Genomic DNA, 144,179 nt, shown 5'->3' on the forward strand with positions numbered 1-144,179 from the left:
TGTTTCCGCTACATTTTGCGGGAAATGTTTTCCGCTAGATTTAGCGGAGAAATTTTTCCGCTAGATTTAGCGGGGAAATTTACCCACAATGCACCGCGCGGTTACGCCGACGCCGACGGCGACGCCTACGCCGACGCCGACGCCGACGCCGACGCCGACGCCGATGCCGCTCAAGCCGGAAACGGGCCCTTAAGAGCTGCGCTCTAAAAAAAAAAAAGCCTAGATGAGAAAAGGGAGTCATAAAACAAATTTATGACGGAATAGAAAACTTTCGAGCTATATTTACGGCGCGAAACGAATTTGCGGTGTGCGCCCGCGGGCGCCGCGGATAGTGGCCCCTATTTATCACATGACAGGCCGGTTTTTATCAAGTGGTGCTTGCGCTCTTTCGGCAGCTTTCTAAGGTCTTTAAAAGTTACTTACCCACCTTCGTTTGAACTGCAACAGAAAAATGAAACGCGTTTACCTATCTCTGTAAGGCGAAATTAGAGCGCAGCTCTTGAGGAGGAGGAGGGGATGCCTCTCTCTTGCCCCTCCGTTCCCTCCCCTCCTCCTCTCCTCCTCACGTCCTCCTCCTATCCTCCCTTTTCCCCTTCCCTCCTCCTCCCCTCCTGCTTTTCTACCCTCTCCTGCTCCTCTCCTCCTCCCCTCCTCGTCCTCCATACCTTCCCCTCCTTCTCCTGCATACCCTCCCATCCTCCTCCTCCATACCCTACCGTCCTCCTCCTCCACACCCTTTCCTCCCCCCACAGTTGCCCCGCTGAATTTAGTTGGAAAATTGACGCCACGCGACCTCAACACCAATGCAGTTTCCACCGCTAAATTTGGCGCAGAAAATGATGTCAATGACTTCGTGTCATGTCACCCATGAACAAATTCAGTTTCTCCGCTAGATTTAGCGCGAAAATTTATGTCACATGCCCTTAACGCCAATTAAATTTCCCTCTAATTTTAGTGGGGCGGTGACGTTGTCGGCGATCCGCTATACGCGGAATTGGGCGCCTAAGGGCTGTGCTCTAAAATACTAAGATTAATAAGTAACTTTTAGAGCCCGAAGGAAGCTCTCGAAAGAGTTCAAGCACCACGTGATAGACCTGTTCATTGGTCAGAAATTTACGGCGGCGCCGCGCCGGAGCGTTTGTTCCCTTCCGGCGGCGACGGCGGCGGCGTGGAGAAACGCGTTGAACCGGCGGCGCACCACGCTCAGCGTGCGGCGGCGGCGGCGGCGGCGTGACTTTCTGGCGAAGGCGCCGCAGCGCGGTAGCGCACTGGTGTACGACGTGAACAGCGACGGCTCCCCCGGCCGCCAACTACAAATTCGTTTTTCGCCGCAAATATAACTCTGATACATTTTTTTCTTCGTTGTAAGTTCGTTCTATCGCATTCTTTTCCCGTCTGAACTGTCAAAAAAAATTATTTTGCATATTCCTTCTATTTCTATTCAATTTCCCCGCTATATTTAACAAGAAATTCAAGACAGATGATCAAAATATTGTGAAGGGGGCCTTAAAGAGGCTTTCCAGGTTTTAAGATATGTCACCTCAACAATCGGTGCATGCACAGCAAGATCGGGGTGCTCTAGTATACCTTCACCTCAATCAAGAACACTACAGAAGAGACTTCCCCACAGGCACTTCCTTTCCTATAATTGACGTTCATTTGCGATATTTTAAACGCAAGGTGATTCACGCAGCTGATGACGCTTTATTAACTTCAAAATGCGCAATGTAATAGCTGAAACAGTGCAAGCATCGATATTGTTTATAAACTGATCAATCTACAGACAATTAAAACAACACTTTTGACGCCAAATGTATACATATCTCGGAAGGCATGATGGCCCTCTATTTCTCGGCAATGTCATCGCGCAGCTTGTGCAAGAGTGTGCAATGTGGTGTAATATGCGTTTTCCTACAAGTTAGCGAACCGTTATTTTAATGCACCAACTCATTCCCACGTGGGTTCACTACTTTTCAAACTTCCCTCGATGTACTGAACACCTTTGCCCCGTTCCAGGTTGAGCGTGTGTCATCCCTTCAACGCTAGCATAAAGGTTTGTTGTGTTGTTTTTTTCGGTAGAGAGGGCATTGTTTTTCTTGTGAATATTTGTTAGAATTGAATAGGTACTGATCCATTTGTTACATTTTGGGGGAGATTGTAGAGTTATCTTTGTGAATCGGCGTGAAGGCCGTCCATAGTACTACTTTGTTTATTGGAAGGATTTCAATAAACAAACTACTTTTTTATTGAATTACATGTTTATTGGAGTTCGGACTGTTAGAGGTTGTCCTTTTGTGTTCGTGGTGGCTGATTAGAGGGTTTGGCGTTTGAACTGGTTAGAGGTTGCCCCTTTGTGTTGGTGGTGGCTGATTGTGCGCTTTATAAGGTGGCTGAATAAATAAGCCTGGTCTCTCAGTTATAGACGTCGTCCTGTCCTTTTTTGTTGCTTTGTCTTATATCTTCATTTTTGCCCCAGTCTCAAGTTTATTCAACATAGTTAACATTCAACCGCTCGCCTGCATTCTTACTATATTATATTTTCCCTCGATATTCGGGTGGTGTGTCACGGAGTGGTTTACTCGGTCGAGTACCAACCTCAACTCATAATTACAATTTACGCCGAATAAAACACTTTACGTCGAATAAAACAAAAAATAAAACAGTCCAGGGTCGAGATTAATGGCACTGGGAAACGCGTAGCTCCAGTGAGACATCTCAGTTTACAACTGCAGCGTTCGCCATGGTCTGCTTTTGTATCCTGGTCTTTTGCCATAGGCCCAAAATGACGCTGCCGTCGGTCGCTTATATTTTTTTTATTTATTTTTGCTTAAATGACGTGACCGCACATTCTTTAGTTTAAATTTTGTCTCTTTTTGTTTGTGTGCTCAATGTTTTCGATTAAGCAAAGTTACGATCTTATTTTTAACATGCGTGAGAAGCAGGAAAGAAGTAGAAAACAAGAAAATGTGACTCGTAAATATCCCATATCTTAAGAATTTTTTAAAGACTAACTTCCCTTTTAGAGGGCTTTTGGAAGTACAATTTCTGTATATTTCAGAGAACTTCTGGCCTTTAAAATTTTTAAGCGCTTTTGGGTAAGGTGGTATAGAGAAAATAATGTTTTTTTTTTTCTTTTTTCGACATCCGCAGCCTAGGGGACGCTGGCGAAAGAATGTTTAGAAGAGATGTCTCGCGCCAAAGTCATGCTTCTAAAGTGCTATCACACTATGATGGCCCTTTCTCGAAATTCTTCGATTTTGTATTGGTTTCAATCAACGTCTTTCTTTGGAAATTTGATTGCTCAGAAGAAGCCTGATATTGAAGTTATAAACCGACAATTGACTATGCAGTATCTATATAATGTTGTTGTTCTTTCAGGATTTTTTAAAATTGTCATGGATGTCTATTATTTAAGATAACTCAGTTTTAATTTTTTTTCTCCTCATATTTTTTGTCAGTTAAAAAAAAATTCTTTACATATGTGTATTCAGCCGCTAGAGGTGGAAGAGGTATGATGCTTAGTGTAAATTATATTTGATGGCCTTGCATACAAAAATATAAAACAAAAATACAACACGAATAAAACATACTACCACTTGAACAAAAAGAAGATACAAAGTTTTGAATTTTGAAAAAAATAGACGATAGGGCTATATAAATGAAGGAAAGGAAGACATGAAAATATGGCTTTTTTCATGAAGCCCTGGTGAACGGTGGTGTGAAACTCCAGCAAGTACACCTGTCTCCTTTGGAAAGGTTAGGCTGTTTCGTTGCTACGCTATTTTCCTCCTCCTTTCTCTTTTAGCCTTAGAACACTGCATTATATTCGTGCATTTTTTCTCTTTCTAAAATATAAAAGTAAATCAATTGGCTTAACAATAAATACCTTTTCAACTTAGAAAGGGCACCTATATGAATGTACATCGAAGTAACACGACTGATGTAGGAGCAAATTCTTACCTCTTCTACAAAAACGTCATTAGTTAAAAAACTACTGTCCTACTAATTTTATGTTACAGCACCACCCCGCACTACCCTGTATGGGTCAATTCAGCTTTTTGAGATTTACATTTATTGAATGGAGTCAAAAATTAACAGTTCTGATGCATTAAAACTTCTCCTATGTTAACCCATTTCAACTTGAAACTGCCATATCGATGGTGTTGCTACGCATCATTGTGAACTCAGTATGCTAAAATATTAGGGAAATAAAGTTTGTTACATGGTAATATTTCTGAAGACAAGAGCGCTCAAAACTCCCGTTTTTCGTTGGTAAAATTCGGGCTGCAATGTTGTTTTTTTGTTGTTTTTTTTTAATTAGGATTTTTTTTTCTTTTGGGAGGCATTTGTAAGGCCTTCAGATCGAAGATCTCTAGAGAAACCGGGAACCAGGGCATACCAATGAGCAAACGCGGAGTTAGGGGTTCGAGCTGATTCGCCTACTCTACGACGACTTTCAACTTGAAGGCATTTGACAAATTCTGCGAAACCATAAAGATATGAACCTGTAAAAAAGGTAAGACTATTTAGACCTCACAAAGGACGCGTGCATATTAACGTTCCATAGCTTCATGATGTTTAAACACTCAAACCGGGAGGAAAGTCGAAGATAAATTAGAAGGGACAGAATAAATGTGACAGACAGCGTCTAAATAAATCTAACTTACTTCTGGTGCTATTAGCGAAGAAATATGATGTGTATTAATCATTATGTTTAAAGCCTGGGGCTGGGAAGGAACCTCCACATAAGTTAGGAGGGACAGAATAAAAGTGATGGACGCTGTCTGTCAACTTCTTCTGTACCTTCTGGGGCCCTAATCTGGACACTTGGCGAAAAAAGAGGCGAGAAATCTGACGGCCGTGATTGGCCAACGTCGCACTTGACCTTGGCGCCGGCCAATCAGAGCCACCGGATTTCTCGCCGACTTTTTCGCCAAGTGTCCAGATTAGGGCCCCTGATCTATCTTGAAGTTCCTTACTAGTCTCAGGCTTTAAACATTACGAATAATACGCTCGAGTTCACCTGTACTTTAATCATTTCTTTAACCGAAAGATTTTTTTTTTTGTAATTTACTCGCACCTATATTAACAGGCAATCCTGCAACATCGCTGATTATTACCCATACACCGTTTCCACCCGCGTTCGTTTGTACGACCTAAGCATCAATTAAGGTGGATCCGCAGTCACCGAAGCATATTACCAACTGTTCATAGCGAATTTCAGAACGTCATTTTTTTTTCTCTCACAGATTAGATTATAAGAAAGCGTGCTCAGTATCACCATAGTCGCGAGAGCAGTTTTTGTCAGGCGCGCGTATGCCCATAATGCATCTTTCCTGAAATGACGTGATCAAAGCATTTCCTGATATTATCCCCTTCTATGCCTGCCCGGAAACTCAAACGACCACCTCAGGCCCTTACTGATCGAGCCCTGTTTCTAAGTTCGTCATCTCTGGCATTTAAAAGTATAAATACTATAAAAGATCGACTCTCTCTCTGCCTCAGACCCCAAGTGCCCAATTAAGCACAACCAAAACTAAAAGAAATTAGAAAGCGATGTGAAAGGCCTGTCATTGATGCCTTTTGTTTCCCTCACTTCGCATAAAAGACGAGTGCCTCATCCAATCCAGGATGAATGTGGCAAGTGTCGTGGATGGTCCTCGAGCGAAACGATCATTGCAATCGAAGGGAGATATACCTTTATTTTTCTAACGTGTTTCAGCATTCATTATCATTATTTATTACCACCAAACTTTATTGTTAAGGTTATACTGTCAGTCCAGCTTCCTATGGTGCCGACGAATTTCAAGCGGTTGGAGGAGGGGTCGGATAATGTTCTCTGTTTCACGTAGTGGCACCCGCCGCGTTGATGGCCTGCCTCTTATGGCGACAATTAAGGACAAGCAACGAAGCCCGCACATTTTGTGCGAGTGCGCAAATGCGCCCATACATGTTCATCCCTAAGCTGAGACTGCGGTGGGTACGCTCTCCCGACCAATCAACCGCGTCCATCTCACAACCTGACCACGTTTTCTGCGCGCGGTTATTGAGCGGGAGCGTGATCACGTGGGAAAACACAGATGTACATCTGGCCCAACGACCGCGTAGCTTTCACTGAACTCTCAATTTAAGTGCGATCGGAGTGTAGCTAGGGTTCCTTGAAGGGCCGCGCAGCGTAAGAGAGCGACGTCCCCGCCTGCTGCGCAGTTATGAATCATCGCTACCGGCTGACAGCGTTGGCAGGCCCTGCTTTTTGCGTGTTTAAATGCGTATTTTTTGTTCTTTGAAATAATTGTGGGAGATATGTCTTCTTCGTACATTATTTTGCTTTGTTATTGTCAGTGCACCTACCACTCAGTGGCAACGCTCCCACGATTAACAGAATGGCGGACTGTCGGCGTGACCGATTTAATTGCTAACGCCACCCGAACGTGAAACCGCCGATCGTTGCGCCTTAGCTTAATCGAAAAAAATATTCTCCATTTTGTCTTCGCTCCTTTTGAGTGGCGAGAATTTGGCTTGCAAGTTTGTTTGGGTTTTTTCTTGCCTCGTGTTTACCATAATACATGCTTAACGTGTTTTTGATTGTGTTCAATTTGAGCCCATAATGAATGTGTGCTCTGCTGTTTCCTCAACGTACGTGATTCGAACGTTTTGGCGATACTGTTTTGCGATTCCTTCTGTTATTCAATGTATTTCTTTCGGTTTGAATTGACTACTGGTGTTTTATCTTTCAAGATAGGGTGTTTAAAAAAAACTATTACTTTAAAGTGCTTGACACCACCCCGGGCACGAGGTTAATTGCATTACTCCATATGGCAGCGTCAGCTGCAGTAGCAGTATCTGTCCAAGAATGCACGATCTGCTAAAAACACTTTGTCATACAACCTGTATTCATTTGGGGAGGAATTCTTTTTTAGTGCGTGTCTTTGTATCTATGACAAAACTAGTGACTTCGCGTGTCAGTCGCTCGTGACCTTCGAAGTGAAGGCTGGTGCGTGCAAGAAACAACGTGGAAGAAACAAAAAGGCAATATACGGTTTCGTCGCTGCCATCACATAGTGTCTTAGATACAAAACAAGACTTTGTTTTATGTTGTAAATATTTTTCTTTTAAATTTATTGTTTCAAGTTTTGGTTTCAAAAAGAAGTGCACAGGCGCACACATTCACAAGAACACTTTATTGGCAAAACATATATGGTCATACGGACAGAAGAAAACAACAACTAAATCTATAGCATATGTATGAGCAAAGACATTGAAGGTTAATTTAGTCTTATCAATATCAACTTATATAGAATATCTGTGAAAAACAACGGTCATGTAAACATAACTACGTGCATGTTCAATAATGCTCTACAGTCAACATGTATTTTGTAGTTACCTGGCGTCAATCTTGAATGGTGTACAATTTTATACACAGGCGCTCTTTTCGGCCTCCTTAGCATTGCCACCGTAACCTTGCGCGCAAACTGCCAGTAAGCGAACAGGCAAATAGAAATGCACCTTCACACCCCACCCGTTGTTAGAACATTTGCACATCGATGGACCATCTCGTATCCAACATGTAATCAAAGTTTGCCTTGGTTGGATGCTGGGATGCGCGGGAGCGAAGGGCAGCGAGCTAGCCGATTTCGTCTTGCACGGAACCCAAAGTATATAAAGAAAGTGTCCCACCACGTTAAATATGACCAGCGCGAAAGCAGGTAGGAGGCCCTCTCCAAGCAGTAACAGACCAAGAAGATTTCGGCGTTATTTAGGTGCCGTCGCGGACAATAGACATTTTCGCGTGGACACCATGCGTTTGAAGAAAATGCACTGCGCTCAGGAACGGCCGTAAACAAGCAATTGTGGGCCTACTGCTGTAAAAGAAGGTCCCCCCCCACTTCATGGGGCCTCACCAGGTGGGAGACTGTAGCACTTCATAGAATACGCACCGGCACGGCAGAGACTCCCGCACACTGACAGGTATATCGACAGGATTGGAGCGACCGAGAATGCCCGCTACTGCACCTCCGGGGCGTGTCGATGTTTTGTTTTCTGAAGCGTGTTTACCTAAACTTGCCCCCCCCCCCCCCCCCCCGGCTCGGCCCAGAAACCTGTCTTGAAGTACTTTGAAAACACACAATAAATAAATAAATAAATAAATAAATACAATGTATTGCTTTGGGACTGCCCTGTCCCAGCGAACGACCCACCGCTATCTCGCATGTCAGCAGCTCGGGGAAAGTGCGGTATACCCACCAGCATAAAATTACATTGGGGAGTGAATCTTCCTAACTGGGTGACATTTATACAAAGACTAACGTAAAATATAATATAAGGTGGTAAATGGCCGAGCTTATTGGAGTCTCATCGGCATAATGAAAACAGCGCAAAGCAAGGAGGCAAATGAAAAGAGAGCCTCACAGGACAGGCACCTGTCCTATCTGGTTCTCTTTGACTTTATCCGGTCAATTTACGCTTTTCATTATATCAACTTATAACCAGCTCACCCCTTTTTTTCATCCGGTCTGCCGACATGAAAACGCTCTTTTAAACGCTCTCTCCCCCCCCCCCCCCCCCCAACTCCGTTCTCTTCCGCCCCTGTCCCGACAGAAAAACCGCAGGACCAGAGTGCTCGGTCCTTTTTGTATAAAGTCGTTTTCACCACCACCGAGCGTTTTCTCACTGTTTTCCTCTCTTCTTTCGGCTGTAATAAATTTATAACATTTCTCATTATCTTTTTGTTGCCAACCTGCTTCTTTTTTTATCTCAATTTTCCTCCAGTTCGTTGTACCTTGTTTTTGTTGACTACATTCGTCACAACGACCAGTTCAGCATTAATCGTTCAAAAGCCCTTACCTGACAACCTTCAACTTTTACAAAACTAAATTTTATTCCCTTTTAAAAGGATGATTATACATTTTTATAGGCAGTTTTTTGTATACGGTTATTGCGCTTTAATGACTATATCTGTGCACGCGCAAAGATGCCAGTTGGAACATCGAATATCTTTATCGATTACAAGAGCGATACTTTAGAGCTCCGTATAAGACAACTTGATTGCTATTAAGCCATATTTGTATATGGCGTGTGGTTAGAAATAGAGCGAAATGTTATCGCCCCAGGGGTACAAATTTCATAACGCAAAAGGAAAAATTCGAAAGGTTCTAGAGTAATCAAACCTCCTCCACCTGCCAAATAAACTGGTTGGCAGGTTTCTTTACAGGTCTTTTTAAGCTTAGCACTTTCCCGGTAGCACCATCTCGAAAAATGACAAAGAAAACAGTCTAGGGTTGAAAAATTGATCGATTCACCTTTAGATTAATCAACTTATACTTTTTTCACGATTAATTGTTTTAACCGGTTAATCGGCAAAATTTCACAAATCAAAAAAGTAAAAATAAACGCTTTCTCCAAGCAGACGCGGACGAGTACAGATGTCTGAATGACAAACTTTAGAGCAAATGTTATTATGAAGTAAACTCTAAAAGCGAGATTTGTAACTCCGACAAATGCAGAAAGTTACACGTGTACCTGGCACTTCAACGCTATTGAAGATTCGGCTTAGCGCAGCAGAGGCTATTGCGAATAATCAAAGGTGGATGCTCTTGCTAGAGAATTTCAACGAACCTCTTTGTCTCACGCATCTTTAGCAATGACCTATGGGTGTGAGTGTGCTTGAACTGTTCATAACTGTTCATTAAGATTGATTCATAATCCATGCTATATATTGCACCGTTTATCACATAATCCATGCTTTATATGGCACCGTTTATCACATTTCCTCTAACGTCAAAATAATAATTGACTTTTTAAGAAAAATAATATGTTTAGAAATAAGGAAGAATTATTCATAAATTGATTAATGAACTAAAGGGTGGCAATTAATCTGGCTAAACCTTTTAATTGACGCCCAAACCAAGAAAACATGCGCAGTCCGTCCCACCATTCCCGGGGCGCACCCCGTCGTTCTGATTACAGACATGCGTCTCTGACGCCTAATAAGCCTTCACCTATTCTTTCACCGGCCTCCATGTCACTGACGAGATTCGAACATTCGAATGGACCTGCACTTCGTAAGTCTAGCCAGCTTTTAAACTTGGACTGACTTAATTCTTGGTAAAATATTTGTTTTTCTGTACCGGCTTTCACGTCGGACCGACGTGGGAGCAAGCCGATGCGACGTCGCCCTCACAGCTTCTTATCGCTCCCTGAAACTGACATCGCTCCATATTCGAGAACGTACAAAAGATAGAAAAACACCAATTCTAATTTAAAGCCGTAAGAAGCCCCCGCCCTTTTTTTTTACTTTTGAATTCCGACAGATTTTGTGAAATACATTGATTTGTCGGACTCGCAAATTAAAAGAGCACTTTTTTCTATAATCACCGCAACATCAAAGACACTTAATCATTTCCAACTATTGGCCCTTTATTTTAAATATATTTGTGTCTGTGTTTTTGCTCTTCTTTTGAAACAGGGCCTAAGGAAAATCGCGTACGTTGTTGACACGCGTTACACAAGTATCATCCAGACGAAAAATAAAATTGAAACAGCAAAAACAAAGGTAAGTATGTCAACTTTAGCGTAACCATAAACAACCACCATTTATACTGTTGGCCCACTGGTAACCGTCAGAAGGCCAAGAGTATCAATAGCTAAATAAACAAATAACGTCCTAAAATATTTTCCAAGTGTACTTTCTGTAATGAAAGCGGCAAAAAATGGAGCAATAGCAGCACCACGAAAAAAAAACGACGTACGAAAATATACAAAAGCTAAAGAAACAATCGATAACAAAATCAGAAAATGGCCGATAAATGTCTTTTTTAAGGTTACGAAAAAACACTCCTACCCTCGTCTCTGAAAATATGAAACTAAAACCAACGAAGTTCTAAACTAAAGATAAAAACATAAGAACCGAAGTTACGCCAAAACGATACATAAAACAAACTTACAATTCAAAATACACAACTCTCAGTGGACCATTTATCTTTATGTTTAGGTTTCGTACCTATCTTTGCAGATTTTAATATTTCTAACTCAATGAACCCAACGCACAAGATATTCAATTCTGAGTACTTTGAAAGCAAACCTCGGAGGTTCCTTGCATTTATATTTACGGTTATTTACGGTCATGCATCCATCCACCCCTCTTTTTTTAGTAGCAAAGCATAAACTTGCCAATGTGAATAAATGCAATATTAAGATAAAAGTTAGTTGCAGACGTGTTTCTACTTCCATAATAACGTCGAATTTTGCGTTAGATCTTGAGCAAAAGACGTGCCGTGCATATTGAGATAATGAGGAGAATCTCTTAGCACAACGCGAATCTCCGCCAATGAGCAATCGGGTTTGTCTTATATATTTCGGTATATCAGCCGTGCGTGATCATTGTGAAGTCAAAAGGCGTCGCAGCAAGGTTTTTTTTTGGGATAGCGTCCTTGTAATCATGTCTGTGATCGGGTTCAGCCTTGGCATGATGCAATCAGATCCGTATAAAAAGCGCACTCTTGAAGTGAACCCTAAAGAAGACATCACTCTTCATCGTTGTCCCAAATTACTGCTGGATATGCGGGTGTGACTAAAAGTAGACTACTCCCAGAAATTGGCGTGAACTTCAATAGAAACCAAACCTTGAACTTCAGACATAGCCTGAATTATCTAAACATTGGCGCGTCGCGCGACTACGATCTCGAGTATGAATATGAATGCATTGTAGGGGAATCGATGTACCTTCAACGATGCCCTCTTAACATTTATTAAATTACAATATTGTTTGAAGGATTGCCACCGCTGTACGAAATCAATTTGGATCACAAGTCTACATTGCGTCTTTTAAAGTTTTTTTTTTTTTTTTTTTTTAATACAGAGTGATTAAGCTGAACATTAGAGCGCTCTGTTATTGTGTACATCGTGGAGCCTGTAAAGGGCCCACCATATGATAGATATTTTTAATATTAGACTATTAGAAGAAGGAAACAAATAGTGAGAAACGTTTTATTTACATTAATTCTGCCTTGGAATACATGACATACACACATGAGTTTGAGGCCTTTAGCAACATATGAGATTTACAATGAGCTATGCAAATTAGTGGTATTTACAGTAAAATATACACACACGACCAATTATATTTGAAATTAAGTACAAATATCTGCTGACATAGAGAATGTTATATTTTCCGTAAGGTCGTTACGCCATCTTCCTTAATATAGCGCTTCCTGTTCTTCGGTGACAACGATACTTTATACATTGTGGCAGTCTTGTATTCGTGTTGTTGGAGCATGGCCATATTTTGTGAGACACAATTCAGCCTCTTCGTTAATTGTGTCCACCCAGGCAGCACCAACTTCTGGGCAAAACTTGGCTTGGGTGTGGGAGTATAGGGCATTAAAAAGCCCGAAGAAGCCAAAGTAGAGCCAAACCTGACCTCCCTTGGCAACAGTCTGGGTATTTTGACCCTAATTCGCCAAACAAGTGCCAAACTTACGCTTCACTGCCTGGTAGTTCGGTTGTCATCTGGCTTCCTTGGGCCTAAATCGCCTAACAAATGCCAGATTTAGGCTTACTGTCGGGTAGTTCGGCACATCTTTGGCATTTTTGGGCCAAAATCGCAAAACTAATGCCAAAGTTAAGCTTCAATTTTTGATAGTTCGACTGTCATCTGGCACATTCGGGCCAAAATCGCCACAGATGGCCCAGAGTTAGGCTTACTACCTTGTAGTTCGGTTGACATCTGGCATCTTTGGGCCCAAGTTGCCAAATGAGTGCTCAAGTTAGGCTTCGCTTCCCGATAATTCGGCTGTTATCTGGCAGCTACGGGCCAAAGTCGCCAAACAAGGGCCGAAGTTAGGCTTCGCTTCCCGATAGCTCGGCTGTCATCTGGCAGCTACGGGCCAAAGTCGCCAAAAAAGTGCCGAAGTCAGGGTTCGTATCCCGACAGTTCGGCTGTTATCTGACAGCTACGGGCCAAAGTTGCCAAACAAGTGCCAGAAATAGGCTTACCGCCTTGGAGTTCGGCTGATGAGGTATTTGATGTACGCGGGTGGTCTTCATCTTAATTAAATAGAAATCAAGGTTTATTCGGCAGGCAACTTTATCTTATTTTGAGTGTATTTTGATTTTTGCCAGTCCAAAGGTTGGCTGAATGTTTTGAGGCGGCTGGACCAGGCTTTGTAAACGCAAATTGTACTGGATCTTGTACTCGCGCGTAGGTACACACGCGAATATCGGGACGCGCCGTGAGACTGGTTTGACGATAAGGCGCGTTCACACCGGCGATACAATCTAGTCGCGCGATAACTTTCATCGCAAAAGCGACCATCGCGGGCAAAAGCGACGGGATTTGAGCAGTCGCTTGCTGACCCTACTTTTTGCGATGCGCTCTAGTCGCGGAGAGGCCAAGCTAATCAACGGCGTTCGGAGCGAGAGTTTTTGAGAAGCGACTCGCCAACGAAGGCGTTGGACTCGCTCATCGCGCACGCAAGGTTGACCATCCAATTATTTTTTTTTTTGCGATGTGATTTAGTCGGATCGCGCGACTGCTTACATCCCCGGTGTGCATCCGCCTTTACGGAAAGTGCTGCCATTAAGCTAGCACTGCGCGAGACTGATGTGTGCACGTCTCTACAAGAGATATCATTATTAGGCGGCGCATTGCAAAAGCGAGCGTGGCTTCGTGTGTCTCTTGTACTGTGATTGAGCACTGCCAAATCCTAGCGATAACAAAGAGCGGAAACGACCGGGACTCCGTGGCGCGGCTCCCTTATCACACTTGGGGAAGGAAAATGAAATCCCGGAACTTGTACTATTTTAGCGTGGTGGTACTTTTTAAACATTTAGAAAGTGGAGACACAAAAGGAACGATACAGACAGGACAATTTTTGAACTTTAACAAACATTTATTTTCGGCTTCAAGCTCAAAGTCCGCCTGCTCCATGGGAGTACCGTAAAGGGAAATCTTGGGGGAAGGAGAGGAAGCGGAGGAAGTGTACGCGATCCCCCAGTCCTGCGTGGCCAGGTGCATCGGGCAAACGGGGCGATGCCTCAACGACCGACTCCGAGAGCGTCGAATGGACCCCGAAAGTGCTGCTTCGGATTCTAAGCACCCGATTGTCATTCGCGGGAGAAAATGTAAGCAGTGAGAGAGTGCAGGCGAGCTGGTAATCAGTCGACATCTTGTAAACCCTGAAATGGGGAACGATAAAAAACGGACGAACACAACAAACTCTCAAACGCAGCTGCGTTTGAGATTTTGTTGGGTTCGTCCGTTTTTTATCGTTCCCCATCTCAGGGTTTACAAGATGTCGAAACAATGTCCCGGCTGCGCTCCTAATTTCACCGGTACGATAGCCAGGGGGGGGGGGGGGGGGCACTGCGAGCGTTTCGGGAGAGAAATAATTGAGGCCTATCGGATGGCGACAAGCCCGCAAAACATAAGCACTCCTTCCATTTCGCTTTCAAGAAAGGAGATTATCTTTCTGAGGCCAACAATGGAAGCCGAACGCTGACAGACTAGGCAAGGCGACAAGGTCACCGGCAGAACCGGCCTCGCCTTTTGCAAATCCTCCCCACTTGCTTTTCTGTCTTCGTGGGGGTGTCAGCGAGCGCGACAGCCGCTTTAAGCAAATTAAAAGGGTGGAGCAAAACGCGTGACCCGGCGTGACCTCTCTCGTAGGACGCGTTGGACAAAAAAGTTTGGACGATACTTTGTCACGTGACTTTCTCTGTCACGCTGATGGGATCTCTGCGGCTCTTGTTTTCGCCGTTTGCCTAGTTATAGAAATAGGCGGGCCACGTAGGTCCGGTTTTCGAACTGCGCTCTTCAGTGTTCTGTTGCTTTCGTGCGTTGCAGACGAGGCCGTGTTTTTTCGTCGTAAACGGTCGGAATACGCGTATGCCAATTTTTTGGTAACAGCCACTTTTCTCACCGGAGTTCGTGGAATACTTGTGATGTGTTTGTTGGACACGCTTCCACAAAAACTGCTCTTCGCCGACGACGAGACGTCAGTTGAATGTTCGCAACCTTCTTTCTCGAATGTGTTTGTGGGGTGCTTGAGTTGGATTATGCATCTATCAAGGATTACATGATATCGCTCTTTTATTAGTAAGTACACTGCAAGCATGCTTCTGATAGTAGTCCTGCTTTCCTCTCAATCTTCGCGGTTTTTTGTGTGATGAGTTTCGCTTGGCATGAGGAGAGTGTTAATTCTATTTTATAATTTGCTTTTCGTTTTACAGAGAAGTGCGACCTTTGTAAATATGTCGTGAATACACTTTGTGTAATGAGAGTGGTTCAATGAACTTCTGGGAGCCATCGAAAAACATTTGTTTGTCCGTAGATGTTGGATATGCAACAAATGATATGCAACGTACACTAACTTGCGCGACGTTCGGCCAATACTGAGCAGACGCATCGTAGAGTATTCGCACAATATTGCGCGAACGCTAGACCGGGGCAAAACAGCTGTACGGCAATACCTGCCGGATATCAAACGGTGGTGCAAAACTGGACATTTGACAATATTGGAACCGACTTTCGGCCGGCACTGGTACGATAGTGCAAAGTATTGCCGTGCGGCTTGGCAACGGAGGTGATGACATCTTACCATCGTGTTTCCAACGCTTATTTAATTTAATTCTCTTCTGGGACGCGTGAAAGAGCACTTTTGTGACACACCAGAGATATTTAAAACATGGGCAGGCACCTCGGCTTCGTTTGCCACTTTTAGCACTTATTTGGCACTTGAGTGGGTAGCCAGAGAAGAGCCAAACTTCGGCATGCCCCGAATCGCCAAATAAAGATTGACTGCGGCAGGTATGGCTCAGGTCTGGTACTTACTTTGGCAGAACTGTGGCGCACCAGAACAAAAGCCAAACTCGGCAAGGCCGAAATGCCGAAATTAGGCGTTGCTTTGGTAGCTATGGCTCAAGTATGGCACACTTCAGCACTCCTGTGGCGTACCGGAGAAACGCCAAACTTTGTCGTGTCCGAGATACCTAAATTAGGCGTCTCTGGCAGTTATGGCTAATTTACGGCACCAACTTTGGCGCTCCTCTGGCGGGCCCGAGAAACGCCAAACCTTGGCGTGCCCCGAATTCCCAGATTAGGATTTACTATGGCAGTTATGGCTCAAGTATGGCACTAACTTTTGCGCTCCTCTGGCGGACCAGAGCAACGCCAAACTTTGGCATGTCTGAAATACCCAAATTGGACGTTGCTCTGGAAGTTATGGCTCAATTATGGCACTACTTTGGGAAACCTGTGGCGGGCCAGAGAAAAGCCAAACTTTTGCATGTCTAAAATACCCAAATTATGCGTTGCTCTGGCAGTTATGGCTGAAGTATGGCACCAACTTTGGCGCTCCTCTGGCGGACCAGAGAAACGCCAAACCTTGGCACGTCCCAAATACCGAAATTAGGCGTTGCTCTGGCAGTTATGGCTGAAGTATGGCACCAACTTTGGCGCTCCTCTGGCGGACCAGAGAAACGCCAAACCTTGGCATGCCCCGCATTCCCAGATTAGGATTTACTATGGCAGTTATGGCTCAAGTATGGTACCAACTTTGGAACTCTTCTGGCGTATCAGAGAAGAGCCAAACTTTGGCATTCCCTAGGATCGCCCAACTAAAGCTATAGTTAGGCACCGTACTTTGGCACTGATGAGTGCCATGGTGCAAAAACCTAACTGCGCCAAAGTTTGGCCCTTATGTTTGCCAGACCTTCGCCCAAGTTGGGCATTCCACTGGCGTGCTACCTGGGCAGTGATACTTTGCAAAACATAATAACTGTGCCTTAGCCTTTTAACACACTTAGCTCAATTAGAGCGTGTTTCAGAGGATGATTTTAAAGAGTATAACTTCAGTTTGAGACCAACAAAACAAATGGTTTCATGGAGTTGAATCTCGTTCTTTCAACAAGCCAATTTAATTTTGTTGCTGTTGAAACAATAGAGCTTATGACTATGTTTTCATTCGGAGTTATCTAGGTTTTTATCGCCTAGTTCTGAAAGTTTGTGGTGTGGGTCAGTGATCTCGATGATAAAACTATCGGTATCAGAATCCAGAAGATTAAAGTTACAAACCCTCTCTAAATTATCATAATAAAACTTATTCAATTGAATTTTGGACACTTAGAATTGCTTATTCGATATAGGGAGGTTTTTTGAGTTTCATAATGGCCCCCCCATTATGAAACTCAAAAAACCTCCCTGTAAGTGAAAGCCGTTTACAAATCCCTGTAACGCCGAATTGGAGCGCAGCTCTTGAGGAGGAGGAGTGAAGGGTACTGAGGGGAGGGTAGACCCCTCCTCCTCCCCTCATTCTTTAATATGCTCCGGGGGGCGGTCACGTGACCTCGGGGGGGGGGGGGGGGGTGTCACGTGACTTCGGGGAGGGGGTCACGTGACCTCGGGGGGTCACGTGACCTCAGAGGGGTCACGTGACCTGGGGGTCACGTCGGGGTCACCTTGGGGTCACGTGACATTGAGATGACCTTGGGAGGGGTCACGTGACCTTGGGGGTCACGTGACCTTGGGGAGGAGACCACGTGACCTCGAGGGTCACGTGACCTCAGAGGGGTCACGTGACGGGGGTCACGTGACCTTCAAAGGTTCACGTGGGGTCTTGGGGTCACGTGACCTTGAGATGACCTTGGGAGGGGTCACGTGACCTCGAGGGGTCACGTGACCTTGAGATGACCTTGGGAGGGGTCACGTGACCTGCAGGGGTCACGTGACCTTGGGGATCACGTGACCTTGGGGGTCACGTGACCTTGGGATGACCTTAGTTACGCCGACGGCGACGGCGACGGCGACGGCGACGGCGACGGCGACGGCGACGGCGACGGCGACGGCGACGCCGCTCAAGCCGGGAACGGGCCCCTAAGAGCTGCGCTCTAAAAGAACAACCTCCAGGCTCAGCACACAAAAAGAAAAAACGTTCGAGGGATGGCTCCTGTAGCTAAATTAGGACCTGCTCTTCTGTGATACTACTCCGCACTGGAAAACTGACGAGCACGCATTAGCAGTTAATAATAAAAATTGGCTCGCATTTGCCTACACATTGGATAAGGTGTTGCTGTGTTCTGCGACCTCAGCAGATAAGGATTCTGGGGAGAACCCGAGAAACGGTCGCTCGTAAGCTATTCGAAGCATTCTTCATCAAGAAAAGTTGGACAGCATCTGTCGGCGACACTTCTATCGTGCTTTAGTAATCAACTTCAGTTTTAGAGCGCAGCTCTTAGGGGCCCGTTCCCGGCTTGAGCGGCGTCGCCGTCGGCGTCGGCGTAACCGCAACCCTCGTAACCCTCGTGAGGGTTACGAGGGTTACGAGGGTTAATCTCATGAGGGTTACCCTCACGAGGATCACGAGGGCCACGAGGGTTACTTACCCTCGTAACCCTCACGAGGGTTACGAGGGTTAGTTACCCTCAAAAGGGTTACCTTCACGAGGGTTACCCTCACGAGGGTTACTTACCCTTGTAACCCTCACGAGGGTTACGAGGGTTAGTAACCCTCGTGAGGGTAACCCTCGTGAAGGTAACCCTTTTGAGGGTTACGAGGGTTAGTAACCCTCGTGAGGGTAACCTTCACGAGGGTTACCCTCACGAGGGTCACGAGGGTTATGAGAGTTACCCTCACGAGGGTTACTCACCCTCGTAACCCTCACGAGGGTTACGAGGGTTAGTTACCCTCACGAGGGTCACGAGGGTTATGAGAGTTACCCTTACGAGGGTCACGAGAGTTACCCTCACGAGGGTCACGAGAGTTGCCCTCACAAGGGTTACTAGGGTTACCCTCACGAGGGTCACGATGGTTACCCAGGTCGTGACCCCCCCTGGGGTCACGTGACCTGGGGATACCCCCCGAGGTCACGTGACCCCCCGTTGACGTCATAGGCACCGATGACGTCGTCAGTGACGTCACTGATGACGTCACCGGCATCCGCATCGTCATCGTCATCATCACTGATGACGTCATTAGTGACGTCACTGATGACGTCACCGGCATCCGCATCGTCATCATCACCACTGATGGCGTCATCAGTGACGCTACTGATGACGTCATCGGTATCGTCACGTGGCCCCAGGTCACGTGACCCCCCGACGTCACGTTACGCCCCAAGGTCACGTGACTCCCACAAGGTCACGTGACCCACAAGGTCACGTGACCCCCAAGGTCACGTGACCCCCCGCCCCCCGAGGTCACTTGACCCACCCCCCAGTACCCTTCCCTCCTCCTCCTCAAGAGCTGCGCTCTAATTCGGCGTTACAGGGAGTTGTAAACGGCTTTCATTTTTTTTGAATGATCGGGTACAAAATTTATCAACTTTTAGTTTGTGCTGTTTTGCCTGTCGTGTGTATATATATACATGCTTGGGCCTTTCGTGAGTAAAACTAGTTGAAAGTTAGCGCTTGTCCTGTATACGTCTCGTACTTGTCTTTTTTGCCCTGTTTTATGTTTCACAGACGAGGAGCTTGCGAAGTTCTGTTATTCATTAAATTCATAAAAATCTTGCAGATATGCTTTTGTATTATTACGGTGCTTGTTTGCACACTGTGTGTGTAACATCAATAAAATTGTGATTGAAACGTGTTTTTTTTAATTGCAGGACTTCATGAATTTTACCAACCGTAGACCGAGACGGGTGACAAACTGGAGATGCCTAAGTGACAAAAATAATTTGGTTTGAGGTGTAACGTTTGCAACAATTTTTGAAGTTGCAGATGTGACACGAGAAAGTGAAAATATTCCCATGTGATCTCTTTGGTAATCGGAGAGATGAAAGTATTCTGCGCTCGCTCGAATGGATACGAAAAGCAGATCCGAATGTAAGTCATCCCTATTGGAAAAAACAGCATAAAATTCAAACTGGTCAAGCTGGTAACTAAGGTGGTCAATCTGGTCAATGTGGTAGTCAAACTGGTTTAACTGGCAATCAAGCTGGTTTAAGCTGGGCAAGCTAGAATTTAAGCTGGTCAGTCTGGTTTAAATAAAAACCAGCATGGTCTAACTAGAAGCTGGTTTTAGATTCAATCTGGTGTAGCTGTGAGCCAGTCTGGTCCTAAATGGTCAAATTGGTTTTCCATGGAGCCAATGTGGTCAAGCTGGGAGACAAGCTGGTCAAGCTGGGAGACAAGCTGGTGAATCTGGTCAAACTAATAATCGTGGTGGTCAAGCTGGTCATGCTGGGAGCGCACACGCCAAGGTCGGCTAGAGATAGCCGTACTGGCATTGCTGGGAGCGCGCGCGCCAAAGTCGGCTTAGGCTGGAACGAGGCCACTGCTTGAACGACGGTGCAAGCGAAGCGGGTTTTGAGGAGACAGCAAGCGGCGGTCCGTTCAGTGCGGGAAGATGGACGCCCCGACTGAGGCGTCGCTTCATGTCTTCGAACGTGTGTGTGCTCGTGAATGACGGTAGTGCGGAGGAGTATCGCCAATGCCATCCAAGCCACACGGATTTCCTCGCCTCTGCTGACCACGCAAGTTGCCAGTTAGACCAGTTTGACTACCACATTGACCAGATTGACCAGCTTAGTTACCAGCTTGGCCAGTTTGATTTTCATGCTGGTTTTTCCAATAGGGATGTTATGAATAAACACAAGCTTCCCCATTCTATCGCACTTACAATTTTTAACAGCTATACTAGCTGAAAGTTTTACTCTTTCATAAAAATACGAAGCTATTTTAAAATAAAATTTGTGTAATAATTTATGGTATATTCCAGAACTGGAATAAACTGTGGGCTACGCAATTTAAGGTTGCAGCCCTTGAAGAGGGCTTGTCGATATTTTACTGCCAGGTGACCCTGGTCTCTAAAAAACGTCTGTCTGAATTTTCTCTAAAGTGGAAATGAACTTTTGGGCGCAGCCTTTCTTCACGACAAAGGTGGTGCTTTACGATATTTATATAACTTATTCGCACCACCAACATACAAAATGTCGGTGGAATGTGGTCCTTGTAAACACCCCTTGTCCCTGACGCAGCGAGGGTGTGCTCTCAAAATCGTAAACTAAAGAGAACGGCAGTCCGCACAGAAACGAAATCTCATCAGAGAGGATATTCTATCCTGGAGCTGCAAAAATCGTCTTTGTTGGTTTGCGTACCTTGCAAACAAGTGCGTCCTTCCAATGGCCGATGTTGTACTCAGTCCCAGGAGGCTGCGTGAGTGTCGGAAACGTGCTGAGTCATCAAACAACTCATCTAGGTAAAAAGTTAGTATTAATGATGTTGAAAAGTAAAAGGCTCACATGATTTTCTGTTTCCTCGTCGACCACTTTTAGCGCATGCATATATATATATATATTTAACTGAGAAGAAAAAAACCCTTAGTGAAAAACAGCAACAACGGACGATTTAATCTTCGACGTTTCGGCCGGAGTCCGGCCTTCGTCAGGAAGAATTTATATATATATATATATATTATTCCTGGTCAAACAAATATATAGTTTGTTAATTGAGTTTAGACGCCGTTCATAAACTTCGACGCTTTTCAAAAACGCCTACACCGCGAGGAAATTCCATAGGTTAACATGATAGAAAACGGTAGTCATTAAAGTAGGCCGTATAGGTGAATGCACGCTGGCATCGGTATTTCGCAGTAGGATGAAGCCCTGCTAGACTGTAAAATCTGAAGCACACAGAAGTCTCACGAGGGCACATTATTTTGTTAACACTTAATGGACTGCGCTTTCCTGCCAACATTAGAGGGAGTATAACTTCAGCACAGTCAATCTTTCATTGACAAAAACATCCAATTCGCCATTTGAATATTTTAGTCTGCAAAAAATGTTGATCAATCCCCGCAAATGTTTCCACCCTGTCGCATAACTCGGAGAGAGCGAATTCTAGAGATCTCTCAACATCGTTTCCGAAGCAGATGAAACTGACATTTGAATTTAAAAAAAAAATATCTCTATCTAAGAAAAAGGGTTTCTGAGTCAGCCTGAAGGTGTCTAAATTCGACACGCCAAGTAATACAAAAACGCAAAACAAAAACGGAAGGGATGGAAGACATTTTAAAGCAATTGGTGATGTGTGTGAAAATAAACCGTAATATTATACGCTTCAGGATTATGATCATCTAAACGAATCTCATAGCTTGCCGCGTAGCTTCTGAGCAGATCTACTGTTTCACAAAATGTGGTACATGAAGCTTCAATCTCATAAACATTTGCGAGATGTATCTGTATAAGTCTTTCATGTTGTCGTAATGTTATCGCTCTTGATCAGGTCAAAGGTAACAAGTCACCATAAGTTTAAAATAAAAAAAAGATTATATTTAAAGTGTCTTCTCAGCAAGTCCAAATGAAGCTTAGTGTTTGAATAAAGTAAATTGCTCCGTTTAAATAATTCTTCCTGATAGTAAAATAATTCAGAAATATGCCTCCCTGAAAAAAGCTTGTCTCTGAGATCGTGTATTGTGTGGGAGATTGGCCTCACATTCCATCAAATATCTAATAATAAACAAACTTGTGAACGGTAGCGTTCTTTCAATTAAAATGTCTTGGGAACACCCTTTCTTGCGAACGAAGCGATATAAAAAAAAAGCTCGAAGGCGTCTCTTAACTTGTAAGTTTACGTTTCGAAATGGAGGTTGGAATGTCACTTGTCAATAAATCTTTATTCGAGGCTTCTTATAGACCTGAAGGCTCCGCGGTGTCTACTTTTAAGGATGATGCAATTCAGTAACTCCTTCTTAACTATGAATACTGCCTCGTACCAAATTAGCATTCTGGGTGGTTTGGGAAATTTTTGTTCTCAGAAAAGATTATCCTAACTAATATCAAGGTCATGAAAATGATAGAAAGAAAGCTATGTGAAACCTGTATTCAAACATTCAGCGTTCCATACATAATAATCATTGACTTACAGGGACTTCACTTATAAATGAACGTACGCAAAGGGACATTGTCATTTCCCTGTCTGCGAGAAATCAGTAAGGTAAGTAATTGCTTTCCCATTATGATTGAGAAGGTTCAGGATTTAGTGTTCTATTCCGTCATTTTATGGTTTTGTAACATTTCGCGCACCTCTGTTTGAAACCAGAAACGTATATCCAGAGGTCAGATTTCTGAAGGAATAGAAAATTGAGTTCCATCAGTCATTCAGCTTTTAAAAACATGATTGTGTGTGCGTGTGTGTTTTCTCAATTAGAATGGAACATTGAAGCGAGGAAGCGAAGTATAATCTGAAATCCCTCTGTGAATAGATATTCCTCTACTCGCTTTGTTTTTAGGGATTTTGGAGAGTGTAAGAGGATTTGTGTTGTTTTACGAAGCGGCACTTATGTTCCCCCAAATGTTTTTGATTTTGATAATGAGGAGGTGGACGTCAAACGTAGAATTTTACAATTAAATCGGGCCAGACGTTTTTTTGCTCTGGGTGGGTCGGAAGCATAGTATACGACGCGATATTATAAATGCAGAGTCCTAAGATATGTTCATTATTTAATGGACCACTTCCAAAACCGACGCGCCCCATCGCGGCGAAATACCACGCAGTGCACTCTGGGAACTAGTTGGCCACTCAGTTTCGGTTTCGACTGAGCAGCTTCATCTCATGCTATCACACCGCGACCGAACGCGCTGCTTGCGTTTTCGATTATCTGACTTTTCACGAAAGCACAATACACTCATTCTCGAGCGATACAAAACGAAGACCGAGGCACTTCCCCTGGTTCCCGAAACACTGGATTTTGTGTGTGGGTATGCGAACGTAGTAAGTCGTGGCTTAGTCACCTCACCCCACGAGCGCATGTTTGAGCTCAGTTTCAATAATCCCGTTAGTACCAGTGAACTAGAACTGAAATTTGTTCATATAGAGCTTTAAACGTATTTTGTTTGCCAAAAGTCCGTTTCTTGTTATTTCATTGGGCGAAAAGCAAGCCGCATCCTCACAGGGCATCAAAGTTGAGCCCAGCGTTTACGCATGAACTTTCAAGGAAACGCGATAAATTCGACCTCACTACGGCACAAAAGTTAGTATGATGTCTTCCTCGTGTCATCATATATCTCCCACTCAAATTTTATGCTGATAGAAGATTAACTTTTCGCAAACGCTGAGATCGGCTAGCTACGACGGAGGCCATAACAAGCGTCCCCTATACTCCTCGCTAAGCCTTTTTGCACGAGCTTTTACTGACGCCCAAGATCTGTGCCTGAACGGTGTGTCTGAAATTATCTCGGCATACTCAGGCAGGAACAAAAAACAAACACATAACAAATACTATGGCCATTAGCAACCGTCAAACGTGCTTTGAACTCGTTCGAGCACTTGTGTGAAGAATGTCGCACCGTGCGGCGGACGGGCATGAACCCCTATGCGGTGCGCATAGGGGTTCATGCCCGTCCGGCGCACTTCCGGCAAACGGTGCGACATTCTTCACACAAGTGCTCGACTTTTGCTTTCTTAAAACGGTCTGTATGTACGAATTTGCCTATATGATTGCAGGATAACTCTATGCGCATACGCGATGTTGAATATTAGTGGAAAGCAAGCGGGTGGGGACTTTACTTCGTGCAGTGCTGCGGGTCAGTACAGATAAGAGGTAAGAAGTGTGTTAAAATTGAGCTTTTCAATGGCGCCTCCAAATTTTACCTCGCATATTTAGGCATATTAAGAAAAACAGTAATTGCAAAAAGTAATATTTCCTATATGGACGCAAAAAACAAACACACTTCCTGCTCAACAACACTAATGTAAAGGCGCGAGCTCGATGTATGCATACTTATTGGTTGATACAGCTTGTTGATTCGTACACAAGCAAGATCCCGAAGCTTCGCAGCGTCGAGATTCCCAGCACTGGCTCGTCCACATACGAGCCAGTGCTCGATTGGAACGCTAACAGGAAGGCTCAAGTACAAAAAATACAACATCCATGTGTTAAGATAAGCTATATACGTCTCAGGCTTGTGCTAAAGCTTCGAGGTCTGGCCATTTAGGTTAGTTTAGAGACCACAAATGACGCTCTCGGGACCAGAAAACAATCTCTTGTCGACCTGTCGATCGAAACCGAAACCAAGCTACCCTCCTCCCTGGCCAACTAGTTCCCAGAGTGCAACGCGCGCCGTGTTGCATGCAGGGCTTTATGGAAGTAGTCTATTCTCAGATATCCTTCATTTTTTTCCCGCAGATAATAGGGCATATGACTTTCCGGCATGTCCGACCCAGGAAGGTTTTTCAAATGTGGGCGATGCTGGACGATGAGGAAATCTCAATTCAAGACATGAGAAAAAACGAACAGATGGCCAGCTTTCCAGGACACGGCGGCCTAGCTCCAGGTTTTCACGCCAAGTGGCGTAGCAACCAGAAAGTCGGCATTTAAAACGAGATAGGAAAGAATGGGTTTACCGCTATCTTAACCTTATCTCTTACGTATCTTTCCGTGCTCTCGTTCATTCACCGCTTGAATCCGGCCGCCGAATTTTTTCAGGAGATGCTGCATCACGCGTCAAAAGTAGACAAACGGGAAGGGCGTTTGCTTATCACGAACGATTATCGGGTGAACGCTGAGGTTTGTTCTGGTGCTTATATCAAGCTACATCTACATTCTATAAGTGCAAATGTTCTACCTTATTTACACCTCTGAGGTGTGTTTCATTTGCGTTTGTCATATTTTATATGTACAGTGCTGGTCAAACTTATACGGAACACTTGTGGAATATTGAATGCAGAAAGAAGTTGAAATATGCGAGAACTGCGCATATTTATGTGAACTGAAGGTATGATATGGAAATTGTGGTACAGAAAGAGAAATAGCCTAGGGCTAGCGCCAGCTATGCACGTAAACATTAAAACAAAAAAAGAAGAGTAGGCTTAGCATGTGTTCCAGATAAGTTTGCTAAGCACTCTACGTAGAATTTACACTCATTATTTTACCTGGCAGTATTTCCTCTTGTACATGTTTTTGTTGCGTGAACTGTGTAGGCGTGATTTATCGCGCTCTGGTTTGCGTCATGCATTCTCATTTCTGCAAAGAGTGAATATGAGGCTTTTAGATTTAACACACAAATAAGTAAATACGAATATAAATACAAGACAGGTAGGTATTTTGAGCTGCCTATACGGATTATGTAAGCAAAACTCTCAGGAGATCCAAAGACTTTTTTTAAGAGATTTTACAGGCATTTAAGACTAAAATAGCAGACCACAGAAAACAAGCGAAACAAAATTATTGCATTATCATCCACCTGATATTAACACTTAAATGACGGCCGTGTAACAACCAATTGCTGTAGACTGTTATTGTGTAGCTGGCACTATTTAACACAAACTTTTCTCATATCTACAAAAAAAACTTAAAAAAGAACGGCAATGTTATTTAAGACAGCAAGCTCATGTCTATTCGAGTCCAAATATTTCACCAAGTAAACTTTTCTTCGCCCGTATACATTTTGTCGGCGCCGTAACAATTGACGAATTACATATAGTTTGGAGCAGTGTTGGCGATAATGCGTCACAAGTAACGGCGTTACCATTAACGTGTTGCTTTTTTCCGGGAACGTTCTAACGTACTCGTTACTTTTTAAAAACAGTAACGGGTCCCAGGCAGCACACCAATGTTGGACCTACATTGGGCCAACAATGGCAAACGCAGGCTCCGGAGGTTGGTCCAACATTGGTATTCTGGCCGAGCGCAACTTCTTCCAATGTTGGCCCAGCCATTGGCACCAACGTTGGGCCATCGTACAACCAATGTTCCAGCCATCATTGGCACCAACGTTGGGCCATCGTTCAACCAACCTTCCAGCCGTCATTGGCGCCAACGTTGGGCCATCGTTCAACCAATGGTCCAGCCATCATTGGCACCTTTTTTAGGCCATCGTTAAACCGATATTTCAGCCATCGTTGGCATCCACACTATGTCATTGGCTATGCCAATTTTGGCTTTCACACTAATTCAATGGCTATGCCATCATAGGTATACAAGTTCAATCATTGAATAGGCCATTATCTGCAGTCAAGCTGATTCATTGGCATGTCCCAGTGTTAATGCCATATCTTTAATGCTGGCCATGCAATGATGGCAATGTGTTTAAATCCTGGTTATTCCAACATTGGGTTTTAAGAACCCCTGGCCTGTTTCTTATTAGCAGTTCACTGCAAGAAAAACATTCTGGGCACAAATGGCAAGGTCCTCATATGCTTTGTCTGTGCACTATTTTATCTGGAGAGCAAATGACTATTTCAAGATCAATTAATACTTTTTTCGGAACTTTTATTGAAAGGGGCTAGGGAGGAAGCTCAGCGGGGAGCCTATGCCTGGTCCTGGGGAAGGTCCTGGGGCGAGTCCTGGGGCTGGGGAGCCATTACGGCTTCCGAACGCCTCTTCCTGCAGCCTCCCCTGTCGCAAGAGCCTGGCAGCCACTTCAGCACCATTTTTAAGCTGCCGATTCTTCAATTGTTAGCTTCGCACTGATGGCATCTACGAAAAGATCCAAAGGTCAAAGATCAACGCTTTCAAACCCACATTGGTCTTAGTAAAGCACACTCCCAAGCGGCACTTCAACAAATGTTAAGGTTTGAGTGTCCCCTAAAAAGTCCCTCGCTCACGACTTTTCAGTCCTTGCGGCGTAGCACCCGTGGTAGCCGATGATTAGGGGTCTACGACGTCAGGGCCGAGGTCCGGACGTAGTGACGAGGCAGTTGACCGATGGCCGAAGGCTTAAATCAGCCCCCGTACGCCGGTGGCAGCCTATGACCAGGCGTCCGCCAAGGTCTGGGCCGAAGGACGTAGCGACGAGGCAGTTGGGAGTTGGCCGAAGGCTTGAGTCAGGCTCAGAACGTCTGTGGCACGGAGTGGCAGCGGGTCTTCAACTGCGCCACGCATGCATTCTTGTCTACCTCCGGAAGGTTGGCGCCCGGACTGCGTGAGAAGTGGGTTGTGGGTGGGGCCTCTTGACGTCTGGTCACGCCGACGGAGGTCCGGCCTGATCGCGTCTGCACCGTCCTTTGTCAACCGCCCGTATCCCCTCTCGCGCTCCTCGCATGCCCCCACCTCGTCGTCTTCTTTCTCGTCTTCTTCGGCTGGTCGCGGGATCGCTCATCACACCAGACTAAAGCCTGGTTCAGACAGTTGCGTTTGACTGCGTTTTACTGCGTTGCGGCAGCGAGAAACCAGGACATCCCTGCTGCTTATATCGCGTGCCAAGATGATTCCTTGAATTGGATTCCACGCTTCATACGAAGCACAGATGTGCCGGTGACTCGCTTTCGGTACTCGACGCAACGCAGTCAAACGCACTCAAACGCAAGTGTCTGAACCGGCCTTAAGCCAATCAATTGGCGACGTGCGCGACCGAAAGCGTCGCTGTGGTCGGCCTTTCACGATTGGCCCAAAAGCTGACTATGACGTCGGAAAGGGTATACCATCGACGGAAATAAGAAGAATGAAGGAACTTTAATTTCGACGGTGTTGGCAGTGTTCCTTTGAGAGCGCAATGATTTCAGGCTTCCACCATGCTATTTACAAACACCATCGAACTTGTTGTTCGCAAGGTAATTACCTCACAAGGGGGAACCATAGGAGGGCGCCACCAAAACATCTCGCCGCTAATTACCAACGTTGGTAGGCCACTGGCTAAGACAGGCAATTGGTGGCCAGCTTAAACCAATCGATTGCCAACTTTGGTAACCCGTTGGCTCTATTACAGCTTATATTTCTGAGGGCGTTGTCACTACCGTAGTCAGTACTGCAGTTGCCGTATTTCGTACGCACTTTGAAGTCATTTTTGGGCAAGCAGGCATAATGCTCAGCTTCTTCTGTTATAGACCTTTCCGATGTTTACAAATCCACAGCTCAGCGTGCGATCTCCACAGCTCAGCGCGCGCGTGTGCGTCGCTTCGGAAAGCGAGCAAATCACGCGCGAAATGCACGAACACTGAAAATGAAACCGGCCAGCAGCCCTTTTCTGGAAAGGTCTATATGTTGCGTGATAACCTTTCTTTGCAGATTGAAATGCGCATCAGCTTTATGTCACCTCCTACCTCGAACATAGGGTGTTCGAGATGTTAATTCAACGCAATTTTTTATTCGTGAAGACATGTAATTATTAGTGCTTTTTATTTATTTTTTTAATTTTGTCCGGTTCAGTCTGAATTATAGGCCGCGTTTTGCGGCTCAGCAAAGCGGGTTGCCTTGAGATTTTCAAGATCACATACAGCTGACAATACACCCGTGTCCTAGGTTGGGGAGGCGGGTGGAAATTTCGGGGTTAAACCCTGCCTCTCCCCCCCCCCCTCCCCCCCCCCCCCCTCTTTGGAAAGGTTTCCCGGCTGCGTCGCTAAATGGTTTAAGAGAAGAGGCACTATGCTTTTTGCCGTATAAACATATACACAAATCGAAGGAAGCGTGCATTTTGTATTTTGTGTGGAATTTACTAAGCATAACTATCAGTTTTGGGAAGACGCGTGTTAGTTATAGTCGGTGACAGGTGGTAGAAGCTCCTCCCATCTCTTTCCATATTTGTAGATCGAAAGATCAGGAGGAGTCGACCTCCTCCCCAGCGTTTATTTTTAACCTGTTACCGAACACGGTTTTTTTCTGCGTGCACGTTCAAACTTGCCACAGCTCGCAATGCATACAGCGTTCTAATTCAGTTGCTAACGTGCTCTGCGTGTGAAAACAGAAGAATCGTTCCCCCCGGAGGCATAGCTAGAGATTGTTCTCAGCGTGCACGATCAGCACATTAAAAGAACTAAGCCAATTATATATAACATTGGTAAGCCACTGGCTAAGACAGGCCAATGTTGCCCAGCCTAAGTCAATCGATTACCAATGTCGGTGATTGATTGGCTTAAGCTGGCCAACATTGGCCTGTCTTAGCCAATCGATTACCAATGATGGCAACTCATTGGCTAACCTAGACCAATGTTGGCCAGCCTAAGCCACTTGATTACCAATGTTCGTAACCAATGGCTAAGACAGCCCAATGTTGGCCAACCTAAGCCAACCAATAGCCAACGTTGCTAAAATGTTGGCTGAGGTTGGCCAATGTTGGCCAGTCTAAACCAATCGTTTGCCGACGTTGGTAAGCCATTAGCTGAGGTAGGCCAATGTTGGCCGGCCTAAGCCAATCGATTACCAACGTTGGTGAGCCGTTGGTCAAGTCAGGCCAACGTTGGCCAGGATATTCCAGTGTACCACCAATATTGGTTCTACGATGGCCACATTGACCCAATATTGGACCATTGTTTGTCAATTGAATACCAATGTTGGCCCGACGTCGTGTGCTGTCTGGGAAGCGCCAAGTCGTATACATATTTTAGTTTTTGCGTTTTTCTCGTTTACGCTTAAGCGTAAACGAAAAACGAACTGTTTAGCTGGAACGGTAGAAAAAAATAAGTTAAGTCTGTTCAGTTCCTAAATGAACACAATCTTTTTTAATATGGCCCTTATGCTTAGTTGTAACGTCAAAATAATAAAACGTGTTAATTCATAAATTAAAAAAAGAAACGCAAAAGTAACGTGCGTTATTTTGAACGGTAACGGTAACGTGTTTTTTTATTTTCTGAGGTAACATGGGATGGGAACGCGTTCCTTTTATTGGCAAGTAACGAGTAACGTACTGGTTGGGTGTCCTCTTTTTAACTTATGGCACTCAGACGAAGACGGGAGTTTTAATGTCCTGTGGATTTCGGAAGATATGGCTGGGTCTTTGTTGACACAGCATCACTGCATACAAATTTTAGCCATATTCTAACGCAGATAAGACTGGGTAAGAAAAAAAACCTCAATGTTTCTATCTGTGATTTGTCTCCGGCAAATTATAGAGCTTCAATTTCGATTCCTCAAGCAGCGGCCACTTCAGTGACACATCGGAAGTTCCCAAGAGAATAAAACGTACATTTCACCTACATTCTTATTGCGCCCTTACAAGTTCACAAATAACTACTTCGATCTAAGCACAAAGCGCAATTGTAATCTGGTTTTCATTTTAAAGAGTGTAGATTGTTTAATTCAACATAAGAATCCGGATCATGACCACAAAACACAGGCTGGAAGTTAGTCAGCCTGCGAACTGTGTTCGTAGTTTAGCACTCACCGAAATGTCAAAAACAATATGCGAGGTCAAGCGGCATCTTTTTTTTTTTTTTCTAAGTTGTCGTAGTTGCTATGTTAATAAAGCAAAAATGAGTGGTATACTTCGACGCAGCCGGCGCTACGAGCTGATGGGACCAATTGAAGAGCATCAAATAGCACCCATCATGGTCTTCGTCATGTTTCTCTACGTGTTCTATCATCACAGAACCAATCATAAATGAAAACTGCCTGGTGACTTGCGCCTTTTATGTGGCTTGGTTGATCAATTACATTGTACCGTCGGCTGTGTCTAGGCTTAAGCTGATACAAACTATTGTAATTATCTATCACCCCTTGCTCGCGAATGCGTCGGGCATCAAATTTTTTTTGCACTCTGCAGTTTTGTGATAACGCAAAACCTTGCATTTGTCGGAACATATATCGTCAGTGAATGTTCTAAAACGGTTACGTAATTCTCAACGTTTTAAATACTACGGTAAGGTAAAATGAACTCCAAGGTATATGTGATTAATTGTCTAAAAGTCTAGTACGGTAAGGTAAAATGAACTCCAAGGTATATGTGATTAATTGTCTAAAAGTCTAGTGACGGAGGTGTGTGTTTTATTTATTAAATACAATGTCGGGTCCTACAGTTTTGTTTTTCTTCTGTCTGACTCAGATTAATTTACGGCAGGCACGTATTTGTTTCTAAGCTTTTCTGCGTAAAACATTCTGGCAATAATTCTTTTTTTTTTCATTTCATTTTTCCGGTGACCACTTTGTAATGAAGTCCTTTTCTCTGAATAAAAGCATTAAACAAATCTACAATAACAAAAACGGGGCGGTGCATGCACGAACCAAACTCACGCGAAATCACATGAACTGAATTAGCAGATATAGATCAAACAATTAGCAGCGTACCGCTGAGTGCTTGATAGAGCCAGTTTATTCACAGGCACAGAAATGAGCGTCACTACATTCTATAAAAAATTGACCGGCACGCCTGGACCCCAAGATGTAAAAACACACAGTTCTAAAAAAAAAAAAAAATCATCCTTACTGGGTTTTTAAAAAGAGAATAATATCGCAAAATATATATTATACTTTCTAGGGTATCTGTCAAAGCTCAAGGGACAGATATGCGCTCCTCGCATATGATAAAAGCAAGGTGTTTGTTTTCTACTTCAGCGCATCTGACCGCATCTCGCAAAGCTCCCCGGGAATCATGCAGTACAGCTACTGGTATACGCATTTCATTCATTCTTGGCCGACTAAGGTGTTTCCTGCAGGTTCCTTTCCAAGGCGCTCTTCGTCAAAAAGCGCGTTGTTTAGTCCTTCAGGGAGACATATGTCAAACATGCCGACTTTGAGGCCTTTCATCTCGGCAACGAGACCTTTTCTCGCAAAGTTCCCCGGGAATCATTCAGTACACCTACTGGTCTATAGATTCCATTAATTGTAAGCCGACCAAAGTGTTTCCTGCAGGTTCCCTTCGAAGGCGCACTTCGTAAAAAAGCGCGGAGTTTGGTCTTCGGCGAGAGGCTGTAAAACATGCCAACTTGGGGGCTTATTTTGGCAACGACCATTTATCTCGCGAAGTTATCCCGGAATCATGTAGTACACGTTGTAGAGTGCCTATTTAATTTTATTTAAGTCGTGTAGGTCGTTTCTTGCCAGTTCTTGAGAAGGCACACTTGCCCGAGGTTGTAAAATATATCAACTTGGGGGGTTCTTATTTTGGCGACGACGCTTTATCTCGCGAAGTTCTCCGGGAATCATGTAGTACACGTTCAAGAGAGTCTATTTAATTTTGTTTAAGTCGTGCAGGGCGTTTCCTGCCAGTTCCTGAGGATGCGCATTTGCCCAGAATTTGCGCCGTTCAATACTTCGGCAGTTGATATTCTCGAAATAGCTAAAATAAGCACTTTCTATATAAATAACAAAGCTGAAACTTCAAAAACTCCAATGGAATCGTACAGTAATATCTCTAGGATGAATATTTAATCTGTCGAAGGCTATTCTGCATTTTGGCCGCGCGAAATGCAATATTTTGGTACAAAAAAAAAAAAAAAAAAGCTTGTGACTTTAATAAAAAGCCTGTTCTTTTTGGCATCTTCAGCTTTGTTAAATTTTGTGCCCGAGAGATGTTCTGAACTCGAGCACGTTTCGAATAATATAGTCATGATAAGTGTCATTTTTATGCTTATAAACACGAAAAAGTAAAGTGGCCTTTCCTGTATGAAATGATACCATGCAGGGAAGGCAAATAGCGGGAGCAAGTTGGCGATGTAATTAACTATCTCCCCAAAAAGCTGCGACAATGTATTTATAACATAGCTGCTTACTACCCTCTTTAGCGCACCCGTCCTGCTGCATTATCCGGGAACTTTGTGAAATTCAACATTTTTTAGTTGTAAAATCAATACAGTTAACAAGAGATGCCTACAGTTTTATTAGAGCCACTTACGTGTCTTACCCAAGTAACCGAGAAAAACAATCCTTCTCGCTTAGTGTACTTCTACCATTTAAGTAATACAGGGGGAACTTTACGTTATTCGATTTGGATCACGTAGACTCTGTTCTTATTTGTCCGATTACGCCACTTCAGCCGAGAGGTGATGCCAATTTTTTGTCTGGGAATCTTGGGTATACTTTAGTATTGTGCAAACAATATTAAGACGCTTTCCTCCATTCGGTATCAATATAAATGCTCGAAACTCAAATAATAGGATTGTACGCGATTGTGCGTACAATGAATCAATAACATCAAGAACACACCTCCACCTAACAGCTTTATTTAACATTGCCAACTACGATTCCCACTGGATAGTGGCCGGATCGTATGGCGTCTTGACGCAATACGAACAAGTGAGTCCTCGCTTGCCACTATAACAATCACTTCCATTTGCTAATTCAAAAGAATGCCCGGTGTAACATGCGGTCTTAAATCCTGCGTGTCGCAGAGTATCGCGTGGAGTTCGGCTGTAATTTTTGCTACTCACTTGAAGCATTAAAGTAAAACACATTGCTGGTGCAAGAAAACGTGCCACATTTCACTGTAGTTATGTTTTATTTCAAGTTGATAGGCATTATATTATCAGTTAGCTCGTGCGCTAAATCACCCGTTACTGGGTGAAACATCTCATGACCCTATTTTCTAGGCTAATCTTTATTTTCGTCAACTTAATCCGATGCCGTTAGCCAAGAACATGAGAAAGCGAACGCGAACGCTAATCCACTTTTTGTCTTCCGAAGAACGAAGCTTTGATTATTAAGCACAATATTTCCACCCTACGAGGCGTCTTTGGTTTTACTGATCAAAAATATGCACCCTGGACATTTCCCCAAAATTAAGTTTGAGCCAAATTCGAGACCTACCGGGCTTGCCAGTAGAATTCGCCATAAATGTAGATATAAAAAAATAAAGCGGGTTTTCTCGTAGCGTTTATCGTGCTGCTCAAAAAACACACTGCGGGGTGAGGCTGGAGTGGCAATGAATTATCGCCCTTGGAACTTGAGAAAATGCCGTTAAATGTTAGCTGTTGATAACAATTTCGCGTGCTGAAGAAAATCAGTCACCTATGTTTAGCTCTTAATTCGAACTATTTGCGCTCACGTTCTGCCGATTGAAAAGCACGGCCAAAAAGTCGAAGCACGCCCCTGATTTCTCTTCACCGTCATTTATCTCGTGCAGCACGTGAACTCAGCTCTGAAGCCAGCTACAACCACGCCATTGCCTGAATATATTGTCTGATAAAGAGTTTTTCTTCCTATGCGAGCAGCCAGATAGGCGGTTTAATATTATGTTTCTTTCATTAAACCTTCAGCTGTGGGTGAACCCCCATTTTTTGTATACTTCTACGTCCCTGTTTGTTCGACACTTCCGTCCAATGATAAAGTCAACGCGGCAACTAGCCGGTGGACGAGCCGTAGTGTTGGCGGTGCTCATGACGATTGACGATGACGACTTAACAGGCCGACGGCGACGACGCGAGTCGGGAACCGAATACATTGCTGAACAAATGTAAGAAATATATTTACTAGAATCCAAGGTATAAAGAAGCTTTCGTCTTTTTATTTCGTTAAGAGCGAAGATGCGATGCACGATTTTACATGCATTCAGAAGCACATACGTTTCTTTTGCTTTCGGATGACGTTGCATCTTCCCCCGAGACACGGGAGAGGACATAACGAGCAGAAATCTGTTTGCAAAATCTGGAGGTCCTGAGAAGGGCCATTTGTTCTGAAGCAGAACCCAACTGACGAGAGATCACATACGAGCGGTCGGCGAAATAGTGATATTTGTGCAAGCAAGCGGGCGACGGGCTCGACGCAAGGATCCCTCACTGTTACCTGAGTCACCCAAATCGTCCTCCGGAACATCGGAAAATCCCTGTTTTCAATGGGACCCTATACATAGTGGAAACCGTAGTGACAAACAATTGAAACCTGGCAGTGCTTTCGCGCATCAAGTTGGGGGAGAGCGCTTCGCATGCGCCGAGGTTCCCTCCACCGGTGTGGTCTGCGCACCAGTATTCGGGTAAACGATATACAGACTGTGGTTAACCGTGATTTGCATAAAGGGAACATCAGCTGCTAGTCCTCACCACCCAGCACAACAATCAGTGATAATTGAGGTTCCAAGACGGACCCATTCCAATATAAGTCCCATGGGGGTTTTAGCGCCATGAATCTTAACAACACGATGAAGTAGCTTCCGTTATCGCGCTTCATACCGCCGAACACACACTGGCCAGGTCTTAAACGCCAGCAGATAAACTTTCGTCACCCGAACATACTATCACCCAGCTCTACAGTATCACCTCCACCGCGTCAAGATGCACAAAGACAACATTTACAACGACCTCGCGGCGATTGCTTGTCCAGTCAGTTACCGTCTCACTTGTGACATCCGTCTCTTGCTGAATGATGGCGATAAAACAGGTCTAGGCACCAGAGGTAGGTGACTTTCGTGAGCTGAGAAAGTATCAGGTGCTATTCCTCGAAGAAAGAACCGCTACATACAGAGACTTCACCTTGAGACTGAACTATTGATGTCTTCCTCTTCGGCATCTCAAGAGATGCCAATGCACGTACACACTGACACGCGATGCCGTCCGCACCTCTCGCGCGGAGCTGCAGGGACTTCGTAGCCTGGTAGATTGAGCACGCATGGTATGCCACGACGAGACTCATATCTTGAAGCAGGCGTATCGCTTCAAGAGGGTTCTTCACGGCGTCGTGGAGCCGACGCAGGTTGTACGCCATCACGCCGAGCCTCTCCCTGCAGAAGAATAGAGTTTTGCTATTGCGTCCTGAAGCAGAAGCAAGCGTCGTGCTCTTGCGTTAATGTTGTGTGTTCCACGCTGTACATGCGCATCGCCCCATGCGCCGATACAATACGCAGTTCGGGCTCCGCGCACGCGCAGTGTGGAATACGCAACGCTAGCTCAAACCAACAGTGTTTGCATTTTTTTTACTAAAACTCTCGCATAAGGCGCAAACGCGGAAACCCAACGAAACGTTGCGATTTTTGTGGTTTTTACATGACACCTCACCTTGCACCTTGTGGCATATTTATAACAAACTCATTGGTTAATCGGCCAAACCACAACCGCCAAGCCGTCTAAAGGTCACAAAATGTTCGCGAGCGCAAGGAAGCTTTCCGCAAACAAAAACACTAGCAAAGAAAGCTAAAACTAGAAATAAGGAAGAAAATGTAAACGTCGATTTTTCTTCTATATTGCTGCTCGGCTGCGTCGGCTCGAGGGTCGGCTCTCCCTTTGATCTTTGGTTGAATGCGGCTTACATTCTTACCTGTTTTGTTTCTGCGGTCGTTTTGTGCGATATTGGACACCCACAGGAAAAGGTTCTTGTTTACTCTGGCTGCTCTTTTACCGCAAAAATTATTGGCGTACCTGACGAAATAGTGAACGAATTTGTGACGCAAATACTAGACGCACACTTGGAGTTATCCTCGCTGTGTTCTCTCCCGTGTTTGGGGAGGAAGGATACGACGTTATCGGAAAGCTCATCAAAAGTATGTGCCCCTGAATGTACGTAAAAGTGTGCCTTGCATCTTCGTCCACAGCGAAATAACAAGACGCAGCTTATTTCATGCCTTGGATTCGAATAAATATAAGTCACTATAGTTAAGCAACGCATTCGGTTCCCGACTCGCGTCGTCGACGTCAGCCTGTTACTTCGTCGTCGTCGTCGGTCGTCATAATCACCACCAACACTAGGCTCGTCCCACAGGCCTGTTGCAGCTTTTACTTTACCAAACGATATTCAGAGATGGTCCGGCTGTACATGGCTCCACAGCTGAGTTCGCGTCTGCGTTTATTATCATTCGGTGTCAATAGAAGACGAAGTTGTCGTGCTGAGGTAAATGGCGGTGTGGAGAGATCCGGTACGTGCAACAGCTTTTTCGGCGTCTTTTTGAATGGACAGAACGTGAACATAAAAAACTAAAAATATAATGAACTTAACGGATATGACTTATTTTCTTCTGTGCCTAATATTGTAATGAGCCTTGCACGAAAAGCATGTTTTTACCTTGGAATTAGGACTTAGTTGTTTTTCTTTCGGCAACATGCGGCTAAATTACCATGTGCCCGCCTTCTAACACAACTGCTCAAAGGAACATTCCCAGCGCACAATGCGCTGGGAATGTACCTTTCAACAGTTGTATTATATCAATAAACGCAGCTGTACAAAGCAGTTGTATTTTGCAGTAAACATGGTATGTTTACGTCTTTCAACAACGAATATAGGTAGACGTAAATATGAAATGTTTCTCCGGATGCGTCAAGCTTCATTTCACTTCGGAAACAAACTACCTTTCTAATTATAGTACTTTTGACTTATTGGAATGTTCACCTGATTGTAACTGTGCTGCAGACTTGGAAACGAAACTTAACTACAAGGTTCATTATGCATCGCTACAAATGAAAAACAAACTCAGATTGTCATGATGGATAGTGTATATCATCGTGAGACCCCGCCTACATTATATTGCACACTCGGTCTCATCGAGTCTACGACGCTCGAAAGTTCAAAGGAGCAAAGTCGTGCTGTGCAATCAATTATACGGTCGTATGCTGCCATCTGGTGTAGTGGGAAAGAGCCCAGCACAACGGAACTTCCGCTAGGAGGGTTTGAAGATGGCGTCCATGTCAACAAAGACGTGCTATGCGACTGGGCCACCTAACTCCTTTTTTATGAGTACTAAAATAGAGTGAAACACTCTAATATCGCTACGAACATGGCCGGAAACGTTGCAGGATTGCTTTTAGCACGGTGTTTCTTGTGGCGCTTTACTTAACTATGTGCAATGCAACTATCTTGTTCCGTGTACATTCTGTTGCACACTAGGTCTCAGTTGACAGATGTTCGGTTTGTTTCGGTAAACGTGGCCGCGATGTTTTTAGCTGGTGTTCACATAGGACTTTAGTTGATATACAGTTCTAACTATTTAATTTGTTCTGGTTTTCATAAATTTACTTAAATATTTTGTCATTTGTCCGTAAATTTTAGTATCACCTAAAAAGATTGCAGAAGAAATCTTGGAGGCTATCGCCAGCCAGGACGACACTCAAGCAGTATGTCCCTAGAGAACCGCAGTTCACAGGGCTCAAAAACGTTGTCCTTGCTAGCCCCACGGGAATGATTCTTGGCTTTGAGATTTACCGAGGAAAGTCTACTTTGTCACCTGATTCTTCAGAACTGAGTGTGGGTGTTAGGGCTGTATTGCGCTTGTCGGAATCACTGCTATGCTGCAGCGTCCTGTTTTTGATCAGTACTTCACAACAGCACCACTGCTACATCGCTTGACAAGCAAGGACTTGCGTGCAACTGGCACCATTATGAAGAACAGGATCCCGAAGGATGCAAAGATGCCCTACGACAAGACTTCGATCAAAAAAGGAAGGGGATCCTCAAGTCAAATAATAAATGTATCAGATGGCATCTGCCTCGTGAAGTGGGTTGACAACAAACCTACCACCCTGGCTTCCACACACATCGGACAGCAACCTGTTGGTACCTGCAGAAAGTGGTGAAAGAAGCAAAAAGACCACCAGGATGTATTCCGTCCATCCATAGTGGGTGAATAAAACAAAGACACAGGCGGTGTCCACCTATCTGACCGGATGCCGAGTCTCTATCCGACGACGGCAAGGGCAAGGAAGTGGACTGTAAGAACGTTTCTTTTCTGGCGGACATGGCTGCCATATATGCATGGTTTCAGTACAAGGAAGACTGTCAACTTTTAGAAGTTCCAAAGAAACAACGGCTGAAGCTTCTTGATTTCTAATTGTCAATCGCGCATCACTTGCTAACCGAAGAAACAAGCAATGACGAAAGCGAAGACGAGCCCCCCAGAATGCGCCCTTGTATGACGACGACACCCCTGCCTCCTGCTCTGGTCAGGACCGCGCGAGCAAAACATATGCCAGAACTGTCAGACCAGAGGTCAGCTTCAAAATGCCGAAACCCTGGATGCTCTTAACGCACGAAGTTCCGTTGCACACCCTGTAACGTGTTTTTGTGCATCACATCCCCCCACCAATTGTTTTAAGTCTTTCCACAGCTAGGAACGTTGATATATATCGCAATAAAGGTGATACTCTCGATCTTTTAAATCTCACCAGATTCTGTGTGAACTCAATCCCAATATGCAATATATTGCACATGACACAACCGGAAAACTAAGGAATGTACACTCTTCAACTTATTTTTTGTGATGAACACAGCCAACTGATCCTAAAAAGTAAGCCAGCTTCATATAATACACACAGTTGTTTGCTCGGGCCTCCGAGGATATAAAGCAGCCATTAGTAATCAAAGTGAAGACGATGCCAGATGCATAACACCACGTGATGAAATTGGGTTTATTATTATTATTACATGTACAATTTATATTTATAAAATAACCTTTTGGAGACCTTTAATCCAATCTCCTTATTTTTTTAATTTCCCAAATATCCATGACCTTATTTCATTCACTTTTCTACTAGCAGATTAAATATGCGTGAGAGAAGCACACATCCCATCTGTGTTATTACTATGACATTCTTTCGTCATCCTTCAGTTCCCGAATGTCTTTTACGAAAAAGGTTTTCCATAAGAGATATCTTTTAGCTTGATTAAAAGGTGTGGATCTTTCGATCATATAAATGAATCAGCGTCGATGATATAAATTAATCAGTCAGAAACTGTCAGGAAACAACCTACACGACTCAAACAAAATTAAATAGACCCTCCAGAACGTGTACTAGAGGATTGCCGGGAACTTCGCGAGATTGAGTCGTTGCAAAGATAAGAAGCCCTCAAGTTGGCATGTTTTACAACTTCTCCCCGAAGGAACGAAAGGCGCACTTTTTGACGAAGTGCGCCTACAGAGAACCTGCAGGAAACACTTTAGTCGGCCTACAATTAATGAAATGTGTACACCAGTAGCTGTACTGCATCGTTCCCGGGGATCTTTGCGACATAAGGTCTAGATGCCAAGATAAGAGGCTTCCAAGTTGGCATGTTTGACATAAATGCCTAACCGAATGACCGAACGGCGCGCATTTTGACGAAGTTCGCCTTCGAAAGGAATCTACAGGAAGCACATTGTTCGGCCTACAATTTAAGAAATGTGTACACTAGTAGCTGTAATGCATAATTTTCGTGGAACGTTTCGAGATAAGGTCTCGTTGCCGAAATGAGAGGCCTCAAAGTTGGCATCTTTAACATAAATGTGCACCTGAAGGACCGAACAGCGCGCTTTTTGACTCAGTGCGCCTTCGAAGGGAACCTACAGGAAACACATTGGTCGGCCTGCAATTAATGAAATGTGTAAACCACTAGCTGTGCTGCACGATTTCCGGGAAACTTTTCGACATAAGGTCTCGTTACCGAGATAAGAGGCCTCAAATTTGGCATGTTTGACATAAATGGCTTCCCGAAAGACCAAATGGCGCGCTTTTTGACGAAGTGCGCCTTCCAACCAACCTCCAAGAACCACCTTAGTCAAATTACAATTAATGAAATCTGTACACCAGTTGCTCTACTGCATGATTCCCTGGAACCTTTGCGAGATAAGGTATCGTTGCCGAGATAAAAGGCGTCAATGTCGCCTTGTTTGACATAAATGTCTTCCTAAGGACCAAACGGCACGCTTTTGAACGAAGTGCGCCTTCGAGGGGAACCTATATAAAACACCTTGGTCGGCCTGCAATTAATGAAATGTGTACGCCCGTAGCTGTACTGTACGATTTCTTGGGAACTTTGCCAGATAAGGTCTCGTTGCCGAGACAAGAGGCCTCAAAGTGGGCATGTTTCATTTCATTTCATTTCATTTATTTACCTCAAGGGCGTCTTTTGAGGACGCATTACATGAGGGGGGGGTGGCAATAAATGGGAATACAATATAAAACATAACGTAAGAACACTAACACAACCACATCTCGTCTAACCACAAAATAAAACAAGATATATATATACACGAACAGACGTTCCCTACTCATTGAACAAAAGCACGCACATTTCTTCAAACGCTGTAATATCTAAGTTGGTTACAAGATGATCTGGCAAGTTATTCCATTCTGTAATACATAATATTAAGGGAGAAAACATGAATGAGTTATTATGGGAGCGGTATTGAAAGAGTTTATATGTGTTGTCGTTTCGAGGAGAAATATAATGGGCTTTTTGACAATAAATATTTCTGAACTGTGAATTACTATGTTAAACTTGATGGAAGAAACATCCGTTTAATTTTGCGCCGTGTGGCTAATGAAGCGAGACCAAGTCTCGCTTTTAAGGCGGAGACACTACTTTGTGGAGAGTAATCGTTTAGGATGAACCGAGTAGCTTTGTTTTCAATGGATTCTAGGTTTGATATTAGATAATTTTGATGTGGATTCCACACAACGCTTGCGTATTCAAGTTTGGGTCGAATTATTGTTTTATAGGCGAGTAATTTTGTCGCAGCAGGGGCCAGATAGAGGTTCCGCCTCAAGAAAGCTAATGATCTTGTTGAGCTGGCGATTATGTTGTCGATATGTTCATTCCACGATAATGTTTCAGAAATATGGACACCCAAGTATTTGTATAATGAGACACTTTCTAATTGGTGTGACAGTAATGAATATTGGCGAGATGATTTGGTCGAGTTGGTGGTAACGGTCATTTGTTTGCATTTTCCGGGGTTAATATTCATCTGCCAATGGGTGCACCAGGAGCTTATGGTGTCGAGATCGTTTTGTCATAAATGTCTCCCCGAAGGACCGAACGACGTGCTTTTTGACAAAGTGTGCCTTCGAAGAGAACAAGCAGGAAACACCTTAGTCAGATTACAATTACAGAACTGTGCACACCAGTATCTCTACTGTATGATTTCCGGGGAACTTTGCGAGATAAAATCACGTTGCCGAGATAAGAGGCCTCAAAGTTGTCATGTTAGACATAAATGTCTCCCCGAAGGATGGAACGGCGCGCTTTTTGATGAAGTGCGCCTTCGAAGGGAACCTGCACGAAACACCTTAGTCGGATTACAATTAATAAAATGTACACCAATAGCTGTACTGTATGATTTCCGGGGAACTTTGCGAGATAAGGTTTCGTTGCCGAGACAAGAGGCCTCAAAGTTGTCACGTTTGAGATAAATGTCTCCACGAAGGACGGAACGGCGCGCTTTTTGACGAAGTGCGCATATCGACATGAGCAAAGAGGGCAAGTATGTTGCGAAAGCATTTGACGAGCTGAAACGGGAGCTGAAGGCCGACCGAACTCAAGGAACAACTGCGAATAGAAGTACAGCAACTTTGGATAGAGAACAATAGGTAACCGCAGAGAACCGCTGGTTTAGTAAAAAATTAATGAACTCGACCAATATCAAAGGTCAAATAACCCTGAAATAAAAGGTGTACCTGAAGCCGGCGGCGTGTATGACGTTGCGAGAAAAATCGGGAACATTTCTGACGAGCCGATCGGATATTAGGACACTGATGTATGTCACTGTGTTTCAACCTTAAGATCATCCTTGATCATCCTGTGTCAGCGCGCCTTTGACAGATATTTATGCTTGTGAATTGGCATTTTTGAGGGGCTTTAACTTGTGACGATCATGTGTCGTGATGTAATTGTTGTTTGGTGTCACCACGCCGTTGGGCGTTTCTTTCAAAATAAACAGTTGACAGTCAGCGCTCCGTCTGTGTACATCTTCTCTGTCGTGTGTCCTTGCTCGCGCTGTTTTACCCGTAAACATACAATGAGCTGTCTGCGTCAAGAGTAGAGCAATCTCGGTGGCCCAAAAGGTAATCTAGATCTCTTGATGTAAACGGATCCAGAATTGACGGGCTTAAAGGGGTTATGACACGCCAAAAATAAAATATGAGATAACTATACTGCTAGAACCCATTGTATATTCTTATAATCCTCCTAAATTTGTAATGAAAATGGCGCGATAGTTTCGTGGATAAATCAATTTATATGCGGGCCCCTCGGAGGGGCGGATCCGAGCGGAGCGAGAGGCTTGCTACGTAGCCAGCCTCCAGCGCGATGTCTCGTTGCACGCACTCACAGACTTGGCTCTCTTAGTGTCTCGAGCCTCAGCTTCCTCGTTTACCTTCCACGTTTCGAGCATGCGGTCCGTGACGATTACGTCTACGGCATCGCTCGCCTTGTCAAAGTGTTCGACATTGATCGCAGCAGCGATGAGAGTGATTGCTAAGAGCTGTTGGAAGCTGTGCATTATGACTGCGAACCGCTGGCGACCAGCTCCAGTGACGACGAGTTACGGACGAACACGCCGTGGTCACTGTCGTCCGGGAATATTTCACAGGCGCATGCAGGGTGGAAGGTCAACGGGCCGGGGGCGAGAGCGAGAATAACGCTCGGGTTGCCGAGTTGCGTGAGCGGTTTTTGATCGTACCGCCAGTACCGCGGCGAGGAGAGCTTGGGCGATCATGGGGGCGCCTAGAATGAGAGAACGTTCATGGTCACGTGGTTTATGTACGCCGTGGTGTGACTAACTTGGGCAGTGTTGCCTGGTCGACAGATGGAAACGATAAAAATTCGTAAATTGAATATTGCAATCACCAGAGCTCTAAAAATCGCGTAACTTAGTGTATATACTAAGTAGCCTATGAGCATTCCATTTCAAGAATAATCTATATGTTTAATTTTCGTGTCATAACCCCTTTAAAGAGAGGTGCAGAAACTATGTTATATTAAACTGAAAAGTTAATATTCTCAAATCATTGTCCAATTTAAGCCCAAATTCTATTATTCGCACATGCCTATTATTTTCAGTATGAAGCCAAAAGCAAACCAAGTAGTAGTTCATTTGAATTTATTGTCGAATAGAATACCTTTTGAATACCAAACTGGATGCTTTGCTTATGTCTGAAAGGTTTCGATAAAAAATGCAATACTTAATTGGGTGAAAAGCAAAGCTTTGTAACAATTGCGTGCATTATTACATTCTACAAGTCGTTTTACATGTATACACAGCATTCTAATTGAAAGCTAAGAGTTTTTTTTTAAAATGGCAGTGAGAGTTATTTCTATGTCTTCTTCACTGCGTGTTCATGGGACTCGACGGAGATTAGTAAAGGGTGTAACCGTCACGGTATGTTGACTAATTGACCAAAATCTGTTAGCTTTGTGATCACTTTTTTTCGTCCCAATTCCAGAATCTTGCGCTCGAAAGACCTCAGGATGTTCTGCAGACGGGGTGGCTTCGAATTAACAGCCATCCCGATTTAAACAATTCACGAAAAGCCTAGCGGCTTGGAGATATTCATTGTCGAACTTTTGCGTTTTTAACGTCGGATGCGCAAACCCCGCTCAGTTTGAGCTCCAGAATTCGTGCCGTTAATTGAGGGTAGAAGAGTAACATAGTCCTACCAGGCACGTCGTCACTATCTCGACAGTGTGCCCTTGGTGGATGCGTCGGCGTCATAATTTCAAGATAGTGAAGGTGCGTTCGAAGCCACCCCGTCTGCAGAACATCCTGAGGTCTTTGGAGCGCAAGATTCTGGAATTGGGTGAAAAAAAAAGTGATTTTTAGCCCCGAATATCTTGAAACTTGTTGCCATTCGCACATTGTGTCAATTGGGTGAGTCTTTAATATTCACAGCCTTTGAAACTGGAATCGATACATGCCCATGAAATCAATAATTAAAAATATTACTAAATCGTTTTGGTAGATTAGTTTTGATAAACATTCTCCGACGGTTATCCCCTTATTTAATGTCCTCCAAGCCCTACAAACACACAGTAAAGGCGATATCGAAGTAATGCTCACGCCATTATTTTTTTCTTTAAACCTTCGTTCGAATCAAAATTTAAACTTTTGTATATATGTATATATAAAAACCGGGTGCATGTGCATGCAGCCGAGTACTATCTTACTATAGAGGTCCACTTTTTCCTTACATAAAACTGGATCAAACTGAACAAGGCCATTTTACATAAACCCCCAGCACGGCATGTCCCAAGGACCGCCAGAAATGATTGTTCACCTCATAGAACAGTCTGTGCGGCTTGAAGAAAGTGGCTTGCGCTCTTTGACGGTGGGTCTACCCGCTGGGTTCAGCTGGGACCTGCAATAAATTTAATACAGCTTGACATATACCACAAAGTAACAAAGAGAAAGCCAGTAATACATAAGCCTACAGCACGACATGTCCCAAGGGCCACTAGAAATACTCGCTCACCTCATAGAACACTTTATGATACAAAACCCTGCATTAACGACCGACTGAACTTAGTATAAATGTTGCAGAAAAATAAGGATATGTATTCAGCTGTGTCAAAACACGTGATCTAATGTAATAATTGTGTATCCTTATAGAACACTACTTAAATAATTTTGACTAAGGAGAATGACCACAAGTATATACTGAAAGAGTCAGTAACAACGATGAATCCTAGAAATCTGTTGAATGCCTTACCTGTGTTTCGCCATCGAGTGGAAGAGGTTTCTTGGCCTGTATATTAGAAACAGGCGTGATGTCCATATGTATTTTTTTGTTTTTAATTTTGATGGTTGTGCATGATATTTTCTATTTCCTGGGTTGAAAGCTCAAGGGCATTCCCTGTTGTTTGTTGAATCAGATTTACCCAGATGTTACTAGGTTGCTTCTTTGCGTTCACTGTCCTTGGGTATATTAGGGGTTGTGGGGTTGTGAACGGTTTAATGCTGTAAGGTCCGGGAAGAAATTCCCCTCGTAGAGGGGCGGTAAGCAGAAAAAATTCTGAAGAATGACGTCATGTCTTCCCCTATTTTTTGTCTCTCAAAACTCAGCTGTGTTTGACACTTCTCTGCGTTTGTGTCATCATTCAGAAAACCAGTCTTGAATAAATTATTAGTGTTTAGCCTGTATAGCTAGCTTGCACCCTCGTTTTTGTTTTTGCTCATTAATAAATGACTGTAGGATTCAACTATAAGCACAGTGCTAATGCATACAAATAAAAAGCAGCATACCTTTGTTGACTAGTGCTGATGATTGGACCTGTTGGTAGCCAATTATTAAAAAGAAATCATGAAGAATATCAGAACAGAGGATACGAACGCAACACAGCGCTGTGTTGATCTCCTCCTTCTCCGTGCGATTCACACTCCGTGTTTTTAATAAAACATTTTTTTATATATTTTCTGCTTGGTATAATCTGTGTAGGGGTTCACTGGAACGACCCACCTGTTCTTGCATTCACTTTAGGGCAGCTCCCCCTTCCTCATGATGCCATCGTTGAGGAAGTACTGGGGGGCATTACTCTCACTCTTGTGGTGCATTTCCCCAGGTTTCCATATGTTTCAAGCTGCTACCCAAACTGAGTCAGGCCTGCCAGCCCTGCAGGAAATGTCGATTCCACCCTTTTAGACGTAGACACCCACATTCTGCGTGTACCTGATAGGAGCTTTAACAGAGAGGAAACAATATGATTGGCCCTTTTTGAATGTATTCTTTTCTTTCGCTGAGAACATCTATACAAGTCACACGCTATTGTACAGTGCCCTTCAAACTTCACGCCGCCGCTCGGTTTCGCAAATATTGATCCATTCAATTTTATTGCATGCTACCCAAACATGAATTGATCGCTGCAGCTGCTTGAATACCTTCCCCTGGTTAAGTTTTCATCGGGCACGCAAATATTCACCAACCGTTTTGACTGCTATGTTTTGGAATAGCTCGAAAAGTGAAGAAACCGAACCATCTCGTGGCGGCGTTAAGTTTGAGGCGCACTGTACATTCAGTTGTGCGGCTTAATTTATGAAGAGCACTTTTTTATATAACTTCGAGCTCTTTGAGAAACGATTCAATATAATGAGTCGGACATAAATGGCTGCTATAAACTGTCCCTTACATTTACACATTACCTGATATCATAAAAACAGTTGAGCAGGGTAGGGCTGTACTGCATCAATTACGAATTTGTAACCAATTAATAGTAGGCATTTATTTATTTATTACTATTAGCTATTAGTCTTTGACAGAAAGTATAACCGGGCGAGTTGGTACGGTGGTAGTCTCAAAACCATCGAATATTCAGGTTGACATTGGCGTTTAAGTTAATTTTTTTGCATCTTTTTTCATGTCTTTGCTTTTTCTAGCTGCTCTACTTTTTGTAAGGGTTTTAGCCAACACTATAAAAACGTAGCATCCAAACTTTTTTTTTACACCAGACAATCATAAGCTTGGAAAGTCTGCCGGTTCGGCAAACGTGAAGAGGCACAGGCATTAGCTTAGGCAAAAAATCATGCGGCTCGCTCATGCAACGTTTTTCTCGCTCCCGCTTTATGAAACGAATCGGTGGCGAGCGGCTGTTGGTACAAGACGTCGGAACTAGCATGACCTGAGATTAACACATTGGGACGGCGACTGAATTCTGGAACGTCCGTCAGACGGCACTTCAAGGCTCCGCAAAAGCGTCGGAGGAGGAGCGTCGTTAGACGGCGCCCAGAACGTGCCCACGGTTCCGCTGCACGGGAATCCTTCTCACACTGCGGAGCGAGTCACAGGATTTGAAGACGATACGCTCTTTTCAAATAACGAAATCACTCAGGGCAGTAGCATAATTAAAATGAAGCATAACTTAGCAAGCATACGGTACACGACAAAGTTTGAAACAGCAGCTCACTTTGCAGATACAAAAGAAAGTTGCTTACCGGCGTTTGCACGAGTCGTCCATTCTGTCCTAAACTTACGGGCGTTGGCCAAGACACAGCGTCTTCCAGCTCTCAGTCATTGCTTGCTATTCTTGAACACGGTATTCACAAGGAAGATATAAAAAAATATCCGCTAAAACGTCTATAACGTAAAAAGAAAGGAGATTTCCGAAGCATCTGGAACCCCAACGGCCATTCATAGGCAGCCGAACGGAAGCTGATTGCAATTGCGATGGCACGATGATCTTGCGCAGTCTTCAAGAGTTCTTTTTTTTTCCTTTTTTTTTTATTTCATAGAACGATACTAAGGAAATCATCATTGTATTAGTAACAATAAGAATATCACTACAATAGTAATGTAAAAACTTACAAAAGTTAGTAAATCTTAGGTTTTATTTAATGTTCAGGTTGTTTCCTCTTTGTGTAAAACCGAAACTAGCGGTCCGGAGTAGTTGTACGTGCAGTTTTTTTCGGAGGAGTACGATCTGTAGTCGCTCGCAACATTACAGTTTCGTTATCAATGTTCCCGCGGGGAATAAAAAAGTTTCGCTGTTTTTTTTGTTGTTTTTTTTATTGCTGTGTGGGCTTTCTTGCTTTGCTTTCGTTCCTCTCGTCATGACCGACTTGCCCGAGCACTGCAGTTAATTTCAGGTCTAATAAATCGCAGCGACAGTGAAATCAGGCACAGCGACGAAGATACCAGTATGGCTCCAGCTCGAGTAACCTGACAACGAAGCAGCCGTTTTCGGCGAAGTGTTTGCCGAGTCGTTCGCCTTGCCAGCGAAGAGAACCAAGATATCGCGTTATGGTCGAAGACGTGCGCACCTATTCGGATGAAGAGCTAGGTATGTCGTTTGTTCGTTGTGTGGTCTTTGCAATCTAATTGAAATAATTAGAAGACAATACGCCCAATACTCCGCAGTTGGAAGTCGCCTTCGGAGATGACGATCGCTTTACGGCATACGTGTTTGGTCTCGTACAGGTACCTCTAGTTGTCTTCATCGGGTTAATATAACTGTAAGGAAAAATAAATTGTGTCTTAACGTCGGGGTCACCGATAATCAAGTAGTAAACAATTAATTTCTTTTGTCAAAGCCAGAAGTTCCGATCAGAACGTCATGCTTTCAGCAAGACAACAGATGCTCTTAAAGCGGTGGCGCTGGGAGCGTGACGCTGGATTTGCTCCGCAGCGCTTGCCACTGGGGTGGACCACGTGACCGATCGCTCACGGAGGTCAGCCGCTCGACGACCGATAGCGCGGAGCGCTCGGCATCTGCCAGGGAAAGGAGCTATGTCAGCAACCTTTCCTTTGTCGTATTTGTTTGCGTCCGTCTATGTGCATGCATGCGCGTGCGCGTGTGTGTGTGTGTGTGCGTGTGGATGCGTTCGCGTGCATGCGTGTGTGCGTCTGTGCTTGTGCGTGCGTGTGAGTCTACGCGCGGGCGTGCGTTTGCGCGTGTACATGCCTGTGTAAGTGCATGCGCGCATGTATGTGTGTGTCTGCGCGCGCGCAAGTGTCTATTTGTGCGTTCTATCGAACTACGCCAGCAAGACGACGAATTGCATGTCCCTAGACACTGTTAAAACACTAACTTATCAATTATTATTATTACTAATATTATTATTATTGTTGTTGTTGTTGTTTTTGTTGTTGTTGTTGTTGTTATTGAAGCATAGCCCCGAGTCTTTAGACTCAGGGACGTAGAATTTTCTATAAGCGGGAAAAGAAAATTGATAGGTTCCCCGTCTTTAGACACAGACCCTAAGCTTTTTTATAGGGGGCTGTAGCTGTATTTATGAATCTCTAAGGCCGACCATACAGGGCTACACGGAGTGATAGCCTGGCATTGAATTTTCCATAGACCATAGACCATTTTTGCATGAGATATCTCGGACTGGTTTATATGGGTTCTGCCGCTTTATGTGTGTGAGTCGTCATATTCTCGAATGAATATTTTACCCAGATTGACATGGTCATGTGACAGGTTCTAGCAGCATGTCATTAATACATATGCCAAACATTTTTACTACATTTTGATTTCATGCTTTATTGTGGGATATAAACTCGAGACTAACTGCATTTCTTACTGTAACACTTTTATCAATAAATATTTGTAAAAAATGCTAGTATTGACCATTTCTCCCTGGTTTCCAATTTCTCAGCATGGAGTGATTTGTAAGAAAATTAAATATAAACTCATATATAAAAAACTTGTTTGCGAACTTAAATATTGTATGCAAAAGAGGCACTTTATTATCAGCTATTTGCATGAATTACAACTGACATTATAAAAAAACCAGACTGGTAACAACCGTTCCTTTTCATGCAAAAATCTAACCTCTACATTATGGAGAGAGCCATATATAAGCTTCCCAAAACCATTTCAAATTATTTATTTAGCACCCTCTTCCACACCCTTCTCACACTCTTCACTAAATGGAGGGTTAACACGAAACAGCACCCCTTGCGGTAAAGTTGTGAGGGTGTATTACCAGATTTTGGGGTGTGAAAAGGGTGTAGCCATGGTGTAAGTTGCTACAACACCCCTTTTACAGCCTCAAAGGTGTAACAACTTTACTGTGTAGTTTTTGTTGAAGCGCGTCCAACAAACACAGCACAAGAACTCCACGGAGTTCGGCGAAAACAAAATGGCCATGACGGAAAAATTGGAGCGGACACATTGCGGCCGTTTACACCCAAAAAGCACGGTTGCGTCTGCAACGCACGAAAGCCACAGAACACTAAAGAGCGCATTTCAGAAACCGGACGTGGCACGGCGCAAAACAACAGCCCCAGAGATCCCATCAGCGCGACAAAGTGAGTCACGTAACAAATTTTCGTTCAAGCGCTTTTGTATTACGCGTCCTACGGAGTGAGGTCACGCGTTTCGCTCCACCCTTCTGATTTGCTTAATGCTGCCGTCGCGCTCGCCATCAGCCACACGAAGACACAAAAGCAGGTGGGGAGGCTTAGCAAAAGGCGATGTGGAAGGGACACGAACAATGTAGCTAAGCTCCCTCTGCATTTTTGACTGAAAGTGAAGACATTCCATGGCTCGTACCCGAGAATTAGAATATCACCTTTAGTTAGGGGCGGAGGCGGGGGCGGGGCGGGGGGAGTAAAAGACTGTGATCAAAAGGAGCGTTTGGGTTGATGAAAATTAACATAAAAAACCGTTCCCGCCAGGATTCTATCTTAGGCTACGTTTACATGGATGCGACAGCAGCGCATCGGATCCAGTTAGCGAATCGGATCCACTTCAACCACTACGTCTACATAGATTCAAATCAACCAGTAGCGGCACCTCGTGTCAAAGGATCACAACGCAAACCTCGTAACCTTCAGATTGCTTCCGGGGTGTCCAGTTTGCCTAGCAGCATGCAAAGCAAAGCTCCCGTAATCCCTCGCTCGAGCACTCGATTCGATCCGCTAGCGTATATATGAAAAGCCTCGATTCGGATTGGACCATCTCAAACCACCCCGTCCCAGCGGATCGGTTCGGATCCGATCCGTTCCGATCCGAATTGTTTACATGGACCGATTCGATTCGTTAACTGGATCCGATGCGCTGCAGTCGCATCCATGTAAACGTAAATAATGATCACACTTCTCAGACTCTTAAGGACCTAAAACAAAGTGTTTATCAACAGAGCCACTGTCGCTCACACTTTTTATTATCGCCAGAATTTGACAGTGCTCAGTCACAATGCAAGACAAGCACTGAGCTACGTTCGCTTTTGCATTGCGCCACCTAATAATGATATTTGTTGAGGAGACCTGCGCAGAGCAGTCTCACGCAGCACTTGCTCGACGGCAGCAGTTTCTGAAACGTCGAACCATTCTCATTGTGCCTCCCATAGTGGCATTTATACCTACGCACGAACGCAACAATCCTGCAAAATCTGCGTTTGCAAAGCCTGGTCCAGCCGCAGCAAAACATTCAGCCCGTCCTTGGCCTGCACAAATCAAGGAACACCAAAAAATAAAATCAAAAGATGAGAGCCGAATAAAATTTGATTTCAATTTAATTAAGTTGCAGACAACCCGCGTACATCCAATACCTCATCAGCCGAACTGCAAGGCAGTAAGCCTAGTTCTGGCACTTGTTTGGCGACTTTGGCTCGTAGCTGCCAGATGACAGCCGAACTATCAGGAAGTGAAGCCTAACTTTTGCACTTGTTGACGACTTGGGCCTTAAGATGCCAGATGTCAGCCGAACTGCAGGGCAGTAAGCCTAACTCTGTCATTTGCTAGGCGATTTAGTCCCAAAGATGCCAGATGACAGCCGAACTACCAGGCAGTGTAGATTACCCAGGTAGCACGCCAGAGGAATGCTCTACTTGGACAAAGGTCTGGCAAACATAAGGGCCCAACCTTGGCGCAGTTAGGTTTTTGCGCCATGGCACTCATCAGTGCCAAAGTACGGTGCCTAACTATAGCCTTATTTAGGCTATCCTAGAGCATGCCAAAGTTTGTCGTTGCTCTGGTCCGCCAGTGGAGCGCCAAAGTTGGTGCCATACTTGAGCCATAACTGCCATAGTAAATCCTGATCTGGAAATTCGGGGAACTCCAAAATTTGGCGTTTCTCTGGGCCGCCAGAGGAGCGCCAAAGTTGGTGCCATAATTCAGCCATAACTACCAGAGCAACGCCCAATTTGGGTATTTCGGACATGCAAAAGTTTGGGGTTCCTGTGGTCCGCCAGAGGAGAGCCATATTAAATCCTGATCTGGGAATTCGGGGCACGCCAAGGTTTAGCGTTTTTCTGGCCCGCCAGAGGAGGGCCAAGGTTGGTGCCATAATTCAGCCATAACTGCCAGAGCAACGCCTAATTTTAACATTTCGGACACGCCAAAGTTTGGCGTTCTCTAGTACGCCACAGGAGTGTCGAAGTGTGCCATACTTAAACCATAACTATCAAAGCCACGCCTAATTTCGGTATTTCGGCTACGCTGAGTTTGGCTTTTCTCTGGTGCGCCACAGTTCTGCCAAAGTAAGTGCTATACTTGAGCCATAAGTGCCACAGTAAATCTGAATTTGGCGATTCGGGGCATGCCGAAGTTTGGCTCTTCTCTGGCTATACACTGTAGTGCCAAATAAGTGCCAAAAGTGGCAAAGAGAGCCGAGATGCCTGCTCAAGTTTCGAATATGTCTGGTGGGTCACAAAAGTGCTCTTTCACGCGTCCCAGAAGAGTATTAAGTTAAATAAGCGTTGGAAACACGATGGTAAGATGTCATCACCTCCGTTCTCAAGGCTCACGGCAATACTTTGCAGTATCGTGCCAGTGCCCGCCGAAAGTCGGTTCCAATACCGCTCAAATGTACAGTTTTGCACCACCGTTTGATATCCGGCAGGTATTGCCGTACACCTGTTCTGCCCCAGACTAGCGTCCGCGCAATATTGTGCGAATACTCTACGATGCGCCTGCTCCGTATTGGCCGAACGTCGTGCAAGTATGTGTACGTTGCATATCATTTGTTGCATATCCAATCACATACACGGACAAAAAAATTTTTTTCGATCGCTCCCAGAAGTTTAATAAACCACTATCATTAGGCACACTGTATTCTCGACATATTTACAAAGGTCACACTTCTCTCACTCTGTAAAACGAGAAGCAAACTATGAAATAGAATTAACACTGTCCTCATGCCAAGCAAAACTCATCACACAAAAAAAACGCGGAGGTTGAGAGGAAAGCAGGACTACTATCAGAAGCATGCTTTCAGTGTACTTACTGATAAAAGAGCGATATCATGTAATCCTTGATAGATGCATAATCCTACTCAGGCACCCCACAAACACATTCGAGAAAGAAGGTTGCGCACATTCAACTGACGTCTTGTCGTCGGCGAAGAGCAGTTTTTGTCGAAGCGTGTCCAACAAGCAGATCACAAGAATTCCACGAACTCCGGTGAAAAAAAAGGCTGTTACCAAAAAATTGGCATGGGCGTATTCCGACTGTTTACGACGAAAAAACACGGCTGCGTCTGCAACGCACGAAAGCAACAGAACACTGAAGAGCGCAGTTCGAAAACCGGACCTACGTGGCCCGCCTATTTCTATAACTAAGCAAACGGCGAAAACAACAGCCCCACAGATCCCATCAGCGTGACAGAAAAAGTCACCTGACAAATTTTCGTCCAAACGTTTTTGTCCTACGCGTCCTACGTGGAGAGGTCACGCCGGGTCACATGTTTCGCTCCACCTTTTTGATTTGCTTAAAGCGGATGTCGCGCTCGCTGACACCCACACGAAGACACAAAAGCAGGTGGGGAGGATTTGCAAAAGGCGAGGCCACTTCTGCCGGTGACCTTGTCGCCTTGCCTAATCTGTCAGCGTTCGGCTTCCATTGTGGGCCTCAGAAAGATACTCTCCTTTCTTGGTGCTTATGGTTTGCGGGCTTGTCGCCATCTGATAGGCCTCAATTATTTATCTCCCGACTCGCTCGCAGTGGCCTCCCATGGCTATCGTGCCGGTGAAATTAGGAGCGCAGCCAAGACATTTTCTCCCGTGAATGACGATCGCGTGCTTAGAATCCGAAGCAGCTCTTTCGGCGTCCATTTGATGTTCTCAGAGTCGGTTTTTGAGGCATCGCCCCGTTTGCACGATGTACCTTGCCCCGGAGGACAGGGGGATCGCGTACACTTTCTTCGCTTCCTCTGCTTCCGACAAGATTTCCCTTTCCGGTACTGCCACGGAGCGGGCGGGCTTTGAGCTTGAAACCGAAAATAAATGTTTGTTAAAGTTGAAAGATTGTCCTGTCGGTATCGCGTTCTTTTGCGTCTCCACTTTTTTAAATGTTTAAAAAGTACCAACACTCTAAAATGGTACAAGTTCCGGGATTTCATTTTCATTCCCCAAGTGTGATGCGGGAACCGCGCCACGGAGCCCCGGTCGTTTCCGCTCTTTATTATCGCTAAAATTTGACAGTGCTCAATCACAATGCAAGACACGCACAGAGCCACGCTCGCTTTTGCAATGCGCCGCCTAATAATAATATGTCTTGTGGAGACGTGCGCACATCAGTTTCGCGCAGTGCTAGCTCAATGGCAGAGCTTTCTGTAAAGGCGGATTCACACCGGGGATGTAAGCAGTCGCGCGATCCGACTAAATCGCATTGCCAAAAAAAAACAAAAAAAGTAATTAGATGGTCAATCTGGCGTGCGCGATGAGCGAGTCCAACGCCTTCGTTGGCAAGTCGCTTCTCAAAAACTCTCGCTCCAAACACCGTTGATTGGCTCGGCCTCTCCGCGACTATAGCGCATCGCAAAAAGACAGGTCAGCAAGCGACTGCTTAAATCCCTTCGCTTTTTGCCCGCGATGGTCGCTTTTGCGATGAAAGTTATCGCGCGACTATATCGCATCGCCGGTGTGAACGCGTCTTAAAGGGGCCCTGCAATCATACTTAAGCGTTTACCTTTTTTGCGGTTTCCACGTCTCTTGAAGTTCGGGCAAGCCAGCGGGCACGGAGAGAGTAACTAGATATCAGTGCGTCATATTTTAACCGGACGACGAGGAAACCTCCTCCACCGACGAGGGCGACCCGCGGTACCGAAAGCGCGCAAAATGTGACGTCTTTGGTCCTGGGCTTACTACTGGTCAGAGCCGCTAAAAGCTTCTTTTTAGTCGAAATACAAAATATAAGGGTCGCGAACCCTTTCAGTTACTTATAAAAGTAGTTTTTGTGCATTATTTTAGAAGAGAAAAGAAACAAATGCAGTTTATAAAGTACGGAAACAAGAAATGACCCGTCGACATACCCGCCGCCAAGCGGTGGAAAAGGCGGCGCATACTAGAAAGAAGTACTGGGATCAGGCGCCGACACGGAAAGGTCCCGGATGTACGCGGCAGCGCTGCGGTCGAATGGGCAGGAGGATCTGACCGGCTCCGAGCCTTCCGAAGGCCGTCGGCGAGATGCTTTGTCTCGCGGTTTGCCCGTTTCGCGGTATGGCAGCGCAAAGTGGCTCCCACTCTGAACTGATCTTTACCCCGTGTTTGCTGTCGTTTGTGGCCAATGAAGTGTCATGCCGAATTAGTGTTTAATCACGCAGCAAAGGCAATGAGAGCAGCTCTGGCTGCCCGCTGCATACAGCCTTTCCAGAACATGCTTTAGTGGCGCCCTCTCGCGCCGTCGACACGGAACGCGGCAGCTGTGAGCGCTCGCGATGAGCTCAGTACCCCCCTCTAGTTCACGGCCGCTCAAGCAACCAAGGACGTCATGAGGGAGGTTATTTTTTGCTTCTTTTTGTAATTTTGATTTGCCTATAACTTTTAAAATAAAGCGAATTTCAAGAAAATAAAAGTTACACTAAGTTACTACGTTCAGTGCGCTCAGGTTTGGTGCAAATTAAAAATTAGTAAAAAAGTGCTTGCCTGGCTCCTTTAATGTCGAACCACTCTCACGGCGCGTCCCGATATTGGCGTGTGTACCTACGCGCGAGTACAACATCCGGCACACCTTGCGTTTCCAAAGCCTGGTCCAGCCGCGTCAAAACATTTAGCCAACCTTTGGACTCGAGAAATCAAGAGGCACCCAACAAGAGACACCCAACATTTTGATTGGGGTTGTGTTCTTTCTATGTCAAATGTTGATCTTGCCACCGAAACGCTTACTACAGCTGTAAAAAGTGCCATCGAGAAAGTTATTCCTAAGTGCTACAACAAGCCGTCGATATTTCCTAACTGGTTTTCTAAAGAAATAAGGCTTAACCTAAGAAAAAAGGATCACTTTCACCAACTTCATAAAAAGACCGGTTCTGATCTTTGGTACGCCAAATTTAGCATATATCGTTCCTTAGTGAAAAAACTGTTCAAGCGTGATAAACGTCTACATCATGACAACGTAGAAAATAGTGTAAATCATCGACCGAAGACGTTTTGGAAGTTTGTGAAACTTCATACACGTGAGGCTAGTCGCACTATCTGCCTGCGTGATGGATCAGATAATGATCCTTGTTATCAATCTGCACCCTCTGAGGTTGCAAATATGTTCACGGATTATTTAAAAAATTGTTTTTCTTTCGATAACAAATCTTATCAGCCTGGTGACAATTTCCTATACTGTCATGATTTTTTGTCTTCAGTGCGTGTTGATTCAGCTGAAATCACCGAAGCGATTAAAAAGCTGTAACCGAAGTTTTCCAGCGGCGCGGATGGGATACCAAGTTTTATTATCAAAGGATGCAGTGAACTGTTCGTCCCGATTCTAAAGCATATCTTCAACCTTTCTCTTAGTTCGAGAACATTTCCGTCTCTTTGAAAAAGATCGGTGGTCGTTCCGGTTCCAAAAAATGGCGATGCGTCCCTTGTTACAAACTATCACCCAATTTTCTTGCTTTGTGGCTTTTCGAAAGTTTTCGAGCTTGTCATCCGTAAGAGAATGCTATTTTATTTCCGACAAAAAATAACTTCATTGCAGCATGGTTTTTTGAGCGGTCGGTCAGTCGAGACTAATTTATGTACATTTTTAGACTTTTCTGCCCCAGTTGTGGCTAATAGAGGACAAGTCGACTCAATATATTTTGATATGTCTAATGCGTTCGACAAAGTGAGCCGTAAATTACTCTTGCGTAAACTGTCTTCATATGGAGTGTGTCTTGAATTATGCGAATGGTTTGACAGCTATCTGTCACTGCGCCGAAACTCTGTCCGGATTGGGGACTGTTTCTCTGAAAATGTTTTTCGTCCTCCGGAGTTTTCCAGGGATCAATACTTCTTTTTGCTGATGACCTTAAGTTGTTCAAAAGCATTAATAGTCTTAAAGATTGCGATGTCCTGTAAGGTGACGTTACCAGCGTTCTTCAGTGGTGTAAAAATAATCAACTGCTGTTAAACCCCCCAAAAACAAAAGTGATTTCTTTTTGCCGTAGGCATTCTGTTTTGAGTCTACTTATTATCTCGATGGATCACCTATACAGCGTGTATCAATCTTAAAGGAGCTTGGTGTGTGTTTTGACAGTGCTTTATCTTTTAGAAATCATGCGTCATGGGTCGTGGGCAATGCTTTTAGAGCGTTAGGGGTAATTTCTCGTTTGACGCGTAATTTTAGAAACCCTCATTCAATGGTTAACCTTTTTAACTCTTTAGTGAGGTCACGGCTGGAGTTTGCTTCTGTCGTATGGAACTCGATTTCTAACACACAGGCTATGAGCATAGAAAATGTTCAGAAAAGACTTTTCCGGATCGTTTATGATAGATACTTTGTGCGGCGCTTTTATTATAGGTATGAATATATAGCGAAAATGTTATCTCTTTCTCTATTGTCTAAAAGGAGGACTGTTCGTGATTTAATTTTTCTGCACAAGGTTGCGAGTGGTGCTGTTGATTCGGCTCAACTCCTTGCAAAAGTGAACTTTCATATTCCATTCCGAGTAACTAGACACTTCGTTTGTTTTGATGTTCGCTCGCCGTGTAACACCTCACCTCTCTTACGGATTCAGTCATTATATAATACCTTCGCTCCACCCCACCTTGATATATCTGCATCAATTTCTATGTACCGTCGCGATTTAAATGATATTATTCTAGCCCCTTAGCATTATGTTTGTCTTGGATGTTTTATTTTATTGTATTTTTTTTAGTAAATGTTTAGAGCCTATGTACTTGCTTGCTCATTTTGCTTGTTGTGTTGGTGCACCAATAAGAAGGCCAATGTGGTTGCTTTTGGGCACCCGAAAATATAAATTATTATTATTATTATTATTATAAGATAAAGTTGCCAGACCAATAAAACTTGATTTCTATTTAATTAAGATTACGACCACCCGCGTACATCAAATACCTCATCAGCCGTACTCCAAGGCAGTAAGCTTAGTTCTGGCAGTTGTTTGGTAACTTTGGCCCGTAGCTGCCAGATGACAGCCGAACTATCGGGAAGCGAAGCCTAACTTTGGCACTTGGTTGGCGACTTTGGCCCGTAGCTGCCAGTTGACAACCGAACTATCGGGAAGCGAAGCCTAACTTTGGAACTTGGTTGGCGACTTTGGCCCGTAGCTGCCAGATGACAGTCGAACTATCGGAAAGCAAAGCCTAATTTTGGCACTTGTTTGGCGACTTTGGCCCGTAGCTGCCAGTTGACAACCGAACTATCGGGAAGCGAAGCCTAACTTTGGCACTTGGTTGGCGACTTTGGCCCGTAGCTGCCAGATGACAGTCGAACTATCGGGAAGCAAAGCCTAATTTTGGCACTTGTTTGGCGACTTTGGCCCGTAGCTGCCAGTTGACAACCGAACTATCGGGAAGCGAGGCCTAACTTTGGCACTTGGTTGGCGACTTTGGCCCGTAGCTGCCAGTTGACAACCGAACTATCGGGAAGCGAAGCCTAACTTTGGCACTTGGTTGGCGACTTTGGCCCGTAGCTGCCAGTTGACAACCGAACTATCGGGAAGCGAAGCCTAACTTTGGCACTTGGTTGGCGACTTTGGCCCGTAGCTGCCAGATGACAGTCGAACTATCGGGAAGCAAAACCTAATTTTGGCACTTGTTTGGCGACTTTGGCCGGTAGCTGCCAGTTGACAACCGAACTATCGGGAAGCGAAGCCTAACTTTGGCACTTGGTTGGCGACTTTGGCCCGTAGCTGCCAGATGACAGTCGAACTATCGGGAAGCAAAGCCTAATTTTGGCACTTGTTTGGCGACTTTGGCCCGTAGCTGCCAGTTGACAACCGAACTATCGGGAAGCGAAGCCTAACTTTGGCACTTGGTTGGCGACTTTGGCCCGTAGCTGCCAGATGACAACCGAACTATCGGGAAGCGAAGCCTAACTTTGGCACTTGGTTGGCGACTTTGACCCGTAGCTGCCAGTTGACAACCGAACTATCGGGAAGCGAAGCCTAACTTTGGCACTTGGTTGGCGACTTTGGCCCGTAGCTGCCAGATGACAGTCGAACTATCGGGAAGCAAAGCCTAATTTTGGCACTTGTTTGGCGACTTTGGCCCGTAGCTGCCAGTTGACAACCGAACTATCGGGAAGCAAAGCCTAACTTTGGCACTTGGTTGGCGACTTTGGCCCGTAGCTGCCAGATGACAGTCGAACTATCGGGAAGCAAAGCCTAATTTTGGCACTTTGTTTGGCGACTTTGGCCCGTAGCTGCCAGTTGACAACCGAACTATCGGGAAGCGAAGCCTAACTTAGGCACTCGTTTGGCGACGTGGGCCCAAAGATGCCAGATGTCAACCGAACTACAAGGTAGTAAGCCTAAATCTGGCACATTTGTGGCGATTTTGGCCCGAATGTGCCAGATGACAGCCGAACTATCAAAAAGTGAAGCCTAACTTTGACATTAGTTTGGCGATTTCGGCCCAAAAATGCCAAAGATTTGCCGAGCTACCGGGCAGTAAGCCTAATTCTGGCATTTGTTAGGCGATTTAGGCCCAAAGATGCCAGATGACAGCCGAACTACCAGGCATTGAAGAAAGGGTAATAGCACAGGCGAGCTGGTGAAGAACTTCCATCGTAAACCGGAGACACGGAAGAATAAAAAAAACGGACAAAACAACAATAAGTCTCAAACAGCTGTGTTTGAGACTTGTTGTTGCTTTGTCCGATTTTTATTTTTCCGTGTCTCCGGTTTACGATGGAAGTACCAGGCAGTGAAGCCTAAGTTTGGCACTTGTTTGGCTAATTAGGGCCAAAATACTCAGACTTGCCAAGGAAGGTCAGCTTTGGCTCTATTTTGGCTTGTTCGGGCCTTTTAATGCCCTAAACTCCCAGACGCAAGCCAAGTTTTGGCCCAGAACTCGGTGCTGTCTGGGTAAGTTTGGCGCTTGTTTGGCGCATTATGGCCAAAATACCCAGACTCTTCCTAAGGAAGTTCAGGTTTGGCTCTACTTTGGCTTTTTCGGACATTTTAAGGTCTTAAAGTCCCAGACAAAAGCCACATTTTTTTCCGAGAGCGCTGTGCTAACAGGGTTAAGTGAGACCTGAACTCTTCAGATATAGAATATTATCATACCAACATAATGGCATGTTTATGTGTCACAGTTGATGCAAACAAAAATGTTGAAAATCTCAATATTTTGTTGAAGAATTGCACGGATGTTAACTTCATTGATGGTATATTTTTATTTTGTTCACAATTATCCGAAAAGGAAGGTGCGTAAACATTACAGAGAACAAAATCGTTTGTTTTGTTTAAAACTTGAGTGGACCCTTCAGCCGAAATATCTAGTTTTATTAGCGTTTTTTGGATCAGTCTCAAACAATAAAAGTATAATGTGTAGTTATCTCGTGACCAGATTTGCATTTAATGTAATATCGAGATACGATATGTAGGAACAATTATATTGGCCAACCAAACTCCGGTTCAAATGAACGTGGAGATAAGGAAAAAAGAAGTAGGAGAGAACTGAACCGGATTGACTTTATCATTCGTAACTGTTTCATCAGGAGCAGAGTTACATGCGGGATTATTGTTTGAGCGAACTATATTTGTCCGAATATGCAAAAACTTGACGGACGCTTAAGAATTGCCTTTAGGATGAGATCACGGACGCGTTATCGGGCCCCGTTCGCATCGCCTGTCATTCGAAGTGCAAGGGTATCTTCGTGTCCTAGTCAGTAGCGTGTCTGGCTCGCAACCGAAGGGTCGTGGCATCGAATACCGCCCAAAATTATTCAAATTTTGTTTAAGGCAAATGAATGACTTTATAAAGTTAGATCAGTTGAAACTTCCGGCGACCTTTAATTCACATTACATGCCACGTTTTTTTATCACTTTAATTCTACACGTGACGTCATGTTCCACGTGAGTGTTGTGAATTGTTTGAAATTTCCGCGCGAGGTCATGTGGTTGTGACGTCATGACCCTATCGACCAATCCAAATTCGCGTCACGCCTCCGACTTTGGTTTTTTCGCCATGACACCAAGGTCGGCTTTTCTACGACACGAGTTCTTTGACGCTCTCGCATTCAAAATTAGACTTTAAATCGAATATATGAAGCTCGAGCGAGGGCACATAAAAGTTCAATTCTTTGGTTGGGGGTGAGAGTGAAAACAACTAAAGACATTCAGATTTTGCAACCGAGATATTCGTACTTGGCACCGTTAAAATGTCAAACTTATAGGCCGCGCACAAGCACGACCTCTTATGACCGATGAATATGCTCGGTCATTACAAGTCAAGACAATTTTTAAACTTTTACCTTTGAATCTGAGTGCGAAATGCTGCTGAGTGGAATTCGCTTTTCTAATGTCTCTGACACCTTCCGCAAGTTTCTGCAAAAAGTGGTCTGTTGCTATCTGATATTGCCGCGCGCAGACTTGCAGAAGGTTCTCGTTTATTCTTGCTGCGAACATAACTTCTATCGTTTCTGTTGTTCTAGAAAGTGCGTGTTCATTCTCGCCCCAAGCGCGCTACGCTCGAACCTTCCACGCCGAATCTTCGAGATAGTGACTCATTCTAGATAAGAGGCCGCCCGCGACCTTGTCGAGTCAGTTTCGCCCCAGCGTTCGACTCTGCTGCTACGCCGACTTCGACGCCCGCGACGCTGTGTTATTACCTTTTGTTCCCTTTTATTTTTGGCACAAGTTCGCCACATTTAACGTTTATTTATTACTGTTTATTTCTTGTTTATTGGCCACCACCCGTGACATTTTGGTGGAGGTGCGGGGTAATCGCATGCCCGTGCCGCGCTCCCCTCCCAGTTCCCGCAGTGCAAGTCCGAACCCAGCCTCCCTAGGACCGAGCCCGAGCGAAGACCAGATCGAGACCCGATCCAGTCGCCGCACCCAAGGTCTACCCCCGGAACACGAACTTCTGCCACCCCGGACCAGGCAGCCAACGAGGCCGACGATGGAAAACCAGTCGTCGCAGAACCCGTCCGCCGCCGCCGTCGTATACCTTCCCGTCTCACCCCGGCTCCGACACCATTCCACGGGGAGGTCCACGAGGATGTTGAAGATTGGCTGCAACATTACGAACGAGTTGCCCGCCATAACGCATGGACACCGGAGCAGTGCCTCCAGAACGTCTACTTCTCTCTGGAAGGCACGGCACGCACGTGGTTCGAGAACCACGAAGCGTCCATTGCGTCGTGGGAAGAATTCTAGGCCGAGCTGCGACGGACCTTTGCCAACCAGCACCGACGGCAGCGTGCCGAAGAACTCCTGCGAGCGAGAAACCAGGGGCCGACCGAGAGCGTCACAAGCTTCGTCGAAGACGTTCTTCACCTCATGAATCGCGCCGACCCAACCGCTCCCGAAGAGGAAAAGCTGCGGGTCTTGATGCGCGGTGTGAAGGAAAACATCTTCGGTGGCCTTGTGCGGAGCCCGCCTACCACCGTCGAAGCTTTCATCGCCGAAGCAACCAACATCGAGCGCGCGCTTCAGGCACGTGCTTCCCACTACCAGCGACATCCAGGCGTCGCTGCACCCACACTGCTTAATGGCGAAAACACTCTGGGTACACCGGACATCCGGGAAATTATCCGAGAGGTTGTCCGGGAGGAACTGCGAAGGTTGCTGCCAACTACCAGCCGTCCGCCAACCCTTTCCATCGCCGAGGCTGTCCGAGAAGGAGTGCATCGGGCGCTCCAACCAGAGGTTCCCGTCACCACGGTGGCACCGGAGGAACCGACGTTGAGCTACGCTGCGATGGCCCGACGACCGCCGCGAGCTCCCTGCCAGGCCACGTCGCCACCCCGAAGAGACGCCCCAACGCCGCAGTACCCCCGACGAATGGAAGATCAGGCGCCGAGGAAGACAGACGTCTGGAGGACGGCCGACCGACGCCCGCTATGTTACCACTGCGGGGAAGCTGACCATGTGTACCGCCGATGCCCATACCGACGACTCGGGCTGCGCGGGTTCCACCCGAACGACCCGCGACCCCGTTATGGTGAACGCCCTCGGGAAATCGACGAGTACCTGCGACGACCTCAGTCCCCCGAGCCTGCGTTCCTCCGAGAGTTCCGGTCACCTTCGCCGCGACGTCCAGCTTCGCCGATGCACCGACCCCGACCTGAAAGCCTGTCGCATCTCCCTCCACGCCGGGGAAACTAGGCGCGGCAACCCCTGGAGGTGGAGTTGCCGAAGACGACCGACGCCAAGATCCTCCACGAACGTCGGAGGGCCCCCACTCGAACGCTACCAGAGACCGAAACGACGCCCCTGCAGCGGTGTCCAATAACCTAAATGTCGTCATTGACGGCCACGAAGCATCAGCACTCGTGGACACCGGAGCAGACTACTCGGTCTTGAGTGGAAGGCTCTACCGCCGCCTTCGCAAAGTCATGACGCCGTGGGATGGACCCCAAATACGAACCGCAGGAGGACATCTCATCACGCCCGTCGGAAGGTGCACTGCTCGCGTCGAAATTCACGGCGAGACGTGTCCGGTAAAGTTCGTCGTTCTACAAGACTGTTCCAGAGATGTCATTCTTGGCATGGACTTTCTGTGTGAATTCGGCGCCGTCATCGACCTGGGTGAGAACAGACTGACGCAGCGGAAGCCTGTTCCGCCTTTAGAGAAACCCCAAACAGGGTCAGCCGCTGTCCGAGTCGCCACCGACCACGTAAACCTGCCGCCGCGATCAAGTATTGTCGTACCCGTCGTGGGAGATACAGCTACCTGCGGCGAAGTTGTCCTAGAAGGCAACCTTCAATTGCTCCTGGGAAGAGGAATAGGCGTCCCAAGAGGGGTAGCAGAACTCCAGAATGGCCGCACTGTGGTCCTCCTGACGAACTTCCGAAACGAAGCGCAACACCTCACGAAAGGGGCAGCCGTTGGCCACGTCGAGGAACTCCGAAACTCCGCGGAAATCGCCGCCATTGCTGACGAATCCTCGCTACCTCAGCAAGACAGTACGTCGCCAGCTCAGCTCGACATTGACCCTAAACTTCCGGGCCCGAAACGACGTCAGCTGATTGACCTCCTCGCCGAATACCGCGACTGCTTTGCGACGTCGTCCAAGGTGCGCCAAACCGCCGTTGCGAAGCACCGCATCGTTACCAAGGACGACGCGCGCCCTGTGCACCGATCTCCATACAGAGTGTCCGTCAAAGAAAGGCAGGTGATCCAGGAGCAAGTTCAAGAGATGCTGAACGACGACATAATTCAACCCTCAAGCAGTCCTTGGGCCTCCCCAGTCGTACTGGTTAAGAAGAAAGATGGGACGCTTAGGTTCTGCGTAGACTACCGGCAGCTGAACGCAGTGACGAAGAAAGACGTCTATCCACTCCCCCGCATCGACGACAGGTTAGACCGGCTGCGCCATTCTCGATACTTTTCATCGATGGACCTGAAGAGCGGCTACTGGCAGATCGAAGTCGACGAACGGGACCGAGAGAAGACAGCCTTCGTCACACCGGATGGGCTGAACGAGTTTAAGGTGATGCCCTTCGGACTATGCACGGCGCCAGCAACTTTCCAGCGTGTCATGGACACCGTACTGGCAGGACTGAAGTGGCAGAGCTGTCTCGTCTACCTCGACGACGTCGTAGTGTTTTCCGGTGACTTCGACGAGCACTTGCGACGACTCCGAGCTGTTCTCCACGCCATACGGACCGCCGGACTCACCCTCAAGCCGTCAGAGTGTCGGTTCGCCTATGACGAGCTTAAGTTCCTAGGTCACGTGGTTAGTAACGAAGGCATTCGTCCAGACCCAGAGAAGACTCGCGCCGTCGCAGCATTCCCAGCGCCAAGAGACAAGAAGGCCGTGCGAAGGTTCCTTGGGCTATGTGCCTACTATTCGGCGTTTCGTTCGAGATTTCGCAAAACTTTCCGCACCGCTCACAAACCTCACGAAGGACGCCGAGAAGTTCGAATGGGCCGAGGAGCAGCAGCAGGCATTCGACGAGCTGAAGCGACGACTGCAGACTCCTCCTGTCCTTGGACATTTCGACCAGGATGCGGAAACCGAGATTCACACGGACGCAAGTAACGCAGGACTTGGCGCGGTACTGGTTCAAGTACAAGAGGGCACCGAACGAGTCATCGCCTAAGCAAGTCGGACATTGTCCAAGGCGGACCGAAATTACTCCACGACTGAAAAAGAATGCCTTGCGGTCGTCTGGGCGATCACGAAGTTTCGTCCGTTCTTATACGGAAGCCGGTTCCGCGTAGTCACGGACCACCATTCGCTCTGCTGGCTTGCGAACATCAAGGACCCGTCAGGACGCCTTGCGCGATGGAGTCTCCAACTACAAGAGTTCAACATGACCGTAGTCTACAAGTCAGGCCGCAAGCACAGCGACGCCGACTGCCTGTCCAGAGCTCCCATCGAAACACCTTCCGACAGCAGCGACCACGATAACGACGAGTGTTTCCTGGGCGCAGTGAACACCGACGACATGGCCCGACGTCAACGAGACGATCCTGAGCTGCGCGCACTAATAGAGCACCTGGAAGGGCGTGGGAGTGCCATACCACGTGTTTTTTCACGAGACCTGCCGACCTTCGCCATTAGTCAAGGAGTTCTCTACAAAGAGAACTTCGGCAACAACAACTCGACGTGGCTGCTGGTAATCCCGACCGACCTTCGAGAGGAGATCTTCCAAGCCTGCCACGACGACCCGACGTCCGGACACCTCGGTTACAGCCGGACACTGGCCCGTATTCGTGAAAAGTATTACTGGCCCAAGCTCCCTAAAACGGCCCACTTATACACACGATCATGCCATGAATGCCAGCGACGAAAGAAACCTCCAACGAGGCCGGCCGGACTCCTGCAGTCAATTCCTCCGCCAACGGCACCCTTCCAACAGATCGGAAGGGATCTACTTGGCCCTTTCCACCGTCGACGTCGGGAAATCGCTGGATCATCGTCGCCACAGATTGTCTCACGCGGTACGCCGAAATAAAAGCCCTTCCTTCCGGAACTGCTGTGGAAGTTGCCAGGTTTTTCATTGAATCCATCGTCCTCCGGCACGGCGCTCCCGAAGTCCTGATCTCAGACCGTGGATCCTCGTTCATGGCCCAGCTGACACAAGAAGTCCTTCGTCTCAGCCACACAACCCATCGTCGCACCACGGCGTACCACCTGCAGACCAACGGGCTGACGGAAAGACTCAACAAGACCATCGCCGACATGATTTCCATGTACGTCGACCTGGAGCACAAGACATGGGACGAGGTGTTGCCATACGTCACCTTTGCCTACAATACGGCCGTGCAAGAAACCACCGGGGTTACACCCTTTCTACTGGTTCATGGTCGCAAAGTGACGACAATGCTGGACGCAATGTTACCCCACGAACCGGCTGCCGACGGAAGCGATGACGCCCAGGTGGTTGCCCAACGGGCAGAAGAAGTCCGTCAGCTCGCCAGACTCCGGATTCAAGCCCAACAACGTATCGACACTGGCTGCTACAACCTTCGTCGCCGGGACGTCCACTTCCAGCCGGGAAACAGGGTGTGGGTCTGGACACCGATCCGCCGCCGTGGTCTCAGCGAGAAACTCCTGAAGCGCTACTTTGGACCCTACAAAGTGCTTCGTCGACTCGGGGATCTGAACTACGAGGTGATGCCCGATGGAACACGGACTTAATCACGCCGCCCTCCAAGACCAGAAGTCGTCCACGTCGTGCGCATGAAGCCGTACTACGCTCGATAGGACTGTGGACCTGATGTGTTCCAAATGACTCTTTAGTTTACCCTTATTTCTGTTTGCTTTGTTTTCGGTTTGTGCTGCATCGGGACGATGCGCTTTTAAAGGGGGGGATAATGCCGCGCGCAGACTTGCAGAAGATTCTCGTTTATTCTCTCTGCGAACATAACTTCTATCGTTTCTATTGTTCTAGAAAGTGCGTGTTCATTCTCGCCCCAAGCGCGCTACGCTCGAACCTTCCCCGCCGAATCTTCGAGATAGTGACTCATTCTAGGTAAGAGGCCGCCCGCGACCTTGTCGAGTCAGTTTCGCCCCAGCGTTCGACTCTGCTGCTACGCCGACTTCGACGCCCGCGACGCTCTGTTATTATCTTTTGTTCCCTTTTCTTTTTGGCACAAGTTCGCCACACTAAACGTTTATTTATTACTGTTTATTTCTTGTTTATTGGCCACCACCCGTGACAATATGTGTGTCCCATGCCTTTGTTCGTGGCAATTTTAAAGGGGTGATGGAGCAATTGAAATATTGAGGGAATGTGCAGCTTCCTATTTTTATCAAACCTTCTTATTTTTGTGGGAAAAGGGATAAAAAAATGTTCCGCTAGATTTAGCAGGGAAAATTTTCCGCTAAATTTAGCGGGGAAAAGTTTCCGCTAGATTTAGCGGGGAAAACTTTCCGCTTAATTTAGCGGGGAAAATTCTCCGCTTGACTTAGCGGGGAAACTTCTCCGCTAGATTTCGCGGGGAAATTTTTCCGCTAAATTTAGCGGGGAAATTTACTTATCATGGACCGCGCAGTTACGCCGACGCTGACGACGACGCCGACGCTGACGCCGCTCAACCCGGAAACGGGTGCCAAGAGCTGCGCTCTAAAACACATTATTTTTAAATACCGCGATTCCGCAGTGTAATAGCCAAGCAAATAACGGGAATTCGTTGTAAGTGTGGAGGATGGGCCTGTGTCTGCTTAATATGAGGCTACGATTTACTAATTTTGCCGCTTCAACATGAATGGATGCGTCAAAGTCCCGTATTTTCCACACAAAAGGTTGTATATTCAGTAGCGCCATCTGCCCGAGGCTTTTCCTGTCAAGCTCTGCTACCATGGTCAGAGGGTTAGGTTAGCGCTCGGTGCAAGATGTACGTATATAGGTGAAGACGCACATCACATCGAACGCTGCGACGCGACGGATCAGATAAAGTCCTAGTAGTGCGCGCCCGAGTAGATTCCCTAACAATACATCTGAAAAGAAAAAAAAAAGTATCGTTTTAGACGAGAAATTTTTCCCACTCGGTACGTCTCCTCTGATTCTCATGAACGCTGGCTTCGACGCGTTCATAGCGCGTTCTCCGCTTCAACGCGTTCATAAAACGCTTGTTGCCTTCGCTGAGGCACTAAGCAAGGGTCAGTGACGAAGTGGTGTCTAAGCAAAACGCGTTTGAAGCTTGTTGCTTGGACACCGCATGAAGACACCGCATGACAACATCATGAACCGGTGTCTACTTGTGTTGATTAGACACCGCTTCATGACGAACCTGGCATGCCAAGTTCATTGTGACGTGGCGCACCCAAAGGACGACTTTAAAAACAAGCGTATCTTTGACAGAGGAGGGGAAACCGCAGTCCAGCCACAGGCTGCCATTGGCCACATGTCGAGGAGTAATCTGCTGGCAACGCTTGAAACCAAGGTGAGAAAACGACTCGTTATAGCATCTGTGGCGCTCGTGGTGTTCGCACACACGCACGCTTGCACGCACGCACGCACACACACAGAAACACACATACAGGTAAGTGTGTGTGTGTGCGTGCGTGTAGCGCTCGCGGACACCGCGAGTGTCACAAATGCCAGAAAGAGTCCTTTCCTTAACTTGGTTGCAAGCGTTCCCACGAGATGTGTATATATATATATACGCGTGCGCGTGCGTTCCAGCGTGCGCAACGGACCTTGCGACAAAGGCGATAATAATAATAATAATAATTTTTATTTGCATAAATTCCGATACCCACTCGACAGCGTGCAATGCTAGGCAGAAAGGTTGCTAGCCCGTCGCCAAATAGGGAAAGGGATACGGGAGAGGAAAATAAATACAAACACTGAAATCAAAAAGATACACATACAAAAACGGGTAACAGCCCTGTGCCATTCCAAGGCAGAGCGCACGCGCGCACGCACACACGCACACCCGCGCGCGCGGAGTTTAGAAAATTTGTACGCTCGTGGCCTTAAATAAAAACGTGTTTTAGGCCCAGCCAACTCTCGCAGCAGGGCGAACATGGGTGGTTACGTCCTTCCCCCCGCGGATATCAGTTTACCATACCTTTTACACAAGTCCAAGGACTCCTCCCTGCTCCGCGAGAGAAGCTGACGCTCCTTCAGCGGAACCGAGAGGACCTATCGAACTACAAAAGCGTCGTGCATTCTGGCAGGCGAAATGTAAAGAATACAAGGACACCGAGAGACAAAAGTACAAAATTAATACTACCGGCAACAACCGCAACAACGCAACCTCTGTATCGGCCAGCTGTAAATGTTTTGGCGCAGGCGATGGTGAAGCCGATGGTGTATCGAAAGGTGTATGAGGCGTACGCACTAAAAAGGTTAAAATGAGTGAAATTGAGCTTAATTGCAATTGTTGTAATAAAAATGCGTGCGTACTATTAGTAAAAAGCATTACGGCATGTAGCTATCATTTAACGCGTGATTTTTATTTAAAATTTGCTTTTGTTTCTTAAACGCTTCTGGCTACGTTGGGCAGCCGCTTCGGAAACGCAGACTCGAAGCGCTGCCCGGTAGCGTTGCGTATGGTTTGACTGGGCGCACGCGTCTGACTTAGCGTTGGCGCCAAGCCGAGACGCGCGTCCAGACGCCCTGAAAAACGCGCCATGTGGGCTAGCCTTTAGTCGAAGAGGGAACGCGCGCTTGAAGCTCTGAAGTGCGAACCGAACTGGAAACTCGGTGTCCGTAGCCCTTCCGGCTACACGTTACTGCGCACGTGACTCGGAATGCGGTGTAAACGTTGAGAGGGGTTCAGAGGTGGCCAAAACTTAAAACTAACATCTTTTTTTAATAACTAGGCAGAACAGTTTGTTTTTTAGTTCTTTACTTGAGAAGTCACGGAGAACAACTCCTACGATTATTTGACAGAAGTACCAAAATTTGGTGCACGGTTCCTTCAAATTATGAACCTTGTTTCGTTTCTTCTTCAATGTGTTACCGATAGATACAAGCTTACGATCTACATAGGCAGCTACTCCCTTTGTCAATTTTGGTTATAACCTCTTATACACATTCGTGAGAAAGTCGCTATCCACCAGGAAAAAAGGCCAGCCCACATAGTGAGGCAAGTGGTGGTTCCCAGGGCCAGAAAAAGCTCCGTGACAAGCAGCACGGAGCTTGCATGGCATGCTATGTTTATCACGTGAATTTAAAGCTTCTTTTTCACCGAGAAGCTCCAATCAAATGATCGATTTTTTTTACCAATTCATTTTATAGTCTGAGAAAAACTAGGTAGAGTGTATTGCATAACATCATAAACACTCGGGTTGGTGCAGACATTTCGTGCATCTCTTAGAATGAAGTGTAGCTGCCACACTACAACGATCCCACAAAAAACAGAATGTAGGTTCCTCGCTCACCAACTCTCTTGCATTGTTCTAAGTTAGAGAAATGTATTAATAATTCGTTTTGATTTTGTACTTTGAAAGGAACGAATCTTAGAAGAGGATATTTTAACATTATCAACGTGTTCTGTTTCTAATATTTTACACTATGTAAATATATAATTGCTCGAAAATAGTATGACGTCACGGTCTGCAATTGAAAACGATATATACACGGTATTTTTACCAAAGCCAAGCATGTGTGATAAATATGAAATTGTTACATACACAAAGTGGTGCAATTGTTTGCCACTTTTATATATGGATTAAAACGAAGGTGTATATTTTACTGTGGGAGCTGCCAGATGAAACTGACATGCCCAGTGTAATCCGGCAATTAATTATTTTGCCGATTCGTAGAAGCCATTGGGAACATCTAATCGCACCTCTCTCATAACATGCTCAAACTCGATATATCTATCTCAACACCGATATCACGCATATCTTCGCCAAATACCTGGCAACCTTCCATAAGCTGACCCGTTCCGAATGTTTTCTCGGTAAAGCTATATTATCTTAGAGCGAAGACATGTGCGACTTCTTGTTCCGTTGGAAAAAGAGAAGTAACAGTTTTCCTTCCGATCAATGATAGCCCTAGGTTCAATCACATTTTTCAGCTCCTATTTCAGCGATGGAAAAAATTTCCTTGCGGGGATTCGTATTATTTTGCTGGCTGGAACGACTAAATAAAACTCAATAAATGGTATCATAAAATTCTTTATTCCAAATAAAAACTCAGTTCTTCGAGAGCCACCTCATAAGAGAATAAAAAAAAATAATAAAATATACTCAGGGACAAGGACAGACAACCCAGTTCTTTCAACTAGCAACGAACATTCGCTGATGTCTCCTTCACTAAGGAGAGTCTCCCTCTCGACTTACGAAACTGAAGAAGATACATAAAAATCACCCGGAAAAAGACGAAAATTCCCCAAAATTAAAGAAGAAAAACGAAAAGATAAAAAACAAACAGAAATATACAAGAAAAAAAAAAAAGGAGGAAGATAAACAAAATCGGCCAAATTCAGATAGGTGAGCCTACAGACTAATTCAGTTTTGGCTACAGGTAGTTCATCACAACCTTGGACAACCCAGGAGAAGAAGCAGCGATGTTGGGTTCGTCACCAGATATCCTGTAGGCGTCAATTATTTCTCAGCCAAGCTTGCTCTTGCTTCTCCAATTATGCTGGTGTCCTGGAAACGAGTTTCACAGTTCGTGCAGAGGTCTTTATGCACCACGATTAGATTATAAGATTCGCTTGAAGCACGGTAAGTCTCCCTGACACTAGTCAGTCGCGTAGCGCCCTGACTGACTAGTGTATCGATTACCGCATAAAAAAAGTGATGGAGTATATCACCCGCTCTTCACAAGGAACGGTCTGATTTGCATGTTTGATGGTGCATTCTTTGGGGGCTTCGTCGTTCTTCACTCCTCTGCAAAGTTGTTTTATGCGCAACATGCCCGAAAAGAGAACAGAAGTTTTGAAGCGCGCTGCTATTCTCTTCAGTGTGTGTGCGGAGTTGTGCACATATGGTTTGGAGATGACAGGTGATGCCCTACTACGTGGAGCACGGGGCTTTTGAGTGGCTAAAATTATCTGAACAAGAACGGTACTCACTAGACCTTGCAGATATCCAGCTTTGAGAATACGTTCTTGTTGTTTTGCAATTCTTAAGCTAACAATGTTGAAACAATATTTGGCGCGAGAAGAAGTAAGCAGCGACCAAATAATTCCACGTTTGAACATTTTAGAATGGGAACTGCAAAATGGGAACAGCAAAACCTGTCATACCCATACCATATGTGCACAGCTCTGCACAGACACTGAACAGAATAGCAGCGCGCTTCAATACTTCAGTTCTCTTCTCGTGCACGTTGCGCCTAAAACAACGTTGGAAAAGAGTGAACAACAGCGAAGCCCCCAAAGGATGCACCATCAAACATGCAAATCAGACCGTTCCCTGTAAAGAGCGAATGGTATATTCCATCCCTTTTTCATGTAATAACTGATACATCAGTCAGTCAGGGTGTTGCCTGAGCACCCGCTTACGAGAACACAACCTGCAGGCTTCCCGTGCTTCAAGCGAATCTTATAATCTAATTGTGGTGCATAAAGGCCTCATCACGAACTGTGAAACTCGTTTCCGGGACACCCGCATATTTGGAAGACACAAGAACAAGCTTGGCCGAGAGATTATGGACGCCTTGACGAACACAACATCGCCGCTCCTTCTCTTGGGTTGTCCAAAGTTGAGATGAACTACCTGTAGCCAAAACTGAAATAGTCAATAGGCACGTCTATCTAAATTTCTCAAAGTTTTTTTTTTCTTTTCCCTCTTTAAGTTCATTGTTCTTATATTTTGGGGGATTTTCGTCGTTTATAGGGTGTTTTTATATATCTTATACAGTTTAATAAGTCGGAAGGGTGATTGTAAGTATTGAAGGAGACATCAGTAAATGTTCGCTGCCAGTTGAAAGAAATATGCTGTTTGTCCTTGTCCCTAAGTGTTTCTATTCTTTCTTTGATGCTTGTATTTTCAACAACCCACTCTTTGTTCTTTGTCACCTCATACGGTTTATCTATTTGCATAGGTTGAGATGATTGAACTTTAAAATTTCTTAAGTAGAAATATAAAATATTGCAGCCGATCCACTTGAGAAAGGTTCACGTAAAAGTGATTGCCCGTTTTTTACGCCCTATCTGGATCTGGGCTCGAATCACCGTAAGCCTTTCAGTGTGATCGTTTCTACAGCCTGGTTTGCTGTAGTAAAATGCTAAAGAAAAGAATCTTTTTTTTTTCATTTAATATTTTACGGTAAGCAATATATACCGAAGATTGTCAGCGGCTAGATAGTGAACATAGGTAGGCAATTTCATCTCAAATGGTGCTAAACAAAATGATGGATCCTCAAAAACTTTTCAAGAATATATATATATATATATATATATAGATAGATAGATATATATGTGTACGCGAAAAGCCAGGGTTCGATTTCTGGGAGTGACGCGTCTTTTATTTATTATTGAAATTTAGTTTTCTGGTAAATTGGAGAATCCTCTTGCTTGTTCGCGGCCCCAATGTTCTCTGCGCCGAACGTTCTAGGCCGAATGTTCCGGAAACCCACGCGGCTACAAAAGGCTCTCCGCGTGGAAAGCTGATGTCAGACTCGCCCCAACGCTCGATCCTGCGGTTTCGCCGCCATCGACACCCGCGACGCTCTATGCTGTTTGCTTCTGTTCCCTTTTTAGTTTTGGGCACAAGTTCGCTCCATTAAACGTTTAGTTTCTTCAGTTATCATCGCCTCATCAATTGTCATTCGTGATATTTGGTGGAGGTGTGGGATATTGCATTCAATGCCCGTTGAGCGTACCCCTCCAAAGACATCCCGGCCAAGCGACGTTCTCAGCCCTGGAACGCTACCCTTCGCCGAAGACGCCGAAGCCCGAAGAAGCCGTCTTATCAGATGTTAGTCCCCCGAATTTTGTCTCTTGCCCGATAACCGGAGGAAGTAGATACAGGTAATGACCACTCCACCCGTCGTCGTTCTTCCAGTCGCTGCCCGTACGCCCGCTTCCTTCCATGGTGAGCCCTATGAAGAGTCGAGGGCAGGCTACAACAATACGAGCGAGTGGCCCAGCACAACGAATGGACGAACGAACGGCGCGCTTTCAAAGTCTGTACTTTGCGCTCGAAGGAAAGGCCAGGCACTGGTTTGAGAATCGCGAGACTTCGTTGACCTCATAAACCGCCTGCAAGGATGCGCTGAGAGGGAGGTTCACAAACCAATATCGACGGGAGAGGGCCGAGGACCTTCTTCGAATAAGGACCCAGGGCGCAAACGAGACAATCACCAGTTTCGTCGAGGACGTCCTGCACCTTGTCGCTCGCGCTGACCCCCAAGCCACCGACGAAAAGAAGCTACGGATCCTGATGCGAGGTGTTAGGGATGACATCTTCGTAGGCCTCGTCCGCAACCCACCGACCACCGTCGAAGCCTTCGTCACGGAGGAAACCAACATCGAACGCGCCCTTCAAGCGCGCGCTTCCCACTACCAGTAACACCTCGGCGTCGCTGCCCTCTCGCCTCTCAGCTGCAACAGCCCGGATCTCCGTGAGATTATCCGCGACGTCGTTCGGGAAGAGATCAGAAAGTTGCTGTCCAGTGCCGATCGCCCTGCCTCGCTTTCTATGACCGAAGTAGTGCGAGAAGAGGTGCAGCGAGCATTCCAGCCGGAGTCTCCCGTCGACCTGGCACCACCGGAACAACCGACGGTGAGCTACGCCGCCATGGCCCAACGACCACCACCTGCTGCCCGTCAACCTCCTGCGCCACAACGACGGGACTCGCCAGGACAGCCGTACCCCCGACATCTCGACGATCGACCTCAGTGCGACTGGCGAGAACAACCGACGCCCAGGAAGACCGACGTGTGGCGAACGGCCGATCGACGCCCGCTGTGCTACCACTGCGGTGAAGCCGACCACAGCTACCGCCGTTGCCCCAACCGGCCAATGGGGCTGCGCGGCTTCCAACGGAACGACCCCCGCCCACGCTATGGTGAGCGACCACAAGAGGTAGAAGAGTACCTTCAACGACCTCAGACTCCCCCGCCTGCACCTTGCCGCGGGTCCCGGTCGCCGTCACCACGACGTACAGCTTCGCCGATGCACCGACCCCGTCGCGAGAGCCTGTCGCCCTTGTCCCGCCGGGAAAACTAAGCACGGCAACTCCCGGAGGTGAAGTTGCCGGGGACAGACGACGTAAAGAGCCTCCACGAACACCGGAGCGATCCCACCCTTCCGACTCCACGCCTCGCAACAACGCTCCGCCAACGGTGCCCAACAACTTACACGTTGTTATCGACGGCCAGAACGCATCGGCACTCGTTGACTCCGGAGCAGACTACTCATTCTTGAGTTGGAAGCTCTCTCGCCGCCTGCGAAAAGTGACAACGCAGTGGGAAGGCCCTCAAATACGAACCGCCGGTGGGCACCTCATCACACCGGTCGGTAGATGCACTGCTCACGTCGAGATCCACGGTGAGCCGTGCCCTGTCAAGTTCGTCTTTCTGCAAGACTGTTCGAGGGACGTTATCCTCGGAATGAACTTTCTTTGCGAGTATGGCGCCGTCATCAACCTCGAGGCAGACCAGTTGACACTGCGAAACCCTGTTCTACTGCCGGTGGTGACCAACACGACGTCCACCGCGATCCGAGTTATGGCCAACCATGTCAACCTGCCTCCGCGGTCGAGTGTTTTTGTAACCGTGATAACCGACGCAGCAATGCACGGTGAAGCTCTTTTGGAAGGCAGCGTCCACCAGCTCCTTGAAAAAGGAATTGGCGTCGCACAAGGCGTAACGGATCTCCAAGTAGGACGCACAACTGTTCTCGTGACAAACGATCGAGAAAATCCGCAGCACCTAACGAAGGGTACCACCGTGGGCCACGTCGATGAGCTTCAGGCGCCAACCGTGGTCACCGCAATCGCAGGGGAAACCTCGTCGTTCCAGCAGAAGGGCACGTCGCCGCCGAAGCTCGACATCGACCCCGAGCTCCCGGCTCCTAAGCGCCGGCAACTGGTTGATCTTCTCGCCGAATACCGTGACTGTTTTGCCACGTCGTCGAAAGTTCGCCAAACACCAATGGTGAAACATCGCATTGTTACCGACGACGACGCGCTCTCTGACCACCAGTCCCCGTACAGAGTCTCCTTAAAGGAAAGGAAGGTGACTCAACATTAAGTCCAGGAAATGCTCAAGGACGAAATCATTCAACTCTCAAGAAGTCCGTGGGCGTCGCCACTCGTCCTTGTAAAGATGAAGAACGGAACCCTGTGGGTTTTGCGTAGACTATCGTCGACTGAACGCTGTGACTAAGAAGGACGTGTATCCGCTCCCCCGCGTCGACGATACGCTAGACCAAATCCGCCACTCCCCATATTTTTCATCGATGTACCTGAAGAGTGGCTACTGGCAGATTGAAGTCGACGAACGCGACCGCGAGGAAACTGCCTTCGTCACTCCCGACGGAGTGTACGAGTTCAAAGTGATTCCGGTCGGACTTTGTACAGCACCAGCCACCTTTCAGCGTGTCATGGACACCGTGCTGGCAGGTCTGAAATGGCAGAGCTGTCTCATCAACCTGCACGATGTCGTGGTATTCTCACGAGATTTTGAGGAACACCTGAGACAACTTCATGCCTTGCTTCAAGCCATGAAGACCGCCGGCCTGTCACTCAAGCCAACAAAGTGTCGGTTCGCCTATGGGGAACAAAATTTCTTTGGCCACGTCGTGAACAACAAAGTGTGTTCTCCCTGTCCCCGAGTATTCCCGCGCAGTAGCTGCATTTACTTCGCCGTCTGACAAGAAGGCCGTAAGAAGATTTCTCTGACTCTGTGCCTACTACAGCGCTTTGTTCGAGACTTCGCCGAGCTGTCCGCACCGCTGACGCATCTTACGAAGGACGCCGTACAGTTCGAGTGTACAAAAGAACACGTGCGGTCATTCGACGAGCTCACACGAAGACTCTTGACGCCCCCGATTCTTGGCCAGTTCGACCAGTGCGCTGAAACAGAGGTTCACACCGGTGCCAGTAACACCGGACTGGCTGCGGTACTAGTCCAAATGCAGGACGGGGCAGAGCGAGTAATCGCGTACGCAAGTCGGACGCTGTCTAACGCGGAGAGGAACTACTCAACGACTGAAAAGGAGTGTCTCGCTGTCGTCTGGGCAAGAACAAAGTTTCCCCCTTTTGTATGGAAGTCCTTTTCGCGTGGTCACCGACCACCACTCGCTCTGCTGGCTCGCGAATCTGAAGGACCCCTCCGGACGCCTCGCCCGGTGGAGCCTACGGCTGCACGAGTTCGAAATGACCCTGGTGTACAAGTCCGGCCAGACGCACAATGATGCCGACTGCCTGTCACGGGTGCCATTCGAGGCCGGTCCTGCCTGCACCAATGACGACGACGATGAGTGTTTCCTCGGCGCCCTGAATGTGAGCGACATGGCAGCACTCCTACGAGACGACCCTGAGCTGCGAGCACTCATCGAGCACGTAGAGGTATAAGGAAGCGCCGTCCCCCGCGTTTTTGTACGAACAGTGCCAACCTTCTCCATCCGACAAGGTGTGCTCTACAAGGAGAACCTCAGCGACAGCAACACGGCGTGGCTGTTGGTGATCCCTTCCAGTCTTCGAGAGGAAATATTTCAAGCCTGCCACGATGACCCAACGGCGGGACACTTTGGCTACAGCAGGACTCTTCACAGGATGCGCGAAAAGTGCTACTGGCCCAAGCTCGCAAAGACAGTCCACCACTACTGCCGATTATGCCATACGTGTCAACAACGGAAGAAACCACCGACAAGACCGGCAGGACTTCCTCAGCCTACTGCGCCGCCATCTGCCCCATTCCAGCAAATCGGTATGGATTTAATTGGACCATTCCCACCATCGACGCAAGGAAACCGATGGATAATCGTCGCAACCAATTATCTCACACGGTACGCCGAGACTAAAGCGCTTCCATCAGATACGGCTGTTGAAGTGGCCAAGTTTTTGATTGAGTTCATTGTCCCCGAAGTCCTCATTACAGACCTTGGATCATCGTTCATGGCCCAGGTGATGCAGGAGATCCTCCGTCTCCGCCACACCAACCACCGGCCCACCACAGCGTACCATCCTCAGACTAATGGGCTGACGGAACAAAACATAACAAAAATGTAATGAGCAATAAATATAATAGCGTGGAACTACTTGACAAGAATATTTCCAAGTTTGTGAAGACGCGCAAATCGCAAGTCAGTTTCGAGCTGTGAAAACACGTTTTCTACGATATTGAGGCTGAAATATAGAACATACAAACAAAATACGCACTTTTTCTACGTGCTTTTTGAGTACACAACTATCACATCTACTTTAAAAGAAAAACAAAAAAGATTTTTTTTTTAGAAAGTTGATCTCAAAATTGACACTTTTTGGTTTTAGCTAATGTTAACGTAAACGTGCCGCAAAGGAAATGTTCTACAGCTGAGTGAATTTATAATATATACGAAGCTCTCCATAGAGATAAGAAATATTGATGTAACCCAAGTTGATCGGCAGTATTTAATTGTCAAATTTCATCCGCAATTAACTGCACGGGCGTTTTTGACATTTTCACAGAAAAAAGCAAAGCGCCTAAAATTATTTCATGGCATTAGAGCCTTTTAACTGTGATCAGAGTGTGCTTAAAAAAAGTTAATATGATGTGGACTCAAAATCCACGGCGGGAGATTGTGCGAAACATCCAACCCACGACGGATGTGGAAAACGGCTTTCCGTCGCGGCCTGTATTAAAACTCGTGTCGAGAACGAAAAATCCGACGAACTTGCGGCTTGTGGTGATTGCGTTTTAAAAACAGCGCCATAACATATAATTTTGCCAGCGAAATTAATATTTCGACCCTTTTTGCCTGCACGATTTCAGATGAAGTCACCCATATATATACAGGGTGTTTTTTTTAAGCTTAGCAGAATTTAAAAAAAAAACAAAAACAAAAAAAAACATGAAAGCTAGGTTAATGCGGTCTGCGTAGGTGAGTTACACGGCCAGGGGTACATGGTATAGGGAGCTAATCGTAACGATCAGTCAGCTAATTAGTTAAAATTCGTTAACTAACTTTTTAATTAATGATATAGATATATAGTTCCAATTAGAAACTTGCTCAGTGTCATCGAAAACCACTAAATCAGTAATTTTCAGAAACACTTTGAACGCGTGAGAAGCGTAGTAGTGCACTAAAGTTACCGCTCGTGGAGCAGGTACAAGGCTGGGGCTAGTCGAGAGACCTAAAAATTGCGCGGACGCCTTATTGCAACCGCTAGCTTTGTACGTGCTCCACGAGTGCTAACTTTAGTGCACTACTACACTTCTCACGCGCTCAAAGTCTTTCTGAAAATTACTGATTTAGTGGTTTTCGATGACGCTGAGCAAGTTTCTAATTAGAACTATATGTCTAGTTTCATTAATTAAAAAGTTAATTAACAAAGTTTAACTAATTAGCCGACTGACCATTATGACTAGCCTCCTATATTATGTTCCCCTTGCCGTATAACTCACCTGCGCAGACCGCATTATTCTAGCTTTAAATCTTTTTTTAAAAACCAATTCTGTTAAGCTTAAAAAACACCATATATATATATATATATATATATATATATATATACATATATATATATATATATATATATATATATATATATATATACGCGTGTACCTGTGCGCGTGTGTGTGTGTGCGTGCGTGCGTGAGTGCGTGCGTGCGTGTCCGTGCGTGCGTACGTGCGCGTACATGTGTGTGTGTGTGCGTGTGTGGGCGCGTGTGTGTGTGTGTGGGATTAGAACAAAACTGAAAATTAGAATTACGGATTTTTTTATTCTCAAATTTTGGGATTTTACGGCGTGAATTGAATAATAATAAGGTGGCCGTGTTGGCTTCGTCGTGTAGGCTTTGACTACTACTTAGTACTTCTGATTTGTACTGTCGGTTTGTGGAGATAACGAAAAGATAATATAACTACATAGGAGTAGAGTTAGGTATTGTCAGAAAAGTATATCTCCGACTTATTTGATAGCCTAAATGTGTAAAAAAGAATAGGGGTGACGCGCTTGAAAAGATGTACTCTCGAATAATGTATCTTCCAACTCATGCTCCATATTATTGAGGATTGCCTTTTCCTTTTCCTTTTCAAGAAATATTTCTGTACGAAACTTTCATCGACTCCCTGTGCTCTCTTAGCAAGTTCATTTAATCTCGACACCTTGAAACAAAATCAATAACCGAAGAAATATGGAAGATGTGCGCTGAAGCGAACGTGATCGAGAGCGACTTTCTAGAAATGTTTCGTGCCTATGTCGATCCGTAAAATTGATCCAAACTACTTTCACATTCTTCCTACAATTTGGAATCAACTAGGATGATAAATTGACTCGAGGTATATAAATTTATAACCTGCCGAGATTTCATCTCTCACCCAAGAATACCAGTCCGAGGCTTTTCGCGCACAACCAAAGGAAGCAACTCAAACGTGACGTTAATCCTAAAAAAACATTGTTGTTTCATTTTAGTTTGAAACAAGCGGCTTGTTCTCAGTTCCTTTTTGCGCGTGTGAGCATCGAAGCACGAACCAAAAAACTGCCTGAGCATTTGGATTTTTATTTGTCTTTCTACACTGTTAGTTTTGGCCACACTTTCGTCCCCCGATTAGTTTAGCGAACGCGCTTAATTAGCTTTCTACTCAAACAACGCGCGAACGCGCGTTTAATATGCCGCGGTTATGGCGTATCTGTATTCGAAACACACATTCACAAGCGGCAGTACTCCCGAGAGTGCTGTTAAAGGATCTACTTGAAGCGCGCGCCCACCAACAAATAAACACGGCGCTAACCCACAAAAGAAGGAAGCCAGAACGTTGCGAAATAATTGCTTGGGCGCGCACCAATGTGGCGAACATCTGGCGCCGTTCGAACCGGCCTAATTTTGGCCTCACAATAAAACATGCGTTCCCAAACTCTGCGGGCAAATCAGCCTAGATTTGAAAACAACCATCGAAGCGAAGGATTTTCTCGTTCGTGCTTGGAAACAGGAATATTGTTGTGTTTACGCTTCTTTTTTTCAGGCTTTTAGCCGGCCTCCACATTATTTTTCACCAGGGGAGGGGGGGGGAATCCTCTTCGCCAGCCTTTCCAGTTCTCCCTCTCCGAATGCTGGGAGAGCGGGAAATAAAAAGGCATTAGATGCTTTACAGCAGCTGTGCAGGGGCGCCGTCGTAACCGACCTTCAGTTTTTATTTTCTTTTATATTTTTCATTTCGCTCCATCATTACCACAGGAGGAGAGGTTACTGGCAATTTAGATACGCCGGTGTCTTTTCCCCCAACATTTGCCTTTGTGGAGGCTCGGCAAAGCTCGCTTCAATCGTTTAATATCTTGGTAAGACAATAGAAGGTCGGCAATGGCGTCTGTAATCTGGCGCGTCTGTAAAGCGTCTATAGTAGGTTACAAGTCAAGAAGATAGCGGCAAATTCTCCTCAAAGGGAATCATAATTCCCTCCGCCACCTCCGTATCGAATAGCGTCCCATCGTTTCCGTGACGTCGCGGCCAACGCGCGAGGAGGATCTTGCCTTCCTGTACATATGTGCTTTATCTTTCGACTTTGACTTAGCATTGTGGAAGCCACGAGAGGGAGATCAGAGTTTTCCCCCTCCAATGGAAACAAAAACGACTTTTGGGAATTAGGTTTCCCCTCCCACGAACGCAAAGACTGCTTTCAGGGGCTCAGTTCCCCCTCTGATGATTACAAAGGTCGCTTTCTTAGAAAGTGGGATCGGAGACAAGTTGGCATGACTGTGTTGCCAATATCTATCCACTGAAGCGGAACAAAGAGCGTTTCGAATGAACTCTTCTTTCGACTGCGGAGGGATTTCAAACCGGCGCATCACGCTTGTGGGAGGAGCTTTTCCTACCTTCTTGGTTTGTGACCGACTATCGCGACAAAGATTTTCAGTTTGGTCGAAAAATATTTTGCAGGCCGACCTTTTAGGAGAATTTACATCCTAAATAATGCGATGGCAACAATTGTTACATTCTCAGTTTATTGTGTGCCTGAGTGTGTGCGTACGTGTGTGTGTGTGTGCATAAGTGTGCCCGTGTGTGTGTTAGGCGAGCGAAAGGAGGATCATTATTCTAGATGTGTGATATGTGCCATTGGCGGTCGTGCGCTCATTTCAAGCGAATTTAAATGGCTGCTTTCAATCTTATGCTTCATGATCAATGACTGTCAAATATATATCGAAATAATACACTGGTTGAAACACGCAGATGATAGCGACGAAAGAATAGAGGGGGATTTATTTACGCGATATCCCTCTTTGTGGCGTGCATGGTATGTTATGTGTTTCTGTATTTTTATTTTTCCCCTATAGGTACTTTTTTTAAGAAGAAACTTCGATATTTTGGTGTTTTCAAAGTAAACTTAAACTACTTTTCATCGCGAATAATCTCGATTTGCTTGTTCCTACCATTGACATGTTTGATGCTGGCGTCTTGGCAATCCGAACGCTACGCTACAAGTGCAAGCGCCCAACCGGTATAATTCTGAGAAAGAATCTAACTTAATCATTTCATAAATTTTACACTCTATATGCCGCGTGCATGATTGAAAAGATACGCTTCTCCGTTCATCTAGAAGGTTCGCGTATAGTGTCTGCTGGGCTGCGCAACGCCTTCTGAGCATGCGCTATAGCTCTGCTGTGCGCTATATCAGATGCTGCGCATGCGTCCACAGCTCAGTGACTCAGCATTTTTTGCCCGGGTGATAAGCGATGCAATGGTCTATACTTGTGCCCCGAGCGTAAAATATGAGAAGGCCAGAATGACCTTGCCTAGTCAGTCACGCCCTAGCTCTTCCCGAACCTTCTAGGTCGAATATTCAATTTGACGAGCATAGTAAATAAGAGCCGAGCGCCATATTGCCGATTCATTCACTGATTTTGTCTCGCTATAGCAAGCTGTTACGCCAACGCATCGTCGCTTGCTGCTTTCGCGGCGTGTGTGCTTTTTTTTTTTCGCTTCTGGCACAAATTCGCCACCATCAAATCGTTAGTTCATTTTGTTTTCTCCTGCGTCATCGTCTGTCATTCGTAACATTCTGGTGGAGGTGCGGGGTAACGCGGGCCATAAAGCGTACCCCTCCGAGGCCTTGCGACGCAAGCCCAGTCCCCGGCTCGAAAAGGCTTTTCGTGCAAACTACCAAGACCCGAGGAAGCCGCCATGTTCAAGGTTGGTCCCTGTAATTTGGGCTACTGCCGGAGACGACCCACCAGTCGACGAAGCCGGCGATGAGGAACCAGTCGTCGCAGAGGCCTGGCGCTGCCCTTATTGTCTACCTGCCCGTCGCTTTTCGTTCATCGAAGCCCTTCCACGGCGAGGTCCACAAAGACGTCGAGGACTGTATCCAACACTACGAGCCCGTGGCAAGCCACAACGGATGGACAGCTGAACAGTGCCTGCAAAACCTCCACTTTTCCTTACAGAAAACTGCGAGGCACTGCTTCAAGAATCATGAGGCATCCTTTACATTATGGGACCAGCTGAAAGAACTTCGACGTATGTTCGCCAGTCAGCACTGACGAGAAAGATCCGAGGACCTTCTTCAAACGAGGACGCAGGGCCCCAACGAAACCGTCACGAGCTACGTTAAATACGTCCTACGTCGCAGTCCACGCGCCGATCCTCACGCTACGGAGGAAACGAAGCTGAAGGTATTCATACGAGGTGTAATTAAAAACATTTTTGGGTGTCTTGTACGCAACCCACCGTCGACCGTCAAACTATTCGTGACAGAAGCCATGAATATCGAATGTGCTCTCCAGGCACAAATCTCCCATCACCAGCGACTACCTGGGGTCGTTGCATCCTCGTTGCCAAGCTTCTATCTGGGCTGCACTACATGCGACGTACGCGAGATCATCTGGGACATCGTCCGAAGGGAGCTCCGAAAGCTGCTTCCCGCTGCTGAGCGCCCGGCGTCGCTCTCAGTCGCCGAGATCGTACTCGACAAAGTACAGCTGGCCTCGCAGCCTGAAACTCCCATCGACGTGCCAGCCCCCGAGGAACCGACGCTGGCCTACGCCGCAATGGCCCGAAGATCACTGCCACCTGCTCGCCCGTATGTGACGCCTCCACGTCATGAGCATCCAGCACCGCAGTATTCCCGACGTCGCGAAGAACGGGCCCAGTATACGTCCACCCGGGACGACCAGCTCCCAGGAAGACCGAAGTGTGGAGGACGGACGATCGACGCCCGTTGTGCAACCACTGCGGGGAAGCGGACCAGATTTCTCGCCAATCCCCTACCGACAACTTGGGCAGCGCGGGCTCCACCCAAAGAACCCTCGCCCATGGTACAGTGATGTTCAGGAGACATAAAACATATTCATAACAGGACATAACGGAAAACATATCCAAAAAATACACATGAATGACACGGAACTAGCAGATAAAGCACTTGCAAACGCTTTTAAATAATTATTTTGTAAACGTATCAAGAAATAATCTCGTTAAAAATTCTGGCGCGTATGTAGAATGCAAAAGTAATTGCTCTTTCTTCAGCAAGTTACTGATACTGAGTTGACACAAACATTATTATCACTAGAGAATAGTAGCAGCTCCGACGTTGACGGGATACAAATAAGTCCGATAAAATATGTTTTAGATCTCATATCGCCCTATTTAGGGCATATCTTTAATTTGTGTTTGTATCATGTGGTATTTCTAAAAAAAGAATGTAGATTGCAAAAGTCAGCGTTCTCTATAAAAAAGGTGACAAGAATAATATGGGCCACTATAAATCAATCTCAATTTGATCAGTGTTTTGAAAAGGCCTGGAAACGATTCTGCTTTCGCTTATGCTAAAGTTCGCCGATGAATATAATCTAATTACTTCATCACAATTTGTGTACCTCAAAAACCGTTGTTTGCAAAGCTCTGAAGAAGAATAAAAAGGCTCTTGGTATTTTTATTTATTTCAGCAAAGTGTCCGATCACTTAAGTCACAATCTGCTACTAACAAAACTACAAATCTGTAGATTTCGTGAACATGCATCGCCTCTCATAGGGCCTTATCTTGCACATCGTAAACAATACGTTCGTATAAATGGTGATACACCTGGTATTAAACCCATTCTATATAGCGTTCTATAAGAAAAGTATATTATGTCCCTTTATTTTTAATTTATACGTCAGCGATGTTTTCAATATAAATAAAAGCATTAAATACGTATTTTACACTGATGATACAAGTTTAGTTTTTACCGGTAACTGCTGTCAGGAACTAGCAATTAAGGCCAATCAAACATTGAAAGACTACTCGAGACAATATAATGCTTAAAAATTAATAATATCAAAAACAAAAGCAGCGTTATTTCGCCCCGAAAATAAGAATGATAATAAAACTAGTGATATTGTTTTAAATGGCACCAAATTAGAGATTCTGTCTAGTTTTAGACATTTGGCGTTTAAGTCACGGATCGGATGAGTTGGGATGGGCACGTAAATTATATATCGGCAAAATTGTCACGAGTCGCTGGCTTAATGTATCGTCATCACCTTATACTGCGAACAAATGTGAAATTAAGTATTTATCTTTCATTATGTCTCCCAAACATCCATTACCCCTTCTTAGTCTGGAGTAATACTACAAAAACAAATTTAAGCAAAATAATTGTAATACAAAATTGCGAAGTATTTGTAATGTCTTATAGGATAACCTTAGTGTACCTCTCTTTAAAATTTTAGATTATGCCTAAAAAGAGATTATACAAATATCGTTTATGCGTGACCTATAAAAACAAAGTAGAAACAGATCTTCATGCCCCTAGTGAGCTGGTTTCTCACTCGCCAAAGGGTACCAACATATCCTACTCGGAACACGGAAGTTCGGACGCTCCCTACTTGCAAAACAACCTACGGTGAACTAATGTTGAGATGTGCACTTCTTCGACTGCTTAATTTTCTTCTTACTAACATTGATCTCCCCACAACATCAGTAAAAATCTCCGAGCATTTTGTTTTCAAATATGATAGCTTATTGTTGTCGTATTTAATAAACTCAATTTTTGCTAAGTTGAAGGATGATGAGCTTGTATGCTCAGCATACAAGCTCAACTTTGTTTCTATTAGCCTCTTATATAGTCGCACGTTTTTTTGTTTGTTTTTTTTGTAATGTTATCTTGTGCTCAACCCTGAAAGTGTTAGTTTTTCTCTTGGTTTTCTTTTTGCATTATTTGTGCCACTGCTACCACTTGTAAGGAGGGGGGACCGAGGGGCCATGAGGCTACAGGATGCAGTTTTTTCCCTCGGTTTCCCTCCGTCGTACGTGTTTCTGGCGGAAAATAAACATTATTAGCATTGTCATTATTATTACATCGACGAGTATCTTCGCCGTTCATCGTCTCCTGCGCCTGCTTCACCACGAGGAGCTCGTTCGCCGTCAACCCGATGTCCTGCATCGCCTGTCCATTAGTCCCGGCGAGAAAGTCAGTTTCCTATGTCCCGCCGGAAACCCTTAGCGCGGCAACCCATGGAAAGAGAGTTGCCTTAGACCGACGACGTAAACAGGCTCCAAGAACTCCGGAAACCCAATCGAACGACGCCATGCATCGGGAGCGACGATTCCGCAAAGGTGCCCAACAATTTCAACGTTGTTATTGACAGCCATCACCCGTCGGCCGTCGTGGACACCGGTTCGAACTACTCCGTATACTGTGGGACACTCTGTCGACCCCTACGGAAAGTGACGACGCCGTAGGACGGACCTCAAATACGAGCCGCCGCAGGACACCTCATCACGTCTGTTTAGGGTGACCACCTTCCTCCTAGCGAAATGCGGGACACGCGGGGCAAGAGGGTGGGGGGAGGAGGGGAGGAGGGGAGGAGGGGGGGGGTAGAGGAACACGCACACCAACCGAGGCCCTGTTAACACATTTAATATCCTATGTTGTTTATACACCTGCTAATTGTATTGCAGCAATCGAGCTCAAATAATTTTCATTCCCAGTGATATATTTTTATGTCAAATGTGTTATTACATGTTTCGAGGTTGAAAAGATAAAAATCGATTGTAGCGCAACTTAATGCAACAAATGAAAATAAAAAAAAGTAAATTTTTTTTTTTTTTTTTTGTTATTGTTTCCTGTCAGCGGTTACATCCCAGGCAGCACCGAGTTCTGGGCCAAAACTTGGCTTGCGTCTGGCAGTTTAGGGCATTAAAAAGCCCGAAGAAGCCAAAGTAGTGCCAAACCTGACCTCCCTTGGCAACAGTCTGGGTATCTTGGCCCTAATTCGCCAAACAAGTGCCAAACTTAGGCTTCGCTGCCGGGTAGTTCGGCTGTCGTCTGGCATCTTCGGGCCTAAATCGCCTAACAAATGCCAGATTTAGGCTTACTGCCCGGTAGTTCGGCAGATCTTTGGCATTTTTGGGCCAAAATCGCCAAACTAATGCCAAAGTTAGGCTTCACTTTTTGATAGTTTGGCTATCACCTCGCACATTCGGGCCAAAATCGCCACAGATGTGCCAGAGTTAGGCTTACTACCTTTTAGTTCGGCAGAGCTTTGGCAGTTTTGGGCCAAAATCGTTAAACTAATGCCAAAGTTAGGCTTTACTTTTTCACAGTTCGGCTGTCAACTGGCATATTCGGGCCAAAATCGCCACAGATGTGCCAGAGTTAGGCTTACTACCTTGTAGTTCGGCAGAGCTTTGGCATCTTCGGGCCAAAATCGCCAAACTAATGCCAAAGTTAGGCTTCACTTTTTGACAGTTCGGCTGTCAGCTGGCACATTCGGGCCAAAATCGCCACAAATGTGCCAGAGTTAGGCTTACTACCTTGTAGTTCGGTTGAGATCTGGCATCTTTGGGGCCAAGTCGCCAAACGAGCGCCCAAGTTAGGCTTCGCTTCCCGATAGTCTGGCTGTGATCTGGCAGCTGCGGGCCAAGTTGCCAAACAAGTGCCAGAACTAGGCTTACTGCCTTGGAGTTCGACTGATGAGGTATTTGATGTACGCGGGTGGTCTTGATCTTAATTAAATAGAAATCAAGTTTTATTCGGCTGGCAACTTTATCTTATTTTGGGTGTCTCTTGATTTCTGCAGTCCAAAGGTTGGCTGAATGTTTTGACGCGGCTGGAGCAGGCTTTGCAAACGCAAATTCTGCCAGATGTTGTACTCGCGCGTAGGTACACAAGCCAATATCGGGACGCGCCGTGAGACTGGTTCGACATTATGGCGCGTTCACACCGGCGATGCGATCTGGTCGCACCATAACTTCCATCGCAAAAGCAGCCATCGCGGGCAAAAAGTGACGGGTTTTGAGCAGTCGCTTGCTGACCCGACTTTTTACGATGCAGTCTAGTCGCGGAGAGGCCGAGCCAACCAACGGCGTTCGGAGCGAGAGTTTTCGAGAAGCGACTCGCCAACGAAGGCGTTGGACTCGCTCATCGCGCACGCCAAATTGACCAACTAATTACTTTTATTCTTTTTTTTTTTTTGCGATGCGATTTAGTTGGATCGCGCGACTGCTTACATCCCCGGTGTGAATCCGCCTTTACAGAAAGTGCTGCCATTGAGCTAACACTGCGCAAGACGGATGTACGCACGTTTCCCCAAGAGATATCATTATTAGGCGGCGCATTGCAAAAGCGAGCTTGGCTCTGTACGTGTCTTGCATTGTGATTGAGAACTGTCAAATCCTAGCAATAACAAAGAGCGGAAACGACCGGGGCTCCGTGGCGCGGCTTCCGCATCACACTTGGGGAATGAAAATAAAATCCCGGAAATTGTACTATTTTAGCGTGTTGATACTTTTTAAACATTAAAAGTGGAGACACAAAAGGGACGATACAGACAGGACAATCTGAACTTTAAAGGCCGCTGTACAAACGGGACGTCCTGCAGAGAAGAACCTTCTCTCCCGAAGCTGGGGGACGGGGAGGGAAAGTTCCATCGTTGGGTGGAAAGAGCTTCTAGAGAATGGGATTAGCCTCGGGGCGAGCCATCCTCTCGAGAGGGAGTGGGGACGGAACAAAGCTGGCCGTTGGGGTTCCGGCTACCAGGTGGAAGAAAGTTAAGCTTGTCAAACGGCGACCTCGGATCTGAGGACGGGCACGTCAGAGAATTTGAAAAAAACTGCTTGATTAGCCGGACGACCCAGTGCGGTCTACTGGTTCTAGAAGGTGACTCGGACGAAGAAAACTCGTTTTGCTCGAAAACTCTAGAAGCATTCTGGACGTGAACTCTTGCCACAAATAAAAATAACACATGCATGAAAAACTACGAAGGCAACTAAGCTTTCTTCTATGATGGGAGAATGCGTGAGCATTACAGGCAGAGTTATGTTGGCGCAAATTGCAATAAAGAAAAACAAAGTTGTGTTGGCGCAACGGACAGCGCGCTAGTTTCACGATCAAAAGGGCCTAGCTTCGAAACCGGGCAGGGGATGTTTTTTTTTTCTCGTGTTCTTTTTTTATTTCGTTTATTTATTTTTTTTTGTTTGGTCACGTGACAAGAAAACTCACATGAACAGAATTTTTTTTGGCCACGTCACCAGAGATTTCTTTTTTTTTTTCATTCTCCTTTCCTTCAGTCTTTCTTTTTTTTTTTTCCTTTTTTTCGGTTTACGCTTCCTATCGCAAAACTCTTTGCGCCTATTTCGCGTTACATTGGCGTTAGCCAAATCATTTTATTTATGCCAGGGGATTCTGCCGTACGTACCTTATGTTACTATTACCAACCCTGGCTTGCAATTTCTGCTATCCAAAGGACTGGACTATGCCCTTGCTCCACGGTACGTTCCCAAACGTGACTTCGTAATTGAAATTGAAGAGAAACTAAGACATGTGCACGATGTCACAGGGGTAAATCTCGCGAGAAGCCGTGTTGTCAGTGTTTTGAACAATGCGAAACCGGCCGGGTCAAATTTAGATCAACAAGAACGCATTGCTCTTAATGAGTTGAAGTCAGACAGCTCCATCATGATTTTAAAGGCCGACAAAAGAAAAGGAACCGTTGTGCTTGATAGGGAGGACTACATGAAGAAGATGTATGAACTTATAAATGACAGTCGCTATTTCGTGAGGCTATCAAGAGATCCCGCTGCTAAGTCTGAAAGAGAGTTACTTGACCACCTTCGAAAGCTGAAAAAGAAGGGACGCATCAGTGACGACCTATACCGTCGTCTCTTCTCCTTTGACGCCGCGACACCCAAGATGTATGGACTCCCCAAAATTCACAAACCGGGTTGCCCCCTACGCCCGATTGTATATGATATTGGTTCATCCACTTACAGCCTTTCCAAATATCTGGTTATGATTCTGAGCCCTCTTACGGGAAACAATGAGTTTAGCGTCCGGAATTCCCGTGACTTTGTTGAACTTATACGCGCTCAGACCCTGCTACCGCACAAGGCTATGGTATCCTTTGATGTGATTTTATTATTTACGAATGTCCCCAATGCCCTGGCGGTTGATGTCGCCCGTGATCGGTTGTTGGCGGACCAGTCGTTGTCCACTCGCACAACCCTCCTTGTTGATGACGTTATACTCCTTTTGCGTTTTTGTGTCAACCAGTGTAATTTTTGTTTTAATGGGGACATATATCATCAGGTCAGCGGATGCCCTATGGGGAGTCCAGTTTCCGTAACCGTCTCGAATCTCGTCATGGAATATGTTGAGGAAAATGTAATGTCTGGCATTGATTTCCCCGTGAAGTTCATACCGTCGCTATGTCGATGACACTTTTGTAATAGTTAACAGAGGGAACGTAACCGATTTTCACCGCAATTTGAATAGTGTCCACCCCTCAATTCAGTTCACCTGCGAACATGAAACCGATAGTACCTTGCCGTTTTTATATGTACGTGTCCATAGAACTAGTGAATCTTTCTTTAAGATGGAGACATCCATATATGGTAAACCATGTGACAGACAAAACTTTCTTGACTACCACTCTCATCACCCAACTCAACACAAAAGTTCAGTTGTAAGATCGTTGCCTTCTGTGAAGGTCGACGTAAATGACAGCCACAAATCCAGAGGCGCGACATGCGCAGGGTTTCGGTACAGTGGCTTTAGATTCGGTTTCGTCTTTTTTTTCGCTCAGGATGACTTTAAAGTGAGCGACGCGACTGTGGCTCGAGCGATACATGGAAAGAGAAGAAAAAAGAAGGAAGAGACGCGCGAGGGCCGGGAAGAACGTCGGTCGGGCCACCTTTCAATCTGTACTGTAAATAGACGTTTCTTTTTATTTCTCTCTCACTGATGGAGTCTTTTCAGTCATTTTTTTAGACCATCAACATCCGCACACCATCGGCGTTCCCAGTCATCGGGTCCCTGACGCAATCCTAAGAAGAAAACGAACCTTCACTGGCGCAGTCGACAGGATTGCGTCAGCGGGCCCCGCCGGCTGGAACGACCCAGCAGATTCAGCGGACAGCGACTCCATTCAACAAGAAGAGAGGCGGCAAGTTCCTGGGCCTCGGCAGCCGTGTTTAACGAAGAAGACTTGGATCGCCGAGACTTCGCGTCGACGCGGCTTCGGAAGTGCTGCAGACCCACAGCCCTGCGAAGCGTCTACACTACTCGGACACCGTTATCGGGCCGGACTGTTCCGATCGACAGACTGCGTGTGCTTTCCATAGGGACTTGTCAACCTTCAAGGGTAAGGTGATTATTTTGACTGGTGCCCGCCATGGAGCTACGCAGTGGGGAACGGCTTAGGCCGGTTACCTCGTTGGTTCGGGATGGAGCTAATGATAACGATGTCGACGAGCGAGGTGAACCGTCACCTCAGAGTAGAGCGGCGACCGTGGGGACGCACGAGGAAGGGGTCCGGGATGGCCAATCGAGTAGCTCACTGATTGAAAGAGAAATTGAGCTCGTAAGAGAAAAAGAACGGCTAGTGCGTCTAGAGCTTGAACTAGAGCGAGTTCGTGCGGAAAACAGATCCAGAACCAGTGGAGGCGGCGCAGAACTCAACCTGAGGGAGGAGGTGCTTAGCTTTTCCAGGCTCATGAAGGGTGTGTTAACACAAATGCCGTCGTCCGAACTGCTCGTACCAAGCTGGTTCGATGGTGTCGAAAACGTCTTTGCGACATATGAGGTGCTTGAGCGCCTGAGGGGTTCGCTCGTGCGACCTTATTTTACAGAGCGCATGCGGGCGCTGGTGAATAGGCTGCCTGTCGGCGAAGCAAGTGATTACGGTGCGGTTAAGGAGCGAGTTCTCTTGGAACTCAGACTGTCGCCGGCTGAGTACAGGAGGCTTTTTCTCAAAGCCACTAGAATGGAGAAAGAATCCTGGACTCAGTTTGCGACACGGATTGAGAGCTGCTTTGAGTAGTATGCTCGAAGTCGCTCGATCGACTCTCTTGAGGACTTGCTATCATTAATGGTTCCTGATCGCATTAGAGATTCCTTGCCCGTCGACATGCAGACCTATGTAACGCTAAATGAGACTGTAAAATGGCTCAAACCAGCAGAGGTGGCTGCGCTGGCTGACCGTTTTGAAGAGGGAGAACGATGCAAACAACGCAACAATTCTGCATATGCGAAAAACCGTGAGTCTGAAAAGAAAACAGGGTCCAGTCCTGTCGGGAAAAAGCATGATAAGGTAGGGCCGGGGTCAATGTCAAACCAATCCAGGATGAAATGTTTCAATTGCAAGGGTTTGGGACATTTTTCCCGTGCCTGTCCTAGTAAACAAGCGCGGGACCGATACTTGAAGAATAACTCCGTGGTGGGTTACATCTCAACAAATTTAACACCATCCCAGCAGAGTATATCCCAGGACATAAATGTCAATCAGAATGGTACGCGCGCTGATTTGCGGAGAGTGGAGGTGAAATGCGGCGCGAGGATGGTGCAGGCGATTATCGATTCCGGAGCAGATGAGTGCCAACCCTCACGACTTGACGCTCAACATCGAGTGCTCCAAGAACGACTGGGACGTTGCGGACAAGCTGAAGCGGGAGACATTCAAGACCATGTCCACCGAGCTGCTAGCGCGTGCCGAGCGTACCATGGCGTGGGCGCTGATGGTGGCCGGGCTGCGGCCGACAAACGTGGAGTCGGTGGAGCTAGTCGGTACCTGCGTGCCGGCGGTCAAGCAGCTGGTTTGCAAGGTGTTCCAACGGGAGCCCTTGACGACACCGCACCAGGACGAGGTGATGGACCGGGGCTGCGCCCTGCAGTTGGTCTTGCTGTCACCCATCTTCAAGATGCGAGACTTTGCGGTGGTGGACGCCCAGCTTTACTCCATCGAGCTGTGCCACAACCCGGGCAAGGAATAGGACAACCGGTCAGAGGTGTTTCCCCGCTGGCACCAGCTGCCCTTCAGCAAGATGCTCACCATCTACCGGAACAAGCCCTTCAACCTCGAGGCCAAGTACCCGCAGGAGGCGGCGGTGACCCACACGGACCTGCAGCCGGGCAGCTTCACGGTGAACAAGGTTGTCTCCGCGGCCGGAGGCGAGGCGTTCAGGATCAAGGAGAAAGTGCGTCGCAACCTGCGGTACATCTTCTCGGTGGTGTCCGCCTCACAGCGCAAGCCCGACGGCTGACAGGCAAGTGCTGGGTGTGCAAACGATGGCTACCTAGCGGTGGCGGGGGCGGCGACTGGCGAAGAGGCACCCCCGACCCAGGGTGGAGACCCCGACAAAGTGGCCGAGGGCGAACCTGTCAAGAAGGAGGATTGGCCCAGCCCAAAAGAGAAGAAGGATACGGCCCCACAGCTCCCGGTGGAGGGCCGGGTACCGCAGCTGAGAGCCTTCGAGATGGACCAGCTTGTGCAGCGCGAGGTCCACATGGTTCACACCGACCGCATAGAGAAGGAGCGACTGATTTGTCAAGCAATGGTTTTTGGTTCGTCGCATGCGCGAACCGAAGTTTTGGTGTGTCTTTTTAAATGGATTGTATACTTTAAGTTGGTGAGATTTTTTTGTTGTTGGTATGACTGAACGGGGCAGTTGCGGGTTCAATGAAGCGAGTCTTAAGGCACTTTTGGTAGTAACGGGTGTTTAGAGCCTTGGCGGGCACATTCAAAATCACCTTACCAGAGCGACCGGTGTATGACGGGCGGACATTTTGTTTTTGTGTGTGATAATTTTGTGAAAATTGAGGCCCCAAAATTATACTTGTTGGGGAGGTGTGAAGGTCGACGTAAATGACAGCCACAAATCCAGAGGCGCGACATGCGCAGGGTTTCGGTACAGTGGCTTTATTTTGGGTTTCGTCTTTCTTTCCGCTCAGGATGACTTTAAAGTGAGCGACGCGACTGTGGCTCGAGCGATACATGGAAAGAGAAGAAAAAAGAAGAAAGAGACGCGCGAGGGCCTGGAAGAACGTCGGTGGGGCCACCTTTCAGTCTGTACTGTAAATAGACGTTTCTTTCTATTTCTCTTTCACTGATGGAGTCTTTTCAGTCATTTTTTTAGACCATCAACATCCGCACACCATCGGCGTTCCCAGTCATCGGGTCCCTGAAGCAATCCTAAGAAGAAAACGAACCTTCACTCCTTCATCGTTCAGAAACAGCCCCATCTAACTCAACACATAGCGATCAAGAACTTAGCCGTGTGCGGGAAGCTTTGAGGAAACGTAACTACCCCGACCGGTTTATCAATCGCGTTAAGAAACAAATTTCCCGTCGGCGCCCGGATCGAGCCAAACGAACACGTGACGTCGTGTGCATCCCGTACGTTAAGGGGGTTTCGGAGGCATTGGGACGCGCCCTTAGGCCGTTGGGGGTACGAACTGTATACAGACCCTACAGAACAATTGCCAATGTTATCTCCAAGCCAGAAGACCCGACCCCGCCAGAGGCAGAAAGGGTCGTGATTTACCAGGTGCAGTGCAAGGAATGTGACGCTTCCTACATTGGAGAGACGGAACGAAGAAGAAAAACAAGACTAAAAGAACACGCACGGGATGTCGCCAATTCCACGAACGCCACCCGCTTCAAGTCCGAACTCGTCGACCACGCATGGACGTCAGGACACCAATTTGACTTTGACAAGGCGAGGGATTAAAGGTGGGGACCGAGGAAGCTGCTGGAATCTTGGTTCATCCAGAACGACAAACGCGGAAGTGATTCATCGCTGGTAAACAAGAACCGTGGCCCCCTGCCGGACGTGTACACAAACTTTATGCCTAAAGAGCCGAACTTTTTTGTGCGACTCTCACTCGCTCTGCGCTCTATTGAAGATGCCTCCCGCATGGGAGGCGAAACGTTTAATTAAATTGTTATTTTTGTTATGTCAAGCCGTTTTTGTTATAACATTTATCATGTCTTCGCCCGGCTTCTGGAGTATTTTTGCGCTCCTAATTTCACCGGCACGACAGCCATGGGAGGCCATTGCGAGCGAGTGGGGACAGAAATAATTGAGGCCTATCGGATGGCGACAAGCCCGAAAGACATAACCACCCCGTCCATTTCGCTCTCAAGAAAGGAGATTATCTTTCTGAGGCCCTCAATGGAAGCCGAACGCTGACAGACTAGGCAAGGCGACAAGGTCACCGGCAGAAGCCGCCTTTCCTTTTATGCGTTGTTGATTCCCCTTCGACCTCGCCTTTTGCAAATCCTCCCCACCTGCTTTTGTGTCTCCGTGTGGCTGCCAGCGAGCGCGACAGCCGCTTTAAGCAAATCAAAAGGGTGAAGCGAAACGCGTGACCAAGCGTGACCTCTCTACGTAGGACGCGTGGGACAAAAAAGTTTGGACGAAAATTTTTCACGTGACTTTCTCTGTCACGCTGATAGGATCTCTGGGGCTGTCGTTTTCGCCGTTTGCCTAGTTATAGAAATAAGCGGGTCACGTAGGTCCGGTTTTCGAACTGCTCTTCAGTGTTCTGTTGCTTTCGTGCGTTGCAGACGCGGCTGTGTTTTTTCGTCGTAAACGGTCGGAATACGTCCATGCTAATTTTTCGGTAACAGCCATTTTTTGCACCGGAGTTCGTGGAATACTTGTGATGTGTTTGTTGGACACACTTCGGCAAAAAATGCTCTTCGTCCACGACGAGACGTCAGTTGAATCTGCGCAACCTTCTTCCTCGAATGTGTTTGTGGGGTGCCTGAGTTGGATTATGCATCTATCAAGGATTACATGATATCGCTCTTTTATTAGTAAGTGCACTGCAAGCATGATTCTGATAGTCGTTCTGCTTTCCTCTCAATCACCGCAATTTTTGTGTGATGAGTTTTGCTTGGCATGAGGACAGTGTTAATTGTATTTTATAATTTGCTTTTCGTTTTACAGAGAAGTGTGACCTTTGTAAATATGTTGAGAATACACTGTGTGTAATGATAGTTGTTTAATAAAGTTCTGGGAGCGATGAAAGAAAATTTGTTTGTCCGTATAAGTGGTTGGATATGCAACAAATGACATGCAACGTATACATACTTGCACGACATTCGGCCAATACGAAGCAGACGCATCGTAGAGTTTTCGCACAATATTGCGCGAACGCTAGGCCGGGGCGAAACAGCTGTACGGCAATACCTGCCGGGTATCAAACGGTGGTGCAAAACTGGACAGTTGAGCGATATTGGAACCGACTTTCGGCCGGCACTGGTCCGATACTGCAAAGTATTGCCGTACTGCTTGGGAACGGAGGTGATGACATCTTACCATAGTGTTTCCAACGCTTATTTAATTTATTTCTCTTCTGGGACGCGTGAAAGAGCACTTCTGTGACACACCAGAGATATTCGAAACTTGGGCTGGCCTCTCGGCTTTCTTTGCCCCTTTTGGCACTTATTTGGCACTTCAGTGGGTAGCCAGAGAAGAGCCAAACTTCGGCATGCCCCGAATCGACAAATTAAGATTTACTGCGGCAGTTATGGCTCAAGTCTGGCACTTACTTTGGCACAACTGTGGCGGTCCAGAGAAAAGCCAAACTCGGCGAGGCCGAAATACCGAAATCAGGCGTTGCTTTGGTAGTTATGGCTCAAGTATGGCACACTTCGGCACTCCTGTGGCGTACCAGAGAAACGCCAAATGTTGGCGTGTCCGAAATACCCAAATTAGGCGTTGCTCCGGCAGTTATAGCTGAATTATGGCACTAACTTTGGCGCTCCTCTGGCGGACCAGAGAAACGCCAAACCTTGGCACGTCTTAAATACCGAAATTAGGCGCTGCTCTGGCAGCTATGGCTGAAGTATGGCAGCAACTTTGGCGCTCCTCTGGCGGACCAGAGAAACGCCAGACCTTGGCACGTCCCAAATACCGAAATTAGGCGTTACTCTGGCAGCTATGGCTGAAGTATGTCACCAACTTTGGCGCTCCTCTGGCGGACCAGAGAAACGCCAAACCTTGGCACGTCCCAAATACCGAAATTAGGCGTTGCTCTGGCAGTTATGGCTGAAGTATGGCACCAACTTTGGCGCTCCTCTGGCGGACCAGAGAAACGCCAAACCTTGGCATGCCCGGCATTCCCAGATTAGGATTTACTATGGCAGTTATGGCTCAAGTATGGCACCAACTTTGGCACTCCTCTGGCGCACCGGAGAAGAGCCAAACTTTGGCATGCCATAGGGTCGCCCAACTAAGGCTATAGTTAGGCACCGTACTTTGGCACTGATGAGTGCCATATGGTGCAAAAACCTAACTGCGCCAAAGTTGGGCCCTTATGTTTGCCAGACCTTTGCCCAAGTTGGGCATTCCTCTGGCGTGCTACCTGGGATTTATCAACATGATCCTACACATATTTTAACTTTTTTTTTTCGATCGTTGTGAGTTTTAGGCTTGTAGCCTTGTGTGGCCGTCTTCACAAAAAAAAATCCCCAGCAACCCTAGCTTTCACATTGACACAGTGATCTGAATTTAATGACACAACGATTCGAATATAATTACAATATTATTTTTTGTTTCAACTTTTTGCGACCAGTTTTTTTTTTTTTATATTTTGCCACTAAGTGGAGAGGCACAACGCAGCATGCGCATCGGATCTCCTGAAAGAACGACAAACGCTTCCCCCAATGCTTAGATAGAAAATGGCATACCATTGTGATTCACCCGACTACCAGCGACCTCCGCGCTTCCCCGCGTCCTGTTGTTCGAGAGCACCATGAGTTACAGAGTGAATTTTACGACAGTATGAAATGCGGGACATTTTGAAGATTTTGAAATTTCTTGCGGGACGCGGGACATGAGCCCTCAATGCGAGACAGTCCCTCGAGTCGCGGGACGGGTGGTCACCCTACGTCTGTTGGAAGGTTCACTACTCGCGTCGAAATTCACGCGGAGCCCTGTCGTGTCAAGTTTGACATCCTTCGGGACTGTGTGAAAGATATCATCCTTTGCATAGACTTCCTGTGTGAATGCGCTGCCATGATCGACCTTGGAGCAAACAGGTCGACGCTGCGAAAGTCTGTTCTACCTCCAGAGGGATCCAAAACGACGCCAGCGTCAGTCAGTCACTGCGGACCATGTAATACCGCCGCTGCGGTCGAGTGTTCTTGTCCCCTCGTGACCGATGCAGCCGCCTGCGGGGAGGTTCTTCTGGAAGGCGGCGTTCAATTGCTCCTGGGAAGAGGAATCGTCCTTGAATTGCAAATTTTGAAAAACGACGTGCAACTGTTCTCATGACGAATATTTGACAGGAGTTACAGAACCTAAAGAAGGGTACCGCCGCAAGCTAGGTTGACTAACTTCAAGCGTCAGCTGCCCTTACCGCAATTTTCGAGGAACCTTTGCCGTCAAAGTCCAACAGCACGCCGCTTTTGAAGTTCGACGTCAACCCCAAGCTGTCCTCTTCAGAATGCCGAGGGCCAGATTAACTTCTCTGTGAGTTCTGCGAGTGCTACGCGATGTCGTGCAGGGTGCGACAAATGACGCTAGCAAAGCACTATTTCGTTATTAACGACGACGCACTGGCTATCCACCAGTGACCGTACCGTGCCTCTTTAAAAGAGAGGCAGGTGATACAGGCAGAGGTCCAAGAAATGCTCGGTGACGGCATTATCCAACTCTCAAGTAATCCATGGGCGTCCACAGATTTCCTTGCCTTGAAAAAGCACGAAATACTGACGTTCTGCGTGGACTACCGTTGACTAAATACCGTGAAGAAAGGTCTACCCGCTTCCCCGAATCGACGACACCCTATATTGGTTGCGCCAGGCCCGATATTTTTCGTCAATTTACTTGAGCGGTTACTGAGGCAACAGTTGGACATATCTATCCGGCAACACAAGGAAATTGTGTTGCCCGCGACCCTGTCATATCGCGACACCAACCGTCGGGCAACATGTTGCTGCTGCTTGGCAGCCGTGTTTGCCGATTTGTTGTCCAACCACCTTGTCATACCGCGCTGACGGCGGGGACAGCATAAGGAACACTCCTCCATTTTGATCGTTTACCTTTGTTCGTGTGGGCAAGGCGTTGCTGGAAATGTGAATGTACAAAGCTCTAGAGTGTTTGAAGGGCCCGACATTACCACGGGATGACATCAACCAGGGACTATAATTAGAAAAATGGAAACGGGGAGTATTTCCTACCCTTTACTGTATCAAAATGTTCTTAGTTCGCTGACAAAGCATATAGCCCTAACCAAGGAAAGTGAGATCGCTGATTGTTTGTGATTTACGCCACCGCATGAAGTGTTTCTGTCCGATTCTTTCTTTCGTGCAATTCCTATTTCCACTTTAAAATTGAGTTAATACAGGCAGTACGCCAAAGCGTCTTTTGTAGCGTGATGTAGAGCTGAACTGACAGCGCCTCAAAGCTGCGATACCAACACGATGGACATTAATAACCATCGTTGTAATAAATATTTTTCAACGCTGTCCATTTGACCACCACCATCTATGTGATGGATTCATTCCCCAAAACGTCCTGAATATTTTTTAAACAAGGCAGGTGTCTGATAGCAGCTTTTTTTTTCAAGTTCCAAATATCAACATTTATGATCGAAGCGGTAATTGTAATGCTTCGTTTTTTTTTTTAATCTTTGCTGTTCTAGATTATTTTTATTATACTTTATCAGCGGGTGAGTAGGTATGCCTTTTCATTTCACTAGCAGTGATGTGAGCTGGTCTCTCGGTAGTTCTAATTTCAACACCAGTCTCAATGAGAACGACCGTGGCCATTACCATTTCGAGAATCGCTTTCTGTAATTACGCAGTAAAAACATTCATCAAATTACTTTAGCCGCACGCCAGCCTTAATTGTTGTTAAATAACTTCTTCCAAGGTTCCAAGGCTTTGAGTAAGACGTTATTGATAGAAAAATAGCTGTGCCGTTGAAGCTATTTGTGTACTCGTGTTGCCGGCCCAAACTCGCTCAGCCAGCGATCAGGGCAAAACAGATTGTTCAACACAAGTTTCTGATGTTTTTGTTTACGAAACCTCTCATACCAAGTCATCATTTTCATTCGCCTTCTTGCTGTGCTGCAGTTGCGGTAATGTGACAGGTTTGTCGGACAACACGGGGAGCGCGCAACAAGTTGCCCTACTGTTGGACAACGTGGTGTGTTACTATTGCCGTCGAGTTGCCTCAATTTGAGAGGGCTTTCATGCAGACCGTGCTGGCTGGCCTGAAATTGCAAAGCTGCCTCGTCTACCTCAACGAAGTCGTGGCATTTTTAGGTGACTTTGACGAACACTTGAGGAGTCATCGGGCAGTTCTTCAAGCCGTCAAGACCGCCGGACTGACACTCAAGCCGACTAAGTGTTGGTTCACCTGGTGTGAACTGAAGTCTCTAGGTTATGTCGCCAGTAGCAAAGGTGTGCGGCCTGACCCTTTGAAGACGTCAGCAGTAGCCGAGTTTTCCCACCCAACGGAGAAGAAGGCCGTCAGAATATTTCTGGAGCTTTGCGCCTATTATTGGCGCTTCATTCGGGACTTCGCTAAACTCTCCGCGCCGTTGACATACCTCACGAAGGATGCCGTAAAGTTCCAGTGGACAGAAGAACTACACCGGGCCTTCGACGAGCTCAAACGAAGACTTTAGACGCCTCCAGTTCTCGGCCACTTCGACCGATTTGCAGCCACCAAAATTCATACGGACGCAAGTAGTAGAGGACTTGGCGTGGTGCTCGTCCAACTGCGGGACGGCACAGGAAGAGTAATTACCTACGCCAGTCGGACGCTCTCCAAGGCAGAGAGCAGTTACCCAACGACCGAGAAGGAATGCCTTGCCGTCGTCTGGGCGACAGGCACGTTTCGCCCGTACCTTCACGGAAACCCGTTTCGAGTGGTCACAAAGCACTACCCGCTTTGTTGGCTCGCAAACCTGAAGGATCCCTCAGAACATCTCACACGGTGGAGTCTTTGACTTCAAGAATTTGACGTGAGTGTGGTCTACAAGTCCTGCCGCAAGCACAGCGACGCCGATCGTTTGTTGAGGGCACCAGTCGAGTTAGCGTCTGAACACACCGAGGACAGCGACGACGACGACGTTTTTGTCGGCGCGGTAACCGTGAACAACATAGCAGCGCTTCAGCGAAACAATACTGAGCTGCGTGTACTCATCGAGCATCTCGAGGGACGAGAAAGTGCAGTTAAACGTGCCTTCGCACTAGACCAGAAAACCATAGCTGTTCGAGAAAGTGCACTGTACAAAAAATACTTCGGCGGCACCGACTTGAATAGGCTGCTGGTTATCCCTGCGAGTCTTCGAGAGGAAGTCTTCCAAAGGTGCTATTACGATCCTACGGCTGGACGCCTGGGCTACAGCAGAACGATTGCACAGATTTGAAAAACATACTACAGGCCCAGGCTCCCGAAGACTGTCCACCTTTAGGCCCGATTGTGCCGCGAATGCCAACGACGCACTAAACCACTGACGAAGACGGCAAGCTCCTTCAGCCGATCCCTCCCCCGACTACGCCGTTCCAGCAAATCAGATTTGATTTGCTTGGACTGTTTCCAACACCGACGCATGAAAACTGGTGGATCGTCGACCCCACTGCTTACCTTACAAGGTATGCCGAGACCAGAGCCCTTTCATCAGGAACTGCAGTGGAAATTGCCAAGTTCTTCGGACAATACATCGTCCTCAGGCATGGTGCCCCCGATGTACTGATTAGAAACCGAGTGTCGTCGTCTTTGGCACAGCTAACTCAAGAGATCCTCCGGCTCGGCCACACCAGCATCGTCGCACGACGGCGTACCATCCGCAGTCGAACGGGCTCATGGAACGGCTAAACAAGACCATTGCCAACATGATCGCCATGTACGTCGGCCTGTGGCTAAAGACGTGGGACGAAGTCCTACCCTACGTCACATTGGCCTAAAACGCAGCAGTTCAAGATACCGCTGGAGTTTTTTCTTCCCAGCTGGTACATGGTCGGAAATTAACGACTGTGTTGGACGCGATAATGCCCCACGAGCCAGCTGGCTATTGGAGCGACGACGCCCAGGTGGTTGCTGAACGAGCCCAAGAAATCGACCAGCTCGCCCGACTTCGGATTCAAGACCAGCAGCGTGTGTCGGATTCAAGACCAGCAGCGGATTCAAGACCAGCAGCGGATTCAAGACCAGCAGCGTGCTACAACCACTGTCGTCGGGATGTTCACTTTCAGCCCGAAAACAAAGTGTGAGTGTGGTCACCCATTCTTCTCTGCGGCCTCAGCGAAAAACTGTTGAAACGGTACCTCGGGCCGTAAAAGGTACTTTCTAAACTCGGGGAGCTCAACTACGAGGGGGTGCCGTACGGAATGCGAACAACATCATGACGCCGAACACGACCCGAGGTGGTTCACGTCGTTTGACTCAAGCCGATCTACGCTCGTTAGCACTGGGGACTTTTTGATTTCCAGAGAACTTTTTTTGACTTACCATTGTTTTGTTTTGTTTTGCTTAACATCGGGGCAATGCGCTTTTAAAAGTGGGAGTAATGCCGTGTGCATGATCGAGAAGATACGCTTCTCCTATCCTTTAGAAGGTTCGCGTATACTGTTACTCCGAGGTTAAAAGATAAGGAGGCTAGATTGACCTTGCCTAGTCGGTCTCGCCTTAGCTCTTAACAGAACCTTCTAGATGACGAGCATACGAGATATAGAAAGGGCCGTGCGCCGTATACACGTTTGGAAGTGCGGTCCCATGGCGCCGCCATTTTGCCAAGTGGAGCGCTTGGGCACGGCCATAATCTGATTATGACCCCTTAGCAAGGCTTCGTAATCGGATTTGGACACGTCTAAGCGCGCCCCCGCAAGCAAGATGGCAGTGCACTGAAGCCGGACTTGCAAAGTTGTATAGCCAGCCGGAAACAGCCAGGCGGCGCCAGGAGAGTTAGAGCCCACGGTTATACCCTAGTCACGTTGTAACTTGGCAGAGGGCGAGGTTACCAAAATACTCAGTTGGGAAACTCACCGTTGAAACCTGGGCCCTTGGCGTCCACCGAGGCCGAGCTAAATACGTCAACAGCGCCACACTTTATCATTTACCTTTACAGTGGTCACCTTGAGCTTTTAGAAAGCAACTTTTTGCGTAAAAGCCAACGCAAGAAACGCTTTGGGTAGAAACTTTTATTGGAGTTAAGTACAAAACGAAGGGCGCGTGATGCTTTCTAAAATATTTAGTTTTCAAGGTTTTGCGGCACAATTAATATTGTTTTTATGGAACCATGCCTCAGCGGTGATTTCACGTAGCGCGTCCCGACTTAGGCGCATCCTAACTTCGGTAGCGATTCGTGGCGCGTCCGCTTGAGAGATGGGGGTGGCACCTCTGAAATCCCTTCCACCGTATCTCTTTTTGCGCCAAAATGGCCGATTAAAGCCAAGATAGAAGTCACGTGCAGTTCCTCGAGTGGCCGCTGCGGGAGAAATGGCGGCGTTGCGATCTCCATTAGCTCGGGTCGCGAGTACGGATCGGCGCCACTTTTTCAGAGCAGGCTTTAGACAGTTTCCCAACTAAGTGGCTCCAATAATGCTGGCAATGGGTGAACGATAAGCCTCACATTGCGTGCCAACCGCTTGGATAGGCGCTACGTCATAGCCTCCTCTATACTCACAAAGCCTGGCAGATCGATGATAGAAACACGGAGTGCATGGTCGCATATTTGTAGCACAGAGCATCAAAGAGCCATTTCTTGGGGAACCTGGACGTCAGCGCGCGACTTTAGCAGCGACGCAAACCGGAAACACACTTGTTCGTTTGAGAGAAGTGTTTTTCGGTATTTGGCCGTAGCTGGGCACCAGTCACGTGGCTCTCCTCTCATCAGTTGTCTGCCGCTCCACCTTTTCCATTTCGGCGAACGCTTCTCGTGGCGATCTGCCTCGCTTTGTCTGTATATAGGAGGCTATGGCTAGATATACGAGCGCAACGCCCACGTAATGAAGCATGAAACAGCAAACAGGAGTTGATACTTCGCAGGAAAGGCGCAGTCCGGTGATATGTAGTTTCGTTTCGATTGGCCCTCCAGGGCCGTTGCTTCCGCCGTACTGGCCTGTTATGCAATCACAGCTTCCTGGCCTTCCCAGTATCTCTTGCTTCAGACACTAGGCTAAGCGGCGCCACCAGCGTAATAGCTCACGTTTGAACATGCAGCCGCCACTCACAGGCATACCCGAAGTTTCATGCTTCAGTCGCTAGATAACGCCAAACCAAACAGCATTGTAGGTTGCCTATTGCCGATTCATTCACTGATTCTCTCTCGCGCTAGTTAGCTGTTATGCAGACGCTATGTCGCTTGCTGCGGCCGCCGTCGACGCTCGCTGCTACGTCTTCGACGTGTGTTCTTCTTTTTCGTTTCTGGCACAAATTCGCCCCTATTTAAATATTTAGTTCATTCTGTTTTCTCCTGCCTCATCGTTTGTCATTCCTGACATTATAGACGTTTGCAAGTAAAACATGCGGGCGCCGCCATCTTGCTGCTGGTGTGGGTAGATTGTCTGATTGTCAAGCATTGCCGACCCGTACCCATTGCCTCAGCAGTGCTTCACTATCAGACGATCTATCCACACTAGTAGTAAGATAACGGCGCCCACAGGCAGTGTTGTACACGTTCCTCAAAAAAAGGAACGAAAGCTCGTTCCTCGTTGCTTCTGATTTTTGGAACGCGTTCTCGTTACAAGTTACATCTGTGAAAAAGGAACTCGTTCCCGTTACAGTTTAAAAAATGGAACGTATCGTTACATATACGTTGCATTTGTATTTTGCTAATTACTATATTTAGTTTAATCAAGCGGAGTTTTTTTTTATCTATCCCATTAATAGTCAACATACGAGTTTGTATGTCGTTATGGAAGGGCAACAGGAGAAGAAAACAAGTGGAAGCAGTGCTTCATCTGTTGATATATTCGAATTAAAAATCTAATCTTTTAACCATATTCATGTTTGTAGTGGACGATTCAGACGAGCCGAATGTACTTTTACCCAACATTGTATGAGCGTTTTACAGCAACCTCACACGTTTTAATTGAGCAAAGTCCCTTGTTCGAACTTAACAACAGTTGCTTTTCGATGTTGCTGTCCGCAAGACGAGCAAGTCGAAAAGAGAAGAAATAATGTTTTTTTTTGTTTTTTTTTTTGTTTTGTATCTTTTAAGTGACCAATGTTCGGGATACAAGGGTGCGTTCGATGTCTGGCAGTCTGTGATTTTGCTGTAACTGTAGGTCCCGTTATGGAAGTTCACAAGTAGCTGTAGTCGGCCTTAGATTTCTGGGTGTATGAGGATTCGTGGAACCAAAGAAAGTAGCTGAGCTTGAAACAACCCTCTTTCTTTGTCTTTTCCTACGACTAAAAGCCTTGCTTTTTGTACCGCGGTTTCGGGAACTCAAAAAAGAATCAATGTCCACCAGCTCTCCTGCACCCGAAACTGTTAGCAAGCGAGGACTACACAAAATAATCCACAATATTAGTATCCAAAAAGGTAACGAGATCCGAGATCCTGCACTTCGTAATGATAACGTTTTTGTACTTTCAAAATTTCCCTGTTCGAAACAAAATACAAATGACTCTACTGGACGAAAAAAAGGAACGCCGTTACTCTTTCCGTTACAGTAAAAATGTAACGCGTTCCCGTTCCAGTTCCAGCGATGCAAAATGGAACGGCGGCGTTCCTTTGTTCCTCCTAAAAGGAACGCGTTCCAGGAACGCCGTTCCTTGGAACGCCGTTCCGTACAACACTGCCCACAGGTCGCACTTGCAAACGCATATTGTCTAACTCTGAAGAAAATCATGTGCATACTGGGGAATGCGCAATTGAATGCATAATGCCAAACGCAAGTCAACGTATATAAAACAAATTAAAAATTCGTTTGTTTTGTTTTACAAAAAACAAAATTCTGTGTGCTGAAATTATTAGATATCTTACAAACAATTACCCAAACTTTTTTATATGAGGTATAATAAGAAACACGTTATAAGTTTATTAAAATTGCTGTCTATCCGACAGCATTAAAGAAAGAAAGTTTGCAGCATGTCCTAACCTGCTCCCCTAAATTTCTTTAACGGCGTAATATTTTATAAAGTTCCATCAAATATGAATCTAACAAAGTAACTTTATCGGGCGCCTTTCTTTGTTCGGTTTCTGCCATCGTTAAGAAGCTCGAATGACCACTTTCTTGCCAAGCCGCCTACTTTACTTAAAAGAAAAAGCAAGCGGGAAAAATAAGAAGTTTGATTTTTATACATTCAGTGTCAATTATGCTCCCCTGGCACAGCTCAAGCGAAACACTGAGGAATAATATATCATTTTTTGGACCTCTACCCTCTGGATAAATCTCAATTTAAAAAGCGCCGACGAGTCAGAACGCCTTGACCAGATTGCACAGAAGACTGAAGGTATTTAAACCCGCCGATTCGGTCTCTGAAGGGCGGTATTTTCATTTTTACCAAAGACATAAAACCTGCTCAGCACCACTGCGTGTATGCGGGTATAAAACATTCAACGCAGAATTTCTTCGCTAAGACATTTTATTGAACAAAAAGTAAGAGCTCAAACGAGCTGGTGTACATTGCAAATGGTTGAAAAAAAAACCGAGACTGCGGGTAAACGACACAACACTAAAAAGTCTCTACATAGAAATAATCGAATTGGGGGCGAAGTTTGCATCTTCTAGGAATAATGAACAAAAAGTAAGGGCGCAAAAGAGCTGGTGTACATTGCACATGGTTGAAAAAACCCCGAGACTGCGGGTAAACGACACAACACTAAAAAGTCTCTAAAAGAGAGACTCTTAGTGTTGTGTCGGTTACCCGCAGTCTCGGGGTTTTTTCAACCATGTACATTTTATTGCACGTCTGGAGGGCATGCACAAGTCAATTTGCTTGACGCGTAAATGAACCAACATCGCCTCGATCATGTTGTTTGCATTTTATTTATCCCTGAGAACGTTTTGTCAACTACGCTGAAAGTAAGAAGCTCCTGCAACTGTGGCATGGCACGAGTGCCTTTTTTATGTAATTCACTTTGTCACAATTGTTTTTCTGTGTTGTACGGCCGCTAATGTCATCCTTCCCTTATGTCATTGCTCATGTCGAATATTTATTAGACAAAAGTCTTAAATATTTTACCTCATCTGTATGTCAGACAAGCGTACATTCACAATGTCTTCGTGATAGGTATCAATCATTAACTCGGTCCATAAAAAGAAAATATGGTTTAATAAGGTATGTCGTTTCACAACAAATACGCAAATATTTCAGTTAAAGATATCTGTGCTGAACACTATTCAGTGTTTCATCATCAATGAGTACATTCGGTGACCGATTTTTGAAGGATGACAGCAGTTTTGGGCTGCAGTTTATTCAACGTGACCTCAGAAGTAGTTGATGTTGACAGCTATAACAGAACAAGTCAGATGCTACTATTCTACACCAATACCACCATACTATAAGGAATAATCTTTTGAGTATGCAATACTAGAAACCATCAAAATTTATTTGTAAATTTACCGGATTGGCATTCTACTTCCATATCTTTGACAATAACTTATTTTACCTTGCACCGTTTGTTGAGGTATATTTCAACTGCGGCCTCTTATCGGTTCCTTAATGGTCCCTTGCCAGGACATTAAATGGCCCTTTCAGAAAAGGACAAAAACATTCGCAGCAGTAAAAAAACTAGTGCGGTCAAGACCGGTATTTCTTTCCTTTTTCTTGCACCACACTCGCGACTTTGGCTGACCCTAGTCTTCGGTACTATAATAAAAGGACCAAGCTTGGTTGCGTTGGAGACCGCGGGCTTAAGGTCAGAAACAGCCACCTTGCCGAGCATAAGAATGCACCCTAAATGGTAAGGTGGCGTGGTGGAATGGTGGAATGTGTGATACTCGCAAGGCCCTTTGGCCTGTGCCTCTGCTTTTGGCTGTCCCTGAAAAGTAAGAACTTCTGGACGGATGCTCTTGATAAAATGGGTCTCACTACGCATGCGCTCGACAGACTGTGCAGTCATCGGTTCAACGCTACGTCTAGCGTGACCCAAAAGAATAGGTAGTGACAGGCCTTTGTCGCGTCTTCAAAGATAAATTAACGCTGCAGAAGTGCCATCAGGTAGACACTAATGAAAAAAAAAAAACGTTCTTGGTTAACACTTGCACCTTTCTACTGTTTTGCGTATTTGTTTTCTTGGTACAAGCAAGTTTTGCGAATTGCAATATGCAATAATTCATGTTCAACTCCTGAATTTTTTATGTTAACCTCGATATCACTTGATCTTCTGGAAATTAATAAATAGCTTGCTTATACTTATAAACCTCTTTTTTAAAGACAAACAAAAAACCTCTTTGATCATTTTTGAGTACAATGTAACAAACACTCAGTGTTTGAAAAAAGAAGACAATTGAGAATTAAAATTTATAGGGTATCAGCTAATGGTGTCAATTCTCTTGTTTTCTTTTGCATTTTACTTGGCAGCTGTTGTTGATCAGATCGATCTCCAATGAAAAGTAACACGCCCATGATAACTAGAAATCTCTAATAATAAAAGGAACGGATAAGAATAGCATCTAGCATCTACGCTTGTAACTTCACAGCATAGTTGTTGTTTTCCTTCAACGGCCTGCTTCGCAATTCGTTTTTATAGTTTAAAAAGCTTTGCATTTTTAGGAAATGGTATCTATAGGGATTGTTTTTATTTTTTTTTTGTTTATTGGTAACGGCAAACGAGAAAGCGAGTGGCTAAAGTCAAATTTGGTTGGTTTTTAAATTGATACTGATTTTACCAAAATGTTTTCAAGACCTGAGTAACTAAACGAAATCTAGAAAAAAATGTTACCTCATTGTGTAAAGCTTTTACATTCATCCGAAAGCCCCTTATTAAGATTATTAGATGGCGCGGGTAGAAGCAATAATGCACTACAATTGTGGAACACGACAGCGTCATTTGCTTGTGTTAATCTCTCACTGTCAAGGGCCCGTGGAGCGCACGTACGAATTATTGTAATTTATTAATGGCAGCTTTTATTCTAAAAGAAATTTCTGCCTAGCTTGCTGATACCCTAGATGCGTAAGCGCTATAATGTGCTTCTGTCGCATAATTTACGAATCTCTCACAAATATCGCAACTTCTGTCGGTCTAGAAGGAATGAATTCCTCTAATGGTCGAACACCCAAGTACTACATTTATCCGTGTATATATTTATTTGAGAATATGTGGCAGTATAAAGCAATCAAGGCAAATTCTCACCACTTCATAAATTTTAAAATAAATTGAAAAACAAACAGGAAAGAAAATGCACGCTCTTAATTGCCTACGTAAAAAAAGATAACATTTGTAATTGTGAATCAGGCAAAACTCTGCGATGTATCAATCGAGTTTGAAACATTTTTTTTTCTCTCTTGAAATAAAACGCCTAAAACAAGGAAATAAAAAAAATATGCCACAGGACCCTGTTAACATATGTTTTCGTCTTTCCATGTCATTATGTGTTCTACATCAAGAATGTACAACCAACTAGCCCAACTTGCCGTCTTAATTATTTTACGTTGGAAAAGGCTCTCAATGTATGGTGCTAGTTAGGAGTCCTTTAAAACTAGCCGTTTTTTCTTCTAACGGGCAGCCTTAGACGAAAATACGAGACTTCAACTCTTTCTCCGAGCTCCGAACAGCTTCTATGAAAAATGACCGGCTGGCCCTCGGAGCGTCAGCTCCAGACAATGCTAATTAATTTCCAGGGGCATTAAGCAGAACTCACTTGCTGCTCCTACAGACTCTATCATCGTGCGAGCTGTCGGTGACATTGTCAAGTGCGCGCGCGGCTTTCATAGCGTCAAATACAATTGGATGTCCCGTTGACATGACAGCTTGAAAGGAGGCAGACGTTTATTTTCGCACAAAGATCACCTTTCTCTAGCCCTCTATTTCTCTTCTATTATCGGTGATGTCAAGAACATGTCCGGGCCTATCCATTCAGTTAAGGTTCCCGAAAGCCGAATGGCTTTGTCTTCTTTTCTTTTCTATTGAAATTATCTAAAATATTTTCAGTGTGTGTATGCGTTAAATCATCTCTCCGCCTAAAAGATGAGTGGTGGGAGGCACTGAAGGTATGTTCCACCCCATTAAAGCTTGGGGCCAGGTGATTATTGAAATACACAAGAAAGATCCATAGACTGAGCAAAAACGAGGAAAGGATTATTGAGGTTTCGAGAGGAGGCCTCTCTTCTTCAGAATGACGATTGAGGGAACTCGGCACAAGTTTTTTTGTAGTCCCGCAAAGTAAACAATAATAGCAAAAACATACATTAAAAAAGCAATAAAGGCGGGGAGGAGGGATACACACACACACACACATATATATATATATATATATATATATATATATATATATGATTTTAAGGACGCGATTTATTAATATGAGTGTCAGTTTTTTATTGATTAATCCTTCATTGTGTATTTTGTCGAATGATGTGTACGTAACCGGATTATTCTAACATGACGCTTTGTTAATTTATGATTTTAACTCAAATAACGCTTTTGTAGTACATGTGATGATATAACCGCAGCGTATAAACCAGCCTCTGAACGCGTACTCTTATTTTGGACTTCGATCGGACCTCGTCAAACTACACTTACTGCACTTCTGTTTTCGTCCCAGCTAGCATTATTTTGATGAATAAAAACAGAAGAAAGAATTAATCTTGAAAAGATGGTCGCCCTAACACTTCAGGTGAAATCTCCGCGTTCACCAAGAATTTGCTCACTTAAAAAAAGACAAAAAAGAACTTTTTTTTTTCAAGTATTTTTTAACATCTTTTAAGTTAACTAATGGCTTGCACTGAACTAAATAAGCGACTCATTAGAGTTGCTCGGAAGGCGTCTGAGTCTTCGTGGCAAATTCCAGTACAAAAAGGACTCCGCAAGTCCTCGTTTTTTTTTTTGTTTTTTTTGTTTATTCTTCGTAAAGCGTACTTCAGGTATTATCCCCTTACAGTATAGCGTTTCAGTCACAAGCCTTAGTCTTGATGCAGTAAAAAAAAGCCCAACGGCTAAGTTTTGCAATACATACACGAAACTATGCGAGATTGTAATTATTTGTAGGCCCTGTTTTGCCCAAGCAGGCACCCTGGGACAGTCAACTCGTTCCAAAAAAGGACAATGAGGATTTCCCCTTAACGAACTTGGGCGTGCGTGTCAGTCGCAAAGTCGAGGGATTTCTGCGTCGTAATTAGCACCGTGATGCAGTAAGCTCGGTCTCGAGAGTGCAAGGTACTGCGGTTTTTAAATTGCAAAGGCTTTTCTTTTTTTTTTCTTTTTTCTAATTGACAGGTTGTTAATCTTGCTGCGTTCCTTGAGGGTTACGTCATGATAAGTTGTATAATCGCAACGAGAGCCTTAGAATCCGTGAAGATCAAGTAAGAGTCATTTATTCCCATTCATCTACCGAAAAATTCACAATACGTTCTAACCCTGCCTTATTGCATTTTACCGCGCGTGTTCCGTTAAGTTGTGTCAAAAATTAAAAACAAAAATATATTCCAAATGACGGCGAAGTCAATTTCGATGTCATTAACGTTGAATTAGTAAATTTCATAGCTGCATTTTTCGAGATATTCCAAAAGTGCTCTGTCGAGACGAATTGGACACTTTTTAAGGAAAAAGTGATTTCAATTGCTGAAAACCACGTACCACTACAAACCATAATCACAAATTCTAACTCTCCATATTTTAACAGAGCGCTCTTCAGTTTGTCCAACAAAAAGAAACGCTTATTTAGAGCAGCCAGGCTCACATCGTGTCCTGTCGGATGGCCGAATTATTTACAGGGTGATTCAAGGAGACGCCAGGCTCTTTAAATCGACCGCAAAATTCGGTTTCTTAACCTATCGCGCTACGACTTTGTGCAGCGTTGCCCACAGATGGTGCTTTTTTTTTTTTTTTTGTAAAATTTGAAAAGAGCGAAATTACCCGAGGAAAAAGTAAAGAAAGAAAAAGGGTTAGCTCCTATGGAAACGCAGCGACGCCACCGGTATGCAAACAACACGGCGCCGTTTCGCACGGGAGACAAAATATGGCACAAGCGGTCGTGACGCCAACTGCCGCCAACGAGCGAGCATACGACCCCGAGAGCCGGTGTCTTTAGCAGAGAAGGAACAGCAGTTCCTTCTTGTTACTGTGCCTGTTTTTGTTTCTGCGACTGTCGCCGCCTGCGGAACGCGCGCCGCTTTTGAGTCGAAAAGATCGTCTGCTAAAAGGTCGACTCTCGGCGCCGTATGCTCCTTCGTTGGCGGCGTTCGTTTAGCCATCACTTGTCTCCCGTGCGAAACGGCGCCGTGTTGTTTGAAGACCGGTGGCGTCGCTGCGTTTCCATAGAAGCTAAGCCTTTTTCTTTCTTGACTTTTTCCTTAGGTAAGTTCGGTCTTTGCAAATTTTACAAAAAAACAACAAAAAAAACTGCACCATCTGTGGGCAACGCTGCACAAAGTCGTAGCGCAAGAGGTTAAGAAACCGAATTTTCCGGTCGATTTAAAGAGCCTGGCCTCTCCTTGAATAACCCTGTAGTTGCTGCTCAGCGTTAAAAAAGCGTTGTTCAAAATGCTCAGCTTAATTTATTAGTCGCCTTCTTCTAGAATTAACCCACGTCAATTTCGGGACCTAATGTCTCACCTTGACAGGCCCTTCGTTAGCTCATTGAAAACACCAGACGAAAATTTAATTGACGAGTCACTATGTGCTTTAACGTTTTAGGAAGTGTTTATTAAGTCATTATAACACGCCTACCAATGGCGCTCCAACCTATCATTCTGATTTTTTTTCGGTAATGAGTCTGGTCATGATTAGTCCTGATGGAGTTTTAAAATTCCTAAATAGTCTGAAGCTGCCTTCGGCAACCGAAAAAGAGGAAATTAACTCAGTCTTTCTCAAAGCTACAAGTCCCTCTTCCTTAATTCTTGCACACATCTTTCAACGATCCCTTGATACTGCATTTCTACCTAGCGACTGGAAAATCGGTAAAGCAATTCTGTTGCACAAATCTGGTAATACGCACTCTCCCATTATTTATAGACCTATCTCACTAACCAGTGTTCCTTGTAAAGTATTTAAACATATAATTTATACACACGTTAACTTTCCGGAAACAAATTTGTTCGTTTCACCAGTCCAACATGGCTTTAGTAAATATTTTCCTTGTGAAACACAAGTCCTCTCTATGACCAACGATTTTTATAGCTCTCTTGATCAGGAATCTCAGGTGCACTTGATCTTTCAAGATTTTTCAAAAGCTTTCAACATGGTGTCACATAAACTTGTATTGCTTAAGCTAAGTAAACTGAACATTGACTCTAATGTGTTTCATTGGATTGTTACGTGTTTAACCAATCGCTCTCAATTTGTAATGTGTAATGACGCTAACTCCTCTCTCGCATTCGTCTCCTCTGCTGTACCTCAATGGTCTATCTTAGGTACAGTCAGAGGCAATTTGACCTGCGACAACGTGGACACTGGCGGAGCAGGCAAAATGCCTCATGGGGCACAGCGGTCGCCGCGGCGTTCTGGGAACGAGACTCGGCGGACTGTAGAAGCGGCACTCTGTAGAAGCGGCACTCTGTAGAAGCGGGGGGGGGGGGGGGGGGACGGGTGAGGGGAGGGGGTGATTAAGACGGAAGGGAGACATGACGAAAGGAAGGCTATGCGGTGCGGCATTTCGAAGCGGTTAGCAAAATACGCCGACTTATATTTTTTAAGTATTTTTATTGTTCCCTCGACAAGGCTATTTCGGTTTGCTTCCGTTCTGGCACTCATATCTTAGCATGAGTTTGTAAAGCCGTCGGGCATTACTATCAGTTCTTTCGCACGTAATGACATAGAGAAATATAGTACTACATAAAGAGCGGACACTTCCATAGGCCCCAGCCGCCCAATTCAGTGCCAGCGAGCGCACCCAGCGGTCAGTATAGTCCCTAGTTGAGTGTTAAATGGATAAATACACGCAGTAACCGCTGGCCAGATAAATGAATGGATTCAAGGCAAATTCTGGCGGTATTTTTGTATGAGCAGTTGCATGCGCCCTCTAGTTTAACCAGTCAGTGTTATTGTAACTAGCATGGTTTTTGCTTAAAATAGAATTGTTTCATAAGTATACCTAAATTGTACCGCAGAAGAGAAGTCATCTAGCGCTACATATAATTCAAACTGACCACACACCGAAAAGAATATTTTGACATTTGTGCTTTCTTGTAGGGACGACATGGGACGGTTGCCACACAATAGTATTTATTTCTGTAGCTATGACAAGCAAACCAGACATCAACTCTGAAGACGGTGAGTGATGTATGTTACTCATACATTACAAAAACACGAATACACATGCAAAAAGTATGAATAACGTGTCAACAGTGCAACACTGGAAAAAATGTACTGTATTGCAGCAACACCTACAGCGACAAATGCAATATGATGGAGGGCATTTAAAGAAATTACCGTCCAAGTTCCATGAAAAGCGCTTGCACATATGACCATGCGACTAATACAGCAACAATAGAAGAACATCTGGCCCAGTGGCTTCAAAATTCAGTGACCGAATGCAAATGTCCGTCAACAAAGAAACTACAGTCGTAACACTTTTTACGTATACCGTACCCACCAAAGGAGTGGCCAACATGTTCCGGCTCTCCGCTACCATCAACACTAACTACTACTACTACGTATACCGTATACCATGACCGCAACGGAAAAATGACTAGAAACCCGCACGAGACAACAAGCCGCGGAACCATCTCAACCCACACAACGAGGCACGCCGTCCGTCGAGTCCACGACTCCGAAGCCAACCGCCGCGCTGCAGCCATAGCCACAGCCGTTGAAGTCGTTTTTGAAAGTTTTCGAAGTTCGTAATAATTTTAAAAGTTTACTCTGTACAACAAAGTTATTTATTAATATTATATATCTGACAAATGTTCAGGATAAGTGGCACTGTTGCGCCTACTAACGGCCAGTAGAGTCCTTAACTCATGGGCCACGAAACGGCATGAGTGGCCACCCTTTACATAGAACTATATTTCTCTATGGTAATGATTCCAACTTGATCTCAGTTTACGGTTCGCGGTTCAGTCTAACAAATATATAACTAAGAGTAAACGTATACCTTTTGCTCACATATCTGTAAAAATGTTATGCCACATTTACAGCCCACATGTTCATTGTTTTGTTTCAGAAATATTAAAAAAAAAAATTTGCAAACACATGAAAAGTAAGCGTCAAATTTCTGTCAAGTGCTGGCCGATGGGTTTATCACAAGTTATCGCGAAGTCGCGAAGACTGCTTCAGTTTGTTAGTTTTTATTCGGGTGTTGGAAGCATGGGATATGCTTTTATCTTTGTTTTAGCCTGACTTATAAGATAAGCTGATCTTGAGGCGACTCACAGACGTTGCCGTAATATCACGGGTGCCACTAGAAGATAGAATTACTATATGTGCCCTGTCTCGGGACGGACAAAGTCAAAGAACTATAGCTTCTAGATTTGGATATGCTCTGAGCGCTGTAAATCGCATCGTGCGAGCGTATACGAATGAAGGGCGTATAGCTGATGCGGCACGCAGGCGAAGACCCCGTTCAATGACTCGTGAGGAGGACGAGCGGATTGCTAGTGCAAGTTTTGACCTGCCAAGTATAACAGCGGCAAAAATACGAGGGCAGTTGGGCTTTCACGTTTCGCTCCGAACCATCTGGCGGCGGCTTCACGACGCAGGGCTTCGGAGTCGTATTGCATGTCAAAAACCGCTCCTGACTTCACGCCAGAAGAAGCAAAGACTTGCATTCGCAGAGGCCCACCGGGACTGGGATGCCCGTGACTAGGCCTCAGTCACCTTCACAGACGAGTCTAGGTTCACGTCTGAATGGGACCAGCAGAAACGTGTGTGGCGTCCTACTTGCAAACGGTGAGACCAAAAAACACATACTGAACTTCTCTTGGCCTTCTCTCTTCTAGTTGAATGAATAGGTGTTGTTTTATGTTGAATGAATAGGTGTTGTTTTATTTTCACACAGGTGCCACTTCCTGCACTACGTGCAAGAAGTGGCAACGAGCGGTCGTTGTTCGGTCAGCGTATGGGGGGCCATAACTGCGCAAGGACTGGGTCCACTCATGCGAATCGACGGAAGGCTGACGTCGGAGAAATACTGGGACATACTTTGTTGTACCTTGCTTTCTTTCGCTTTGGATGGTACGTTCTGCGACGGCTGCTTTATCTTGCAACAAGATAACACTCCGATCCACACAGCTGGCCGGATGCAGAGCCTGCTCGACGGCTTAGGTGTAAGGCAATTGACATGGCCAGCAAGGTCGCCGGATCTAAATGTCATCGAGAACATATGAGGACTAATAAAACGGAATCTCTTAACGCGGGACCTTCATCAGGTTTCCTCAGAATTCCTTGGGAAAGCAGTCGAACAAGAAAGGACCAACCTCCGGTCCATCCCGAGCCTCACCAGCAACCTCTATGAATCCATACCCAGGCGCCTTCGAGAGGTGATAAGCACTGAGGGAGCGGGAGTGCGCGGTTTGTAATGTCGGATGTTTACGTTTGTTTTTGTTTTTTTTCTCCTTTTTTTTCTTTTAGCTTACTGGAAATATATGCTGGCTAGATGTGATTAGGAATTGCATTATTCTTTCAATACAATCTAAGACGAATCAATTACTTTTCGTGGTATAAGGAAATAAAGACTATGCTGAAGACACTGTTTCTGTTCTTGCAGCAGCAAAACTCCCGAGCACACGCACACAGAATTAGACAGAGAAAAAAATATCCATATGCAGTCGTTTTTTCCTTGGCCGTTCACAGTATTATTAGGAAAAATTCCATGCTACGAGATATTGAGTGCACACCTATAAATAAACTATTATACATAATGACAAATACACAGCGCAAAAGGACAACTAAGAAAGAGACACGCCGCATAGAACAGAGCGATGACTCTCAACTAGATATTTTAAGAGAGAAAAAGAGAAAGACGAATATTTCGGTCACCATATGTCGCACGTGTAACCTGTGGCATGATATGTGGTCGCTATGGCACGCGCTGGGCCTTCATAGTCAGTTTCATGAACTCTAACTCTTTGTTGGACAACGAGATAGATGGTGTGCTGATACAACTTGCTCATCTACTGTGGATGTAAAAAGCTTCCAGAACCTCTCTGGTTGTTTTGTCCAGGTGTTTTCCCATAACTGTGGTGGCATCAAAAGACAGTTAACATAAACATTCTTTACAGTGAAGTGAAAAATTCCTACCCATCGTTGATCTGAGGGAATAGTCGTGCTCACGGAGCCTGTCGTTTAGGCAGCGTCCTGTTTGTTTGATGTAGGAGCGGCCGCAGGATAGTGGTATGCTGTAAACAACACCCGTGGCACAAGGCACAAACGGCTTGGCGTGCTTTTTTGAATATCGGCTTTTTACACTTCCCTCAGCCTTGGCGTTGACTCTTGGGCAAATCTGGCTCATCTTTTGGGGAGCTGAAAAGACCACGGGGACTCCATAGCGCTATCCAACATTTTTTAGGTGATGGGAAATCTTGTACACATACGGGATGAAAACTGGTCTCTCTCTTTCCACACTACGTTTTGTATTCTGGATCCCTTTTACTTTCTTAATTATGGTGCTCTCAATATCTGGCAGTAGTGCTGATGGAAAGCCGGCTTTTTGCAGTCTCGCTGTTTGCAAACAGGTTACACGTGCGATTTATGGTGACCAAAATATTCCTCTTTCTCTTTTTCTTCTACTAAAATATCTAGTTGCGAGTGAGCGCTCTGTTCTATCCGGTGCGTCTCATCCCTTGTTGTCCTTTTGCGCTGTGTACTTGTCATTATGTATAACCAAAAGCAACTAGCCCAACTTTCTACTTTATTAAAAAAAATGAACTATTAGTAATTCTTAACTTACTTTCCATGATCAAAATGAAACAGCGGAGCGTTTGACCCCTTGAGGAACTACAGTCTAAATTCGAAAAAGGAAGGCGAAAGATAAAACGCAGGAAAAATATTGCGCAAAAAAGAGCTTATCTGATATGATAGAAGGCCATTCTAGCGTGAGGTGCATTTGTTTTGACTCGACCTCCCCCGGCAACGAAACGTGGACTGCTCCCGTAGCCTCTTCCCCAGCGCGAAAAAGGGAACGCAGCGCTGCATACGGCAATTGTTCCCCGTGGCCGCTCGCTCCGTGGTCGCAGGTCAAATTGCCCCTGACTGTACCTTACTTTATTTTTTGCTTTATATTGATGATTTGCAGATTTTTGTTTCTTCTTTAGTCAAACTCTTTGCTGATGACAGTGCTAATTACCGCGTTATATTGAGCGACTGTGACTCACAAAAATTGTAACATGATTTAGATTTGATTATCGAGTTCTTTGGACTCCGGTCAATGCAGTTCAATATCACCAAATGCAAAACGATGCGCATAACACGTAAAGCTAAATTTTCTGCTTCTTATAACGTATATCACATACCCTTACAGCTTGTAGATTTAAACAAGTATCTGGGCGTCATCATAAGCACCGATCTTTCGTGGCAGCTACATATTAATTACGTGACTAACAATGCTAATCGGACGCTTGGCTATCTCAAACGTAACTTCTACCCAGCTCCTTCATCATTAAAGTTTTTCGTTTTTCTCTATAAAATGCTTGTGCGATCTAACCTCGAATATGCAGCCTCCATCTGGGATCCCTACACTAATTATCTCACTGTCTCACTTGATGCAGTTCAGAACAGGCCCGCATGTTTTATACTGGCCAATTATAATCGCACTGCAAGTGTCACATCAATGAAAAATAGCTTACTGCTGCAGCGTCTCGCACATCATCGCAGAATATTTCGCATTTGTCGTTTTTATAAGATCTGCCACCATATTTCTCAACTCAATGCAAACCTAATCATCCCACCATCGTTTGTTTCCGCATGCATTGATCATCGTCACAAAGTCGATGTCCCTAATGCCCTAAATAAGAAAGGTAGCGCCACCTTCTCCCTCCTCCTCTGACGTGCACACCTTTTATCTTTATGTTTTGCTCTTTTACACCCACGCGTCGACTGTAGCGCCGCCTGGATCGCTCCAAGATAGCAGGCGGCCTTCCTATACTTGAGTCAGAGCGCAGTCAAAGGCAAAAAGACGCGCAAGGGCATACACACAGGCTAAAAGTGCGCTGTCACGGTCTACCAGCCGCGGAGCTTGTGGTCAAAGAAAGACGATGAAAGCCGTGACGTTGCACCGTCGGCGTTATTTGATTGGTTCATGAGCTCATAGCATGCACTGCACTTCGACAGCATAGGCGTTCCTTCTCCCTCCTCGTCCCTCATGCATACTCTCAGTGTTATATTTTGCTTTTTCGCGCTCGCGCGTCGACGGTAGCGCCGCCCGGATCGCTTCAAGCTAGCAAGCGGCATTCTCCAAAAGATGTCGTACTTTTCCGTATCAAGGGGCGCTTTAGGTGTCCCTGTTTGCCACTTTAATTTTTTGTTTCTGCATCTTTCGTTTTTAATATTCCTAATAATTGAAATCATTTACCTGCGTCACAAACATCAATTCTTGATTACAGTCTTTTTTTGGACTAGTACAGCTAACTTCCAGTTCCCCACTGTTTGAGTATTTATGTTGTATATATTGTGGTTTATTTTTTATTATTATTATTTCCCGCTCCCCTCAGTAATGCCCCTGTGCCTTGAGGGCAAAATAAATATACAAATAAAATATTTTGAGCCTCTGTTTTACCGCAATGAACTTGTGAGAGCCAATCACAAGAATTTACGGAGGGCGTTCGGGGAATCACGAGGCTAATGATATCTTTCCATATCTTAAAAAAAAAAAAAGAAGACAGTCCGCGTTGTCATGCTGAGCAAGGTAAAACTCAGAATCACAAGCAGTCAACGCTCCAAATTTATTTAGAATGTACCACTTCTAGAACTTTGGCATACCTGTAATGCCTGTAAACCTTGAAGTTTACAGGCATTAAAGAGGGTATAACAAACAAAGACCCTGTTACTACTCTTAAAAATAATTGTCTCCGAATCGTCTTGGCTTTTAAAGCGTGGAAACCTTTTGGAGTGGCAGTAGATGTTTCGGAACATGAAGGATCCTCCCATTTCCAAAAAAATTTTCAAAATACAAATATTATGACTAATATAAATGCCAGTGTATTTACGTTATCGCGTAAACGACGGTCAAAACGACATCAGCACAAGCCGCTATCATTGTGGCGTCGTTATCGTTCCTGCGTGTCGTCCTGAGGGTGATCTTGAGGATTTTCACACCAAATTTTTCTTCCGTTCTCGACTTCGTTTTCGGTGCCTGATCCGTGCTTTGTTTATGACGAACGTCTTCAGCGCGCCGTAACTGACAGTCGCGTTCTTCGGGCACGCTCCGAACTTCCCGGAGTGTAGCCATATACGGTGTGCAAGTTTGTCTGCTCGGATGGTCGTACACACGCTCCGACACAACGGGGTGCCGGCTACAGCCACCATCAAAGTGGGAATGGCGCCTCTTTTGAACACCTGGCTTCCAACACGATCTCTTTCCTTTTTGACGCGCGCAGTGGGTGCCTTAGCACCTTCGTTGGAACGGTTGAGGTTGCTAGTAACCGCTGCCGCAGCAAAACACAACCCTACCGCCTAGATGATTGCCACGCACAGAGATAGCCAAGTAACACAGTAGCATAAAGAACACCTATTTAATCACCAGAAAAACTGCCAAGTAACCAGTACTCTGACGTTAGACCCATAGCTGTGATGCGGTGGGCAGTGTATACACCCTCGCGATAAGTCATGTTGAGTTTGGTTTGGTTGGTTTTATTGTGCGTAGATCAAAGGTAAATACATAAAAAATATTACAGAAGGAGGTCCCAGAGTCAGAGACTGAAAAGGGACCTCCTGTTAATGGTATCAATAATAATAAAACAAATTTACAGCAGTCAGAATAGAAAATAAATTATGACATGAATAAGTGAAACACAGAACTAATTGCAGTGATATAAAATGAACAAAATAACAGTAAGTTAAACACTCATAATAATAATAAACTTATAAATAAATGAAATAACACTGAATAAACAGAGCAAGGTTATAACAGTTGGAATTGCAAATCAATTTTGAGAATAAGTGAAATGCAGTACTAATTACAATAATATGAGAGACAAAACGGCGATTATCAAAAAGAGAGATACACAATGACGTCATGACAGCAATGTATGACTAAAAGGACTGAAGAAATATGCGAAGTTTCTGTTTAAACACGTGAATTGATGCTAATTGCTTGATGGCTAAAGGTAATGAATTCCACACAGCCGTGGCTGAGAAGCTGGTGGTAAATTTACCATAGTTAGTCCTAGGCTTAGGCAATAACAAGTTATGATGAAATGCGAATCGAGTTATCTTATGCTGTGGAAACTGATTATCGTTAAGAAGTGTTAGAGCGAGTTTGCCGTTCACGAAATTATACACAAGTAACCCGAGGGTATGTTTATTTAAATTGCTAACAGATAAAATATTAAAAGCACGGAAAAACCAAGAAATATCAGATGAAAAGTGACTAAAGGTGATGATACGAAATGCTTGATTTTGGACGTGCTACAATGGAGACAAATGTGTGCCATAAGTATTTCCCCACGAAGATATGCAGTAGTTAAGATGACTATGTATAAATGCGTAGTAGAGGGAAATGAGCGTATCGATGTGAAAAAAGGCGCGTACTTTGATTAATGCTCTTATGCCGAATGCTGCTTTTCTAGTTAAGGAGTTAATATGCCTGTGGAATTTTAAATGAGTGTCTAATTCAACCCCAAGAAATACAACGTGGCTTGCAGCCGTCAATACCTTAGAGTTTAAGTGAACCGATGGAAACCCTGGAACGATTTTGTTGGTTGATGTGAAAATGACAAAAGTAGATTTAGAAGCGTTAATGTTCAGTATATTACGCCGACACCAGTTAGCAACATTGGCAGCGTCAGCGTTAATTTTGAGTAACAATGAGTCAAGGCTGTTATCGGAAGTAAAGATGGTAGTATCGTCGGCGTATAGTAAACAGTCAGAAAAATTAATGCACTGAGGAAGGTCGTTAATGTATATTAGGAACAACAGAGGTCCAAGAATGGAGCCCTGGGGGACGCCTATATTAGTAGTTCTAAAGTGGGAATAGGCACCAGAAATATAGACGACTTGTTGTCTGTCCTGTAAATAGTTGCTAATTAATGCTAGCGTGGGACCAGTTATACCAATAGCGTCCAGTTTTGCAAAAAGTATATTATGTTTAATTGAATCAAAAGCTTTAGAAAGGTCAATAAATAAAGCACCAGCAAATTTACCGCAGTCTATGGCTCTTTTAATATCATCAGTTAAGGAAATTAGTGCCAGGTCAGTTAAAAAACCAGCCCTAAAACCAAACTGACGGGGCGACAGGACGTTAAATTTTGAGAGGTAGCATGTGAGACGTATAACAACTAGTTTTTCAATAATTTTGCTAAAGAACGAAAGAATTGCAATCGGACGATAGTTACTTACAAGGCGTTTATCACCCTTCTTAAAAACAGGTATTAGCTTAGCTACTTTCAATACGCTAGGAAAAACGCCAGCTTTAAATACGAGATTTATGATGTAGGAAAGAACGTCACAGATTAAATGAGCTATTAGTTTAATATGAAAAGAATAAAAGTTGTCAAGATTAGCACTTGTTATTTTTAGGTTATGAATGACAGTGCGGACTTCAACAGGAGATACGGGAAAAAGAAAGAAGCTATGAGGTAAGCGCTGATAATTGTGGTCGTGAGGAATAAAAGGCTGAGGATGATCACTGAAAAATGAGTCGCTAAAAGCGTTCGCAACGTCAGATGGGTTATTGTAGGTAACGTTCCCAAATTGAACAGAATTTATGGGGGCAGTCGTGGTCGTCCTGTTCAAGAACGAGTTTAGTATTTTCCATTGCTTCGTGACGTCGTTACCGGCACGGTGAACTTCATTCTCGTAAAACCTTCGTTTAGCATCTTTAAGCAGCCTAGCTAGTGTATTACTATAATTTCGAAAACGAATCTTTAGCGGTAAATTAAAGGGTTGTCTTTTAGTCTTTTTATATAAGTTATCTTTTTTTCGCAGGCACCTCAGCAGACTAAATGTCATCCAAGGGCTGTAAGGAGTCGACATATTGTTTTTACATGTGGTTATTGAAGAAGAAGCAACCAGAGCCCTGGTAATAATGGCACAGAGCTCGTCAAAGGCAACCTCAGGATGAGTGACGTTAGTTACTGCTGACCAATCAGAGTTAGATATAAGCTCAACAAATAATGAAGTGTTTACTTTCTTCCTTGTTAGGCATACGTCGTTCTCATTGGAAACTAAATGCAATCGCACAAACACAGGGTAATGATCTGTGATAGAAACTTCGATAACGCCAGCGTCCGGAGATGTTAATAGATTAGACAGTGCGTGGTCAATTAGTGAAGCCTGTCCGCTGGCAGTGCACCCAGTTGGAGTGGTTATGAGACGTTCGTAACCGTTGCCATTTAGACAGTTAATGTATTCATTATAACAAGAAGTGTTAGTATCGATTAGGTTAGTATTAATGTCTCCCAAGATGATGACGTTTTTGCGTTCGATTGATAGTCTATGGAGCACTTCGCTAAGTGCTAAGCAAAATTCACTAGTGGAGGATGATGGTGAGCGATAAATGCATCCAACAATAATGTTTTTTCCGTCTTGCGTAAAGAATGATTCATGGAATTCTGCCCAGACAGATTCACAGCTAGGCAGGTTAAGCGTTAGGTCATGTCGACGATGATAATGAAAACCAGAAGAGATAAATATAGCAGCCCCACCACTTCCAGCGCGATGGCAATATTCGGCTGAGTAAGAAGGAAAATCGTACAAGTTTTTATCGGATATACTCAGCCAAGTTTCGGTAAGGCAAATAATAGAGAACCGATGCCCAACAGAAGATAAAAAATTAGTAATGTCATCGGTGTGCTTGCGCACGCTGCGCGCGTTAAAATGAATCAGCGATCTGCAAGGTGAAGAAAAGTAATGTTCTAGTTCAGAAGGTGAGACCAGCGATGCCATTATGAAAGTTTAAGAATAATTCAAGTGAAAATCGAAAGGTCTGAATCGAACGCTATGCGAAAGACGCGGCTCGCAGTATTTTGGCGAGCTTTGATATGGCAGTTATCAGTCCAAAGGAAGAGCCAACCTTTTTCCTTCTTCAGTGTTAGTGCCTTGGAAAATAACCGCTCGTTTTTAGGAGACATATGTTCGTTAACGAAGACAGACTGCATATGTTGCCCCGAGAAACCCAGTTCGCGTGTGTTCAAACGCGCCTTGCGTGCTTTCTTGACAAACTCATTCTTTTTATCACGGGAACAAAAGCGGGCGATGATGTTCTGCTGGCCATTTTTAGTTGGTACACGATGAACTATGTCTAGATCGGTGGGTGAGAAGGGGCATTCGACCTTTTCCCCAATTGCGGCCATTACGGCGACGCAATCCTCTCCTTAGGTGCGAGGCACCCCCTTGATTTCGACGTTGTTCAGTCGGGAGTATTGTTCGAGCTCTGCAACTCTTTTCCTTAGTGCCTCATTTTCGATTTTCAGGGCTTTGTTCGAGGTGAATAGTTCCATCTGTTGGCTACGCGCTTTCTCAACAACATCATTCAGAAGTTGAAGACTACCTGCCATTTCAAAAACCTCTTTTCTCATGCCACCGACATCTGGACCCGCATCCTGAAGCTTAACTTGCACTTTCACAACCAGCTGTTCAACAAGCTTATTCAGATTATCACTAAACCGTGCCTCCAAATCTTCAATTTTCTTATTCAACTCGGCACAAGTAGGCATCGTAAACACTCAAAAGATGCAGGGGACACGGCAAACAAGAACAGTAAAATAGAACTCGCCACAGCAGCAGCAGTGGTGAAGGAAAAACACTTGTCAACGTGAATAGCTACGTAGATATGACAACTCACTAACCTGGTGATAGTAGAAAACACACTTAGCAATGTGCTCTTGACCACAACCGCTGCTGCTATGAAGCCGGTGTTCCTCGAATGTTAATTTATAAGGCGATGGCAGAAGCCCACGCACGCGCAGACATGATGGCTCGGATGCGTCGGGACGAGCTGCCTCGTAGCGCTGGAGAGCGGCTCAGGCACGTGGACGAAAAAGGGAGCGTACCGAAGATGACCACGCAGGCCGAGAACGATGAAACCTGGTGATAGTAGAAAACACACTTAGCAATGTGCTCTTGACCACAACCGCTGCTGCTATCAAAGCACATGGCGTTAGCCTCACACAAAAGCCAATGAGGCTCTCATCTTGTTTTCGTTTTAACTGCGGTTTCAAATGTGGTCTCCCTAGACGTGATACTTACTCGTACGGGGTACGTCCCTATTTATAAATACCGGTGCATTTTATCCCGCTGTCTTTTTTTCATTTTTTTTTCAGCACCTTACTGTCTATCAATGACCGGAAGCGACCGTGTCCTCGCACTTCCATCTCTTCGCTTTCAATTTAAGTAATACATAAACTCTCCTTATGCTTTTTTCTTCACTTATGTTTTCTTTTTCAAGTTTTTTTTTTAGAATCTTTAGTTTTTATCTTGTTTTATGCTATGGAACGCTTACTTCGTTGACTCTGTGGGGTCAAATAACTCGAAGTAATGGAACCCGTCTGGTCGAAGCAGATAACGATAAGTAAAAGCGTCCAAAACCAATACAAAAGAAGATACGGCGGGAAGGAGGGAATAAATTGGGGAACCGGGAAGTAGATCGAGTGACGGGCGCCAGTGGTCGGCAGCTGCTGCCGCGAGAAAGCGGGGTTCTGAGTGTCGTCGAGGTTAACGTGAAAGCACGGCTCTTTGTCGGCGTTCCTTCTCACTGAACTCGTCGCAGCCACTCTAGACGCAAATGACTCGTGGTTGGTTTTGATCCCTGAGGTTGTCGTCTACACGTGTACGTTCTTGGTGGAAACTCGTGGTGACGGTAGCTTCTCGACATGTCTCTGAATGTTTTCTGTTTATCTCCTTAACGTTTCACGAAATCGCACAGAAAATGCTTGTATTAAAACAGGCATGTCCCGTATAACGCGAAAGTGTCTCCTTCGTTTGGTGGATTTATTCTTTTCTTGGGCAAGCTAGTTATTCTACACGTGATTAAAAACAAATGCGTTGATTTTACTTGCTTTGGAGGTTTATTTTTTTATTTCATTATTTCAGACGTCAATAAAACTAAGCGTCTTCAGGTCACAGGGGGGGGGGGGGGGGCATTTTGGTAGGGCGTAGATGTTCAGGGTCACAGCCAATAATCCCCTTATTAGTTTCCAACTCAAAGCAATTCAGCCCTTAAGTGTTCAAGAAACGGAGGAAGCGTGAATACAGCTCACTCTCTCGTGTTTCCGCTCTCCTGTCGGCGCTCCCGTGACGTGCGCTTTCGAGGATACAAACGAAAGACAGTATTGGCGACAAGATGTTTCGCTGACGCCCTCTGCTGGTTCCTACCCGTGTCGCCACGACGACAAGTTTGATGGTGTCAGTAGAAAGCACGGCGGAAGCTCACAGACAACGCTTTTCTAAACTGAAAACGTCGAATTTTGTGAGTGCGACATTGTCTGTCGGTCGATGAAAACAGAATTAATCCTACTTACGATGTCACTGTGAGCCACTGGCCAATCGTTGAACGCTGGCCCCAGCTCCAGTTTCGGTCACGCTCGTCACCAAGGACCACGCTTATACTAAACACCCCAATCGACTCCTGCAGCGTTTAATAGTTTCACTGCGATAGGCTTCGAACAAACCATACAACGATGTTCGTTCGGATGACCTCTTGGGGTATTGTCTAGCGTCCTTTGTGTGCGTGCCCTGTAGAGCTTCACTCCAATACACCGAGGGAACCCTACACTCGATTGTGGAAGTCGCTGCTCTATTCAGAGCAAAGTTAAATCCAACTTTCGGGCCTTACTGATGTAATTTAAGCGGTCATTTGAGCTTGGGGAGACAGAGGGAACAAAGAGACACCCAAAGCTTTGTGAATGTGTGTGTAGCTCTTGTCACCGCGCTTCAGGGTTTCAGAGTATGTCTTGAACTACGTCGTTTCCAATTCTGATTGTGCGGGGTTTATTCACTAGCCGAAGTTTATTTCCATGGGCAAGTTGGAAGCAGTCAAGTCGAAACGAAACACAACAACACGCTATACAACGCGTTATCCGGTTTTATACAACGGAAGTGACTGAACTCAAGTTTTCATGTGTTTAGTTGCATCGTGAGTGTTAGCCTCTCTCGAATAGTCATGCAAACAAACACGGAAACTATAAAACGCCACAGAATATTGGCCTTGATACGTCTCGTTCTCGGTCCCGCTCAGCGACGTTTTCCGAACCTTGTATGTCCGTAATATGCTGCTGCCTTCCAGCATGCAACCATTTTATAAAAAAAAACTGTTTTATTCACTTGTTCTTGAAGAGCTGTTTTAGAGCCTTAATTTTGTGTTTTATTCATAAGGGACGCAATTGACTGTCCCCTGATCGAAAATCCGCTTTTTGCACAGTGGTTGCTTTGTTTTTGTCTTTTCATAAACAGCGAAGACGTACCAGGGGGAAGTCGTCTCGCCACGCCTCGCCTCGTCGCATATCGAAAGCTGTAGTCAACGACAGCCTAAGTAACGCAGGACATGGTTGATTATGTTGGCGTTTCTTGCTTCATGATGCGTTCTTCGGTGTTCTTCTCGGCTAATGCCACAGCCTCATTGGCTACGTGCGTGTGGGTACTCAACACGTCCAGCGTTTCTTAAAGGCCGACACTGCGAGCAGAAAAAAGAACGCTTACTCGCCACTCTCCTGGATTTTCTCCTCGCCGTTTTTCCTGCAAGACAAAATAAGGAAAGAGCCGCTCCCTTTTACGTCGCCATTTAGAATTAGAAAAAATTAGTCCAGCGGCCAGTTAGCAATCACGCAAAGAAATGCGAAAGCCGCAGCTTCTTTCTTGCCCACTTTTCCCTTCTGGACGCTACCTTTGACTTTGACCCTCGGACTTGATCTTTCCTCATGTGGTCACGCCTCAGCCCATGCCTACGCGCAGAGAGCGAGGTTAAGCGATGAAAGGAAGAGGTTCAACGGTCCGGCCAGCCCGTTGTTCCCAACGCGCAGACAGCTTTGGGCTTAATAGAGTATGGACTAAAGCTGAAGAAAGTCAAGACACTATTCTCGCATGCTGGCATCTGGTTACCCCGTCGGATTCCTGGCGTGGTTGGTTCATTTCAACAACTGCCAAGAAAGTATTTTGCCGACAAGGGGACATCAACGACAGCTTCATTTATGAACTACAACTTTTTTTCATGCTTTTCGAGTTTTTTTTTTAATTGAAAGCAATATCTGCCTTATGGACCGAAACCGGTGTTATCTGAGTGAAGCCGGTGTTAGCGTTGTCTGTAGCCGCGAAAAATGGCACCTAAATTCCCACTGGCTTAGCGAAACGGCACCTGAATTCCCATTGGCTGAGCGAATTCCAAATAAAACACAAAGAAAAGCACAACAACGCAGACACTTCGTCACGGAAGCCGGCGTGTGCGCTCAAGGTCAAAGTGGACGTGCCACAGAAATAAAACACAAAGAAAAGCACAGCAAATCAATGCTTCGTCACGAAAGCCGTCGTGAAGCCGGCAGGATTCGCCGCACCTGCGCAGTGGGGGACCGTGATGTCACCGCCGGAGCGCCGTGTGCGAAAGGAAGACTTGGCGTGCTGCTCGTAGGAAGGCGCTGCGTGTACGAATGCTTTTGCATTCCTACACGTAGGCAGTCTAAAGGCCTGTTCACACATACAACGGAGCGCTAAGTTAGCACTACGTGAGCGCTCCAAGGAGCGCTCATGTGGCGCTTCCTGGCGCGTGACTTAGTTCTAACACAGCGCGCGATTAGCGCTCCAGTAGCGCCTTGTTAGCGCTCCAGTAGCGCCTTGTTAGCGCTCCAGTAGCGCCTTGTTAGCGCTCCAGTAGCGCCTTGTTAGCGCTTCAGTAGCGCCGTGTTAGCGCTTTAGTAGCGCTTCTTGTACCGCGATGCTGCGGATTAGCGCGTGCACTGCGGTTCCGGTTCCTGTGCTTGGGTGTGAATCAGCAGCACCATGGCGGACATGTGGGATGCTGAAATAGAAATGCGATCAATGCATGCTCTTACATACGCGATTAGTGCATATGTGTGTGGACGGCTTAACGCCCAGAAGAGCCTTCTGGGTGCGCGACACCTTCCGCCACCGAGATACCGACAGGTATACCTAGTGAACCTTGTTCCTAGGCTGAGGGACCGAGACAGAGAGCTCTTTCGAAGGCGATTATTTTTACCTGCATGTCTTTGACACCAGGGTCACGCATATCGAATAGAAAGCGATGAGGTCGTACCCAATCAATTAGTCGCTCAAAGTCCATGACTCTGGGTCGCCTTCCCGACCCTTTGCTTGGAGAGCGGCTGTTTTACTTCCTCTTCTTTCAGTGCCAAAGGAAAAACAACAAAGGAATCGCCGTGCACGCGCTGTTCCGCAGCAGCAAGCACGGCACAAGGAGCGTGCAGAGCGCTAACAGAGCGCTTCTGTAGCTCTAACCGCTCATTCACACTGGAAGCGGATCCGCGTTCGCAAAGCGGTTGCGAACGCGGTTGTATAAAGATTCAGTACATTTGCACGCGCACTTGATGTCATCGAGTGCACGCGCACTTGTACTGGATCTTTATACAACCGCGTTCGCAACCGCTTTGCGAACGCGGATCCGCTTCCAGTGTGAATGAGCGGTAACAGAGGGCTAACAAAGCGCTTCTGTAGCGCTAACAGAGCGCTAACAAAGCGCTTCTGTAGCGCTAACAAAGCGCTTCTGTAGCGCTAACAGAGCGCTAACAAAGCGCTTCTGAAGCGCTAACAGAGCGCTACTGAAGCGCTAACCGAGCGCTACATCACGCGCTAGGAAGCGCCACATGAGCGCTCGTTGGAGCGCTCACGCAGCGCTAACTTACCGCTCCGCTGCATGTGTGAACCGGCCTTTAAGTGTCTCTGTTACTCTAAATATTTCACAGGTTTTGTTGTTGTTTTTTTACCTTTTTTTATCAGAGACACAAATATGCTTTTTTACTGTTTCAGCAACCGCATCAAATACTGAAACGGGCTAATGTTTGCGCATAAATAATTTTCAGAATTTTAATGATTTAAAAATATCATGGAAACTTTACCACGCAAATATGTCACTCTATCGCAACCAGTGCATAGCGATCCACTTCTATTCGTAACATGTCGTGCCCACTTAATATTTCCGAAATTCATATCTGGCGAAATCCACGAAGTCGGGTGACCGCGAAAATAATGTTTTTTCACAGGAGAACGAACGTTGAGGTGTCTGAGTCTTTATTCTATGCTCTTCTCAAAGAAAAGAATGCGGGACGACGGATTAAAGGAATACGCATGTCGGAAGAGGCGACTAGACTGCATGCGGCGGGAAATCAGCTTAGTGCTTCTGTCTGAGACTAGAACAGCTATGTTTGACCGTCTTTTAAGATAAGCAAACACTGAAAGTGAAGATGATTCACTAAGTGCCATGACGATGAAAGCTCTGCTGTGCCTCTCCGAGACACCTCGGCATCCACACGCGATTAATCGAAGTAATGTATTCACAGCACGACATAAGACATTTTGTTTTATTTACTATCGCTAAAAGAAAAAAAAAAAAAGAAAAAAAGCAACCAAACGTATGAAGGTTTTAGTTTAATTTAAGTTTTACCTCGGCACAGATTGCGGTAGCTTGCAGCCATGAGTCGTTCGCGGTACCCGACCTCTTTCACCGAGGTGCTCAGTATAGCGAGCTGGATCGAACGAGCTTCCGTGCATGGGGTTCCGGGCGTGAAGAGTCTCGTTATTTTCTTTTTTTCAATCACGAAGCACATTCGTGGAGTGCACAAGCATGCACGCCACAAAACGAACCCAAAACAACGTTGACTGTAGATAGTGCATGTCTGTAGGCGACATTGGCGCGTGAAAAACAAAGGAAAAAAATATAATCGAAACCGAAAGCAGGGGTAAAATCGATCCACCGGCATTCCAGCACTCCGCATATGCACAAGCGTCACGGAAGGCAATTTGACCGGAAGCTCTTAGAGCCATGATCGATCCGCCTCAACGAAGGTCGCTGTAATCTAAAGAGCATAAAAGGTCACAAGAGCAGGACGCTTCAGAGAAAGAGAGAGCGAGAGAGTGGTTTGCCAGATCCAACTTGCCGAATGCGGGAAGTAATCAATAAATTTGCTTGTCAGCGACAGGAGCTTGATATGCCTGCAGATTTCAAAAGCGGTGCTCCAAAGAAGCACAGGCACGTCATGATATTTACTGGGCAGTTTGGCTTCAAGTACGAGGTTCTCGGTTGTATAGGCACGCCTTTGTTTACGAGTTTTATTTTTAACTTGATGGCAGTTTTTTTTTCAGTTTTTAACTGTAGTCTCAAGCATAAAAGAAAAAACGCAGCGCGGAGTCCATAGTTTTACGTTTTGAGATATTCCCGATGTAATGGCTGTTAATTTCACGTATACGCAATGGACACAACATTCATCCACCACTACATTGTGTCGGATTAAATTGATTTATAATACCACTCAGAAACCAGGATTGGAAAACTAAATTATGATGACAGTGAAAAGAACACGTAAATTAACTTTATTTCATTTAATTATGAATAATTCGATAGAAATCATTTTAGCTCGAATATTGTGATTCCTTAGGGCTAGATTTTTTTTTTAATATGGCAGATTTATTGATCAATTCGTCCGATTACTAAAAGCCGCGCGGAATGTAGAATTGATGTAAATTTGAAGCACAGTTTAATTAACAACTTCCCGCCATATTAGAAGAGAATCAAATTGGTATTATTTTAGATATTTCACAATCTTTTTTTTTATTTCATATTCTGCCTTTATTGTAAAAAGGCATTAGTTGTATTTTTCGTTTTCTTTTTAGTTCATGTTCTGATTTTGTTGCACTAGGACGGTACGTCACTGGAACGAACTATAAATCAAGCTTCAGGCTATGATTTCTTCACAAGAGCAATATTTTTTTTCCCAATGTTCGGTCTTATATAAATATTTCTCGCTTGATTTCTTTTAATTTAAATTAAAAAAAAAACGATTGCACATAAACATCATGAAACAAAATTGGGTTGTGTGTATGTTTATACAACCTAGAACTTGATCTGCCTCAACGGGCAATCAGTCTCCCAGCTGTAGATGCAAAATTTAGCCGGTGCAGTGCAACCGCTAGCCTGGGGTCTTTAACGCGCATCACGCAGTAGTGATACACGACCGCACGCCGGTACGATGCTCATCTAGATCGAAACTATAATAAATAAATTGTGAATACCATGTTTTTCTTTGTGGAGGACTATTTTTGCAGGAGGATTTTTGATTAAAATTGTTATAGTGAGGCTGGTCTGATTTAAATGATTTAATTTTTTTTATTCTCCATTCTTTCGGGAACTCATATTTAACCAACATGCTTTGACTTGATGTTATTTGGATACAGATTCATACTAAAACTGGAAGAGCGCCGACGCGAAGGTGCTTACAGGAGAGCGCGCGACATAAGAGTTCAACGACACGAGAGCACTCAGCCAGTTTAGAGCGAGTCACGAAAACGTTATCGGGGCCGATATAAGAGTTGTAGTAGAGCGAACAATCAACTTCTTTTCTCTCTCTCTTTTTAATTGGAAACAGGAGCCACATACAAAATGAAATTGCAAGACGCGTAGGAAAGATGGCCGCATCTAACCATAGCCTCTAAAATTTAAAACAAATTTTGGACATGATTTTTCTGGCCTCCTCTTGCACGTGTTGTTAGATGAAGGCACCCTAGTTGTTACAGGATGAGTCGCTTTTCCTTACCTTGCCCATGTTGTTACTGCGTTTATCAGTAATGTTTGCAGGTGGGCTCGTTGGTGGTGCATAGTAAACATTTAATTAAAACAGCGAAAGCAAACACAAGGAGAAGTCGAGGAAAGGACACAGACGAACGTTATTAGATTAGCTGAGTTACGGAGCTGCTCATAGACGCTGCATGCACGAAAAGTGCCCCCCCCCCCCCCCCCCCTCACTCACCACGACTCGCCCGGTGGCGCTCGACGCGATGCCAGACGGCTGCTTTGGTAACTGAATCAGGAAACGTACGTTTCAACGTTACTAGAAACGTAAAAACCAACGGAAAAAACTCTTTTTGGAGTAACTTTTTTTGGAGTTTAGTACAAAATGCGGGGCGTGTGATGTTTTCTAAAATCTTTAGTTTGGAATGTTTTGCAGCACAATTAATATTGTTTTTATACAACCATGCGTCAGCGCTGATTTCAGGTAGCGCGTCCCGACCTAGGCGCATCTAACTTCGGTGATATGCGGCGGCGCGTCCGCTGGGGAGCCGGGGGTGGCACCCCTGTAACCCTTTCCACGTATCTGTTTCGGCTCCGAAATGGCCGATTGAAGCCAAAATAGATGTCACGTGCAGTTCCTCGAGTGAGCGCTGCGGGAGAAATGGCGGTGTTGTGATCGCCATTTGTCGCTTCAGCTGGGCTCTTTGGAACACACAATTATGAAACGAAAATGTAGATGGCGCTTCGAACGGCGGCTGACGGATTGAAGTGAGTGAGGGGGGGGGGGGGGTGCCCTTCTCCGCGGGAGTTCCACAACTGAGGTAATCTAATAACGCTGACACAGACGCAGCGTCCACTCACGACTTGCTCTCGTTTTCGTCTTCTTAAAATACATCAACATAAGAAGACCAAGAAAGGAAAAATAGAAAGAAGAGTCCTTCAGGGGGGTAGGACATTTTCACTGTAATGTGTCCTCCGAAATATTTCTAACAGAAAGTACTATTACAAAAAAAAAAAAAAAGCTGAAACTAAATATTAGAGAAATAAATAACTATTCATCGTTCCACTTCAGGTCTGAGCGAAGCCAAAACTACGGCACAAGCCTTAATGCTCTGTGCGTACCTGTCTCGCACGCGGCCTTGAAGTGTGTGGGCACCGTTTTAAAGGAGCGGTGCAACGATATTCTATTCGAATGTTTTTTTTATTTACACAAGCTTACTGGCACTAGTGGTACTCAAGGATTATCGCACGTAACGCCACTGGCCAAGAAACTCCTTTGTTGCGGTCATTTTCATTTAATCTCTCCTTTGCAAAATTCGATGACGTAACGTGGGGTTCGCAGTACACCCCTGTGACGATATTTGAATGCGGTTCATAGATTTGACCCGAGCATTACGTGGGCACCCGATTTTGGATCGTGATAATTATTAGCTCGAGGGGCATTCGGGTAGGGGCCCGTGCCCAATCGCTGCAATGACGACAATAGCCAAGCCATAACAATATACAGTTTCAGGGGACCGTACGCTCCAGCGTTGCGTACGCAAGGAGATTGCGGGTCGTGAGTGCGCATGCGCAGAACGCAATAGAAGGGCTAGCGTATTGCGTACGCACGCAACGCTGGGGATTTTGCGTTGCTGGCTAGCGGGCCTTGCGGGACGCTCTCAAGAGATCTCGGACCCAACGAGAGCGCCAGTTTCAAGATGGCAGTTGCCTCGACTGGCGCAGTAAGGGCGACGCGGTGTTTTCGAAGTTCTGTGTTACGTGAAATTGCGTGATGTTCAGCTCGGCGATTCTTTCTGGGACCTACCGCGGTCGAATCAGATCTCCCTGCAGCTGAAGGAGTGCACAGTGTAAATGTTCGCCGCTCGCAGTGTGCGTCGACGCTGTGATCTGTTTAACGCTAAGCCTATTCCCACAGTTCATCGCCGACGGACGAACGACTCTAAAAGAAATCGCCGAAGTTCTTGCTATGCACTGGACATCAGGGTCATGAATTTCATTCCGCGATAGCATTGATAAAAGGTGCGGTTTCCACGGGACGACTGACGGAGGCTCCGTGATCGAATTTGGCTACGCATTCGTACTCGTAGCCTCTGTACCCCGCAGAAAGCGCGCTTGACGAGGCAGCTGTGGCTTGGTTTAATCTCAAATAAAATGATTGGACACTTTTTCTTTTTCAATATTTCTTTCCAGGAGCATGCTTGCGCTATAAGCACGCGGAATTCTACGGCTCTAGCAAATTTAACCAAGATCGAGCACGGTGTTCACTCAAAAACGTAACGCACAACTAAATTTGGTCCGAACGGGTCATTTTTAGCGTACGCTATACTATTGCGTATTGCGTACGTAAGATTCAGCAACGCTATACTAAAACCGTCTAATGTCTGGAACTCAGCGCTTGTCCTGTGCTTTGCCAACCCCAACGCGTGAATATGATCAATATTAGCGGCTTATAATCGGCCCCAGATCACGTGGCCGGTTTTTCTGGCTGCGAGTTGAGGGAATGAACGCTGGTAGTTTCTCTTTAACTTTTTTTTCTGGGACTTCTATTGCGTGGGATAAAAAACGAACGCGTGTTTCATAGGTCATTAACGTCAGGGATCTCTTCTAAGCGGTATTTGCGCAAAGTACAGAAATTGTTGCATCGCCCCTTTTAAGGCTGCATGTACGCGCTTGTAGCCATAGAATCGCTTCCACGGAAGCTGAAACCAAGTATTAAAAAAACTTGCCCAAACTCCGAACAAACTCGAACCGTTTACTGGATAGCGTAACTGACTTTGAACTTACGCACACGGTCCCGAGCTATGCGTAAGTTTAAAGTCAGTTACGCTTTCCAGTGAAGAGTTTCAGTTTCTCTGGAGTTTGGGCAAGTTTTTCCAATACTTTGTTTCAGCGTCCGTGTGAGCGATCCTATGGCTACAAGCGTGTACAGGCACCTTAAAAACGGTGCCCACACACCCCTATGCCGCGTGCGAGACAGGTGCGCAAAGAGCATTGGGCTCGTGCCGTAGTTTTGGCCTCGCTCAGACCTTTGGTGGAGCGATGTATAGTTATATACTTCTCTACTATTTAATTTCATTTTTTTATATCTGTACTTTCTGTTAGCAATTTTTAGGATGGCACATGACAGTGAAGATGTCCTACATGTGGGATTCTTCTTTTTTTCCTTTCTTGGTCTAATTATGTTGATGTGTTTTAAGAATACGAAAATGAGAATAAGTCGTGAGTCAGCGCTATGTCTGTAGCCCTTCTTCTACTTGGCCTTGTGTTCGGTAGCGCTGTTTTAAATATATGTTTACAGGGTTAATCGATTGGGCTATTTATAGCCGAAATGGGCAATTTGTTTAAAGTTGCTATCAAAATAAGGCAATGGCCATACCTTGGATGGTTACTTTAGGAACACTCTCAAGTATCTGTTTTGAATCGACAGCGACTACCTTCAAATACATTTTGGCTGAAAAAAGACAAGATTTTATTTTGAAAATGAATGATATCGTAATATTGATTAATTTCTGAAAGCACTTTATTTTAATATAATGCACAGAATTGTCCCCAACACCGTCGAAAACATATAGCCTACAGAACACGACCTTTTGAATGCCACCTTCTTCATTGAATGGGTTATCCCTTAGATGGCTGTATAGTTGCCAATATCATCGTCCAAAATTTCCACGACGCGCACACGCCAAATATTACGACCTATCTCTGTCTAAATGTTTCTTAAATGGTCCGGCAAACTTTGATACTAGCCAAGTTGCCGAAGTCGGCTGATTCGAGCGGGCGAATTTAGGCGCAACCAACAGCGCAGTAAAGGCTGCAGCGTGGGCATAGCCGCTAAATGTCATTACCATTGCTTGTTTTTACTTCTCCAGGCAAGCGTAATGGGTGACGTCAGCAACGCTCCCTCTCGGCGTGCCTTCGCAGCGCGGATTTTGGGAGCCGTCCGGCCGCCCCGCCGTGGTACCGCCGTTACCGCCATATCCCGCGCCACAACCGCAATCGTCGTCTCACCGCTCGTGTATATTGACTCTCGGAATTTCATTCTCCCTGCTGACACTACGTGCGCAGACTTTTGCCGCAGTTGTGCAGACGTCGTCGAATGTCGTAGACATCAAAACGTGGTGACGAGTGCGGCGCAGACGACACTTGCGCGTGGCACACGCCCGACCCAATCCCGTCCATCGGTGCGTAGAGGATCACGTGACAGCTCGTACGACGTGATAGTCATGTTCTTGGCGGCGCGAGGTCCATGTTGCCGGACGGAGCCGAAGTTTCGTTTTTTTTATTTCTGCTGGTGTTTAAAATTAGATGGAAATATATACATAAATACATAAATATATATATATATATATATATATATATATATATATATATATTCCAGTTTCCGCGAAGCAAATGACGTAGTGCCTTTTACTATGGCGTTTTAATGAGAAATCAAGAAATCAATCAGTATCCCTACATCTTCGGAGTTGACCGGAGTTGCTCTTTAACCGTCACACTAACGGACGCGATTGAGGGTAAAATCATGATTCAGTAAGTTGAACACGTTACCGCAAAGTACCTTAATATCATTACTCACTACTAAAGTGATAATAACAAAAAAATGTTACGTGTGTTGTTCTTTCACTTCAACCAGGATAATCGAGCTAGTGACCTCTCTGACAGCTATTTTATTTGGCAAACCATTTCTGATCAAAGGACCAGTGCACAGATCACAGTTAAGATAATATTGCTCCGAAAGACATGTGGAAAAATATACTGACCTTTCAACAACATCTAGAAACATTTGAGAAATCCCTAGAATTCTCTAAATATGTGAAAGAGCATTACTGGCTATGAAGCCCGATATTTACAGCTTGAAAGAAACCTTGGCTTTCTGTTGAAAAAGATGAACGACCTAGAGAATAGGTGTTGTAGAACCGACCTGGTTATTCAAGGCATTGAACGGATTGTTCAGTACAATACAATACAATTTATTTTTATTTTTTGAATACATTTCGCTCTGTACTTACGTTAGCCAAGAAGGCTTGTGTGTGAGACGCGGCAGGTGACTAACAACCATGATTTTTACAGTTTTAACTCTTTGTATGAGTTTAAACAAACCAAACAAATTATAAGAAAAGAAGCAGCTCATATATATACACGTGCATTATAACCGGTGGAACAGGCCTCTATTAGTCACATACTGCTATTTAGTAATATTTCTCAAAGCATTGTTTCAATAATCCATATAATTCATACAGTGGTTACGGTCGTACGTTGGCACTTTTTATTAATTCGCACTTTCTTTAATTTTTCTGTCCATTGATCCATATTCTTGCCATTTTTTTCATTGCATGTAGATTTTTGCACTCAATCAGCTCCTCAGGTAGTTCGTTAAAAAGTTTAGGCACATAATATTTTCTTGTAGACTCTCCATACTTTGTCTTTATTACTGGCTTAAAAATATTTCCTATTTGGTCGTAATGTTCTTTCTTTAACAATTTCTATTTTGTGGTTGTTGATTAAAAAGAATTTTGTGATTATGTCATATTTCAATTGATCACTAAAATAAAATACGCCTATTTCTTTATGTATGTCATCTATTAAATCGCTTCTCTTTTTGATTTGGCAACCGATTCTTCTGAATATCTGTCTTTGGAGAGTTTCAACTTTTCTTTGTAGGTATTTGGCACAGTGCCCATAAACAGTTATTCCATATTGAATTACAGATTTTCCTAACGAGTTATAAATCATTTTAAGTACAGAATGGGGGACCATACCTTGCATGTGAAACATATAGGCCATCAGTGTCCTTAATTTTTTGCAAACTTGTTCTATGTGTGAGTCCCATTTAAGATGTTGGTCTATATACATTCCAAGGTATTTTACATTTTTTACATACTCAATTGGTAGGCATGAACAGTTATTACAATTTTTATTGTGCGTTTTAATGGGTAATCCAGTTATTAGTATTTTTCTGGAATCTCTAAAGCACATTATTTGAGTTTTTGAAGCATTTACGATAATCTGATTTCTACAGTACCACTGAAAAATATTGTGAATGTCTTCTTGTGCTTCTCGAACGGCAACTTCATAATTTTTGTGGGCGTATACAATTACTGTGTCATCTGCAAACTGAAATAATTTGCTTGTTAGTTTTACTTGCGCAATTTCATTGATATATAAATTAAACAGTAGGGGGCCCAGAACTGTACCTTGCGGTACTCCTTGTTTTACTCTAATTGTTCTACTATATTTAGATCCTAGTCGCACTATTTGATATCTGTCAAGAAGATAATTTTGTAACAAGTCATGTACTTTTCCCCGAATCCCTATGCTGTACAATCGGTCTAATAAAATAGAGTGATTTATCTTTCAAATGCCCGTGTAAAATCTATAAAAACAGCTAATACATATTTTGTACAGTCAATGTTTCATATACGTAATCGAAAAAGTCTTCCAAAAGATCTGAAGTTCCCAATTTTTCTTGGAAGACATATTGCGTGTCAATTAATATTTTATGTTTCTCGATAAAACTGCGAAGTACTTTATTGATGTATTTTTCCATTATATAATTAACTACCGAGATTGTACAAACGGGTCTATAATTAAGTAATTTATTTTTCTCGCCCTTCTTATATATTAGCCGCACAATAGCAGTCTTAAGTTTTTCAGGAATGATACCACTTGAGAATATGCAGTTATATAGCTGGATCAGAACCTGTTTTATTATGTGGATGTGGCACTTAATGTCTCTTGCCCTTATTTGATCATATCCCACTGCTTTATTAGTTTTTGATTTGGCCCAGGATTCCTATTAGGTCCTTCTCAGACATCTCCGGAAGAAAAAGTGAATCACAGATTCTGTTTTGATTAGGTTGCCTTTCTGTTGGCATAAAGCAAAGTTTTTCAGTTTACTGAACATATTCTGTATTGAATTCATTTGCAAGCGTTTCCATATCATGATAATTTCCAAAGTTAACTTTAATTAGGTCTTCTATCGATTTTTTTCTTTTTCGTCCCAGCAGTTGATTGACTAGTGACGAGCACTGTGCTATGTTTTTTTGTTTCTGAAAATTCGGTCCAGTAGTAATTTCTTTTCGTACATCTTATAATGGAAGTCACTTTGTTTCTAATTGCTCCATAATTTGTTTCATAAGTTTTATTATTCGGAAAACGCTTCAAGAGCTGCCAGGCCTTTGTTTTTTTCCTTTATTAGGTCGTCTATCTCTTTAGTTATCCATTCATTTTGTTCTTTACGCCTTTTTACGTTACGTTTTTGTGTTGACTTTTCATAAATCTGTTTAAATATGTCTATAAGTTGGTCGTAAAGCTTTACTGGATTTATTTCCTTAGAAATTTCTTTCCAGCTGATTTCCTGTATGTATATATCTACTTTTTTATTATTAATAAAGGAACTCTCAACATACGCTTGTCGTGTAGTTTTAAAGAAGTCTGAAATAGTTACTGCCACAAAATAGTGGTCGGCTACTTTCTCTGAGATAACGTGTCCCTCAGATTTCCCTTCTTTTGTCCGTTAGAAACGGAGATTGAAACGGTTTCTTTTCGATCGATTCTGTTTTCTTTTTTTGGCGTGGATGTTGTTTAACCTATGCATGACTGAGTTAGTCTCCCTATATATGTTTCCTCTCTTGTGAAATCCTGTATAATTGGTTCTAGACCGGATAGTACCATGCTATCAAGGTAATTATTTGTCATCGGATTCGATCTATGTGTGTCAATGTTTATGTCACCTACTACAATCATATCATTGTCTTTGTTCTCGTTTAACCATTTATTTATGTCATCTATGAATTCACCTATATTTCCTTGTGGTGCTCGATACAGACTTAACACTGAAAATAGTTTTCCGTTTTTTTCAAGTTGAACGTGAAGAGCCTCTGTTGAGGAGAATTTAATCTTTTTGCTATTCTTTATTTTTAATTTCTGATTTATTATGACCCTAGTTCCACCCCCTTTTCGGTCGTCTCTACTACGTGACAACACTTCAAAGTTACCAAGAACAAACAGCGTCTCTTCCTCAGGCTTTATGTTGGTTTCCGAAAATACAAGAACATCTAACTTGTCTAGGTAAGGTTCCACCGAACTGTTAATTTCATTCCAGTGCTTCTTCAAACTGCGGACATTGGCGTGTAATAGAACAAAACAAGTCATCAATAGTAGCGGATACACTTGTCCACCACTTTGTAAAAGATGAATATGTTTGTTTTCCATCCATTTTGGTTTTATTTTATTTTATCGATATCACTGTGCGTCTTGATACGTATCGCCCGATCACCGTCCTGTTTCCTTACATAGGTGCAACCCCCTCTGTGCCACGTGTAGCGATATCGCAGTGATTTGGCTGTTTCTCTAGCTTCGAAAAAAAGCTTTTTGTTTATTTCGGTTAGGTTTTCTTGTAAGTAGATGTTGTCGTTAGAATCTTCTGATCGCAGTTTGTTCTTGTTTTTTAGCCATTCGTCTCGTCTGCTCGGGTTTAAGAATCTAATCATTATCGGGTGTTTTTTTCCCTTTCTTGATGGAACGCGGTGCACTGCTTCAACGTCCTCTTTCTTTAGTCTCGTTACTTGTAGTTTGTCTACGACACAACTCAGTTTTTCCATTAGGTCCTCGTGTTCACTGACAAGAATTCCGTGGACTTCGATGTTGTTTAACCTGCCGTATTGCTCGAGGTTGTTAAGGTCTTGCTTTAATTTGTTGATTTCTTCGTTAGTTGGGCTAGTTTCTTCAATTTTTTTTCACTCTTGTTTCGATCTCGGTCATTTCCGCTTCCTGCATGGTTAGTTTTTTCATAGCCTCGTCGTATCTGTCTGACATTCTTTGTACCTTTCTTTCAATTTCTTGTACAGTTTCTTTTACACTGGCCAACTCGTCGACCTTCTTTTCTAGTGGACCGAGAACCACTAACATTTGCGCAATCTCTGCTAATTTCTTGTGAATATTAAGTTCGCCAAGCGATTCATTTGTTTCTAAATCGCTTGGTTTCGATCACTTTTTCGAAATGCGACATGTCTGAGATACCTAGCTCTCTCTCAGGCTAGTTGATTCTATTTTTCCTTTCACTTTTTCTCTTATGCAAGCCAGAGCAATTTCCTAAATGATAGGTGAATCGACATTCAATACACTGTATGTCCTTGCCATCTCCCTCCAACTTTAGGTTACAGTTCAAACAAATATCATTCTCACTCCCTGAAGCTATTCACAATACCAACACACCCCTCGCAGTCAGCAGCAAATTTTCCTTTTTTTTTCTTTTTTTGAAGAACAGCGTAATGTATGACTTGAGTTCTCACCTGTAAAAGTTTGGATGTTACTATCTGGTGTAGCTCCTGCCGCTGACTGCGATGGCTGCCTGGTGAGAGGCTTCTTTTATCCCTCCTAGATGACGTCACGGTCTCGTGACCGCTGTTGCCTTTCGTTGATCCTTGCTGCTGCGTCGTCCTCGGCAGCGATTTCGTCAGCGATGATCAGTATCGGCGTCGTCTTTCGATGGCGGTCTTGGTTCCGCTACCGATGATGTATTTTTTTCGGTCCCTTGTTGCTGCCTGGTCATGGGCAGCGTTCCCTCCGATACCAGTGCCGGTGGTTTCTGTAAAAGTTTGGATGTTACTATGTGGTGTAGCTCCTGCCGCTGACTTGAAGATTCGTCCGCCGGACGAATCTTCAAAGACCATACACGACAGACTGATTAGTGATATTTTTAGAGATATGCCTGGAACTCCGATAATATGGGTCAAAAGATGCTACAATTAAGTAAGAATTATAACTAGCGGATAAGACCAGTCAAGTGTTTTTTTAAGAGACGTGATTATCCGGGAACGTTATCGGTGCTAAAAGACGGTTAAAAACCACAGCATTCGAAGGCATTTGTTACCAAAAGTATCCTGCTTGATGTCGATAAAATTTGCAAACACGTTTGAGATTGCATTGATGCAAATAGAACGACTGAATAGAAAGTAAAACTGAAATACAGTAAGGCAACCATAAAAAAAACAA

This window comes from Ixodes scapularis, unplaced genomic scaffold, assembly GCF_016920785.2.
Source record: "Ixodes scapularis isolate PalLabHiFi unplaced genomic scaffold, ASM1692078v2 PGA_scaffold1__304_contigs__length_218370807, whole genome shotgun sequence".
NCBI lineage: Eukaryota > Metazoa > Arthropoda > Arachnida > Ixodida > Ixodidae > Ixodes > Ixodes scapularis.